Source organism: Physella acuta, unplaced genomic scaffold (genome assembly GCF_028476545.2).
Source record: "Physella acuta isolate Inbredline_101_S28 unplaced genomic scaffold, ASM2847654v3 ptg000268l, whole genome shotgun sequence".
Classification (NCBI taxonomy): Eukaryota; Metazoa; Mollusca; class Gastropoda; family Physidae; genus Physella; species Physella acuta.
The window spans coordinates 86,689-230,867 of NW_026731787.1; the positions used below are offsets into that span (position 1 = coordinate 86,689).

At 36.8% G+C, this 144,179-nt stretch overlaps 6 protein-coding genes across 15 annotated transcripts; 2 read left to right on the forward strand and 4 right to left on the reverse strand.

Annotated features, from left to right (window-relative positions):
- The first annotated feature begins 16,153 nt into the window (after positions 1-16,153).
- Positions 16,154-81,388, forward strand: LOC131939209 (sodium/potassium/calcium exchanger 5). 2 transcript variants are annotated; one of them, XM_059297402.1, is made up of 11 exons: positions 16,154-16,320; positions 38,370-38,786; positions 63,893-64,078; positions 64,569-64,652; positions 67,677-67,780; positions 69,278-69,378; positions 70,798-70,989; positions 73,019-73,176; positions 74,298-74,519; positions 78,915-79,016; positions 79,842-81,388. In XM_059297402.1, the coding sequence occupies exons 2-11, from the start codon at positions 38,426-38,428 to the stop codon at positions 80,162-80,164; spliced, it is 1,833 nt and encodes a 610-aa protein (XP_059153385.1). In that variant the 5' UTR covers positions 16,154-16,320; positions 38,370-38,425; the 3' UTR covers positions 80,165-81,388. The 2 variants fall into 2 exon arrangements, with proteins under 2 accessions (XP_059153385.1, XP_059153386.1); XM_059297403.1 differs by lacking the exon at positions 16,154-16,320 and adding an exon at positions 19,830-20,003.
- Positions 81,389-85,141: 3,753 nt separating this feature from the next.
- On the forward strand, positions 85,142-93,729 carry LOC131939216 (putative hydrolase PNKD). Its single transcript, XM_059297417.1, has 10 exons — positions 85,142-85,211; positions 88,385-88,503; positions 89,008-89,120; positions 89,230-89,288; positions 90,476-90,568; positions 90,935-91,098; positions 91,397-91,483; positions 91,636-91,703; positions 93,173-93,220; positions 93,332-93,729. Exons 1-10 carry the CDS (start codon positions 85,177-85,179, stop codon positions 93,512-93,514), a joined length of 969 nt encoding a protein of 322 aa, XP_059153400.1. The 5' UTR covers positions 85,142-85,176; the 3' UTR covers positions 93,515-93,729.
- Positions 93,730-93,739: 10 nt separating this feature from the next.
- LOC131939215 (isopentenyl-diphosphate Delta-isomerase 1-like) lies at positions 93,740-103,828 on the reverse strand. 9 transcript variants are annotated; one of them, XM_059297410.1, is made up of 7 exons: positions 101,514-101,694; positions 99,317-99,451; positions 97,219-97,364; positions 97,008-97,100; positions 96,419-96,549; positions 94,646-94,838; positions 93,740-94,509 (listed from the first exon to the last, which is right to left on the reverse strand). In XM_059297410.1, exons 3-7 carry the CDS (start codon positions 97,361-97,363, stop codon positions 94,373-94,375), a joined length of 699 nt encoding a protein of 232 aa, XP_059153393.1. In that variant the 5' UTR covers position 97,364; positions 99,317-99,451; positions 101,514-101,694; the 3' UTR covers positions 93,740-94,372. The 9 variants fall into 9 exon arrangements, with proteins under 9 accessions (XP_059153393.1, XP_059153397.1, XP_059153399.1 ...); XM_059297414.1 differs by having other exon boundaries at positions 99,317-99,428; positions 101,621-101,689; XM_059297416.1 differs by lacking the exons at positions 99,317-99,451; positions 101,514-101,694 and adding an exon at positions 103,809-103,828.
- Positions 103,829-105,573: 1,745 nt separating this feature from the next.
- Positions 105,574-107,341, reverse strand: LOC131939221 (uncharacterized). The gene is made up of 4 exons (XM_059297422.1): positions 107,190-107,341; positions 106,716-106,837; positions 105,775-105,939; positions 105,574-105,660 (listed from the first exon to the last, which is right to left on the reverse strand). Exons 1-4 carry the CDS (start codon positions 107,228-107,230, stop codon positions 105,602-105,604), a joined length of 387 nt encoding a protein of 128 aa, XP_059153405.1. The 5' UTR covers positions 107,231-107,341; the 3' UTR covers positions 105,574-105,601.
- Positions 107,342-113,801: 6,460 nt separating this feature from the next.
- On the reverse strand, positions 113,802-117,952 carry LOC131939214 (calmodulin). The gene is made up of 4 exons (XM_059297406.1): positions 117,836-117,952; positions 117,346-117,470; positions 116,078-116,242; positions 113,802-113,944 (listed from the first exon to the last, which is right to left on the reverse strand). Exons 1-4 carry the CDS (start codon positions 117,874-117,876, stop codon positions 113,886-113,888), a joined length of 390 nt encoding a protein of 129 aa, XP_059153389.1. The 5' UTR covers positions 117,877-117,952; the 3' UTR covers positions 113,802-113,885.
- A 15,279-nt stretch (positions 117,953-133,231) lies between these two features.
- LOC131939219 (calmodulin-like) lies at positions 133,232-136,086 on the reverse strand. Its single transcript, XM_059297419.1, has 4 exons — positions 135,966-136,086; positions 135,501-135,625; positions 134,441-134,605; positions 133,232-133,379 (listed from the first exon to the last, which is right to left on the reverse strand). The coding sequence occupies exons 1-4, from the start codon at positions 136,004-136,006 to the stop codon at positions 133,321-133,323; spliced, it is 390 nt and encodes a 129-aa protein (XP_059153402.1). The 5' UTR covers positions 136,007-136,086; the 3' UTR covers positions 133,232-133,320.
- Positions 136,087-144,179: the final 8,093 nt, after the last annotated feature.

Here is a 144,179-nt window from a genome sequence, read left to right on the forward strand (position 1 = left end):
TATTTTGTCTGAGATATTTTGTCTGAGATCATTTGTCTTGAGATCATTTGTCGTGTCACCATTAAAATAGATATTTACAAAGCAAACAAAATGAATACTGAAGACATTTTTTTATCTTGGTATCGATAATTAATTTACAACGACTACTCTGATTGGATTTTTTAAGCCAATGAAAACATCTTATTTTACTGCTGCACGACTAGGGAAAAAAATTGATTCGTTATTCTTAAATGAAATCCTAAGTACATGCACTTTTATAAAAAGATCATAGAAATTATGGATGTTTGCAGCATTTAGTAGATATCTAGAGTCCAAGCAACTATTTTTTTAAGACGCGGGTCCTCATTTAAAGGTTAACTGTTGTTTTGTTTTTTTTTTTAAATTATTTAACAACATGCACACCTGAAGCAGGTTTAAATGCATTGTCTAGTTAAAAAAAAATAAAAGTTTCACGGAAATATAATGTGTACATAATACATAATAAAATTAAATAAAAACTTTTCTGACATATGTTTTTACTATTGATTCAGGATTTAAAAAAATTAAAATCTCCCAGCTACACCCCACCTCCAAGGCATGACGTGTTTCATCTTGGCCTAGTCCAGGAGCACTTCTCGTGTAATATCACCGTCTATTTTCCTGGAGATGTCCCCAGCCCGAGTAAATATGCTCAAAACGTACAGCCTTCAATACGTCAGCTCCGAGACTGGCTGTAGGCAAGGAATGGTATTTGGAACCGGAAGTGCAGCGGGAGATCATGGGATTAAAAGTGGGCAACTGATCCATCGTTTAAATCTGTACATACTTTGGTGAACTGACATAAGGGTTTCAGATTCTCTTCAACTGATCAAAGTTAAATGATCTTATTGATTCAACTAAGAAATGTTCATTGGCTATAGACGTTGTAAGGACACACACACACACACGTATTTAAAGCATCAGAAAGTTTGTGTTTTTGGGTAGCAAGTAGGTTGTTTAATAACCGTAAAATATCAACAGAAACAATTTTAAAGTATGGGACGGCGTGGTCGAACGTCAGCGCGCACCACCTCTAACCCAAAAGTCTCTAATTCGGATCCCAGTCTCTATGACTGAAGCCATCCCAGAATCCACCACAATCTGTAACTAACTCACATAAGGGAAAATAAATGTAGCTGGGCATTATACTGACCACTCTATCCCTTCATAAACTATTGAAACTGTTCTATTGTTACAGTAAAGTTATATGTATAGATGGGATTCTTTTCAATGTGTAATGTTCCCACTGGTATCCCAACGAAAGATTTCCTGAGCGATGTTTTTAAAGGTAACTGAAATTACAGTCAAATGTAATTTGCTGCGACTCAATACATAGGGGTCGGCGTGGTCGAGTCTGTGAAGCTCATGGTTGCTAAACCGAAAAGTCTAAAGTTCGAACCCAGCTCGGTAAAAATTAAAAACGAAGAAGAAGAAGAAGAATACATGGGAAATGGACATAGAGATGATAACAGTACTTAACAAAACTTCATTAGTGTTAACGGTATTTTGTTTTACCTGTTCAACCTGTTGCATGTAGAAAGATCATACGAAAATTATAATATTGACATCTTTTTGAGCATCATTGTCTATAAAATATTTAGATTTAGATTTTATGTTGTCATATAAAAGATAACACTTTTTAAACAAGTAGAGACAAATAGTTCCTAAGTTCTAATGCCTTCGATATATGCTTGCTACTAGATCTAGTTGGCCTTGAAAAAGACCGTGTAAAAATTGCAATTACATCTGCAACAGCAGATGTAATCACACCTACACAAATACAAGCAACCGCCTGCTTGTGAGGAAATCTGAAATTTTCCCCAGATATCTGACATGCGTGTTTTTTGTGGGAAGGAGTTTCAAACAATGTGAGCGGACGTTAGAGAAAGCAACACCGGAGATTAAACTCCCCTCACTATAGTGCAGTAATATAAAACACGAGAAAAATGGCCCGTTGAGGAAGGATACACCGGGCGCTAGGTTGATAGTGCTGTCTCTTTTCTCTAAACTAAAACCAACCCACCCCCCCCCCCCCCACACACACACACACCACCCCCCACCCCCCACCCCCCACCCCACACCCACCCCACACACCAGCCCCCCCCCCCCACCCCACCCACCGCCACCCACCCCCACCCCACCCCCACCCCCCAAAAAACATGTCTACCGTCCCATTCAACGAAATATAATTATATACTTTTTCCAGTGTCCGCCCCCTCCCCGAAAATTTTACCCCCGCCCCCGAAAATTTCAAGTACCCCCACCGCTCTCCGGGGAGGAAAAAGTCTGAAAGAAACACTGGTGTCGCGCTTAGCCACTACGCGAAGAATTGCATTAAAGAAATTGCGAGAAAACCACTTTTTAGATTAGACACATTAATTAGGCGGTAATTTTATTATAGAGTATCGATGAGGAAACCACCGCCCCACCCACCCCCCCCCCCCCACTCACACCTCCCCCCCACTCCCCCCCCCCCCCCCCCCCCACTCCCAAAAAAAACATGTCTACCGTCCCATTCAACGAAATATAATTATATACTTTTTCCAGTGTCGGCCCCCCCCTCCCCGAAAATTCTAACCCCGCCCTCGAAAATTTCAATTACCCCCCACCCCTCTCCGGGGAGGAAAAAGTCTGAAAGAAACACTGGTGTCGCGCTTAGCCACTACCCGAAGAATTGCATTAAAGAAATTGCAAGAAAACCACTTTTTAGATTAGACACATTAATTAGGCGGTAATTTTATTATAGAGTATCGATGAAGAAATTTCTTTTGAGTTGGGGAGGGGGGGGGGGGGCTCAGACGTTCTTACGCGGGGGGTGGGGCTTCGCCCCTACCCGAAGAATTGTATGCAAGAAACTCTTCACGCAAACCATTAAGATTAGACAACATTTCTTTTTATTCAATGTTAACGCGAAAATCAATGACGTCATATAACTGTGAGCACTCTCTGGGTTTGAGATTATTTTCTACTCTGTGCGCTAAATGTGTCGACGTCATACTTCGTTTTTCGAATTACTGTGCATGTTTTTATTTTCCTTGTGTTTTCTCTAGAGCGTTCTTGTCAGACAGATAGATAGATAGATAGATAGAGAGACAGCGAAACTATTATTATAGATTACATGTCACATATGGAAGACAGAGAGGTTTGGGTATTTTTAAAAGTACAAACGGGAACAGCCAGTAACGGGACTAGGCCTCCATGCCGTCTTACCCCGTAACACAATGAGGTGGGGGGGGGGGGGGGGGTGATATTTGGGTCACAATAATGAAACCAAATTTTTTAATTTCTAAAGCTAGTTTGAATAAATATTCGCACTGTTAGCGGTGTCATGTGTGTGTGTGTTTGTACGTGTATGTGCATGCTTTTGAATGTGTGCGAGCGTGTGTGCGTGCTTGCTAGTGCGCGCGTGTTTGTGTCTGTGTGTTTGTGTGTGTGTGTATGTGTGCACGTCCAAAAACTTTTATGACAGTGTCTTCTAGTTCCGCTCCTGAAAATAGCAAACCCTAACATTAACCGATCAATCTATAAACGTGCCTTATCTTGACTTCAAGCATCAAGCCTCAGTTTGAGAGGTTATAACCTGAAATTATACTTCGGTCAACTTTAAGGCTAATTGATCTTTACTTAGATGAATTACTTTGGTTTCTATAGTTGGAAGCATGAATTAAATGTTGATTGATTTACCTCAGACGCCTTTCACTTGAGGATTCATCTATAAAACATTCAATAAAACTTTTCGCTTTGACTTGACGGCCTAGATAGAGATTTGCAATGAAGTTGGACGTCTTTATGCACGGGATCTTAGTTTGTTTACGGCAGTTACAGAAGGTTGTATTGATGTTTATAAGATGTATGGTTATAAACATTTGTAAACTTATTTCCATTGATGTAAAATTAAGTTAATTTTTAAGTTTAGTTTTATTTATTGTGTTGTTATTATAATCTCGTTTTACTTCATAAATATTCAACTAAATTCTTGAATAGTAAATTTTATTTGTTTTACTGTTAGTTTTTTCAAGAGTGTTGAGAATAAGGTGTATTCAACGTTTCTGATGTAAAACTTTTTAAAAATTTAGTAAGGTTTGTCTAAAAAATAACTCAAACTTGTTGATGAAAATAGTGTACGTAATAAACACATAACAAACGAACAGTAAATATGTAATAAACACTAATAAACAAGGCTATTGCGCAATAAACAATAAAAAACAGACCACTATATAAGTTAATCATGCAACACATTCCATAAATAGACTTTGATATAATAATATCACAGAGTTGCAAACAAAATGGCGGCTTGTGATAAGCGTATAATCGAATCACAAGCAACAGTCACTTCAGCAAGACAAACAGCTAAATAAAACTGTATTCAGTTTAATGAGCAGAATAATCTCATTTCTCATCTTGTCTGTCCCAAGGTTGGGCGTGTTCACTCAGCTGAGCATGCGCACTCGGGTGAGTTGGTTACGTCACATCAGGCGGAAACCCACCCATCCGAATGCTCGTGTAATAAGACAGGAAACAAATAAAGGGCGGCGTCTACATGCCAGATTTTTCTGTCTGTGAAGCTCAAGTTGGGTTTTTTAAATTACTCAGAAAAATAAGTTTAAAGTTTAATATTAGAAACTGAAAATTTCCTCCTATGCGAGCTTTACGTTAAATTAAATAACCTTTTCACACCTGTCAAAAAATAGTTCCGATGAAGTATAGTTCACCTGTTTCTGCGTGATATGCTATATGTCCACCTTAACAGAGTTAAGTCAGTAGCTACACAAGACAGGGCGGGTGGTGCGGTCGATACTAAGAACCACAAATTAGGGGGGGGTGACACCTTTTCGAAAAAATCGTAACATTTACTTTCAATATAATGTTTTATCCTGTCAATATAAAACGAAAAATGCAAAATTGTAGGGTAGGGGGTGGGTTGACATCTTAGTTACCGTACCGGGTGACACCCAACCTAGTGACGCCCCATACAAGAAACGTATCGGGTGACACCCAACCTAGTGACGCCCCATACAAGAAATCAGGGGACCGAACTCAAGACTTTTGAGTTAACGAACGTGAACTCTACCTCTCTCTAATGCAGTGACGGTCTGCACTGTACCACACTACACACATATAATCAACTTACAAAAATTAAAATAAGTTATCAGCCTCTTAAACGTATTTTAGAGTTAATAAACAATAACGTTCATCTTTATACAGGAGGGACAGAGGCGTAGCGACCCTTCTCCGGGGCCCGAGGACAAACTTTCGATTTGCACCCCTCCCCCCACTCAGACTTTCGATTTGCACCCCTCCCCCCACTCAGACTTTCGATTTGCACCCCTCCCCCCACTCAGACTTTCGATTTGCACCCCTCCCCCCACTCAGACTTTCGATTTGCACCCATTCCCCCCTCAGACTTTTGATTTGCACACACCCCCTCAGAATTTCGATTTGCACCCCCCCCCCCCCTTAAACTTTCGGTTTGCACCCCCTTCAAACTTTCAATTTGTTTTTAAAACCCATTTTGGCGCTTCCTAAGGTCCCCCCCCCTCCCCCGACCCCCCCCCCCCCCCCTCGCTACGCCTCTCAGGAGGGAATAAATTCGTAAATATTCAGTTTTGTTTCATCGTTTATTTCACTATTATCTTTTATGTTTTTAATCAAAGGATTTCGGTTCACCGGAACTCCCCAAAGCGAAAGTAGCGCCATCATTACAGATAGGGAATCTAAGAAGTGTGTGATTTTTCTTGGACTCAGTCTTGGGAAGATCTGACAGTCTTAGACAGCTGCCTGGAGGTACAGACGGAATGATCAATGGCGTCATCCTGATATACGTTCTATAACAGATCACACGACAGGTATGGGGTGGGGTGGAAAGGGCGGAGGCATGCGCTAAAAATAGACACCTCGACGTCGCTAGAGTGTAATTGCACGTTAATGAATTATTCAATTTTAAAATGCTAGGGATAAGCTTCGTCTCTAAAAATAGATTCGCGTCTGCATGTGACGCATGACTCGTCAAATCAAATGATAGCAAGCACGTCACTCTTTAGCACGCGCACTCGTAGACGTCATAGGCTAAAAATAGACGCAGCAGTTAAGTGATACTGTTGCTGAGCTTCGCATTGATTAGCTGTATATAAACGGCGCTATTATATTTAGTGTAAGGAATTATATTAGAAAAAATCGATACATAGAATCTTTGCGCTTTCTCAATCCCAACACTTACTAACACTCCTTCAAAACTGCAGTACATTTTAATGACAGTTCAAATGGCAATTTAAACTCGGTGACGAAAATTAGGTTCTACTGAGTAAATATGTTTATGCAGAGGCGTAGCGAGGGGAGGGGAGGGGCGGGGGTTCATATGTACCCGGGCTTCGACCTTAGGGGGCGCCAAAATGGGTTGAAAAAAAAAATTAAAAGCTCATTTTAGCTGCAGTTTTGCATTATAAATATTAAAAAATATATGGCGTGGGTGGCGCCAAATTGAAAGTTTGAAGTTTGGCCGGGGGGGGGGGGGGGGGCGCCAAATTGAAAGTTGGGCCCACGGGCGCCTGGGAATGGTCGCTACGCCTCTGTGTTTATGTGAAATTGTTGTTTTTTTCCGTGACATTTTACCCTGTTTTTTTCCTCTGCTTGGCATTTGGGGATCCACGGAGACTTGACAGACTTGGGTCTTCGACATTTTCCTTATCTGCGGCCATTTTTTGTGGAGTTCATAACCACCGGCGCAAATTATCGCTTGATTGCGCTACCACCCTTCCTCCTTCATCACGAAATTTAAATTTACATGAAGATTATTTGGGGGAAAGATCAAATACGCATATATTATTTAACAACCCTAAAAAAATTAAATAGAATTTATTTTTAAAACTAAAAATATCTAAAAGCTAAAGTTTAAACTTCAATTTAAAAACATAAAATTTACACACAAAAAAAAAATCTTTAAAAATGTAATTATTTTTTTCAATTTAAATGTAAAAATAAAATTGTGTGTTTTTTTTAATAAATTAAATCATAATTTGGACATACAGCTTACGGCATAGGTACAAGTTGTAAACATTCAGTTTGCTTAGTTCTATGTGCATATGTTCTCTCAGATCTGCATATTTATTATGTTTCTGCTCCCCACATATTTCCAGCTCCACATCTATACACGTATAAGCTGAAGAAGATATTGATTCAAATTCTCCAGTATTTCTCCAATTGATTGATACATGCATACCATTATAACTCCTTCCCTTCAGTTTGGAACTACAATGCTGCAAAAATCTATGAATACAACTAGTCTCTTTTAAAAGCCATGTATTATATAATCAATACTTTCCCTACATCCTCGGGGGTCGGAATCGAATCTTAAGGTGTATCGACTACTTTCTTCTATTTACTGAGTTTAGATATTCAATTTAATACTTTTTTTAAACCACTACTATAAGTACTTTTTATTGTCAAACAACTCCTTTATGGACGAGGCTATAGCACAGTTTTATAAAGAAGGACAAAGTCGCTTTAGGGTAGTAAAATACCGAGTGAAATGACATTTTCAACATCTTTTTTTTCTAATTAAAGAGTGAATGTCATAAGATTTAGTCGTCAGATTTAAGTTGACAGAAGTTTGACAGACCAGCACTGGTTGAAACAAGACACTGGAATTCTCTTGCGTAATCGATTTTTTTTTAAATCTGATTTTTTTTTAGCTTCGGAATTTCCAACAAAAAATATTGTTAGAGCATTTTTTTTTAATATCAGGCACAAAACGCATAGTCCTAAATATATTAATAGGCCTACGTAAATACGACAGTTTTTACGAGCTAGGTAAAAACTGCATAACTATAGTTCTAGTCTATAATTATATAAGCCGCTAAGTAGTGTGTCATTCCCTAATAAGTATAGACGCTTGCACTTCGTCAATGCTATACTAAATATTTAACGCATTAGTTCAAGGGGATAGTTTTAGCTGATATGGGGGGGGGGGGGGGATTTAATTATCCGCCTACTTTAAGCAGCTCATGCTGTGTGTATTATATTTGATATTTTAATACAGTTTTAAGACTTTTAGTAAACCATTATATTTTGGTACGTATAGCGTTATTTTGTTATATTTTCATATACAATCCCCCATTTATGTTATGTTTAGAAACATTGTTCCGCCCCATCCTTCTCTTTCCAAAAACTCCTTGACGCTTTCTGATGTTTTTGTTTTTTTTAAATCACATAACTTTAAAAAAAATAGCTTTGTTATAAATCTAATATTACAAAGCTTTATGTAAAAGAAAGAATGTGTATTTGCTTTTTGATTACATTTTTTGAATTAGTTCTTTATGAAATTAATTGGCTTATTAATTTTCAATTACAGATCTAATTGGCACGCGAACTGTCAAACAAGTATTAAAAAACACCGCATTCTTTTCATCCTTTGGAAGTTACAAAACTCCAAGCGAACATCCTCCACGCTGATTAAACTGACATTTTTATTTAAAAACTATTTTTTTTAATAAACTGAAAATTACAGATAATGTTTTTTTTAATTAAGCTACCTAATTCATTTTTTTTTTAATTTCTACTTTTAACTTATGTATTTATATTATTTACCAAACGAAGGACAACGTTGTTGAATGCTAGAGCGCTCGAACGCTAGCCTGAAGGTCTTGATACAGACAAGAGACCGCAGAATATCCATGAGTTCACTCAGCTTTGATGGGTACCTGACTTGCGTTAGGGAAAGTAAAGGAGGGTGGCATAGTGCTAACGACATGACCTCTTCACATGCCTTGCCAAGAAACATATTGACTCTACTTTATTTGCCCTAGGAATCGTATGGTCTGGAAAGAGATTTTTGTTTTACTTATTTACCAACCATCGGTTGTTGTGTGTTTGGGTCCACTTTTTTTAAATTTAATTTATTTTTTCATAAATATAAATCCGAATACTTTGTATCTAAGGATTGTTCCCAGATACTAAAGTTGGACACACAAGATAGATCCACATCTGATACAAACAGGAGAGTATCTGTTTGAAAATTTGTCTTCGACTCTTTTGTAAGCTGTAGAAAGTAACATTTTGGCAATCAATACAGTTCCAGAAATAGAACAAGTTTTTCCTTTACTCTCAATCTCTAGCCTACATAAATAAACAATATGAGAAATAAAAGTAGTTGAAGCAAATGTATTGGTACAAAGTTATATAACACTTTCGACTCGTGAATATTCATTTAACGTCTGGCAGTAGATTTATGTGTAAGACTTGAATCTGGAAGAGGAAGTGGTTTGATTGCATGCTCCAGATTCTGGATAACGTCGCCGGTTGCTCAGAGTCAATTATTGGTTTAGCCGTATCGTGTTTGGTTTGGTGGAACCGTACTAGGCAAGTGTTTCTCCTCGTGATGAACCGGTCTATCAAATTACTGTGTTTACTGTTGAGTAGAATTGGATGGGGGTTTATATTCCATGGCGGGTTTGAGATTGCTTTCTACTAAAGGTGGACAGCTTAGTTATTGCTTTTTATTATAGCTGGGGACTTTTACTACACATTTTTAATGGGTGAATACTTCCAATTTAAATTTCTTAAAAACTTGGCGAATATTCTATAGAATAGATAAATGTAGCACAAAATATGAAGAATATCGTTTGGAGATTGCTTGGCAGACGTCATATTAGCTAAAAAAAATTATGTCGTTTTAAGAACACAACAATTTCGGATATTTTTTAATAAACGTTTCTCGCTGGTTATTGAATTGCATTTTGGAGTGGAAATCTCGTTCTAAAGATGCTGTTGGAGCGATGACAACTGAATTATTTTGTGCGAGATTTACCCCACAATAAATGATGAACAGATATGTGTGACAATGTTCAACATAGGCTGACTAGAAATGTTAGTTTCTGTAAGAACATTAACTGCCTTACAGAAATGTATGTCGTGTTTTCCAATGGAAAGTTTGAATTATTCAAACCTAATGCAAGAAATCTTTTCTTTTGACTTAAATAGGTTATTTCTGTGAAAATTTGAAAGTTAAGAATCAAATTAGCTCTCATTTTATTGAAAGGGGTTTATTTTAAAATCTCCTGTAATTAATAATTGAAAATGAACTAAAAAAGCAAGACATGTTTGAATATCTTGCGTTGGGACTAGCTCATGGTTTTATAAAGTTTCTTGTCAACCATTACGACCACTTACCCTAAAAAATCTAGATCGAGACAAAATATTTATTGAATTGTTTCTTTCATAGACGCAGTATGAATGGCAAGTAGGCCTACTCATGACAAAAGTAGAACATTCGGCTTTGTAACTAGACTGGGATTATAATGTTTTTAATGCGAGCCATTTATCTAATAGAAAAATATAACAATAGTCAATTTTTATAAAGTAGTATGTGAAGTATTTATTTCTTTACCTAATGACCCCTTTTATTTATCAAAATATATTAGATATTTACTAGCTTCCCAAATTTCTCTAACCAGACATACATTGCTGGTTGGAAAACATCCGTTTGGAACCAGCTTTTCAAGCCTATTGCGATCTACTTTAATCGTGTGGATATAACCAAATTATTTTTTAATCCCAAATTTATTTCATCTCTACTTTTAAACCCACCCCACCAAAATACCCTTGAATCACCATTTAATTACACATTTGAATTTTCATCTTTACAAAAATCAAACTGTACTTATATTATTTGACGTTTTGTATTATCTACTAGTAAACCATCTTAAATGATATATTTAACAAAAGTGATGACGCTGCTAGATCTATGATCTTGCGTCGTGGTATGTATGCTATCGGTGCTGGCTCTATAATCTAGTGTCGTGGTATGTTTGCTGTTGGTGCTGGCTCTATGATCTTGTGTCGTGGTATGTCTCGGTGCTAGCTCTATGATCTTGTGTCGTGGTATGTATGCTGTTGGTGCTAGCTCTATGATCTTGAGTCGTGGTATGTCTCGGTGCTAGCTCTATGATCTTGAGTCGTGGTATGTATGCTGTTGGTGCTAGCTCTATGATCTTGTGTCGTGGTATGTATGCTGTTGGTGCTGGCTCTATGATCTTGTGTCGTGCTATGTATGCTGTCGGTGTTAGCTCTATGATCTTGTGTCGTGGTATGTATGCTGTTGGTGCTGGCTCTATGATCTTGTGTCGTGGTATGTATGCTGTCGGTGTTAGCTCTATGATCTTGTGTCGTGGTATGTATGCTGTTGGTGCTGGCTCTATGATCTTGTGTCGTGGTATGTATGCTGTCGGTGCTAGCTCTATGATCTTGTGTCGTGGTATGTTTGCTGTTGGTGCTAGCTCTATGATCTTGTGTCGTGGTATGTATGCTGTTGGTGCTAGCTCTATGATCTTGTGTCGTGGTATGTCTCGGTGCTAGCTCTATGATCTTGTGTCGTGGTATGTATGCTGTCGGTGCTAGCTCTATGATCTTGTGTCGTGGTATGTCTCGGTGCTAGCTCTATGATCTTGTGTCGTGGTATGTATGCTATCGGTGCTAGCTCTATGATCTTGTGTCGTGGTATGTTTGCTGTTGGTGCTAGCTCTATGATCTTGTGTCGTGGTATGTATGCTGTTGGTGCTAGCTCTATGATCTTGTGTCGTGGTATGTCTCGGTGCTAGCTCTATGATCTTGTGTCGTGGTATGTATGCTGTCGGTGCTAGCTCTATGATCTTGTGTCGTGGTATGTCTCGGTGCTAGCTCTATGATCTTGTGTCGTGGTATGTATGCGGTCGGTGCTAGCTCTATGATCTTGTGTCGTGGTATGTCTCGGTGCTGGCTCTATGATCTTGTGTCGTGGTATGTATGCTGTTGGTGCTAGCTCTATGATCTTGTGTCGTGGTATGTCGGTGCTAGCTCTATGATCTTGTGTTGTGGTATGTCGGTGCTAGCTCTATGATCTTGTGTCGTGGTATGTCGGTGCTAGCACTATGATCTTGTGTCGTGGTATGTCGGTGCTAGCTCTATGATCATGTGTTGTGGTATGTATGCTGTTGGTGCTAGCTCAATGATCTTGAGTCGTGGTATGTATGCTGTTGGTGCTAGCTCTATGATCTTGAGTCGTGGTATGTATGCTGTTGGTGCTAGCTCTATGATCTTGAGTCGTCGTATGTCGGTGCTAGCTCTATGATCTTGTGTTGTGGTATGTATGCTGTTGGTGCTAGCTCAATGATCTTGTGTCGTGGTATGTATGCTATTGGTGCTGGCTCTATGATCTTGTGTCGTGGTATGTCTCGGTGCTAGCTCTATGATCTTGTGTCGTGGTATGTCGGTGCTAGCTCTATGATCTTGTGTTGTGGTGTGTCTCGGTGCTAGCTCTATGATCTTGTGTTGTGGTATGTCGGTGCTAGCTCTATGATCTTGTGTCGTGGTATGTCGGTGCTAGCTCTATGATCTTGTGTTGTGGTATGTCGGTGCTAGCTCTATGATCTTGTGTCGTGGTATGTCGGTGCTAGCTCTATGATCTTGTGTCGTGGTATGTCGGTGCTAGCACTATGATCTTGTGTCGTGGTATGTCGGTGCTAGCTCTATGATCTTGTGTTGTGGTGTGTCTCGGTGCTAGCTCTATGATCTTGTGTTGTGGTATGTATGCTATTGGTGCTTGCTTTATTATGTTATGATCACTTGGGTGTATGACAAACTTAGGTCAGTCTTCCACCACCGAGCAGTTCCCTTTAGAAAAAAAAAACGACTTTGTCGGTAAATGTTAACATACTGGCATATGACGTTTAATGTATGACGTGTAAGTTAAATACCAAGTTGATGTCGACATGTTACCAAAATCAGCCTTGCTATAAACATTATGTTGTCTTTTAACTTATGTGTTGATATCAGAAAGTGGTATTTAAAAATTGATCAAATAATCGCAGTATGACGTATCAGGATAAGTATACATAGATATGCTCAAGTGAGATAAAGTATTGTACTTTTCAAATTATGTACCTAATTAGGTCGCCTAACGAAGTACAAGAAACACGGTGACTTTCTTCGTTTACGTGTGTTATGTATGTTCTACAATTCAATTCACTCAGCCCATCTCAATCAAGGCCTATATTTTGTAAGTTCCATTCATATGACTCAGCCCATCACTAGACTTCTGTTAAATAAGCCCCTCCATTCACTTCACCCAACCCAACCCCAGGCCTTTGATAACCATCTATGTGTTGTGTAGATTCTTCCATTCAGATCACCCAACCCTAGGCCTATGATAACCGTCTATGTGTTGTGTAGATTCTTCCATTCAGATCACCCAACCCTAGGCCTCTGATAACCGTCTATGTGTTGTGTAGATTCTTCCATTCAGATCACCCAACCCTAGGCCTTTGATAACCGTCTATGTGTTGTGTAGATTCTTCCATTCAGATCACCTAACCCTAGGCTTCTGATAACCGTCTATGTGTTGTGTAGATTCTTCCATTCAGATCACCCAACCCCAGGCCTCTGATAACCGTCTATGTGTTGTGTAGATTCTTCCATTCAGATCACCTAACCCTAGGCTTCTGATAACCGTCTATGTGTTGTGTAGATTCTTCCATTCAGATCACCCAACCCAACCCCAGGCCTCTGATAACCGTCTATGTGTTGTGTAGATTCTTCCATTCAGATCACCCAACCCCAGGCCTCTGATAACCGTCTATGTGTTGTGTAGATTCTTCCATTCAGATCACCCAACCCCAGGCCTCTGATAACCGTCTATGTGTTGTGTAGATTCTTCCATTCAGATCACCCAACCCTAGGCCTCTGATAACCGTCTATGTGTTGTGTAGATTCTTCCATTCACATCACCCAACCCTAGGCCTCTGATAACCGTCTATGTGTTGTGTAGATTCTTCCATTCAGATCACCCAACCCCAGGCCTCTGATAGCCGTCTATGTGTTGTGTAGATTCTTCCATTCACATCACCCACCCCTAGGCCTCTGATAACCGTCTATGTGTTGTGTAGATTCTTCCATTCAGATCACCCAACCCTAGGCCTCTGATAACCGTCTATGTGTTGTGTAGATTCTTCCATTCAGATCACCCAACCCTAGGCCTCTGATAACCGTCTATGTGTTGTGTAGATTCTTCCATTCAGATCACCCAACCCAACCACAGGCCTCTGATAACCGTCTATGTGTTGTGTAGATTCTTCCATTCAGATCACCCAACCCAACCCTAGGCCTCTGATAACCGTCTATGTGTTGTGTAGATTCTTCCATTCAGATCACCCAACCCAACCCCAGGCCTCTGATAACCGTCTATGTGTTGTGTAGATTCTTCCATTCAGATCACCCAACCCAAACCCAGGCATCTGATAACCGTCTATGTGTTGTGTAGATTCTTCCATTCAGATCACCCAACCCAACCCTAGGCCTCTGATAACCGTCTATGTGTTGTGTAGATTCTTCCATTCAGATCACCCAACCCTAGGTCTCTGATAACCGTCTATATGTTGTGTAGATTCTTCCATTCAGATCACCCAACCCAACCCCAGGCCTCTGATAACCGTCTATGTGTTGTGTAGATTCTTCCATTCAGATCACCCAACCCAACCCCAGGCCTCTGATAACCGTCTATGTGTTGTGTAGATTCTTCCATTCACATCACCCAACCCAACCCCAGGCCTCTGATAACCGTCTATGTGTTGTGTAGATTCTTCCATTCAGATCACCCAACCCTAGGCCTCTGATAACCGTCTATGTGTTGTGTAGATTCTTCCATTCACATCACCCAACCCCAGGCCTCTGATAACCGTCTATGTGTTGTGTAGATTCTTCCATTCAGATCACCCAACCCAAGGCCTCTGATAACCGTCTATGTGTTGTGTAGATTCTTCCATTCAGATCACCTAACCCTAGGCTTCTGATAACCGTCTATGTGTTGTGTAGATTCTTCCATTCAGATCACCCAACCCAAGGCCTCTGATAACCGTCTATGTGTTGTGTAGATTCTTCCATTCAGATCACCTAACCCTAGGCCTCTGATAACCGTCTATGTGTTGTGTAGATTCTTCCATTCAGATCACCCAACCCAACCCCAGGCCTCTGATAACCGTCTATGTGTTGTGTAGATTCTTCCATTCAGATCACCCAACACCAGGCCTCTGATAACCCCAGATAACCAATAAACCGTTGATTGATAGCTTGATTCGATCGATCAGATTTGATTAAGAGCGCGCTACGATTCGCGTCGTGGTATAATTACTTACACTGCAGCAAAGACAAACGAAGATTGGTAATTATCATTAAAGTCACGCTCTGGGTAGCACGCTGTACCGTGTAATTAAGTAATCATGTGATTTGACCTGATTTCATTGATTGATGCTTTCCTTCTTAAAATAAAACTTACTTTTCCTATTCAATTAATGATTTTTAATTTAACCATTTTTCAAATAAAAGTAAAATACCACAAACCGTTTTTGTTCTAGCAAGCTCGTAACAGAAATAAACATTCACCAAAATGGTTTTTACAATAGAGATTACAAACTAAGATATTCAAAAACTGTTAGTAGTAAATTAGTAGTTGATAAAATAAATCGGATTTAAAAACTCTTTATCGTAACAGATGTATCTTGGTTATCTGACACGGTAGAAATATTTGATAACACTGGTCTAATCAAGTTTGTACGGCTGGTGTAAAGTTTTTACACGGCTGGTTTAAAGTCTTTATATGGCTGGTTTAAAGTCTTTATATGGCTGGTTTAAAGTCTTTACATGGCTGGTGTAAAGCCTTTATATGGCTGGTGTAAAGTCTTTACATGGCTGGTGTAAAGTCTTTATAATGGCTGGTGTCAAGTCTTTATAGGGCTGGTGTAAAGTCTTTATATGGCTGGTCTTAAAGTTTAATTGTCTCTGGTCTAAAAGTCGTGTGTGTCGCTTTTCTTAAAATCTTGTTTAATGGCTTTAATGGCTTTAACTAGCGACACAAACAAGACTTTTAGACCTGAGGTATAAAGATTTTAAGACGAGCAATCCTTAAAACCTTCGTCGTAAAATTGTGTGATTTAAACCAACAATACTCAAGAAATACAACTACTCAAACTCAGCCGTATTACTTATTGATTTGATTATTTATTAATACCATACTTTTATTCTTAAACATAACTGTTTTTTAACTTTATAAAAGTATATTTTTTTAGCTTTATTTTTAAACACTAAGTTTAAGGTTGGACATACGATAACTGTGACGTTATCTAATCAAGCCCATCACATGTGTAGGTGTCAGACACTAATCAGAGAAGGTATTTGGTCAATAGCGTAGGGAAAGGTCGGCTTAATTACGTGCATGCTGATTTGATTTCGTCCGGATTTTATTTTGTAACTGTTCATTTGACAAAAAGATACATTTCAATGGTGAGTTGTCGCTCCGTTTTATTTTTAATATTGTATTTTTAATGTTTATTTAATTTTTTAATTGTATTTTTTCTTTTTTTTTTTCTTTTTTTAATTGATATTAAAATTGCTTAATTGTTATCTGTGGGGGAAAAATAGACTGTGTTGTTGTAAGAATTAGGTATCTAAACTAGGACTAAATGACTGATCAAATGGTTTGGTCTAATGATTGATCTAATGGTTTGGTGTAATGATTGCTCAAATGATTTGGTCTAATGATTGATCTAAATGATGGGTCTTATGATTGATCTAATAGTTTTCCTAGGCAGGTTCGATAAACTTATTGTATTAAAACGTTATTAACTAACTGGTTGGACTAAAATATAATTAACCCGTTGGTTGGACTAAAAATTAATCAACCAACTGGTTGGACTAAAAATAATTAACCAACTGGTTGGACTAAAACGTAATTAACTGTTTGCACTCAAACGTATTTAACTACTTGATTTGACAAAAACCTAAATAACCAGCTGATTAGACTCAAACCTAATTAACCAGCTGATTAGACTAAAACCTAATTAACCAGCTGATTAGACTCAAACCTAATTAACCAGCTGATTAGACTAAAACAAAAACAACAGACCTAGCACTAGAACAGTAAGCGAAGATTAGCACAGGGAAGCCATTAACTGACAGTTACAAATCAAGCCAAGCCCACCCGGAAACTGGACATTGGCTCTCCGATCTTGGAACCTTTAGACAAATGTCATCGTCTTGTTAATTAGTTGACCTCTGACCTCTAGGGTGTACTGGCATTAGATGACAGGAAACAAGCAGGGTAGCACCAGACTTTCATTGCTGATTTAATGACAGGATCGGGCTTTATGTTGTAAACATTCTTTGATGTATTTGTGTACGATGGTAAAATCTTACCAGACATTGATTGCTGATTTAATGTTGGGCTTTGTGTTGTAAACATTATTTGATGTATGTGTGTACGATGGTAAAATCTTACCAGACATTGATTGCTGATTTAATGTTGGGCTTTGTGTTGTAAACATTCTTTGATGTATTTTTGTATGATGGTAAAATCTTACCAGACTTCCATTGCTGATTTAATGTTGGGCTTTATGTTGTAAACATTCTTTGATGTATTTGTGTACGATGGTAAAATCTTACCAGACATTGATTGCTGATTTAATGTTGGGCTTTATGTTGTAAACATTCTTTGATGTATTTGTGTACGATGGTAAAATCTTACCAGACTTCCATTGCTGATTTAATGTTGGGCTTTATGTTGTAAACATTCTATGATGTATTTGTGTACGATGGTAAAATCTTACCAGACATTGCTGATTTAATCACAGACTCGGGCTTTGTGTTGTAAACATTCTTTGATATGTTTGTGTACGATTTTAAACTGCCATACGCCTCTAAGTCTTCAGTTTGTATACAATTTACAAGAGGTGTCTCATATCAAGCACTTTATCTATCTCTCCAATCTAATTCTACCCTATCTAAATTACTTCTGTCCTAAGTCCAATACTTCTACTCTAAGTCCAAAAATAATACCCTTATCCAATATTTCTAATTTTAGTCCAATACTCCTACCCATTATCAAACTATTGTTTATTCCATATTTCAACTCTTAGTCCTTTTTTTACCCTTACTCTAATACATATACCCATAGCCCAATACGTTACCGTAATTCAACCATGTTTACCCTTTCCAAAATATTTTACCCTTATACTAATTGTTCTAAACTTTTCATACCGTTCAGTAAATTTGCTGAGAAATTATCCTATATAGCTTAATCTATACTGTCTATTCATAATGCCATTACACTGAGAGAAAAAAAATGACATCAGTTTCTTCCTAGATGTCCTCAAACTTCGGTGGTGGTGTCCCTTAAAGTAGTGCCTCCCACCCCACGCCATCTTTTGGTATAACAGTTGCTTGTATTTCTCTGCTCAGCCTGTTTTTCTTGTTGTATGTTCGCTACACATTCCAATACGTTTTACATGAAGAAAAGTCAACACGTTTTATCAAAAGCAACGAATGCCATTCGACTTCTGTGAGTGTGTGTGTCCAAAAACGTCGACTTCTGTATGAGTGTGTGTATGTGTGTGTATGTGTGCGTCCGAAAACGTCTTAATGAGTGTGTGTATGTGTGTGTGTGTATGTGTTCGTTCGTTCGAAAACGTCGTCTGTATGTGTGTATATATGTCCGAAAAGTCTACTTCTGTATGTGTGTATGTATATATCCGAAAATGTCGACTTCTGTATGTGTGTATGTATACATCCGAAAATGTCGACTTCTGTATGTGTGTATGTATATGTCCGAAAAGTCTACTTCTGTATGTGTGTGTGTGTGTTGATGAAGAGACTTAGAGGAGGAGGCTGGTTAAGGGCCATTTGTAGGTGCACAAGTTGAGTTTAAAATCGGTAGCTCACACCGTACACAAAAACACAACCTGGGTACAAAAATGTGTACATTTAACCTGCGTACAAAAATGTGTACATTTAACCTGCGTAAAAAATGTGTACATTTAACCTGCGTACAAAAATGTGTATATTTAACCTGCGTACAGAAATGTTTACATTTAATCGCGTAAAAAATGTGTACATTTAACCTGCATACAAAAACGGGTACATTTAACCTGCTAAGAAAAATGTGTACATTTAACTTGCGTAAAAAATGTGTACATTTAACCGGCGTACAAAAACGTGTACATTACACACATTTTAAAACAAAACATCGCATCATACGTGGGTGTCGGCGTGGTCGTGCAGGTAAAGCTCATGGCTGCTAACCTGACGAGTCCGACGTTCGAACCTCAAATTATAAGCGCCTTGTTGCTTGCTCTTAGATGAACAAAATCTAGAAAGCGGCTTTCAACTAATTGCTAATATCATTGTGGTTACAATTTTTAAAAATCGATACTTTTGAAAATCTGCATATTTTTTAATACGAAAAATAGTAAACACAAACAATGCTTCTATTACTTTGATTTATTTTTCTACATGTTTTCTAAATATTACTAATAAATAATTCTAAAAAAAAATTAAAGCAGATATTTCCGAACAGAATAAAACGATGTGTAAATTTAACGTTTATAAAAATTGTAAGGTATGCATACACAAGTCATATTATTGTTTAAGTAAATGGGAATTAAGTGCTACAAGACGTTATAAATCTGTGGTGACCTTCATATGGGAGGGGTTGGGGTGGAGGGTTTAAAAATGTGTGTCGACGTCATAAACGGATCACCTCAATTCAAAGCAACAATTAAATCTGTTGCTAACAGAACCTTGCACAGGAAACCCTGAAAACTCCCCGGGCACTCAGCTTCACGAGCTGTACCCAGTCATCCCGTCTGCTCAAACTAATCATGACGTAACAGCCCGTGCTCCGTGCCGTTCTGTCTCTGACACACCCTCCCGCCGCAATCATCCTTCTGCGCATGCCCACGTTAGGGAATCGATTCCAAGTAACTACCTGTCTGTCGTTTAAAGCGACATAACTCTCCTCGCTATCGGCGTTGTCGAGTCTTTGGGTAACTTGTTCCATGAGATCTATGACCAGCACCTCTGTAGTGCCGACTTCCTGTGTCGGATAGGACAGTGGCAATGGGGAAATAAATTGGACGAGTAGTCCCGGGTCAACACGGTGAAATGTGCTCTTTCTGTGATTTTAACAACAGGTATGTTGAATGCGTTTCGAAAGATTTTGTCGTCTGTGTGTTGAGGATAAGAGTAGACAATTATTTTAACCATAGTTAACAATATATTATAAAAATATTTTCAGTATATGTGTTAGGTAATGTACTTTTTATTATTATTAATATGCTTAATTTTATCTTAAATATGTATCTACATTATATATTATATAATGTATCTTTATCTATACATATACGTACAAGTATATTATATGATTATATATGTATAAGCATATATATATATATAAATATATTTAAACGTGTATATATATATATATATATATATATATATATATATATATATATATATATATATATATATATAATAAACAATGTTTAGGTAATTTTTTTTTCCCACATTTGAATCTGTATTACGTAATTCTTAATGTGTGCATGTTTCTTACATTGCTTAATTATAAAGAAACGTAAATTTGAGAGTGTTGAATAAAAATCTCGCGAGGGTACAAACTGACTGTTTCAAGGAAATTCTACCAAAAAATAAATCATCTGTTTCAAGCCATAGTTCTCGTGAGTAGGGTACTGTTCTATTTATAGCCACGAGTGCACGTGTCGAGGGACCTGAGCACTAATTGACGTATGTTCTATTTGATGAAAACACGTGTAGGGGGTGAGTAAAGGTGGGGGGGGGGAAGAACCCAGTTTGTTGAAATTAAAACTACCATTCAATTTTCTCGTACGCTTGGGCTAATAAGCGCGCGCGGGGCTTTAATGTAAACCTCCCCCTACACCACCCGCCCCTTGTGTTTAGACCTGCTGGTGTTGTAGTGTTGTAGAACTGGGCCTTGGATGTGTTCTGGTCTTTTCTTCATCCTGCCAACCGTTACTCTTGTTTTCACGTTATAACTCTAGACAGTTATTTGTGTTTTTTTTTTTTTTTTTTTTTTTTTTTTTTTTGTAATCAACAAAACAAGTGTGTAGGGGTTGTCGGAAAACATGAATTTTTAACAAGTATGGATAGAGAATGTAAAACAGTAATGGGATGTAACTCCGTAATGGTCATAGATTAGTGGACAAATTTAAAGGGAAAATACCGTAACAAGAATCGTCTAGTAAACAAAAATTAGAATATCTTGATGACGTGTCTTTAGGGTCGGTTTTAGTTGAATATCGCTGTTGCGTTAATTAATTTTAATTAGAAACAGGAAATTGATAGCCCAGATCTGTTAAAATAAATTAGTAATTATAAAAACAGGAAGTGAATATTTTCGGCGCTGTTAAAACCTGAACCAGTTTATTATTTCACATTTTTAATGTCAGTCGTCTAAACTTTGACGCAAAAACTTGTGGTTTTTTTTCGTATCTTCTACGTTTTTACTTTTAATATTGAACGTTACATCATCCACATATTTAGCATAATGTGTCTAAATCATGTTGTACCCCGTGTAGACCAATGATTCCTATTTCAACCTGCTTTTATTTCTAAATTTGCTTCCACAGCCTTTGTAAACCTAAGAACAACCTCCAAGACAGCTTTGTTAGATTTTGGAATTTTCCAACTTAGATGAGATGCTGTCACCAGCTAACGAGCCTCATCTACCCACCAATACAAATTATACTATTGGTTACACCAGGTGGCTACTATTGTATGCACGTTTGAAATACTATCGCTTGCCCTTGTTGTGCATTAAAATAATGGCTCTTTGCTTCCAAGGGAGACGACTGAGATTTCCTCAGCGGAGATTTACATTTTTAATTAGGAATTACCAAAGGAATTTTTATGAGTCATCAGCCAAGATTTTGCCATATTTTGATTATTCCCAACGTTAATGAAGATTGTATGTCTATACTCATGTAGACTGTGTCTATACCGATGGACTGTGTGTCTATACAGATTAGACTGTATGTCTATATCGATGAAGATTGTGTATACTGAAGTACACTGAGTGTCTATACCGATTAGACTGTGTCTATACCGATTAGACTGTAGGTCTATACCGATGTAGACAGTGTTTCTATACCGACGTAGACAGTGTGTCTATACCGATGTAGACAATGTCTCTATACCGATGTAGACAATGTCTCTATACCGATGTAGACAATGTCTCTATACCGATGTAGACAGTGTGTGTATACCGATGTGTGACAGACACACTACCAAGATGGTTATAGATTTCTTCTGACGTAATTGATCTCCCCATTAAAACACATCATCTGTCTAGACTACTCTACTGGACAGTGCATACGCAGCTAAACCTGAGACCTTTGTGTGGTCTGCAATTTATTTTGGTTGGCTCAAGAATGGTCGAATCACCATTTGACATTTTCCTTTCCTTAAAAAAAACTGTGTATGTCTGAGCTGAGCCAACATATAAAAAAACCATAGAAATTTGAAGTCAAATTTTTACCTCTTGTGGCTTATCATAGCCGTCTAGAATCGCTCATTATCTACATAAACTCACGTATTTAAAGTCGATTGCTTAAAAATTATTTTAATTTTTTTTTAATTATCCTTGTCATTAAACATAAGCCACATATAACAATCTTGACCACAAACACACACATATATACACTCACACACATACACTCACACACACTTCTTGACCAAACAAGTAAACAAGCACTCTAAACAACAAAGAACCCCACACAAAACAAGTTTTTGCACACACACAGAGATTCTTTCAGGCATCTCTCCTGGGACATTACCCCCTCCGTACCTAACCTAGCACGCCCACTGACTTTCTTCTTCCAAGTGCCAACCCCCTCCCTCAAGACAAATATTAGAAAGATAATCTGCACAGAACATAAACACATAAAGCAAGTATTTGTACACAAAACAAACATTCACTCGCGAGTTTAGTTGGGTTAAATGTTACTGTAACGTAACATGATTGTTGAAACCGTTCAATGAGGTAAACCAAACCACTAATTAAAACCTAGTAAATAAATGCAGATCCGTGTTTTTATGTGCCTATAATGTGCTCAGTCCTTTATGGCGAACACGTGTAAAACATACCATGTTGCTCATAGATCTAGTAACTGACCAATGAACAGGCTTTGGTGTTTTACAAAAGGTAAAATGTAACTAAGCGATATTGTGTTAGTCGTTGTTTTTTTTTTTTTACAGAGCACTGATGTGTTTTGTTTACATCGGTGATTGAAGGTTTAACTGTACACAGCTTCTTGAGAGGCTGTTTAACATCAGGACTCAAATACAGCATCTTACCAAAAGCCCTGTCAGTTTACCACAGACCTAGACCTAGACCCTGTCAGTTTACCACAGAACTAGACCCTGTCAGTTTACCACAGACCTAGACCCTGTCCGTTTACCACAGACCTAAACCCTGTCAGTTTACCACAGACCTAGACCTAGACCCTGTCAGTTTACCAAAGACCTAGACCTAGACCCTGTCAGTTTACCACAGACCTAGACCCTGTCAGTTTACCACAAACCTAGACCTAAACCCTGTCAGTTTACCAAAGACCTAGACCTAGACCCTGTCAGTTTACCACAGACCTAGACCTAGACCCTGTCAGTTTACCACAGACCTAGACCTAGACCCTGTCAGTTTACCACAAACCTAGACCTAGACCCTTTCAGTTTACCACTCACCTAGACCTAGACCCTGTCAGTTTACTACAGACCTAGACCATGTCAGTTTACCACACACCTAGACCCTGTCAGTTAACCACAGACCTAGACCCTGTCAGTTTACCACAGACCTAGACCCTGTCAGTTTACCACAAACCTAGACCTAGACCCTTTCAGTTTACCACTCACCTAGACCTAGACCCTGTCAGTTTACCACAGACCTAGACCTAGACCCTGTCAGTTTACTACAGACCTAGACCCTGTCAGTTTACCACACACCTAGACCCTGTCAGTTAACCACAGACCTAGACCCTGTCAGTTTACCACAGACCTAGACCCTGTCAGTTTACCACAGACCTAGACCCTGTCAGTTTACCACAGACCTAGACACTGTCAGTTTACCACAAACCTAGACCTAGACCCTGTCAGTTTACCACAGACCTAGACCCTGTCAGTTTACCACAGACCTAGACCTAGACCCTGTCAGTTTACCACAGACCTAGACCCTGTCAGTTTACCACAAACCTAGACCTAGACCCTGTCAGTTTACCACAGACCTAGACCCTGTCAGTTTACCACAAACCTAGACCTAGACCCTGTCAGTTTACCACAGACCCAGACCCTGTCAGTTTACCACAGACCTAGACCCTGTCAGTTTACCACAGACCTAGACCTAGACCCTGTCAGTTTACCACAAACCTAGACCTAGACCCTGTCAGTTTACCACAAACCTAGACCTAGACCCTGTCAGTTTACCACAGACCTAGACCTAGACCCTGTCAGTTTACCACAGACCCAGACCCTGTCAGTTTACCACAGACCTAGACCTAGACCCTGTCAGTTTACCACAAACCTAGACCTAGACCCTGTCAGTTTACCACAGACCTAGACCCTGTCAGTTTACCACACACCTAGACCTAGACCCTGTCAGTTTACCACAGACCTAGACCTAGACCCTGTCAGTTTATCACAAACCTAGACCTAGACCCTGTCAGTTTACCACAGACCTAGACCCTGTCAGTTTACCACACACCTAGACCCTGTCAGTTTACCACAGACCCAGACCCTGTCAGTTTACCACAGACCTAGACCTAGACTCTGTCAGTTTACCACAGACCTAGACCCTGTCAGTTTACCAAAGACCTAGACCTAGACCCTGTCAGTTTATCACAGACCTAGACACTGTCAGTTTACCACAGACCTAGGCATAGACCCTGTCAGTTTACCAAAGACCTAGACCTAGACCCTGTCAGTTTTCCACAGACCTAGACCCTGTCAGTTTACCACAGACTTAGACTCTGTCAGTTTACCACAGACCTAGCCTAGACCCTTTCAGTTTACCACTCACCTAGACCTAGACCCTGTCAGTTTACCACAAACCTAGACCTAGACCCTTTCAGTTTACCACACACCTAGACCCTGTCAGTTAACCACAGACCTAGACCCTGTCAGTTTACCACAAACCTAGACCTAGACCCTGTCAGTTTACCACAGACCTAGACCTAGACCCTGTCAGTTTACCACAGACCCAGACCCTGTCAGTTTACCACAGACCTAGACCTAGACCCTGTCAGTTTACCACAAACCTAGACCTAGACCCTGTCAGTTTACCACAGACCTAGACCCTGTCAGTTTACCACACACCTAGACCTAGACCCTGTCAGTTTACCACAGACCTAGACCTAGACCCTGTCAGTTTATCACAAACCTAGACCTAGACCCTGTCAGTTTACCACAGACCTAGACCCTGTCAGTTTACCACACACCTAGACCCTGTCAGTTTACCACAGACCCAGACCCTGTCAGTTTACCACAGACCTAGACCTAGACTCTGTCAGTTTACCACAGACCTAGACCCTGTCAGTTTACCAAAGACCTAGACCTAGACCCTGTCAGTTTATCACAGACCTAGACACTGTCAGTTTACCACAGACCTAGGCATAGACCCTGTCAGTTTACCAAAGACCTAGACCTAGACCCTGTCAGTTTTCCACAGACCTAGACCCTGTCAGTTTACCACAGACCTAGACTCTGTCAGTTTACCACAGACCTAGCCTAGACCCTTTCAGTTTACCACTCACCTAGACCTAGACCCTGTCAGTTTACCACAAACCTAGACCTAGACCCTTTCAGTTTACCACACACCTAGACCCTGTCAGTTAACCACAGACCTAGACCCTGTCAGTTTACCACAGACCTAGACCCTGTCAGTTTACCACAAACCTAGACCTAGACTCTTTCAGTTTACCACTCACCTAGACCTAGACCCTGTCAGTTTACCACAGACCTAGACCTAGACCCTGTCAGTTTACTACAGACCTAGACCCTGTCAGTTTACCACACACCTAGACCCTGTCAGTTAACCACAGACCTAGACCCTGTCAGTTTACCACAGACCTAGACCCTGTCAGTTTACCACAGACCTAGACCCTGTCAGTTTACCACAGACCTAGACACTGTCAGTTTACCACAAACCTAGACCTAGACCCTGTCAGTTTACCACAGACCTAGACCCTGTCAGTTTACCACAGACCTAGACCTAGACCCTGTCAGTTTACCACAGACCTAGACCCTGTCAGTTTACCACAAACCTAGACCTAGACCCTGTCAGTTTACCACAGACCTAGACCTAGACCCTGTCAGTTTACCACAGACCCAGACCCTGTCAGTTTACCACAGACCTAGACCCTGTCAGTTTACCACAGACCTAGACCTAGACCCTGTCAGTTTACCACAAACCTAGACCTAGACCCTGTCAGTTTACCACAAACCTAGACCTAGACCCTGTCAGTTTACCACAGACCTAGACCTAGACCCTGTCAGTTTACCACAGACCCAGACCCTGTCAGTTTACCACAGACCTAGACCTAGACCCTGTCAGTTTACCACAAACCTAGACCTAGACCCTGTCAGTTTACCACAAACCTAGACCTAGACCCTGTCAGTTTACCACACACCTAGACCTAGACCCTGTCAGTTTACCACAGACCTAGACCTAGACCCTGTCAGTTTATCACAAACCTAGACCTAGACCCTGTCAGTTTACCACAGACCTAGACCCTGTCAGTTTACCACAGACCTAGACCCTGTCAGTTTACCACACACCTAGACCTAGACCCTGTCAGTTTACCACAGACCTAGACCTAGACCCTGTCAGTTTACCACAGACCTAGACCCTGTCAGTTTACCAAAGACCTAGACCTAGACCCTGTCAGTTTATCACAGACCTAGACACTGTCAGTTTACCACAGACCTAGGCATAGACCCTGTCAGTTTACCACAGACCTAGACCTAGACCCTGTCAGTTTACCACAGAACTAGACCCTGTCAGTTTACCACAGACCTAGACCCTGTCAGTTTACCACAGACCTAAACCCTGTCAGTTTACCACAGACCTAGACCTAGACCCTGTCAGTTTACCAAAGACCTAGACCTAGACCCTGTCAGTTTACCACAGACCTAGACCCTGTCAGTTTACCACAAACCTAGACCTAAACCCTGTCAGTTTACCAAAGACCTAGACCTAGACCCTGTCAGTTTACCACAGACCTAGACCTAGACCCTGTCAGTTTACCACAGACCTAGACCTAGACCCTGTCAGTTTACCACAAACCTAGACCTAGACCCTTTCAGTTTACCACTCACCTAGACCTAGACCCTGTCAGTTTACTACAGACCTAGACCATGTCAGTTTACCACACACCTAGACCCTGTCAGTTAACCACAGACCTAGACCCTGTCAGTTTACCACAGACCTAGACCCTGTCAGTTTACCACAAACCTAGACCTAGACCCTTTCAGTTTACCACTCACCTAGACCTAGACCCTGTCAGTTTACCACAGACCTAGACCTAGACCCTGTCAGTTTACTACAGACCTAGACCCTGTCAGTTTACCACACACCTAGACCCTGTCAGTTAACCACAGACCTAGACCCTGTCAGTTTACCACAGACCTAGACCCTGTCAGTTTACCACAGACCTAGACCCTGTCAGTTTACCACAGACCTAGACACTGTCAGTTTACCACAAACCTAGACCTAGACCCTGTCAGTTTACCACAGACCTAGACCCTGTCAGTTTACCACAGACCTAGACCTAGACCCTGTCAGTTTACCACAGACCTAGACCCTGTCAGTTTACCACAAACCTAGACCTAGACCCTGTCAGTTTACCACAGACCTAGACCCTGTCAGTTTACCACAAACCTAGACCTAGACCCTGTCAGTTTACCACAGACCCAGACCCTGTCAGTTTACCACAGACCTAGACCCTGTCAGTTTACCACAGACCTAGACCTAGACCCTGTCAGTTTACCACAAACCTAGACCTAGACCCTGTCAGTTTACCACAAACCTAGACCTAGACCCTGTCAGTTTACCACAGACCTAGACCTAGACCCTGTCAGTTTACCACAGACCCAGACCCTGTCAGTTTACCACAGACCTAGACCTAGACCCTGTCAGTTTACCACAAACCTAGACCTAGACCCTGTCAGTTTACCACAGACCTAGACCCTGTCAGTTTACCACACACCTAGACCTAGACCCTGTCAGTTTACCACAAACCTAGACCTAGACCCTGTCAGTTTACCACAGACCTAGACCCTGTCAGTTTACCACACACCTAGACCCTGTCAGTTTACCACAGACCTAGACCCTGTCAGTTTACCACAGACCTAGACCTAGACCCTGTCAGTTTATCACAGACCTAGACACTGTCAGTTTACCACAGACCTAGGCATAGACCCTGTCAGTTTACCAAAGACCTAGACCTAGACCCTGTCAGTTTTCCACAGACCTAGACCCTGTCAGTTTACCACAGACCTAGACTCTGTCAGTTTACCACAGACCTAGCCTAGACCCTTTCAGTTTACCACTCACCTAGACCTAGACCCTGTCAGTTTACCACAAACCTAGACCTAGACCCTTTCAGTTTACCACACACCTAGACCCTGTCAGTTAACCACAGACCTAGACCCTGTCAGTTTACCACAGACCTAGACCCTGTCAGTTTACCACAAACCTAGACCTAGACCCTTTCAGTTTACCACTCACCTAGACCTAGACCCTGTCAGTTTACCACAGACCTAGACCTAGACCCTGTCAGTTTACTACAGACCTAGACCCTGTCAGTTTACCACACACCTAGACCCTGTCAGTTAACCACAGACCTAGACCCTGTCAGTTTACCACAGACCTAGACCCTGTCAGTTTACCACAGACCTAGACCCTGTCAGTTTACCACAGACCTAGACACTGTCAGTTTACCACAAACCTAGACCTAGACCCTGTCAGTTTACCACAGACCTAGACCCTGTCAGTTTACCACAGACCTAGACCTAGACCCTGTCAGTTTACCACAGACCTAGACCCTGTCAGTTTACCACAAACCTAGACCTAGACCCTGTCAGTTTACCACAGACCTAGACCTAGACCCTGTCAGTTTACCACAGACCCAGACCCTGTCAGTTTACCACAGACCTAGACCCTGTCAGTTTACCACAGACCTAGACCTAGACCCTGTCAGTTTAACACAAACCTAGACCTAGACCCTGTCAGTTTACCACAAACCTAGACCTAGACCCTGTCAGTTTACCACAGACCTAGACCTAGACCCTGTCAGTTTACCACAGACCTAGACCTAGACCCTGTCAGTTTACCACAGACCTAGACCTAGACCCTGTCAGTTTACCACAGACCTAGACCCTGTCAGTTTACCACATACCTAGACCCTGTCAGTTCACCACAGACCTAGACCCTGTCAGTTTACCACAAACCTAGACCTAGACCCTGTCAGTTTACCACAAACCTAGACCTAGACCCTGTCAGTTTACCACAGACCTAGACCCTGTCAGTTTACCACAGACCTAGACCTAGACCCTGTCAGTTTACCACAGACCTAGACCTAGACTCTGTCAGTTTACCACAGACCTAGACCCTGTCAGTTTACCACAGACCTAGACCTAGACCCTGTCAGTTTACCACAGACCTAGACCCTGTCAGTTTACCACAGACCTAGACCCTGTCAGTTTACCACAGACCTAGACCTAGACTCTGTCAGTTTACCACAGACCTAAACCCTGTCCGTTTACCACAAACCTAGACCATATAAAATTATAACCTAGAATGAAAGAATTAAACAACCATTCTAGCTGTATCACATATTACATATTTATTATTTATTAACCATTAACCTGAACAACGCTAAGAACCACAAGGAGCTATTACAATTCTAATCAAAACCAAAGAATCAGATTTCTCTATTCTCACAAAGAGTAAAATCGTGCTCATAAAATGTGCCCAGACTCCCCCAAACTCCCAAACGAGGAACACCCCACGGCCAGTGAGTTCAATCTCATAAACTTTGACCTTGGCCTGCTTGCCATCAATTTAATTAATTTACGTTCAGGTTTTAAAATTGCTCCTCGCAATAAATCAACTGACAGGAAGTCCCACAAAGTAGCCATCAAACATGTTGACAGGTGTTCTGTTCCTAGGAGCAACCCAATATAATTTTCTTACAAGAAAATTAGCTGTGAGTTAAAAAGGAAAGTTTAGTAAACACGCAAGCAGGGTTTAAAAGGTTAATGCCTTAAAGTGATAAGTTTAGTTGCTGCATTTAGCGTCAGCTTATATATAGCAGCCCCCCCCCCCCCCCTGAGGTATGATGGCTGAATTAACTTTTAATTTAACAATGTAGTTTTGACATAGATCTAACACACAAAGAGTTTTAAAGTGTTACATGCTCATAGATATAACATATCATGACTTAGATTTAAATTCTTGACTTAGGTCTTACAAATTATGAAATAGATTTAAAATCTTGACATAGATCTAACACATCATCAATTAGATTTAAAATCATTCTATTGTGCGAGTTCTACTGAAGGACAAATACTACACACATTCCACACCAATAACATTGATATCATACAATTACCACACAAATTCCACTCAAATAACATTGAAATCACACAATTACCACTCATTCTAAACTACCTTTGCACACACAAAAAACTCACAAATACCACATATCTTATTGATTTATTTTGAGAGCCTTTAAGTACTGTAATAAATTCTTATAAAATTATTTTCTTAGCAATTACATGTAATTACCCGGCCTATAAGTTAAACAAATAAAAAATTCGAAGGAAATGTTAGCAATAGAGAAACGAGTATGTAGAATCGCCCGTAAATATCCATTGTTTACATATGTAATACAGCCGAGGGCCATTGTTTTACGAATGTTATACAACCTAGATCCATTGATTTATTTATATTACTCAGCCAAAGGCAATCTTTTTACATATATTATATAGCCTAAGTCATGCTTGACATGTTAAAACCCAAGGTTATTTTTTTTTAAATTTACATATGCTCTACAGCCGATATCCATTTTTTTTTTACTTATTTTGTCGTTATACAGGCGAAAAACGTCTAAATGCCCGATAATGTTATTTCTAGGTTTATTAGATAATGACATTTAAATCTTTACTGGAGTTAAAACTTGTGTGCGTGTATGTGTGTGCTTGTGCATGTGCGTGTGTTTCATATTAAAACTTAAAGCTACCATATTTTAGCTTTTACGCAAAAAAATGTAAGTTAATGCTAATTTATATTCATTCTTTTAAAGTGTTTCTTGAAAATTCTTTACTAAATTATTAATAAAAAGACGCTTTTCCTTTTAGATTCTCTCTTACACGCACACACACGCACACACACACACGCACGCACGCACACACGCACACACACACAGACAAACAAACCCGCACATTTACCCGAACGTGCATATACACAAGCACACACTTCCTCTCACTCTCGAAGAAAAAGAGTTATCATAAAGAAGGTACTTTGAAAAACCCCATCGCTATCTAATGTAGTTCAAATAGTAGACCGTTCAATTATGCAGATAAGCGAAATCTGACAAGGGTTGCGGCATCAATAAAGGCATCACACGCTTCTTTTTACTCTGATGTCTGTAGGTCAGCGAGTTTCTAGGTCAGTAGGTCTGTAAGTCCGTAAGTCAGTAGGTCTGACGGAATTTAGATGGCAGAATATAGGTCTGTAGGTCTGTAGGTCTTATAGCCTTCAAGTCTGAGGGTCTCTGTGTATATGTCTCTAGGTCTGTATAAGGGTCTGTAGGTCTGTAGGTCGGATAAAGGTCTCTAGTTATATGTCTCTATGTCTGTATTAGTATCTGTAGGTCAGTAGGTCTGTACGTCGTATAAAGGTCTGTAGGTATGTGTCAGTATGTAGGTCTGTATGAGGGTCTGTAGGTCTGTAGGTCGGATAAAGGTCTCTAGTTATATGTCTCTAGGTCTGTATTAGTATCTGTAGGTCAGTAGGTCTGTACGTCGTATAAAGGTCTGTAGGTATGTGTCACTATGTAGGTCTGTATGAGGGTCAGTAGGTCTGTAGGTCTGATAAAAGTCTCTATGTATATGTCTTTAGGTCTATGTAAAGGTCTATGGGTCTGTTGATGTCTTTCTCTGTAGGTCAGTGTTGTTCAACATAACTTCAGCTCCACTACAAGATTTTTTTTCTCAACAGAAATTCGAACTAGTCTTCTAAGACGTGACAAAAAAACGGAAGAGATTTTACTTCTTCGTATTTTTACTTTTCGATATTTTTTTTATTAGGACTATATATTAATGTTCAGTGTTAATTAATAAAGACTTATTAGAATGTACTCATAAACTAACAAAAAAATTAATCGCTGTGTTTTACAGGATGTTTTTGATCGTGATTTTTAAAATCTAATAATGAAATAGTAGACTCCTAATTGTGTTTGTATGTGTTCAAAAGTAAAAACGTTATTCCTGAGATGTGTTCTGCTAAGCCGTTAAGCCAGCCAAAAAATTGCATCTGTATTCTATCAAGACAGACAAAAGTCTATCAGCATAAATTATTTTTCTGCCGTCTCACACAAGTTTCGGATTTAGTTCGGGGACTCACACTAGGCACTGTATTCCTAGGTTAGTGTTGTAGGGGGGGGGGTGTAAGAACTAGCATAAGAGTGATAGACAGGATAGACGATGTGGACTGAAAACTGGACATATCGTACTTGGTGGTTTTTTGTTTTGTTTTGTTTCATAACCTCGTGATGTGAGATGTCACTACTGTTCTCCTGATTCACAACGTCATGTCATCTATCCCTGTTCTCCTGATTCACAACGTCATGTCATCTATCCCTGTTCTCCTGATTCACAACGTCATGTCATCTATCCCTGTTCTCCTGATTCACAACGTCATGCCAGCTATCCCTGTTCTCCTGATTCACAAGGCTGAGTCATCTATCCCTGTTCTCCTGATTCACAACGTCATGCCAGCTATCCCTGTTCTCCTGATTCACAAGGCTGAGTCATCTATCCCTGTTCTCCTGATTCACAACGTCATGCCAGCTATCCCTGTTCTCCTGATTCACAAGGCTGAGTCATCTATCCCTGTTCTCCTGATTCACAAGGCCACGTCATCTATCCCTGTTCTCCTGATTCACAAGGCTGGGTCATCTATCCCTGTTCTCCTGATTCACAAGGCTGGGTCATCTATCCCTGTTCTCCTGATTCACAAGGCTGGGTCATCTATCCCTGTTCTTCTGATTCACAAGGCCACGTCATCTATCCCTGTTCTCCTGATTCACAAGGCCACGTCATCTATCCCTGTTCTCCTGATTCACAAGGCCACGTCATCTATCCCTGTTCTCCTGATTCACAAGGCCACGTCATCTATCCCTGTTCTCTCCTTCTGATACATAAGGTGACGCCATCTATCCCTAAATAGAACAACAAAGTAAAAACAAAACTTCTATCTAAACCTAGATGTCGAGGTTTTAGTTGACCGAAAATATTGACAGACAAACGATCTGTTATTGAGAGGCGATAGTAACAATAGAATAGGCAATGACCTGTCAGATTATCATTCGTTCTTTTATTGAGGTATTAGACAGATTTCAGGACTGCCCTAGCGGATGTTTAACATCACTCAACATCTTACCAACAACAGTGCAAATATCACACGCCATCTCACCAACAGCAGTGCCAACAAACTTTGTTTTGTAGTTCTTTACTAAATGCTTTTCGACACGTGTAGTTCTATTGGCTTTACAAAAACATTTCGACGCTGTTCAACTGTTTCTGTATCATCGATTTTAACGTCATGTGACTTATGCCCATCCTGACCACTGGAACAGGTCATCTTAAATCTTGCATCTAGAACTTCATCACTTCTTGATATTTGTATTCGCTTCGATTTCTTTAGAAAGTCAACGCTGTCATATCTATGACGCATTGTTTGTGTTTAAAGCTTGCACAACTTAATAGTTTGTGTATAATGTTTGTACAACTTAACATGAATGTTCAGTCTGATTTACTTGAAATAACAGACGCCATCTTTCTCAGCTTAAGTCACGTTTCAACAGTGGATTACCGCATGAAATCTGATTGAAATTTGAGCAACGGTTAAATCTGTTTAAAGAAAATCTTCTTTTATGTGGTATCGAATATTTGCTTTCATCTTTAATTGGAAGAAAGTGTAATCTCGTGAAAAATTGTTTTTTGTTTTTCTGGCGGCAATACAAAAAGGTGTCTTTCACCTAAAAACGTTTTTGAAAAGTTCATACAAAAGTATAAGATATTTCGTTGGCAATATTCTACACTAAAAACTATAAGAACATTATTAACAACAAATACCCTTCCGAACTTGACGGTCCTTGGGCCAGGTAAAGTAGAGCTCACCTATTTCTGTGGCCTCGGCATTTGAACGGATACAGCCGCCCTTACCGTACGTGAGTCAGGTACGATTCAGGGACGCTGTACTGACACGAACCAGGGATTTGAACTCGAGACTTTCGGGTTAGCAGTTGTATGATCTACCATCCAGCCACGAAGCAAGTTTACTATACCGTAAAAAAAATTAAAAATAATTTGAATACTTAAAAGTTTTTCGTTCTTGTTGATCTCTGTCGTAAGGTGAATTCTAATCATTCTAAAAAATCTGTTCAGCATATTTTTTTATTTAAGCTGTACACACTTAAATACACACACACACACACGCATACACGCACATGCATACACAAACCAACACTAACCACAAGATTTTCAACAACAAAGAAATAGATAAGTCTGGAAGAGATTTTCTTGTATACAGTCAGACCTTGATTGGGCTAGTTTGTTTTTTCTGCCAATAGGTGAGTTATTTTTACACGGGATAAAACCGGGTCCACCTTACAATGCCATCAAGAAAGATAACTCCTGGCTACCAACGCTGTCGATGATCTCCCCTAGTTAGTGGTATTACATGATGGATTCTGTCTTCATTCTGTGAAATTGGATTTAGCTTATCCTGCCTACTGTAGTGTGGATTATCTTCCTTGTTCTAGTGACTCTCCACGTCATCCAGCTATATCAGGACCAGTGTTTCTCAACCTTTTGACATTTACTCCATAAAATACTATCTAATGCTTGTCAACGGGTTTCTCTAAATGGAAAATACCCATTATGTATTAATGTATTGCACATATATATAACATATAAAAGATGGAGTATAATTTAAAAACTTTGTTTTTCAAGTATTAAAATGAAAGTTTAAAATGTGCAATGTAATACTTTTAAAATGTATGTAATAAACTTGCAGAAAACTAAAAATATTTATTTTTAGCTGCAATTCTTACTGTTATTTGTGAACACCCGATCATACGAGTAACATTTTTGGTAGTATCACATATGAAATACTAACCTTGATTGGCTATTGAAAACAACTTATTCTAGATCTATATCCAACGCGTTTAATTTTTGCGAGCTTTACTTTACGCAATTATCTGCCCCTGTCTGACGTAAAACCATCCACGAACATCAACTCACTGCAGTCGTCTGGCAGATCGTCTGGCTAACCCAGCAACCGTTAGGTCCTATTCCATTATCTCACCTTTAGTTATTGAATAATGGTTGATTTTAAACCGTGGGGCGGCGTGGTCGAATGTTAGAGCTTTTGGCTTATAGCCCAAAGGCTTCGAGCTTGGACTTGTGACTGTAACTGAGTCCACCCAGTTCTGATGGATACCTGACTTATGTTGGAGAGAGTAAACGTCGCTAGGCATAGAGCTGACCACACCATCCAGGTATATGCCGAGGGCAGGAAAAATTAACTTCGGCTGCCCAATGGCCAAAAGATTAATCTTTACTGTACTTTTTAAAAATCTTTAAACCAAATGTAATGCTTAATTTAATATATATTTTGACTAAAAGTTAAATACTCTTGTATTGTCATCAGAAATCATTTATCTGGGAAAAATTACTCTTGAAGTAGGTTAAAATTCAGATATATGATTTGACCAAAACTCCGAGCAGACATTGTGACATAAGTAAAAGCTTATAAATCAAGTTAACCAATGTTCTAATCTCTTTGAGCGTTAAAAAAAAACATCGTATCCCTTCTTTCTACCCACCCCCACTCCTTTCCCCCCGACCCTCAGTAACGTTCTAGAGTATCAAACACAGGAAGCCCACCCACCCTTCCTTGTAGAAACCAAACAAACGCTGGTTTTGTTTCGTTGATTAGCGAACCTTTACCGGCTTTTTCAACATCTCTTCTTGGGTAAACTTGAAACACAAAGACGAGGAGGGAATCGGATCAAATCACCGCGTCTATTTTTAGCCGCCACATACACGACGCTCTTACTTTTCTTTACAGCTAATTAGTGTAGAATTTAAAAGAAAATTAGAACACATATACTTAACCTTTTGTTTTGTTTTCCTTGTCGTAAAACAGGACAAAACGTGTCCATAAGAGAAGGATAAATACCACTCATCAACACGCCCACCAGGCTTTGGAGAAACATTTCCTGTCATGCGCACTCAAGTACTATTAAAATTTAATGAGATTCTTCGTATTTTTCAAGTGTGTAAACAATATCACGTGACAACATTATGTCGCGGCTACGTGATAATAGCAGGGATAACGATCATGGCGTACATAATTTAGCGAAGCAGACAAAATTAAAATTGTTTTACGGTGCTACTTTAGTCGCTGCACTTAGTCCCGTCCCAGACCGCCTAAAGTCGATATAACACTGATGTGTCCCGGTACGTCTAAACTTGAAAACTGCAATGTGATAAATCTAATTTACCAAAACAAAGCTGAACAGAATATCGATATGTACTAGGTAACAAACGAAACTTGTTAGAAAAAGATATCCTTAATTGTCTGCTAGTTTCACAGACACATTTGTTCTTAGTTGTACAAGAATTTTTGGATACCCAGTCGTCCTCCTTCCCCTCCCCACCCAGCTCCCAATGATTCATCAGCCAGTTGAAACAGCGGATTGACTAAAGTTACAGACTTAGAGACAATAAAACAACCGACCCACTTCCGGCTTTTAGACAGACTGGATGAATCTAATCCAAGACATTACTTCCTTTTATTGTATTTGTTGCAAACCTTAGCTACAAACCTCAGTTACAAACCTCAGTTACAAACCTCAGTTACAAAACTCAGTTACAAACCTCAGCTACAAACCTTAGCTACAAACCTTAGCTACAAACCTCAGTTACAAACCTCAGCTACAAACCTCAGCTACAAACCACACAAACCTCAGCTACAAACCTCAGTTACAAACCTTAGCTACAAACCTTAGCTACAAACCTTAGCTACAAACCTTAGCTACAAACCTTAGCTACAAACCTTAGCTACAAACCTCAGTTACAAACCTTAGCTACAAACCTTAGCTACAAACCTTAGCTACAAACCTTAGCTACAAACCTTAGCTACAAACCTCAGTTACAAACCTCAGCTACAAACCTCAGCTACAAACCACACAAACCTCAGCTACAAACCTCAGTTACAAACCTTAGCTACAAAGCTTAGCTACAAACCTTAGCTACAAACCTTATATACAAACCTCAGTTACAAACCTCAGTTACAAACCTCAGTTACAAAACTCAGTTACAAACCTCAGCTACAAACCTTAGCTACAAACCTTAGCTACAAACCTCAGTTACAAACCTCAGCTACAAACCTCAGCTACAAACCACACAAACCTCAGCTACAAACCTCAGTTACAAACCTTAGCTACAAACCTTAGCTACAAACCTTAGCTACAAACCTTAGCTACAAACCTTAGCTACAAACCTCAGTTACAAACCTTAGCTACAAACCTTAGCTACAAACCTTAGCTACAAACCTTAGCTACAAACCTTAGCTACAAACCTCAGTTACAAACCTCAGCTACAAACCTCAGCTACAAACCACACAAACCTCAGCTACAAACCTCAGTTACAAACCTTAGCTACAAAGCTTAGCTACAAACCTTAGCTACAAACCTTATATACAAACCTCAGTTACAAAACTCAGTTACAAACCTTAGATACAAACCTTAGTTACAAGCCTCCGTAGATCCTGCCTTGCGTGCTAGGAACTGCGGTACTAAAATGTCTAGACACTGTAGTTCTCTAGACACTGTAGTTCTCTACAGCCTGTAATGGGTCGGTAAAAAGTGAAGTATTTTTTTAGACCAGAGAGTCCATCGGGCAGGTAAGTTCATCACGTGTTGTCTCACTTCGGGTTTTAAAGAGAAGTAATTAGTTCAATGTCCGCTAACTTGGATTTCCCCAACTTATGCCAGGTACCTATTATAGCTGAGTGAACTCTCCTTCGTCAGAGATCCACCTCAAGACTTGTGATGTAGATGTCCTATGCTCTACCACTAGATCACACCGTTACCTATTGGTCAAGTTTGTATTTTGTTCGGAGGGTTTCATCGTTTACATTTTCATTGTTATTAATCTCTAATGTCTTTTAATTTCAGATGCTAAAGTGATAGAAGCATCTCGGCAGACATAACTAAATGCTACACCCAGCAACATGAGCGGACGTTCGGTAAACCGTTTCACACACTGCCACACCTGGCAAGGAACTTCTTCCAACAGACAATGCACTGACAAACCTCCTCGCCCTCCATCTTCCAGCACCATGCAAGGGCAGCAGGAGTCGTGTCGAGTCGAAGACGGCACCAAGTCGGAGATCCACATCTCCAGGACTAGCTGCCCGTGGAGAACCAAGGGACGCAGGAAACTCTACAGACTTGGGTGGGTGTTTCTGGCCTACATGGCGGCCATTGTGGTGATCACTGGCTACAGGGTGGCGGACGGTCGAGATCGTGTTGAGAGTCTTGAGCTGAATGGGAGGAGCAAACGTGAGGCAGATGTTTGGATAGAAGGTGAAGGTCAGTCTAATACATGTCTATTTAAAATGTCGTGGTAAACATGGTTATGTCTTTTACAAAAACATACATGTAATTCTTAAATTATACATTTATTCCCAAAACATTCTTGTTTTCACATAACATACGTTTGTTCCCAAAAAAGAACACATTTATTCCTAAAACATACATCTATTTCCACAAAAACAATTATTCCCAAAACATACATTTATTCCCGAAACATACATGTATTCCCAAAACATACATTTATTCCAAAACAAAATTTATTCCCAAAAGATATTTATTCCAAAAACATACATGTATTCCCAAAACACATAATTATTCACAGAACATATATTTATTCTCCAAACATACATGTATTCCCAAAACAGGAAAACCAAACAAATATAACAAAGCCTCCTGTCTAACACACGTCACCAGAGGTATCGACATTGGGTAATTCCACTCAGTTCAGTCCATGACATTTGAGCTGTCTTTGCATCTCTCTGTCAACTGAGCTTTTCTGTTTTCGACCTACCCGGCTTTATCTTTCCTTGACGATTCCAATCTAATATTTGTCGGTCGATGTTGTTTCTGTTTTGCGTAATGTGTGGCCAATTTACACTCATTTGTTTTTTTATGTACAGAGGCGACTTTGCTTATTTTTCGATGTACAACTTATGCAATCATTAACGAAAATCTGGAGTTAATATAAATCCTACAGTATCACTTACTAATCCAGAACTAATTGGCAAAGCGGTTTAGCCAATTATAAATTAATTAATTAAATGTATAACAGATGTTTGCTTCTCTCTCTCTCTTCTCTTTCTCTCTATCTCTCTTTCTCTCCCCCCCCCCTCTCCCCCTCTCTCTCTCTTCTCTTTCTCTCTCTCTTTCCCCCCCCCCTCTCCCCTCTCTCTCGCTTTCTTTTTCTCTGTAGTGACAACATACGCATGAAATAGTTCGACTGGTTGACTAGTGATGACTAGTTGACTGATGACTAGTTGACTGATGACTAGTTGACTGATGACTAGTTGACTGATGGCTAGTTGACTTATGACTAGTTGACTTATGACTAGTTGACTTATGACTAGTTGACTTATGACTAGTTGACTTATGACTTTGTTGACTGATGACTAGTTGACTGATGACTAGTTGACTGATGACTAGTTGACTTATGACTAGTTGACTTATGACTAGTTGACTTATGACTATGTTGACTGATGACTAGTTGACTGATGACTAGTTGACTGATGACTAGTTGACTTATGACTAGTTGACTTATGACTATGTTGACTGATGACTAGTTGACTGATGACTAGTTGACTGATGACTAGTTGACTTATGACTAGTTGACTTATGACTATGTTGACTGATGACTAGTTGACTGATGACTATTTGACTGATGACTAGTTGACTGATGACTAGTTGACTGATGACTAGTTGACTGATGACTAGTTGACTAGTAATTGGCCAGAAACTCTATAAAAACTTATGTAAGATAACGAATATATTCTGATTCTCTGGCAAGACCGTCTGTCTTAACGTGCTTATATCGGCTCCTAACGTCGTTTATCTTCTTCAATTCCGTACTTGTCCCAGTATAACAATCTTGACCTCGCTCTTCACTTGCCTCAGAAATATTTGACCTCTAACCTCGTCTCTCTTTTTTTTTGGCTCAGATATTTTCGGTACCATCACCCCACCCCTCCCCCCGACACACACACACACACACCCACACCACTTCGCTGACGTGTTAAATCTTAACTAGTCATCACGTGATTTAGATCACCATTGTGGCGAGGGTTGCATCCAGTCACGTGATGAGGTCAAGCTGACACAGACGTCATTTCTTGATGATCTGGACATCGATCTTTGCTGTTTTAGAAATAAAAGAATGGGTTGGGGGAGGGTGGTGGGGGAGGGTGGGGGAGGGTGGGGGTTACTGGCAACTATCGGAGACAGGAGTGGAAGATGGTATTAAACTAGGGGGGGGGGGAGAGAGTGTGGCGAAATTTGGCATTCAGTGAGAGATTATGGAAACACTAACGCTGGCTATTTTTAAAAAATACAAATATGGTATTATTATATAGAATAAGAGGGGTTGATAGATGGTTAGAAGGGTATGAATCTGACACGCATTCACACATATTCCCATATATATATACATACATATATATATATAAATATATATATATATATATATATATATATATATATATATATATATATATATATATATATATATATATATATATATATATATATATCCTTTTCTAAATTACTTGTGTTGTTGTAATGTTAAATCATCGATGTCTCCGATGTCTCAGCTTTTATTTAACTAGCTACATCATTGTCTAACTGTATAATGAATTGGTTCAATTAAAGAAAAACTGCAATTATTAAACATTACTTCACCTTTGGAGAATGTAAAGGATTTGAAGACACAAAATAGTTAAATTACCTCACATTTTTGTCAAGATCTAAACTATCCCATTCATTCCTCAATGCCTCAGCACACATCTACTTTCTTTAATCAACAATCTTTGTGCAATCACTCGGTACAATCCGCCCCACCCACACCGCGCCTTGTTAATTATTCCTCGAAGGCACGCCATGATTTTATTGAATATTCCACGCAGTTGAGGCCACCGTTGAGATCAATCACAATGTACTCAGCGCTGTCTGTACTTTGGCTGGTGCCGACACAAGACCAAGTCGATCGAAGACAAGAAAAATCAGGGGTCCCATGCCAAAACTCACCCACCCCTACACGTGTCGATATTAGCACGTCAATACTCATCCTATAGTGAACTGCACCAGTACTTAAGTTCGTAGATTTGTGTCGAAGACCAGAAAAATCAGGGGTCCCGTGCCAAAACTCCACCCCCCCCCACCCACCCACTACACGTGTCGATATAAGCACGTCAATACTCATCCTATAGTGAACTGCACCAGTACTTAAGTTCGTAGCTTTGTGTCGAAGACAAGATAAATCAGGGGCCCCGTGCCAAAACTCACCCACCCACTACACGTGTCGATATAAGCACGTCAATACTCATCCTATAGTGAACTGCACCAGTACTTAAGTTCGTAGATTTGAGTCTATAAATAGCAACACGCGCCTGCGCCGTGAGAGAAAGTAATTCAATGCACGTCGTTACGCTATGAGGAGAAATTAAATTTAGAATCGTAGAAAGGAAATGACGTGTTTCTACAACAAAGATTTGATACCACGAGTTGTGACAGTTTGGTTATGAGGCTATGGACAAAACATCAATAGATATTTTGATAATTGATATTTAGGAGGAACATCAACCCATGGTTGCTAAACCAAAAAGTCCTGAGTTCGAACCCCCTGGGTAGAAGAACTCGATAACTAGGAGCAACCCTTCTGGGAGAGCAAAACTCCAAAAGTAAATAACTACTGCCTTGTAGTTTGTTTTTGGATGGACTAAGGTATTGTGTTGGGGGAAATCCTTTCCAACATTATAATCGAAAACAAAAAAGAATCAACCGCATATACATGTCCGTTTAAAGAGCCTTATAACATTACATTATTGGTCTTAATAACATAACATAATTATTTAAAGTCATATAACACCGCCTGACATTATTTATATTTATTCCAAAACTCTAAATGGTGTTGGACGAAATAAATGTAACTGATTATAAAGATCAGAAGAAGGAACTGTGGGAGAACAGCTTGGAACTTTTTTTATTCAGGGAAAAAGCATCAAATTAAAAAGACACTTGTCATCGCCAGCGACCTAAGGCTGTGCGCTAAGCCGGATCTGTGCCAGTAATGTGATAATAGAAGACCTTCACTCGGGTAAATGAGGGGTTTAGGGAGGTTTAGTGTTCACGTCAGTGATTAACTTCACTTTGGTTTGATGGCTGAAGGAGAGAGGTTGCGTGATGTTAGCTCACATAGACATAAAAGGGGGAGTGGGGGCAGGCAGGGGTCTTTTCTCGGAGAAGGGACGGTGGAACTAGAGACGATGGCAAAGAAAAAGAAAAAAAATTATATATTTATACACACACACACACACACATCTATATATTTGATCTTTACAATTTTAAACATAATAGTAAGGTGTATTTTTATGCCTACCGTGCAAGGAAGTAAAACTAAAGTTACAGCGAACTAAAAACTAGAAATATTCATGAATCTAGGAACAAATACCAAAAACTACATAATGCAAGTATATTTAAAAATAATATTTATATAATTATATATATATATATATATACATATATATATATATATATATATATATATAAATATATATATATATATATATATATATATATATATATATATATATATATATATATATATATATATATATATATATATATATATATATATATATATTTATATATATATATATATATATATATATATATTTGTGTGTGTGTGTGTTGATGAAAAATCTATGATGTTTATATTTAATTAAAAAGCTTCCGGTGATATATAAATAATTTTGATGTAGTTAAATGTGTATATTCAATTATTTTTTTACTCTAGAAAAAGGAAATAAATTACATTAATGGCGTCCCGTAAATCACATTTCTCTTTGAAGTTTTCGAGGTTATTTCAGGAAGTTACGTCATATGGGCAAATATTTTAAAAACGTCTGTCTGTTTAAGGGGGCGGGGAGGGGGTGGGTTATGGTGTAAAATTTTTGACACAAAAGTTTTTGTCATTTACAAACAAGACTCAATAAGACTGGAAGAAATTTTTTATGTGTGTGTATGTGAAACATGTTCTCTGGTAGTAGTGCGATCTGTATCCTTATAATCTAACTATCTCATCAGTGTTTGTTGGTTTTTGGATTAACGAAACTGCCAAAACACTGTTAATTTTTTAATTGATTTATGAAAATCTCTGGCCGACGTTTACAGAGTCGTAATTAATGAAACTGTCTTGTCACCTTTAATTATGTGTCTCAATGAAATTCTCTGTTTAGAGTAACGACATGCCATAATCAACGAGTCAACGTGTCCAAGGTTTCCTACTATGTCAATCTACTTCTCGTTGAATTTGGTTCTGGTGCACCCAATGTACTTCTCGTTGGATTTGGTTCTGGTGCACCCAATGTACTTCTCGTTGAATTTGGTTCTGGTGCACCCAATGTACTTCTCGTTGGATTTGATTATAGTGCACCCAATGTACTTCTCGTTGGATTTGGTTATAGTGCACCCAATGTACTTCTCGTTGGATTTGGTTATAGTGCACCCAATGTACTTCTCGTTGGATTTGGTTCTGGTGTACCCAATGTACTTCTCGTTGAATTTGGTTCTGGTGCACCCAATGTACTTCTCGTTGGATTTGGTTCTGGTGTACCCAATGTACTTCTCGTTGAATTTGGTTCTGGTGCACCCAATGTACTTCTCGTTGGATTTGATTATAGTGCACCCAATGTACTTCTCGTTGGATTTGGTTATAGTGCACCCAATATACTTCTCGTTGGATTTGGTTATAGTGCACCCAATGTACTTCTCGTTGAATTTGGTTCTGGTGCATCCAATGTACTTCTCGTTGGATTTGGTTCTGTTGCATCCAATGTACTTCTCGTTGGATTTGGTTCTGGTGCACCCAATGTACTTCTCGTTGGATTTGGTTCTGGTGCACCCAATGTACTTCTCGTTGGATTTGGTTCTGTTGCACCCAATGTACTTCTCGTTGGATTTGGTTCTGGTGCACCCAATGTATTTCTCGTTGGATTTGGTTCTGGTGCACCCAATGTACTTCTCGTTGGATTTGGTTCTGGTGCATCCAATGTACTCGTTGGACTAGGCTCTGGTGCACCCAATGTACTCGTTGGACTAGGTTCTGGTGCATCCAATGTACTCGTTGGACTAGGTTCTGGTGCACCCAATGTACTTCTCGTTGGATTTGGTTCTGGTGCATCCAATGTACTCGTTGGACTAGGTTCTGGTGCACCCAATGTACTTCACGTTGGATTTGGTTCTGGTGCATCCAATGTACTCGTTGGACTAGGTTCTGGTGCATCCAAAGTACTCGTTGCACTAGGTTCTGGTGCATCCAATGTACTCGTTGGACTAGTTTCTGGTGCATCCAATGTACTCATTGGACTAGGTTCTGGTGTATCAATTGTACTCGTTGGACTAGTTTCTGGTGCATCCAATGTACTCATTGGACTAGGTTCTGGTGCATCCAATGTACTCATTGGACTAGGTTCTGGTGCATCCAATGTACTCGTTGGACTAGGTTCTGGTGCATCCAATGTACTCGTTGGACTAGGTTCTGGAGCATCCAATGTACTCGTTGGACTAGGTTCTGGTGCATCCAATGTACTTCTCGTTGGACTAGGTTCTGGTGCATCCAATGTACCCGTTGGACTAGGTTCTGGTGCATCCAATGTACTCATTGGACTAGGTTCTGGTGCATCCAATGTACTCGTTGGACTAGGTTCTGGAGCATCCAATGTACTCGTTGGACTAGGTTCTGGTGCACCCAATCTACTTCTCGTTGGACTAGGTTCTGGTGCATCCAACGTACTTCTCGTTGGACTAGGTTCTGGTGCATCCAATGTACTCGTTGGACTAGGTTCTGGTGCATCCAATATACTCGTTGGACTAGGTTCAATGCATTCAATGTACACGTTGGAATAGGTTCTTGTGCATCCAATGCACTTCTCGTTGGACTAGGTTCTGGTGCATCCAATGTACTCGTTGGACTAGGTTCTGGTGCATCCAATGTACTCGTTGGACTAGATTCTGGTGCATCCAATGTACTTCTTGTTGGACTAGGTTCTGGTGCATCCACTGTACTCGTTGGACTAGTTTCTGGTGCATCAAATGTACTTCTCGTGGGACTAGGTTCTGGTGCATCCAATGTACTCGTTGGACTAGGTTCTGGTGCATCCAATGTAATTCTCGTTGGACTAGGTTCTGGTGCATCCAATGTACTCGCTGGACTAGGTTCTAGTGCATCCAATGTACTCGTTGGATTAGGTTCTGGTGCATCCAATGTACTCGTTGAATTAAGTTCTGGTGCATCCAATGTACTTCTCGTTGGACTAGGCTCTGGTGCACCCAATGTACTCGTTGAACTAGGTTCTGGTGCATCCAATGTACTCGTTGGACTAGGTTCTGGTGCATCCAATGTACTCGTTGGACTAGGTTTTGGTGCATCCAATGTACTCTTTGGACTAGGTTCTGGTGCATCCAATGTACTCGTTGAATTAAGTTCTGGTGCACCCAATCTACTTCTCGTTGGACTAGGTTCTGGTGCATCCAATGTACTTCTCGTTGGACTAGGTTCTGGTGCATCCAATGTACTCGTTGGACTAGGTTTTGGTGCATCCAATGTACTCGTTGGACTAGGTTCTGGTGCATTCAATGTACTTGTTGGACTAGGTTCTGGTGCACCCAATCTACTTCTCGTTGGACTAGGTTCTGGTGCATCCAATGTACTTCTCGTTGGACTAGGTTCTGGTGCATCCAATGTACTCGTTGGACTAGGTTCTGGTGCATCCAATGTACTCGTTGGACTAGGTTCTTGTGCATCCAATGTACTCGTTGGACTAGGTTCTTGTGCATCCAATGTACTCGTTGGACTAGGTTTTGGTGCATCCAATGTACTCGTTGGACTAGGTTCTGGTGCATCCAATGTACTCGTTTGACTAGGTTCTGGTGCATCCAATGTACTCGTTGGACTAGGTTCTGGTGCATCCAATGTACTCGTTGGACTAGGTTCTGGTGCATCCAATGTACTCGTTGGACTAGGTTCTGGTGCATCCAATGTACTTCTCGTTGGACTAGGTTCTGGTGTAATCAATGTACTTGTTGGACTAGGTTCTGGTGCACCCAATCTACTTCTATGGGCCAGTTTCTAGGGCACCAATTGTGCTTTCCGTTGCACTAATATATGATGCACCCACTGTGCTACCCGTTGGGCGAGTTTATGGTGCTCCCACTCAGACATTCATAAACTTTGACAGCCTCATTTGTAGCCCTGCTATTTTCAGCTTAGTGCCTTGGGGCCTCAAATGTCAGCCAGTTCGCCTAATGTCAGACTCTAACAACTCATGACATATGACATCAGGCATCTTCTTGAACACCTTCTACGTCGCATTAAAATGTTTTTTGTTTGTTTGTTTTATTCTTTTGTAAAATAAAACTGCTTTACATTTCTACATCGAAACATTAAATAAAAAATTCTTAACTTTTTACTTTCTCGTATATACGAAGTATAGAGAAAGTATTGTAATAGTGCAAAAAAAATCGAGATTTTTACAAATCTCGACGTTTTACACCTCACTGATACGGAAAAACATAATTTTGCAATCTTGTCCGTATGTCTGTGTGTGTGTGTGTGTGTCTGTGTGTGTGTCTGTGTGTAAACACGATTACTTGAGTACCGTTACAGCTAGGTTGATGGAATTTCATATATAAGTATTTTATCAAAAGCGTAGATCCGTATCAACTTTTGTGCGATTTCCGATAACCGGAAGTGGTACTTTTTCTACTTTGAATTTTTTAAAAGCCTATAACTTGAGTACTATTTCATATAGATAAATGAAATTTCACATGTAAGTAAAAGATCTAATTCTCTACCTTCTATCAAATTTTGAGTATTTTCTGTTGACCTGAAGTAGTAATTTACGCTATTTCCGATTTCTCAAAAAACGCATGTAAATTTAAAAAGTACTAATAATATTGCGCACTATTATGCACATTTTATTTTGCGTTCGCTTGGTGCGCAATTCTTTTTCTATGAGATTCTATTCTATTTTTAAAAGCTTAAGTAATTAAAAATCATGTCTATATTCCGAGTTATATAAGAATATTCGAGAAAGTTTAGGGGAGATCACTCCCGGTTTATTTATTAAATAAAATAAAGCAAATTAAATTGAGTTGAAACCCGTGTTTCAAAGCTGCCAGTCAGTACATACGATTTTCACAAAGCCCAAAACAACTTTGGAACTGAACCTACAACTGGAAGTAGTAATGTAGGAATTGCGTGAGGTCTGGGTAAAATCCTTTCATTTCATCAGAGTTCCTCCTGTTGTCGCTTAGTGCTAATTCTGTTGATTTTGTATTTCACTGGCAGTTAAAAACCGAAATTATCGACAACCGAATATCGGTCGTTCGGAATAAATCTGACGTCTGCTTTTTCATTAATCGGCGTCTGCTATTTGAATTGGGGATCTAAAATTATATATCTATTTAATGTGATTTAGATGGACTGATAAATAAACACATGGTCAGAACTGGTTGGAGTAAACTGGATTTATTTTTGTGTTGCATACATCAGAAGCTTTTACGTAACAAAAGATAAGAAAAACATTTTTTTACTTACTCGTATATACGAAGTATAGAGAGAGTATTGTAATCGTGCAAAAAAATCGAGATTGTTACAAATCTCGACGTTTTACACCTCACTGATACGGAAAAACATAATTTTGCAATCTTGTCCGTATGTCTGTGTGTGTGTCTGTGTGTCTGTGTGTGTGTAAACACGATTACTTGAGTACCGTTACAGCTAGGTTGATGAAATTTCATATATAAGTATTTTTACAAAATCGTAGATCCGTATCAACTTTTGATCGATTTCCGATAACCGGAAGTGGTACTTTTTCTACTTTGAATTTTTCAAAAGCCTATAACTTACGTACTATTTCAGATAGATTAATGAAATTTCACATGTAAGTAAAAAATCTAATTCTCTTCGTTCTGTCAAATTTTGAGTAATTTCCGTTGACGGGAAGTACTAATTTACGCTATTTCCGATTTCTCAAAATCGCATCTAAATTTATAAAGTACTAATAATATTGCGCACCATTATGAACATCTTTATTCGGCGTTCGCTTGGTGTGCAATACTTTTTTCTATGAGATTCTATTTTATTTTAAAAAGTTTAAGTATTTAAAATGGATTAAAAATCATAACTATATCCCGAGTTCCCATCCCCCGTTGTTTTAAATAAGAATATTCGAGAAAGTTTAGGGGAGATCACTCCCGGTTTATTTTAATTTATAATATTCTACCACAATTAAATAAAACTAACTCCTCTTTTAAATTCCTATGTTCAAAACGAAAATAATTTTAAATTAATTTTTGTTGAGACATTTTTACTTTCTCGTATATAGTATAGAGAAAATCTTGTAATCATGAAAAAAAAAATCGAGATTTTTACAAATCTCGACGTTTTACACCTCACTGATACGGAAAAACATAATTTTGCAATCTTGTCCCTATGTCTGTGTTTCTGTGTGTCTGTGTGTGTGTGTGTCTGTGTGTGTGTGTGTGTGTCTGTCTGTCTGTCCGTGTGTAAACACGATAACTTGAGTACCGTTACAGCTAGTTTGATGACATTTTATATATAAGTATTTTATCAAAATCGTAGATCCGTATCAACTTTTGAGCAATTTCTGATAACCAGAAGTGGTACTTTTTCTACTTTGAATTTTTCAAAAGCCTATAACTTGAGTACTATTTAGGATAGATAAATGAAATTTCACATGTAAGTAAAAGATCTAATTCTCTACCTTCTGTATATATTACAAAATTATGCAGCATAGCGCTCACATGACAGTCCAGGGTGCCAAATCGAACCGTGCAGGGCGCCGGCGGACGTGCCTGTTTCAATTTAGTGAACAAAATTATAATACTCCAAGCTTATCTGTAAATGGAAAGAAATGAACATATAAGATTTGTTGGACCTGGCGTAAGTAAAAGATCTAATTCTCTACCTTCTGTCAAATTTTGACTAATTTCCGTTGACCGGAAGTACTAATTTAAGCTATTTCCGATTTCTCAAAAAACGCATGTAAATTTATAAAGTACTAATAATATTGCGCACTATTATGCACATTTAATTTTGGCGTTCGCTTGGTGCGCAATTCTTTTTTCTATAAGATTCTATTCTATTTTTAAAAGTTTAAGTAATTAAAAATCATGTCTAAATTCCAAGTTATATAAGAATATTCGAGAAAGTTTAGGGGAGATCACTCCCGGTCTATTAATTACACTACAATTTTATTTTTTAAATGGTATTTGTAAAGAGGCCTTCTATCAGGTTTGAAGCAAAGAGCGTAAAACTTCAATAGTCTTAAATTTCCTCTAGTTACTAGGGTGTCTAGCTACTGTTTGGTTTATAAATTAGGGGACTACAAAGTTTCTTTCATTTGTGTTCATGTGATAAGCTGTCATTGCTGGTGTATAGTCGGCAGTGATCGCTAACTCAGACATCAACAAACTGCAGCTAAAAAGCCTGTAGACATCAACAACCTACGGCTATAAAAAGTCTGTACCTGTCAACAACCTGCAGTTATAAACAGTCTGTATACAACAACAACCCGCAGTTATAAACAGCCTGTAGACATCAACAACTTGCCCTGATGTGAAGCCTTAAGTTATTTACGCCCTAAAGTTGTAAAGATGTTCCTACCTGGGTCGATTAGTTCAATTGTAATGGAAAACATTTAATGAGTGTGTCAGATGGCATCGTCATACAATCACATCGATTAGCCCCGGGGAATCCTGGCACATGCCACCCAGCCCGCCCCACGAATAACCTGTGAACCAGCGGCTATTTGCACGGCTACAACCGGCGGTGTTTAAAACCAGTTCAAGGATCGGGAGTTTAGGGGTTTCGATGACGATAAAAGTTTAATTGAATTAGATATGAGTCTTTTGTGGGATTTCTAAATCAAATAACAATTCTGAGCAGGGAGAGATCAGCTTAAGCAGAAATTGTGGATCATTTATTTTGTATAATAAAATATCATGCAGAAATTAAATATTTAATGATGTATTCAAACAAACTACAGGAAACTAGAATAATTGAAGACACCGTTGATAGAAAACTGAATGCAGTTGTTTTATTGTGACATTTGAATGGATGGTACAACTGGCTCAATGATTGGCCTTTATTAATCTACCCGGTATATCAGAGGTAGAGAGATGGATGGTACAACCGACTTAATGATCGGCCTTTATTAATCTACCCGGTATATCAGAGGTAGAGTGATGGATGGTACAACCGACTTAATGATCGGCCTTTATTAATCTACCCGGTATATCAGAGGTAGAGAGGTGGATGGTCAACAGACTGAATGGTCGGCCTTTATTAATCTCCAAGGTCTATCAGAAGTACCTAAAAGAGGCGAAAAGACTTAATAAATCTGTGTACCTAATCCAAGGAGCCAAGTATCCCTGAGATAAGACACGTCCGTTTATTTTTGCTTATGTGTATTGAGTGTGTGTATGCGCTTGACTGCCACATATACACCATAATGACATCCATGTCTCATGCATATTTAACAACGTCATCGAGCAGCTATGCTGTTCTTCCACCCAAGACACTAAACCACTGAACCATATCTGATTTCTAATCAACCGTAACGGCATCATCCTGCTTGACAATGTCAAGGCAAGCCTAGCTTAAGGCTAATAATTTTCCAGTGCTGACTAGCCAACCACGCCCGTTTCTAGCTAATTAATTTAACCTCACCATCTCACCTGCTGAGCATACTGGCCTGTAGATGTTCAATATTTTATCTCATTAACTCCATTTTTCAAGAATATTTTAAATGCCATCATTTCGTTACAACCTAGATATCACAAGGCTATCTCTACAATCTAACGATGGGTCAAATTAAATGTCATCAATGACATCCAACATATCCGCGTGATCTTGGCATTGAACTTGACACTACATGATGCTGTTGAAAGAAAAGATTTATAATATTCCACTTAATTATATAGCATAAGTCCTGTTAAAACAGGTCATGAAATTTGGTAAAAAGATGATACCACCAAAGAGTGAGATTAATCGTGTTTAAAAAATGTAATCTCATTGTTTTTGACAACGTGGTGTTACACTTTATGAAAAGTGGGATGTGACAATTGTAAAAAAGTGGGATGTGACAATTGTAAAAAAGTGGGATGTGACAATTGTAAAAAACTGGGATGTGACATGTGTTGCATAAACATCTCCTTGTGACACATCGCCCTCGGCCTCTCAGCTAAATTTTCTACTCAGCTAAACTTGCCACTATCATTACCACAGATATCTGGCGTTAAGGATTGGGTCGATGTGGGCAAACGACCTTACCAGTGCATGGCCTCGCACCAAGGATGTGCACAATTTTGATTGAATGAAAATCATTAATGCGTTCAAGAAGATTTTTGCTAACCTTAAATACTAATGAGAGAAAGGTGCATAATAACTGTACCTGTTCACCCCTATCATTGATTTGTTTGCCTGTTTTAGGTGACAGCTTGTTACGAAATCTTATGGAAGTAAATATATATATATATATATATATATATATATATATATATATATATATATATATATATATATATATATATATATATATTCACTATAGCCTTTTCTTAAGAGAAAATATCTCCAAAAATCATTGTGTTACCGCCAAACTTACTTTCTCCTTGACAGTGTTTCTTCCAGACTTTTTTCTCCGGGGGGGGGGGGCACTTGAAATTTTCGGGGGGCGGTAAACTTTCTTCGGGGGGGGGCGGACACTGTTAAAAGTATATATTTTCTATATAAATTATATAAATTTCATTTCGTTCGGGGGGGCGGTAAAAAAAATTCGGGGGGGCTTCGCCCCCCCCCCCCCCCCCCCCGAAGAGATGCCTGGAAGAAACTCTGCTCCTTGATTAATACCCACACTATTATATTTATCACAGTTGTCAATATTCAACATTGACAAACCCATCTCACTTCCGTTTATGACACGTTTTTAATCGATCTCACATAAGCCTGGTCGATTATTTCGTATGTCTAGACTGACCAGTATCAAATGTACTAATACTCATGTACTAATCCGTCAAGTCCATTGTCAAAACCATTTGTCAAAAACCTCAAGAATGTTCATAGTTTTTTTATCTATTTCCGAAATGATATCTTCATAAAGTACAAGAAAAAGTACTTAATTAAATAAATTAAATAATTGTGTATATACTTGCATATGCTTTGCATATAATTGCCAGGCAGGCAAATAACTTGTATACAACGATGGCAACAGCCAGACTGTATAAAACTGTATAAAACATTATTTTATATAAAGCAGCTGTCCAATAAAACAGCTAAACTTAACAGGGCTGACCAATAAAGCATCTACACTTAGCAGGGCTGTCCAATAAAGCAGCTAAACAGGGCTGTCCTCTACACGTCACACCCCCCTCCCAGCCCCCCCCCCCCCCCCCCACCCCCACCATGTTTACCAGACGATGTCTTTTTGACGAGCTCAAACAAGCTCCACATACTACGTCATCGCGACCCAACCCGGAAGTAAACAGATGTTTCCGTTAATGGTTCCATCTCTAACCAGATGTCAGTGTCACATGTTGAAGATGACAACTGACATTATGTATCGAGGGTTGTTCTATCTTCTCTCTGCGAAGTCGAGATCGTGTAATATTACCTCTAGCATATCGATTGGTTTTTCTAGCACAATGATAGCGTATTGTTGGAATATAAGTTAACCTATGCGTCCAGCATCTAGCTTTTTATTGTATAAAATCTCTCCCAAAACACAACAGACAATATAATGTGTGTCGCATATATGAGAAGCATATGTGTTAGAGTTTGGTGTTTTAGTGTGTGTGTCAGAGAGAGGGGTTGTTTGATGTATTTATAGGATGCATTTTATGTTTAAATAGATGGTTATATATATATATATATATATATATATATATATATATATATATATATATATATATATATATATATATATATATATATATATATATATATATTGATTTATATATTTTATGCAGGGGCGGAACTACAGTGCCATCAGACCCCACAATGCGGGGGGCCCAGGCCGTTTAGGGGCCCACAGCCGACCGTAATAAATTTGTTTATAGTTAAAAAAATAATTTTCTTGTAAAAAAAACTAACAGATCTACTACAGTAGTGATGTTCTACAGTAGCTAACACACGCTGTTTCGTAAAAGAAAATATATATATATATATACATGAATTGTAGTGTGAAAGATAGGCAAACGTTCAAACCACTTCCATGACTTATTTCCCTTGTTTAAATAGCCAAATATGTGTGCTCTTAAGAACCTTTTAATAGATTTGCACTAAACAAATTAAAAAGCAATTACTTCTCTTAATTATTATTATGTTTACAAAATACATAATAAAGAATGACATAGTATAAAAAGTAAAAGTATTTAAAACTAATATAAATTAAAAATAACATAACAATAAACATAAGGTGAGAAACCATTACACATACAAAGCTTTCATGCTTCATATTCTTTTGACCGACTTGAAATTAGGAAGCACTATGTCAGACATTAAAACAGAGAAATCCAAAGCAGATATTTATATATCGACTATATGGCAAATTAGGAATAAAGTCAGATATTTTTTTCACAAAATACACGGACATCGAGTTAAAAGAAATATTTCAAGCAAAGCTAAGACATAGACTGGGAACTCTCACTTAACTGAGAAAAAAAGAAATATACAGGAAAGAAATAAATAAAGTATTAATTTTAATTTAGACAGTCTCAAGCCAAACATCACTCGATCAGCCCCCAAGTAAATTAACATTAGAACAGTCTTCTGTTTCCCGGGTTTTAAAATGCACAACCTGAATGGTAGAAAGAGATACCCACCTCCACCCCCCCCCCCAACACACACACACACTTCCCCCCTCCCCCCCCCCCCCCCCCCACTCAACCGGACTGGCGGATATTTCAAGGTAACGTGCCCTCATTGCCAAGGGTCAATTTTATGTCATGGAAAGTTTTGGAATGATAGATCAGTATGTGTACTACAGAGACACTTCTCCCACGGTCGTTTCTATTTCTGTCCATGGGTGGCTACAGTGTGAACTTTTGACCCCGCAGCACACTAAACTAAGCAGTCAAGAGAAACCTAGTTTGCACACCTTATTTTAATCTAGTTCTTATGCCATTTTATTTTTTCCCTTTGATTATTATATATGCAATTGATGTTCATTGTTCATGTCTTTGATGCTGTGTAAAATCTATCAAATATATTATTACTGATTTAAATGTTTAAAACAATTGAATTAATAAAAAAAAATTTTAAAAAAATCTACCCCCTCCTCTCTCCCCCTCTATCCACTTTACCCTCAGACATGATAACCCCACAATCCCTTTAACTGTTCCAACGACCCCACCACCCACCGCAACATCAATATCCAGAACTTATTTAAAGTTCTAAATCTTACCTCTTCCCCTCATCTTTCACACAGCAACCTTTTGAAAACTCAATGCGACCACTACAACACCCTTTCAACTAGTCAACTTAAGTTGTTTCCCTACATAGAAAATGCTTCACTGTCCCATTGACCCTCTCTGAAAAATTTCCTTTCCTCTCCCCACCCAGACTTCTGACACTTTCATTTGACCTTCACCCCTTTTACTGTCATCCTTTGCAATTTTTTATAATCAAATACATGAAATCATGTAAATATTCATTATGTACATTTGCAAAACCTTTCGTTTTCATTTGGTGTTGAAAATTATGTTAAAAAAATTGATGTTGATGTACTTGTTTTAATTGCAAATAAAAGTATTAAATTAAAAAAAAAAAATAAATAAATGCAGCTATCCAACAAGCTTTTTAAAATTCGATGTATCTTTTGTATTCATTTACATATTTCGCTATTTATTTACTATACTCTTGTAAGTATCCACCCAAACGGCGTGGAATGTTACTGTATTTGTTTTAAATTGGAAAATAAAGGTATTAAAAAAAAAAAAAATAGCACTCACACAACGAAAAAAAATCCCTTGAATCATCATTTAATTACACATTTGCATTTTCAGTTTCAGGTTGGTTTTTAATTTTTATTTTTTCTTTATATTTAGACGTTTTGTATTAGATCTATGTATAAGTAAACCATCTTAAATGAATGAAAGCAGGCTACCAGTAAGAAAGAAATATTACTATCGTACATCTGTATCAGTCCTCACAAGCCGATGATGAAAACTGTAATACTAAAGCGAACACACAACTGACGCTATAAATTACGTGTCTGAGGCAAAAAAAAAAAAAAAAAAAAAAAATAGCACTCACACAAATAATGTGTTGATGTAACATGTTTTAATTAAAAATAAAAACTAAGACTAAGAATTTATAATTTTTTTCAAAACTCGACCAAGCCCGTTTTGAGTATTCTATGTTCGTATTTTGTTTATATATATATATATATATATATATATATATATATATATATATATATATATATATATATATATATATATATATATATATATATATATATATATATATATATATATATATATATATATATATATATATATATATATATATATATATATATATATATATATGGGACCCACATTTTTTTTGCGGGGTGGCCCTTTTTTTCTAGTTCCGCCACTGATTTTATGTATATTTTATTTAATATATGTGCGAGTTCAGGGTGCAATTGATTTTGTAAACAAGTAATATTATATGTGCGTATATTAAATTTGTTAATGTAATATAGGTGTGTGTAATTGATGTATCGACAGTTGTTTTAGGTTAAATGTGAGTGGTTGATGTAATATGTGTGTAAGTAAGGAGAGCATATAATGAGTACATGAGTACTTAATGTAATACATGTGTAAATAGCTAGTGCAATTTGTACGTGAATGAATAATGTAATACATGTGTAAGAAGCTGATGTAATGTATGTAAGCTCAGAGACTGTCAGTTCCATTAGTCCTGACTGAGAGAGAAATCAAGAGCCGCCTCCTCTGGTGATGCCCAGGTGATCCTTAGCACGTGTCATCGCCACGTTAGCATATCAATACACCCCCACCCCCATTGGGTAACTTATCAATACTTACCCCCACCTCCATTGGATCAGCCTATCAATACTCACCCCCACCCCACCCCCATTGGGTCAGCCTATCAATACTCACCTAACCCCACCCCAATAGTGTCAGCCTATCAATACTCACCCCCACCCCACCCCCATTGGGTCAGCCTATCAATACTCACCTAACCCCACCCCAATAGTGTCAGCCTATCAATACTCACCCCCACCCCACCCCCATTTGGGTAAACCTATCAATACTCACCCCCACCCCATTGTGTCATCCTATCAATACTCACCCCCACCCCATTGTGTCATCCTATCAATACTCACCCCCACCCCTATTGGTTCATCCTATCAATACTCCACCTCATTGTGTCATCATATCAATACACACCACCACCCCGCCCCCATTGTGTCAGCCTATCAATACTCACCCCCACCCCATTGTGTCATCCTATCAATACTCACCCCCACCCCTATTAGTTCATCCTATCAATACTCCACCTCATTGTGTCATCCTATCAATACTCACCCCCACCCCTATTGGTTCATCCTATCAATACTCCACCTCATTGTGTCATCCTATCAATACTCACCCCCACCCCTATTGGTTCATCCTATCAATACTCCACCTCATTGTGTCATCCTATCAATACTCACCCCCACCCCACCCCCATTGTGTCATCCTATCAATACTCACCCCCACCCCACCCCCATTGTGTCATCATATCAATACACACCACCACCCCATTGTGTCATCATATCAATACACACCCCCACCCCATTGTGTCATCATATCAATACACACCCCCACCCCATTGTGTCATCATATCAATACACACCACCACCCCATTGTGTCATCATATCAATACACACCCCCACCCCATTGTGTCATCATATCAATACACACCACCACCCCATTGTGTCATCATATCAATACACACCCCCACCCCATTGTGTCATCATATCAATACACACCCCCACCCCATTGTGTCATCATATCAATACACACCACCACCCCATTGTGTCATCATATCAATACACACCCCCACCCCATTGTGTCATCATATCAATACACACCCCCACCCCATTGTGTCATCATATCAATACACACCACCACCCCATTGTGTCATCATATCAATACACACCCCCACCCCACCCCCATTGTGTCATCATATCAATACACACCACCACCCCATTGTGTCATCATATCAATACACACCCCCACCCCATTGTGTCATCATATCAATACACACCCCCACCCCATTGTGTCATCATATCAATACACACCACCACCCCATTGTGTCATCATATCAATACACACCACCACCCCATTGTGTCATCATATCAATACACACCACCACCCCATTGTGTCATCATATCAATACACACCACCACCCCATTGTGTCATCATATCAATACACACCACCACCCCGCCCCCATTGTGTCATCCTATCAATACACACCACCACCCCGCCCCCATTGTGTCATCCTATCAATACACACCACCACCCCGCCCCCATTGTGTCATCCTATCAATACACACCACCACCCCGCCCCCATTGTGTCATCCTATCAATACACACCACCACCCCGCCCCCATTGTGTCATCCTATCAATACACACCACCACCCCGCCCCCATTGTGTCATCCTATCAATACACACCACCACCCCGCCCCCATTGTGTCATCCTATCAATACACACCACCACCCCGCCCCCATTGTGTCATCCTATCAATACACACCACCACCCCGCCCCCATTGTGTCATCCTATCAATACACACCACCACCCCGCCCCCATTGTGTCATCATATCAATACACACCACCACCCCGCCCCCATTGTGTCATCCTATCAATACTCACCCCCATTAAGTCATCATATCAATACACACCACCACCCCATTGTGTCATCATATCAATCCACACCACCACCCCATTGTGTCATCCTATTAATACTCACCCCCACCCCGCCCCCATTGTGTCATCCTATCAATACACACCACCACCCCGCCCCTATTGTGTCATCATATCAATACACACCACCACCCCGCCCCCATTGTGTCATCCTATCAATACACACCACCACCCCACCCCCATTGTGTCAGCCTATCAATACACACCACCACCCCGCCCCCATTGTGTCATCATATCAATACACACCACCACCCCACCCCCATTGTGTCATCATATCAATACACACCACCACCCCGCCCCCATTGTGTCATCATATCAATACTCCAGCCCCACCCCACCCCCATTGTGTCATCATATCAATACACACCCCCACCCCCATTGGGTCAGCCTATCAATACTTACCCCCACCCCGCCCCTATTGTGCGTGTACTCACCTTCTGTCCCTGACCATGACCTCACCCTCCCACACGTAGCTATGACTCACTGGCCATCACTCTCGTGCACACACAAACTGACCAGTCCTGATAGCACAAGAGCCTAGTTGAGGGATGGGTATCGTGGAGTCTGTACACATCAGGAGCCGATATAAAAACCTGATGGCTCAGCGGCTCAGATTTCCCGGGCCGCGGGTTGAAGGGCCGTGTATGACAAGATTAAACAAAAACCATCTCGTGAGGAGGAAGCGGGGTGGGGGTGGGGGGAGTGTACTTGAGTTCAATGACGTAGCGTCTTATAAAATACCGGACATTCGATGTGAATGGGAAATTATGTGAACATCCGTTTGTAGTGCTCTTGGTTTATGACCCTCAGTCATCTAGTTATAGTCTCCCATGTCAGAAGTGATTCAACTTCAGTCAAGTTAATTCCCTTAGTTTATTTTGTCCTGTTCTCTTGCGAAAATTCGTTTTATGTATTTTTGATTCTAAGTCAATAAAACCCAATTTTCGTCCAAAAAAATATTTAGTTTTTCATAGTGCCTAACATTAAAAAGCTTGTTTTATTCATAAGGCTTACATATAAGCATGTTTTCTTTAAGCTTCTTTTGTTCGTAAGGTCTGTATTATAAGCAGTTTGTTTTTGCCGTCAACAATTTTGTCCCCTCCCCCACACACCCATATTCTGATCCTAAAAAAATCACTGGCTGTTTATCCTGAAAGCCAGATAGATTTTTCAGAAAACAGAACTCTCACGAAATTGACTTGGAGAGTTCGACTTCCCATAGATTTTTCAGACCGAACTCTCACGAAATTGTTTTGTAGAGTTCGACTTCCCATAGATTTTTCAGAAAACAGAACTCTCACGAAATTGACTTGGAGAGTTCGACTTCCCATAGATTTTTCAGACCGAACTCTCACGAAATTGTTTTGTAGAGTTCGACTTCCCATTGATTTTTCAGAAAACAGAACTCTCACGAAATTGATTTGGAGAGTAACTTCCCATAAAGCTCCTCGTTCGTCTCCCATTACCCAGCCCGGACCTACCACCACGGTCAGCAGTGGCGACCCATCAATTTTCCCACTGACCGTCTGCTGAGGTTCACATCACCATTTCGATCACCTCCTCCCTGTCAGGTGGTGAGACGATGGAGTAGCAATTCAACATATGGAATTATGAAGAGAGGCAGAGATAAAACACAACTCAGCGCAAATAACACACATTGCTAGAAACAGCTTGTTCAAATATATGTGAATTGAAATAAGCAAGAATGCTACTATATATTTTAAATTAGCAAGAGAGGCTATCACACGTGTACTTTTAAATTGATACATCAATTGCAGTCCAAACGAGAACATCGTATATAAATCATATAGTAAACTCATATAGTAGACTCATATAGTAAACTCATTTAGTAAACTCAATTATTTAAGTTAGATTTTTTTATCCGTCCCTATTTTACATAAACTATTGTCTTCGAAAGAGGAGAAAGAAAAATGACACTGTGGAATCTCGTGAAACTCGATCAGGGAATTCAAAAGATGTCATGAAAAAAAAATCAAATGATAGATAATCTCTAGGAAAGTTTATAAATTCAGAAACCTTTTTTTTTCTTGTCAGTTTTTAAAATGCTGTGTACAATACTCTGAATGTGATAGTACTGTAAATCAAATGGGAACAGATTCATCCCTTACAAAATATCCATACGTCCAAACAGACTTATACAAGCACAGTAAAAACGGAGGTTTTTTTTAAAAAATATACCAGAGACCTCAACGTCAGTTCTTGTTGACATTTTTCTCCGGGCAGGGGGCAAGTGAAACTACCGGGAAAGAGAAGCCTAAAATTCCCTGCGAGGGGACGTATTCTGGTTTAAGTTTAAATTTTCTATGGCCATCACTCTTATATATTTTTACAAGCTTTTAATTAGTTTGTAGCTACTGTTTGTTTGTTTGTGGGTTTGTGGCAAATCTTGTAACTCAATTTGGACCCACTTCTAATGCAGCGATTTCGTTCAAATTTTCCAGATACATTCCACTTCGATTATAAGTTTATTTATTTTTAATTCAATTGTTTATTAGTCATGACTCCTTAGATAGCAGTAGAGAGCTATTACCTCTCACTTAGATAACACATGCTAAGACTTCTTAGCTAGCAGTAGAGAGAAAGTACCTAAGTAATATATGCTTGGAAATACTAGCTAGCAATAGAGAGCTATTACTTCTCACTTAGATGAAACATGCTAAGACTTCCTAGCTAGATCTAGCAGTAGAGAGCTATTACCTTTCACTTAGATGACACGATGCTGTAAGGCACCTTGCGTGGTGCCAGTGAAAAAATCAATGCTGTCTGGAACACTAATTGGTTGGTCAGCTGGAACAAGTCTGGCTTCAATTGCTAACACAAGAGTTTAACTTGACCGCTGTCCAGTTTATTCCAGGTGCCGGGGACACACTTCGACTTCATCAACAACAGGTTTTAATATTTATTTATTTTTGTAGCACGTGAGTTGAGATTTGGGGAGATGAGGGCCCCAACAACACAAACTATCTTTTTGAGCTCTCTTACGGAATTTTGTTAAAGGATGACTAATTACAGACCAAATTAGACCTATTCGTTTCCCGATCATTAAATATGTATCAATGGTAATAACAACATAACAACACAATAACTGTTCTTAGTCCAATATTAGAGCTTTACGTCAAAAGAAATAGTTCAAAGTCAATTCTTGAAAAGTCAAGTAAAAAAACAGTTTATTATTTAAATTAAAAAGTCATGTTCAGAAAATCTTCATGCAAAGTCTTTATTGAAAGTCACGTCATGGGCCAAAACTAAAAAATCTTGTCAAAAACTGCCTACTGTCCAACCTTTAAAGCCACACCAAGACGTCAACCCTCTCTAATTAAGAGATGATATCACGTGATTACCGTTCGCGTTTCAGGTGCACATCTCGCCCAGTAGACTCTGGCACAGAGAGAATCTGCCACGGGCGGTCTTTTTTCTATTTAATTCTATAACGCAGCATCTTAAGGTGTTGGGGGCACGCTAACTCTCCCAAACCTTTTTCAACAGACGCTCTCTAAATAAGTTAAGACCTGTAAAAATGTCTCTTCAGTGTTAAAAGGTTGCCGACCTTTGATGAAACTCTAATGTTGTGCAGAGAGCAAAAAAAAACTGATCATTGAACGTTTGGGTCGTAGATCTTACAGACTGTGTGTGTGGTAGATCTTACAGACTGTGTGTGGAGGGGAGATCACTGGATGAAAGCCATCGCAAGTTGAACAGAGTTCTAAAGTATTGACGGGTGGAAGGTGAAAGTTTAAAATTACTTAATTCTTTTATGGTCATAGAAATGATAGGTGTAGCATCGAAGGAGGGGGACATGATATGGATGAATGATTTGAGAGACATGAGAGAGATGAATGATTTGAGAGAGATGAATTATTTGAGAGACATGATAGAGATGAATGATTTGAGAGAGATGAATGATTTGAGAGACATGATAGAGATGAATGATTTGAGAGAGATGAATGATTTGAGAGAGATGAATGATTTGAGAGACATGATAGAGATGAATGATTTGAGAGAGATGAATGATTTGAGAGAGATGATAGAGATGAATGATTTGAGAGAGATGAATGATTTGAGAGAGATGATAGAGATGAATGATTTGAGAGAGATGATAGAGATGAATGATTTGAGAGAGATGATACAGATGAATGATTGAGAGAGTGAAAAGACACCGATGAATGGTTGAGGAAGAGATGGGGTACAAATTAATTATTAAGGAAGACAGGAGACAGTGGAATAATTAAGAGAGATAGGACAAACATGAATAAGTAAGGCTTATAAGAGAGAGAGAGAGAGAGAGAGGATACATACGATTAATTAAGGTAGAGAGGATACACATGAATGATCAAGGGAGAGTGTGATGATAACGATGAATGATTAAGGGAGAGATGAATCATACAGATGATTGATTGAAGGAGACAGAGAATACAGGTGAATGAATGAAGGAGATACAGAGCATACAGGTGAATGAATGAAGAAGGGAGCCTATACTGGTGAACGATTGAAGAAAGGAGAGCATACAGGTGAATGATTGAGGCAGATACAACGTTAGAGCAGTTCATACAAGTCAGATCATGTGACCAGTGGCCGCGGATGTGACGTAATATCTGAGTCAACATTTTGTCTTCCAGTACCATTAAAAAAATTCTCCTTTCATTTTTGTCGTAGACTTTTCTTATTCCTCTGAAATACAAGAGTTAACCATACATGATTTATATGTAGAAACTTTGAACAAGCTGTAATATTACAACTTCAATGATGCAACACAACCCGGTGTTTTAAAATAATATCCCAGTTAGTACACAATCTACTTCTTGTACAAACAATTCTCTTGCAATAACAAAACCACCTGAACGATATCACGATCTTTCTCGTTGCTCAAATCTCGTTTTGTTTATTGTTTGGATCAGAAGCTCTTAGATATAAAAACAACGATTATAAGAACGTTTATAAAAATACCAATATGGTGTATTCATCTAGAGATTTGTTGAATAATTGCAAGATTTTTATTTCAAGTGTTTAAAAACGGAATCAAATGAGGTCAATTTATTTTTTTTTAAATAGATTTAATCTTTTTTTTTTCTGAGAAAAAGAATGCTTTTATTGTTTTGAATAACTTTAATAAATGATACATTGTTTGTAAATTTGTATCTGTCTTAAGTTTTATATAATTTATAAAGGTGTTAGGTGTCTTTAAACGACAGCATTTTTTAAAAATAGATTTAATCTTTTTTTTTTCTGAGAAAAAGATTGCTTTTAATGTTTTGAATAACTTAAAAAATGATATATTTTTGTAAATCTGTATCTGTCCGAAGTTTTATATAATTAACAAAAGATGTTAGGTGTCTTTAAAATATTTTTAATACTTTGATTTCTCCTCTCCAGATGGCAACAACACAAGGAACTGCACACCTCGCTCCGTGGACAATTTCCCGCCCAATTTCTTCAGCCTGGAAGACACGAGAAAGGGCGGGGTGGTTGTCCACATCGTCATCGCCCTCTACATGTTCGCCGCCCTGGCTGTCGTCTGCGACGACTACTTCGTGCCCTCCTTGGAACATATATGTGAAGGTCAGGCCATATCGAGGCTCTCGTGTTTTTATAATCATTGCCCCGTGGTTAAACACGCGAGTTAATGATTAGCATTTAATGCCACCACCCATTAAATCCTGGATAATTGAACTCAAACATGCCTTAATGTGATGGGGAATTAAGAATAATTCCCTTAAACGTCATTCAATTTCAATAAAGTATCTTAAAATAGCTCATCAAACAGAGTTTTAAACAAAATCACAAAGCGGAAGTGGCTCTGACTGAGCTATTAATAGCTCGAATTAACATTTCATAACGTAGTGGTAATGCTAGCACTATTTGAGTTTTATCCGGCGCTGGGCTAGTAAACATGGCGACGCTTGCCAGTGCACAAATATTTACCCGGCTCTGTATTCACAGAGCGGAGAGAAAACCATGGCAGACAAACAAATATTTACATTCTTGAAGTTCCCCCTTTTGACTCGCGATTTCAGGTGTCTCTAACGATGCTTCATTCTTCATCTTCCAGATCTCGGCTTGCAGGCGGATGTCGCTGGCGCCACATTTATGGCGGCAGGAAGTTCCGCTCCTGAATTTATGACGTCAGTCGTTGGTAAGCGTGTTGGTGTATTTATTTTCTGAAATATTTGGCTAATGCGTTTTGATTTGGAAATCCCTTATGCAAACCCAAAATATAAATTGGAGTTCACATTTCTTTTAAAATTGTTTATATAAATTTGGAAGAAAGCTGACAACAGTAGGCCCTACATCTCAATATTCTTGTGGGTTGATAAGCGTAAAACAAAGCAATATTATTATTCTTAATTACAAAAACTATCACCATAAGGTAAAGGTGATATTGTAGGAAGTCGAGATAGAAAGTGGTATAAAATGTTTTATAGACAAACCGTGTGAGTCAGATGTGAAGATTTTAGACATATACCTTCTAATTCTAAACCCATATGTTTGTTTACAAGACCACTCAAAATCTCGTCCCCAATCGAACTGACTGTTCACTCCCTCCCCACTCCCGTCCTCCGTCCCATTAAAGTTTTAAAATCACGAACAAATTACACGGGTTAGATCCACAAAATGTATGTTCAAACAGATTTCATTGAGTTGAATTGTGAAGACAGACACAAACTTTCTCCCTAGCAAGCACAAACAGAGAGAAAAAAAACAATATCCTTAGCGAGATAAGCTGACAAAAGCCATAGCACAATAAAGATAACGCGATTGGTAAACCTGATCTTTGTTAACATGTGATTAAAGTTTCAGTGGTGATAACGTGATTAAATGTCCCATGATCGCATACCGTAAACAGGAACTTACAGACAAAAGAGTCGGAGATATTTCTTTTAAAAATATAAAAGTTAACAGTTGATACATTTCTCGTACATTATTATATTAGAAAAAATTAGAGAGTTGCTCGAAAATAAATTAATTGTTACTTTCATTGATTTTGTTAAATAAAAACAACTCACAATACGTAATTTGGAAAACTATGCTTTATTAAGATTTAATTTAAAAACGGAAATAACGACTTAATGTCAATATAAATAAATAAGGCTTTTTAATCTTACTCTTAAAACGTAGCCCCCACCCCCTCCACCTCATACACAAACCGCCACCCCCCCCCCCCCCCCACACACACATACATCAAACTTTAGGACCGATGTGTCTTGTTATCAGGGTCAGTATATAACAACAGGACCAAAGTCCGAATTGGTCAATTGTATGAAATCTGTGTCAACAGCCTTTTTTTTATTCCAGAATGTGGGTCAAGCCCTTCCTAATTTTATTAAAAAAACATCAACTCTGCTGTCACATCAATGTTAGAATTATGGGATGTTTTTTTTTTACCAACAGTCCATCAATGTTAGAATTATGGGATGTTTTTTTTAACCCAACAGTCCATCAATGTTAGAATTATGGGATGTTTTTTTTTTTTTACCAACAGTCCATCAATGTTAGAATTATGGGATGTTTATTTTTACCAACAGTCCATCAATGTTAGAATTATGGGATGTTTTAAGGACATTCTAATATCCATGACATTATTGTCAGTCAATAGCTTAGAGTTTAGACCTGACAAGTTAGATTGTGGAAAATTGTAATTCTTACATCAATCTTGCATAGAAGGCTGTCGAATGTTGCAACAGAGGTTTAAATATTGATTGATGATCCTAGAATGGTGTTTCGTTTTACACTAAACTAGTCTGGCATTGCTAGGTCTGGTGTGTTTGCTGATATAGTCTTTCTGATCAATATGTTGAACTCATAAATGAATACATTATTTTAGAATGCAGGGTGGAAAATAGTAATACATATATACTATATATATATATATATATATATATATATATATATATATATATATATATATATATATATATATATATATATGAATATTTAAATAAATAAACCAATTAACACCAGTCATTACACACAAACCAACAATAAAGCCCCAAGCCACACAGACTGCCCACACAGCCGTGTACATATCTCTTGGAGCTAACAAGGCTTAAATGCTGTGTTTACCCAGGAAACGGACACATGTCACGTGTCAAAACGACCTTGTAATGACCTTGCTATCGATCGGCGTTTCATTTGTCTCATCTTTAAGGCTTGTTTTATAGCCATACAACTACGTGATTTGCATAGATCTACAAAACTAGGGATGTCTCCTCTAGATAAGAAATGCTTGCACTTTTGTGTCTTGTGTAAAAATTTGTCCTACGTGCATTGGGATTTGAAGACTTGTCCTACGCATATCAAGAAGTAAAAATTGTCCTAAGCATATCAAGAGGAGAAAATGTGAAGATTTGTCCTACGTATATGAAGATGTGAAGATTCGTCCTACAAGCATTCATATGTAGCAATTGCGATACACATATATGTGAATATCTTTTAAGATAAGTTAAGATGTGAGATTCATCTTATAAACACGCTCTGCCTGAACCTAAGACATGGCCTACGTTGGGTCTATGTGGCCTATGTTGAACCTAGGACATGGCCTACGTTGGGTCTATGTGGCCTATGTTGAACCTAGGACATGGCCTACGTTGGGTCTATATGGCCTATGTTGAACCTAGGACATGGCCTACGTTGGGTCTATATGGCCTATGTTGAACCTAGGACATGGCCTACGTTGGGTCTATATGGCCTATGTTGAACCTAGGACATGGCCTACGTTGGGTCTATGTGGCCTATGTTGAACCTAGGACATGGCCTACATTGGGTCTATATGGCCTATGTTGAACCTAGGACATGGCCTACATTGGGTCTATATGGCCTATGTTGAACCTAGGACATGGCCTACATTGGGTCTATATGGCCTATGTTGAACCTAGGACATGGCCTACATTGGGTCTATATGGCCTATGTTGAACCTAGGACATGGCCTACATTGGGTCTATATGGCCTATGTTGAACCTAGGACATGGCCTACATTGGGTCTATGCGGCCTATGTTGAACCTAGGACGCTGCCTACGTTGAGTTCATGTGGCCTATGTTGAATCTAGGATATATTGTCTTTATGAAAATCAGTCCCCATGTTTGCTATCACATTTTGTATATCATAACTTAAACTAATTAACACTATGTGTTAGTGAACTCTCACTTTCTGTGTCCTAGGTGTATTTTTTGCTCAAAGTGACGTGGGAGTTGGGACAATTGTTGGATCAGCCGTCTTTAACATTCTCTTCATCATCGGCGTCTGTGGTGTTTTTGCCGGCATGGTAAGTCTGACGCCTCCCTCTGTTGCGATGGTAACCACAACAATGCCTGCCATCGTGTTATACATACAGGCACTGACAGGCCTGAGATCAGGTTTCACTGACAATGTTTTTTTAAATACTTTTTATAATTATCTGCCTGTCTTGTGTGTTGTACATGCACACCATTACAAATCCTGTATCTCTCTGCACGACAAATTAGACTGTTTCACATCTAGTTCCGTTGTCTGTTTCTCGCAGTCTCTAACCTTAGGGCGAGACTACAATCATACATTGTGTGGCTAACAGAGTTTCTTCCAGGCATCCCCCCCCCCCCCCCGAAAAAATTTTACCGCCCCCCCCCCCCCGAACGAAATGAAATTTATATAATTTATATAGAAAATATATACTTTTAACAGTGTCCGCCCCTTCCCCCCCCCCCCCCCCCCGAAGAAAGTCTACCGCCCCCCCCCCCCCCCGAAAATTTAAAGTGCTCCCCCGGAGAAAAAAGTCTGGAAGAAACACTGGTGCCTAATATTACTTAAGTTTCTTTTTAAAGTCCTTATAATTTTATTGACAATCGTTATGTACGTTCTAAAATGCCCCAAGCAAAGACACAAGTAACAGGAGTTTTAAGTTTATTTTTAGGATTGGGGTTACAACTAAGGAAAATATTTGATTGAGAAAAGACATCGTCATACCCAATTCAATATGATTTATATTTGTAGTCCATATTTTGAAATAGATTTGACTACAAGATAGAATCTTACTATTGCTAAACTAGCGAGCTTGTGATAAATGGAATATTTCTCTGTTCTGTAAAAGCGGTTTCTAGGCAACATGACTAAATTATCCTTTCAAACCGGAAGGGGCAAACGAATTTGAGCCCTTTTATAGCTATAACCTCGGCAAAAGAAGAGTGACCAGCTGTATAACTTATCATTTAATCATGTTTGTAGATTGCTTGAAAATTTACTAGGATTAGCATAATCTTTTTTAACTATTCCATAATCTTCACATTTAGCTAGATTATTTGAAAAACAGATTTTTTTTCAAATTCTCCCTGAAAAGTTATAGTGACGCCCCACAAAGGAATCAATGTAGTCAGTTGTTTACATTATAACTGCATTATTAAAAAGTGTATGGCACGTAGCTCTAACGCAGGGGTCGGCAACCTGCGGCTCGCGAGCCGCATGCGGCTCTTTTGATATCAAGATGCGGCTCTCCAGCTCCTTGAACAAATACTAATAATCTTAATAAAAAAATAAAATATTTGAAATAAAAAATTGTTTGTGGCTCTTTAAAACCAGGGAAATTTTGAAAATTGTAACTTTTGGCTCTTCAGCTTCAAAAGGTTGCCGACCCCTGCTCTAACGGATTGTTTTATCTGTCCACAGGTCGTTGAACTGACGTGGTACCCTCTGACGTAGCTCTAACGGATTATTTTATCTGTCTGCAGGTCGTTGAACTGACGTGGTACCCTCTGACGTAGCTCTAACGGATTGTTTTATCTGTCTGCAGGTCGTTGAACTGACGTGGTACCCTCTGGTGCGTGACACCGTGTTTTATCTACTCTCAGTACTCACGCTCTTCCTCGTCATTCGTGATCAGGTCGTTGATTGGTCAGTTATTTTTGTTTGCGGCTGTGTTTGTCGTTGATTGGTCAGTTATTTTTGTTTACAGTTATCTAGGTCATTGATTGGTCACTTATTTTTGTTTACAGTTATCTAGGTCGTTGATTGGTCAGTTATCTGTGTTTACAGTTATCTAGGTCATAAAATGATCAGTTATCATTTGTACAGTTGTGTATGTAGCTGAATGGTTAGACAATGTCAATAATTCAATTGGATGGACGAAACTTTTTGTCTTTAAAAAATATTAACAAATTTAAAGCCCCTATGTACATAACTAAATATAAACTTAACTTCAAGTGCAGTAAAATTCAATAAACTTCATCAGATGTTAAAATAAAAATAAAAAACAAATTAATTACAAAGTTCAGCTTCTTCGACCTCACATCTATTGGTGAGATACAGAAGTACAGTACTGTTATCAACAAATCTATGCATCACTGACCTGACGTATAGATAGAGCTGGAGGCAAATCTTTTCTCCGTCAAATTCTCCATAAAACATTAAATAATATTGCCAGTAGGTTTTAAACCATTTATTATAACATTTCAGCACAGTCCGTTAGATCCAGTTCAGAGTTTACAGTTTGTTTTGTTTTTATATTATTTTATAATTTTATTTAACTTGTGTATTTTAAAGACGTGAATTTGGGGAGAAGAAAAAACAAGATATCAAAGTTATTAATAAAAATGGGAAAATCGCGATCCAATAGAATTCAGGTTAAAAGACACCATTTTGTGTGGGCCGTAAGTTAAACCCAACAACCCAACCATTAGCAAATAAAATACATGTTATTGTGAATAACTCTTTGTTTCTATAATGTTGTGTTTTTTTTAACAAATTACGTTCTTATGACATAACACTGTTCACAAATGACGCAGTTCAATACTTGCAAGTACGAAAATTATTTACATACGGTACTAATAAATGTACACTAACCCAATATTATGACACTAGCTGGTACACACATTGTTCACAAATGACACTAACCCAATAGTATGACACTAGCCGGTACACACATTGTTCACAAATGACACTAACCCAATATTATGACACTAACCCAATATTATGACACTAACCCAATAGTATGACACTAACCCAACAGTATGACACTAGCTGGTACACACATTATTTACAAATGGCCTAAAAGGATGACACTTGCAGGTACACTCATGGTTCACAAATGACACTAATAAATGTACACTAATCCAATAGTATGCCACTAACCCAATAGTATGACACTAACCCAAGAGTATGCCACTAACCCAATAGTATGACACTAACCCAAGAGTATGCCACTAACCCAACAGTATGACACTATCTGGAACACACATGATGACACTAACCCAACAGTATGCCACTAGCTGGTACACACATGATGACACTAACCTAAAAGGATGACACTTGCAGGTACGAGGCGCTAATGATGATCGTGCTCTACATGTTGTACATTGTCATCATGTACTTTAACCGGACCCTGGAGAAGAGGGCCAGGGCCTGGGCCACCAAGATGCTACTCAGGTTTGAGCGTCAGCCGTTGATGAACAAATCCGCGGAGGAGCACATGATTCCAGAGAACATGCAGCGTGCCAGAGCTCACAGGTAAAAATAGAACAATAGGAAAACTATTTGAATAATCATAAGTAAAAATAGAGCTAAGGGAAAACTTTTTAAATAATCATAGGTAAAAATAGATCAATGGGAAAACTGTTTTAATAATCACAAGTAAAAATAGAACTACGGGAAAACTTTTTTAATAATCACAAGTAAAAATAGAACTACGGGAAAACTATTTAAATAATCTCAATTAAAAATAGAACTACGGGAAAACTTTTTTAAATAATCATAGGTAAAAATAGAACAATGGGAAAACTTTTTAAATAATCACAAGTAAAAATAGGACTACGGGAAAATGTTTCAAATAATCTTAAGTAAAAATAGGATTAAAGGAAATTTTAAATAACCTCACGTAAAAATAGAACTGCAAGAAAACTATTTAAATAATCACAGGTAAAAAGAACGGAAAAATTATTTTAATCATAATTTTCTTCTTTATTCATCTAATTTGCAAATTGTCTCTTTATTTTTAATTCCCAAATTTTCTCGTGGCAAAATCATTAAACTCTCATAAAGATAAAATCAATACAAAAAAAAATTGGGTCTTATAAAATATACTTAAAATGTAAGATATGTAGCCATATAAGTGTGGTTCTTTATATAAAATTAAGTAAATAACAACTATCTATAAACAAATCTCTATTTTTTTAAAACAATAACTGATTGCTTTTGTCCGCTTATCGGTGTTTTATGAAAATGTAATTATTTTTTATAGATTGGTGTCCCCCTTACATATAAAAACTAAATTGTGTGGGTATTTTAGTACACATGGACTTGTAGTATGATAGTCACAGCAGAGGCGTAGCGAGGGGGGGGGGGGCGGGGGGAGTACATATGTCCCCGGGCGCCGACGTTAGGGGGCGCCAAAATGGGTTGGAAAAAAAATTAAAATCTCATTTTAGCTGCAGTTTTGCATTATAAATATAAAAATATATGGGTGGGTGTGCAAATTGAAAGTTTGAAGAGGGGTGCAAATTGAAAGTTTGAGGGGGATGCAAATCGGAAATTGAAAGGTTGCTCCCGAGGGGGGCGCCAAATTGAAAGTTTGTCCCCTGGCGCCGGGAAGGTTCGTTACGCCTCTGAGTCAAAGTACCAACGAAATCATCGGACCGTGTCTGTTGAAGGCTGAGGATGAAGTTTATTTTTCAGGGAAATCGAAGACAAAGTTATTGCCATGTCCGTGTTATCCAATGGCTATGGGAGTGTTGAAACTGACCATAGGTAGATGGTAATATGGTTTCTTGGATCGCTTGATTTCCCCGTGTCTGGGTACCTGGTCACTCTATGTAAACTCTAGAACTTTCCTTTGTTCACCGGAGTATGGTCATTGTACAGGGTTGCATAATGTAATTTTTTTTTTATTTATTTTAAACGCTATTTACCACCATGTTATTTTTTAAACTGTGCACTCTTCACTTAGTATCCTGTTAAAATTTAGCCCCGTGCAAATTTTTGTTGTCTAACACAGCTATGTAAGTCAATGGTAAAAGGCGTAGACGGCATGTGATTAAAGCGTTTTTCTTAAATATACCAGCACTGTGTATTTAGTTTTCGATATTTTCCTAGATTCACGAATATTTCTAGTTTTTAGTTTGCTATTCTTTTTTCTTCCCTGCACTGCAATCATTAAAACACACATTACTATTATGACCCAAAATTGTAGCGATCATATATATATATATATATATATATATATATATATATATATATATATATATATATATATATATATATATATATATATATCATTGTTATGAAAAATCTCTGAAAATCACAGAACCTGAAATATGTAGGTGTATAATTTAAGTATCTCTGTGTGTAAAGTCGGTAAATAGAAATTTCAACGTTAAACTATTAAGATTAAATTAAATTAAACTTCATCTCTAAGCTACATGGTATTATTAATCTTGATGAATTGTATTAGACAAATTAGACATCAAATGAATTGACGACACAATGTTGAGTCACTAATGAGATTCCGCTACAAACCAATCATTTAACATGTGTCTTTCAGTCGCATCAGTAACGCCTCAATGACGCTGGTCCATGATTATGAGAAGTCCATGTCCACAGTGGAACAATCATCCACAGCGGAACAGGAAACTTCCATTCTAGGGAACAGCGTGGAACCGACAACACCATCAGCCTCTTCTTCGAAGAATGGGGAACTCAGTAAGTCCAGGCTAAATTAATTGTTTAACGAATTTATAACTATGACCAGGCTAACTTGATTGTTTGACTACTGTATAACTATTTGGAGAATTATGTCCCAGCTAACTTGATTGTTTAACTACAGTAACTGTAGAACTATTTGTGGAACTATGTCCAACTTAATTTGATGTTTAACTACTGTATAACTATTTTTTTTATACTTTTTTTTTTTTTTTTAAATACTTTTATTTGCAATTAAAACAAGTACATCAACATCAAATTTTTTAACATAATTTTGAACACCAAATGAAAACGACAGGTTTTGCAAATGTACATAATGAATATTTACATGATGTCATGTATTTGATTATAAAAAATTGCAAAGGATGACAGTAAAAGGGGTGAAGGTCAAATGATATAACTATTTTTGAAGCAAGATGAATCTGAGTCTATCAATTTTTATAAACAGTAAACACTATTTTTCTTCAACATTTTAAATATTTTAAATCTAACCTTTCTATAAGGTGATTTTAAAAAAAGTTCCGACAGAGTTAACTAATGAGTATGTGACGTAGGTGTTCAAAAACTATTGGGAATAGAAACAATGTTTTTCTAATAATTTCTCTCCGCATTTCTATGCGTAATGGATGTTGTTCAACATTTTTGTGACAATTTTTTTATGAAATAAACTTCCGGTTTAATTATCTCCCCTGCAGCGAGAGAGCAAATAATTTAAGGCTAGAATCTTACATTCGTATCAAAGTGATTTTGGAAAATCTAGAAAATATGCTATATAAAACAAACTATATATATATATATATATATATATCGTGACGGTCCATGGGGCTGGTGTAGTGACTTCGATATATGAGGGGATAGTCTGGTCAGCACTAAGCCCAGCCGCCTTTGCGCTATCCCTAATGTGAGTCAGGTACCCATCGAGAGCTGGGTGGACTCAGGGGCGTTGTAAGAGCTGGAACCAGAGACTTCAACTCGAGCCTCTCTGATTCGTAGTTGTATGCTCTACCATCCAACCACGTCGTCTCCTATGTGTGTGTATAGAATAGTATAAAATGTATAATTTATATAATCTAAATTTTTCACTATGTTTCATACATTTCCTACACGCTGCCATGTTACAGTGACTGTATCTGAGTTTGAATCGGTTTGGACCATCCCTGATGGAGTGTTGATGAAAATCTTGTGGGTCATCTTGTGCCCCATTAAAGCTGTCTTCTTTGTGAGCATACCGGACAGTCGGCGGTCCGGGCTTTGGTCTCGACTCTACCTCTTATCTTTCTTCATGTCTGTTGCCTGGATCAGTGGTCTGACCTACCTTATGGTCTGGATGGTCACTATAGCAGGTCAGTAGTGTGAAGGTCACTAGGTCATTATTGTGAGGGTCACTAGGTCAGTAGTGTGATTGTCACTATAGCAGGGCAGTAGTATGATGGTCACTAGGTCATTAGTGGGATGGTCACTATAGCAGGTCAGTAGTGGAATGATCACTAGTTCAGTAGTGTGATGGTCACTATAGCAGGTCACTAGTGGGATGGTCACTATAGCAGGTCATTAGTGAGAAGGTCACTAGGTCAGTAGTGTGATGGTCACTATAGCAGGTCATTAGTGTGATGGTCACTATAGCAGGTTAGTAGTGTGATGGTCACTATAACAGGTCAGTAGTGTGATGGTCACTATAGCAGGTCAGTAGTGCTATGGTCACTATAGCAGGTCAGTAGTGTGATTGTCATTATAGCAGGTCAGTAGTGTGATAAACACTATAGCAGGTCAGTAGTGTGATGATCACTAGGTCAGTAGTGTGATGGTCACTATAGCAGGTCAGTAGTGTGATGGTCACTATAGTAGGTCAGTAGTGTGATGGTCACTAGGTCAGTAGTGTGATGGTCACTATAGCAGGTCTTTAGTGTGATGGTCACTATAGCAGGTCAGTAGTGTGATTGTCACTATAGCAGGTCAGTAGTTGGATGGTCACTATAGCAGGTCAGTAGTGTGATGGTCACTAGGTCAGTAGTGTGATGGTCACTAGTATGATGGTCACTCGGTCAGTAGTGTGATGGTCACTATAGCAGGTCAGTAGTTGGATGGTCACTATAGCAGGTCAGTAGTGTGATGGTCACTAGGTCAGTAGTGTGATGGTCACTATAGCAGGTCAGTAGTGTGATGGTCACTATAGTAGGTCAGTAGTGTGATGGTCACTATAGCAGGTCACTAGTGGGATGGTCACTATAGCAGGTTAGTAGTTGGATGGCCACTAGGTCAGTAGTGTGATGGTCACTATAGTAAGTCATTAGTGTGATGGTCACTAGGTCAGTAGTGTGATGGTCACTATAGCAGGTCAGTAGTGGGATGGTCACTAGGTCATTAGTGTGATGGTCACTATAGCAGGTCAGTAGTGTGATGGTCACTATAGCAGGTAAGTAGTGTGATGGTCACTAGGTCAGTATTGTGATTGTCTCTATAGCAGGTCAGTAGTGTGATGGTCACTCTGTCAGTAGTGTGATGGTCACTATAGCAGGTCAGTAGTGTGAAGGTCACTAGGTCAGTAGTGTGATGGTCACTATAGCAGGTCATTAGTGTGATGGTCACTAGGTCAGTAGTGTGAGGGTCACTATAGCAGTTCAGTAGTGTGATGGTCACTATGTCTGTAGTGTGATTGTCACTATAGCAGGTCAGTAGTGGGATGGTCACTATAGCAGGTCATTAGTGTGATGGTCACTATAGCAGGTCAGTAGTGTGATGGTCACTAGGTCAGTAGTGTGATGGTCACTAGGTCAGTAGTGTGATGGTCACTATAGCGGGTCATTAGTGTGATGGTCACTAGGTCAGTAGTGTGAGGGTCACTATAGCGGTTCAGTAGTGGGATGGTCACTACAGCAGGTCATTAGTGTGATGGTCACTATAGCAGGTCATTAGTGTGATGGTCACTATAGCAGGTCATTAGTGTGATGGTCACTATAGCAGGTCATTAGTGTGATGGTCACTATAGCAGGTCACTATTGTGATGGTCACTATAGCAGGTCATTAGTGTGATGGTCACTATAGCAGGTCATTAGTGTGATAGTCACTAAAGCAGGTCATTAGTGTGATAGTCACTAAAGCAGGTCAGTAGTGTTATGGTCACTAGGTTAGTAGTGTGATGGTCACTATAACAGGTCAGTAGTGTGAGGGTCACTATGTCAGTAGTGTGATGATCACTAGGTCAGTAGTGTAATGGTCACTATAGCAGGTCAGTAGTGTGATGATCACAATAGCAGGTCAGTAGTGTGATGGTCACTAGGTCAGTGGTGTAATGGTCACTATAGCAGGTCAGTAGTGGGATGGTCACTCGGTCAGTAGTGTGATGGTCACTATAGCAGGTCAGTAGTCTGAAGTTCACTAGGTCAGTAGTGTGATGGTCACTAGGTCAGTAGTGTGAGGGTCATTATAGCAGGTCAGTTGTGTGATGGTCACTAGGTCAGTAGTGTGATGGTCACTAGGTCAATAGTGTGATGGTCATTAGGTCAGTAGTGTGATGATCACTAGGTCAGTAGTGTGATGGTCACTATAGCAGGTCAGTAGTGTTATGGTCACTCGGTCAGTAGTGAGATGGTCACTAGGTCAGAAGTGTGATGGACACTATAGCAGGTCAGTAGTGTGATGGTCACTATAGCAGGTCATTAGTGTGATGGTCATTATAGCAGGTCAGTAGTGTGATGGTCACTATAGCAGGTCAGTAGTGTGATGGTCACTAGGTCAGTAGTGTGATGGTCACTAGGTCAGTATTGTGATTGTCTCTATAGCAGGTCAGTAGTGTGATGGTCACTCTGTCAGTAGTGTGATGGTCTCTATAGCAGGTCAGTAGTGTGAAGGTCACTAGGTCAGTAGTGTTATGGTCACTATAGCAGGTCATTAGTGTGATGGTCACTAGGTCAGTAGTGTGAGGGTCACTATAGCAGTTCAGTAGTGTGATGGTCATTAGGTCAGTAGTGTGATGATCACTAGGTCAGTAGTGTGATGGTCACTATAGCAGGTCAGTAGTGTGGTGGTCACTATAGCAGGTCAGTAGTGTGATGGTCACTATAGCAGGTCATTAGTGTGATGGTCATTATAGCAGGTCAGTAGTGTGATGGTCACTAGGTCAGTAGTGTGATGGTCACTAGGTCAGTAGTGTGATGGTCACTATAGCAGGTCAGTAGTGTGATGGTCACTATAGCAGGTCAGTAGTGTGATGGTCACTATAGCAGGTCAGTAGTGTGATGGTCACTAGGTCAGTAGTGTGATGGTTACTATAGCAGGTCATTAGTGGGAAGGTCACTAGGTCAGTAGTGTGATGGTTACTATAGTAGGTCAGTAGTGTGATGGTCACTAGGTCAGTAGTGTGATGGTCACTATAGCAAGTCATTAGTGCTATGGTCACTAGGTCAGCAGTGTGATGGTCACTATAGCAGGTCAGTAGTGTGATGGTCACTAGGTCAGTAGTGTGATGGTCACTCAGTAGTTGGATGGTCACCATAGCAGGTCAGTAGTGCGATTGTCACTATATTAGGTCAATAGTATGATGATCACTATAGCAGGTAAGTAGTCTGATGGTCACAACAGCTGGTTACTAGTGTGTTTTTACTTTAGTTTTAGTTGACCAGTGTTTAGTCAGTATTTACAACATAAGTTATCAATGTACTTTTATGTCTTGTTTTTATTATTAACACGTTTTTCCTAACTCAGTTTCGCGTTTGTTTGTTTGTTTGGATGTTTGTTGTTAAAATTGACATCGAAAATTAGCCCACTTCTGATTGCTCTAGAGATCTGAAATTTGGCATGCAGGCTACTTTCGCCTAACAATTTCAGATGCAATCATAAAAACTAGCAATTAGAGACCGTAATTAGCTTAATTAAATTACGCCCCAAGGACCATAAAATTGAGGACATGATTTCTAAAGATACCGACAAGACTGGAGGCCTATTGACACAGTTACTTCGGCCCCAATCGATGTGAGCGCGCTGGCCGTGATCGTATAGTGGTTAGTACTTCGCGTTGTGGCCGCGACAACCCAGGTTCGAATCCTGGTCGCTCAAGATTTTTAGTCCGTGTATTTATAAACACTTAGTCAAGTCATACTTAGTCAAGTCATTAGATAAAGTAGAAAATAAACTATATAAAAAGCTTTTTTAAAAACCACGTTTTTCATGTGTAGCAACGGACTAAAAAGGAGAAAAAAAAATACTTTAAAAAAACTTTTTAAAAAACCACGTTTTTCTTGTGAACTAAAAAGTAGAAAATAATTTTTTCTTTTGTGCTTCCTCGAGCTGTGCAGGTTCTTGTGATGACTGACAAAAAACGTGGGTCGGGCAGATGGGTCGGGAAATTTGATGGTGAACGTACCCACGTTTTTTGTCAGTCATCACAAGAACCTGCACAGCTCGAGGAAGCACAAAAGAAAAATTTATTTTCTACTTTTTAGTCCACAAGAAAAACGTGGTTTTTTAAAAAGTTTTTTTAAGTATTTTATTTTTTAACAAGTACTTTCAAAATCGCTTTCTGTTAATGTAATATTAACACATTTTCTGAAATGACTGATAACTTTACAGACAAAAATAAACATACACACTTACGGTAACTTTACACAACTGTATACACCATAGACAATTCTACGCACTGACCATAAATGTACATACTAATGTTAATTAAACACAGACTATACACGCTAGTGTAAAAATTAAGTCTCAGCAGATTGATAAAATTTTCCTTTTATCTGACACAGGCGATGCACTAGACATCCCCGATACGGTGATGGGCCTGACATTACTGGCTGCTGGTACTAGCGTCCCCGACTGTCTGGCCAGTGTTTTTGTCGCGAGAGATGGTAAGATACTGCATTAAAATAATGGTTGTGGCCAGATTTCGTAAGTGTTTTAATCAAATAGTTTGGAGGCCAAAGATGGGAAAAACATAATCGTATTGTAAATTATTTCTTTTTTTTTTTGTGGGGTGGGTTTCCAACGTATATTTTTGGCCAACATAAATAATTTTTTAAACTACAAAATAAAAAAAAATAAAACTGCTAAAAAGGCCTACATCAAGATTTTTTTTTAAATGACCCCAAATGACCCCAAACAGCTCAAGAAATCTTTTTTTTTTAAAATACCACCTACGTATACTTTAGAAAATCAATAATGATTACCTTACATAAAAACTGGGTTTTTGTGCTAAAACCTGTTGGCAAAATCCAATATAGGTCGATGTATGTAGATTGTAAGTGAAACCAATGCAGGGTACGAGCTAAATCACATTTATCCCTGCCTCTACAGCAAAAAAAATTGTACACGAATCGTCCCATTATTAAAATCTCTGTCCACTGTTAAGTATTTAACTATTTAAAAAAACTGATTCCGCGATATTTCAATATCACTAAACTTTGTCCTTGTAACTGGTGTCTGTAATGTATTTTAATGTTTAAAAAATAAACTAGATTGAATGATCTTTCACAATCAGCAAAATCTATCTTTGTATCTTCCGCATGTAATGTATTTACTTTAACTGTAAAAAAATAAACCTTGATTAAATGTTTTACAAACATCAAAATCTATCTTTGTATCTTCTGTATGTAATGTATTTACCTTAACTATAAAAAAAAAACCTTGATTGAATTATGTTTGACCATTAGTGAAGTCTCTCTGTGTACCCGCAGGTTACGGCGACATGGCAGTGTCCAACTCTCTGGGCAGCAACGTCTTTGACATCCTGCTGTGCCTGGGCATGCCCTGGCTCATAGAGAGCATCATCAAATCTGGGGACAGCGTGCCCATCACCAGCGGGGGGTTGACCTACTCCTCTCTCACGCTCCTCGCTACAGTAGCGTTCCTGCTCATATCCATGGGCGTCAACAAATGGAAGCTGACCAAAGGCTACGGTGTTTTCTGTCTCCTTATATACCTCCTAGTGGTGGCGCTGTCTTGTTTATATGAACTGAACATTTTTGGCGACTTTAACCCGCCATCTTGTCCCAGATGAAAACAACTAGTTCAAGAGTTTTTCATTTTTATTTATCAACATATGTCATGTTGGGTATATATTTCAAACAACAATTGTTCAGAGACAAGATGATTATACAAACTGTTCATATTATGTTGGGACTTAATCACCTACACAAATCATGAAACAGAAAACGGATGTACGCACTTTGTTTACAAAAAAATTGTTATGCATTTTGTTATGAATGTTGTAGATCTACGTATATTATTTGAATGTTGTCAATGTGCAATATAAAATTGTGCAACTGGATAATTCCCATTTGATTACTTTAATGAATATTAATGCTTTACCTGTTAAATCTTCAAAATTATCACAAATATCTGTGCTGAATGTTTGTATGGAAGTAATAGCATACACTGAATTGTTAAATTTAATTCATGAATTAGGAAGTAGGAAGTGTGCTTCAAAGTATTTAAAAAATAAAACTTCATTGCTCTAGAGTTTCACTCTCAGCAATCTATGGATTATTTCGTCTAATCGTCTAAGGGCAGGCACTGTACGTTTATAATCAAAGGGAGGTAATATACTTAACATTTTAATAGTTTGTTATTGTGAACTTAAATTAATTTTTAATTCGATTAAATATACATTTTTTATGTGAGTTTATAAGTTTAATCTATAATAACAAAATCCTCAAATAAAGTCATTACAGTTTAAATTACTAGAAGCTATACAATTTTTTTGTATCATGAATGTGTTTGAATTAGACAAATAGGTTAATAACATACAATTTGTAACATTTCCCAGCGTGTTAGTTAAATTGTTGTTGAACATCGACCCAAACATTAGTTAAAACACCGGTGTAGAAAAACTAGGAAAGCAAATTAGTTTAATGTTTTTTAGTTTAACTGTTTTAATATTAACTCTTCACTATAGTATTGAGAATATATCTAAATAAGACAGGTTTGTTTAAATAGTGTTATTTTATAATTCTAATTCATATTCCTGCATTGCTACATAGTTTTAATAAGTTAGTTAGTACTTTGATGTTAAAATTCTGAATTTATGTTTATTTTTCTAAGAGTTAAAAAAACTTTTTTTTAAAAAGCAAAAGCTGATTAGTGCACCTTACTAAAGGTACAATGTAAGTAGACATGATTTTTTCGAATTTAATTTTGAAAAGAGAAGTTTTATTTATGTTTAAAACTAATTTGAAACAAAAACACTTTATATTGTGATTTCTTAAGTACATTGATTTGTAATTACATGAATATAAATACACAGGATGAAAAACAAAATAATGTTCTTGTCCACGTTTAAAATTGTATAAAACTCCTGAATGGCCTCTGCTGTTTTAAACTTAAAGCAGGCAGCAGATGCTGGGCAGGAAAATGTCCTTGGCCTTGACCCCCTCGTATAGAGGGGAGTAACTCTCGCCATAGACTGGATAATTCATGCACACACAAAGAATTAGTGTACGCACTTCGATAGCTGTACACAACAATATAACAACTGTACACAACAAAGATAACTATACACACCATTATAACAACTGTACACAACAAAGATAACTGCACACACCATTATAACAACTGTACACAACAAAGATAACTGTAAACACCAATATAACAACGGTACACAACAAAGATAACTGTACACACCATTATAACAACTGTACACAACAAAGATAACTGTACACACCAATATAACAACGGTACACAACAAAGATAACTGTACACACCAATATAACAACTGTACACAACAAAGATAACTGTACACACTAATATAACAACGGTACACAACAAAGATAACTGTACACACCAATATAACAACGGTACACAACAAAGATAACTGTACACACCAATATAACAACTGTACACAACAAAGATAACTGTACACACTAATATAACAACGGTACACAACAAAGATAACTATACACACCATTATAACAACTGTACACAACAAAGATAACTGCACACACCATTATAACAACTGTACACAACAAAGATAACTGTACACACCAATATAACAACAGTACATAACAAAGATAACTGTACACACCATTATAATAACTGTACACAACAAAGATAACTGTACACACCAATATAACAACGGTACACAACAAAGATAACTGTACACACCAATATAACAACTGTACACAACAAAGATAACTGTACACACTAATATAACAACGGTACACAACAAAGATAACTGTACACACCAATATAACAACGGTACACAACAAAGATAACTGTACACACCAATATAACAACTGTACACAACAAAGATAACTGTACACACTAATATAACAACGGCACACAACAAAGATAACTATACACACCATTATAACAACTGTACACAACAAAGATAACTGCACACACCATTATAACAACTGTGCACAACAAAGATAACTGTACACACCAATATAACAACAGTACATAACAAAGATAACTGTACACACCATTATAATAACTGTACACAACAAAGAAAAATGTACACACCAATGATAACTGTTCGTCTACATACCAACAATATGAGTACACATCTCGATAACTATACACCCCAACGACAACAGTACATGCCAATGATAACTGTAGACACCAACATTAATTTACATGCCAATATATCTGTTTGTATAAAAAGCAATACATGTTTGTCTGTCTGTCTGTTTGTCTTTTATACATTACTGCACCTTTCCTCCGATCGACATGAAACGTTGGGAAGTTGTCGGGAATACTCCTGGGAAGGGTGCCCTGTCAAAACGGCCCGGGACAAATCGGCCCCGTCAAAACGGCCCCGTTAATTTGACCCCGTCAAATCGACCCCCGACAAAATGACCCAGTCAAAATAGCCCCGTCAAATGGGCTCCCGTCATATTGACTTGCGACATATAGGCTCCCGACAAATGGGCTCCCGATATTTAGGCTTCCGACAAATGGACTCCCCACATATTAAACCCTGACAAATAGGCTCAGGACATATTGGCTCCCGACAAAGCGGCTCCCGACATATTGGCTCCCGACATAATGGCTCAAGACAAATGGGCTCCCGACAAATGGGCTCACGACATATTGGCTACCGACAAATGGGCTCCCGACATATTGGCTCCCGGCAATTGGGCTCCCGACATATTGGCTTTTGACAAAATGACTCCCGACATATTGGCTCCAGACCAATGAATGGCATGACCACTATTGGCATAAAAGTAACCATTTTGTCCAACCTCCAATACCACTATAAACTCTTTTAAATGCCCGAATTTAATTGTTTTTCGTGAACCAACATTAATTCACAAACAAATCGAGCCTTTAACAGCTAAATTTCACCAATTTTAAAGTTTTGATAATGTTTAATTTACAACAGAAAAGATCTGTTGCTTAAAAGCGAGCACAGAAGTGTAAATGTATGCTATACATTATGTTTACATGATAACAGCATTTTGTTTTGATAACCTACAAGCATACTGCAGGTAGGAATGTACAGCGTGGACCCTTCTCCCCACACACTGAGTTGGAACAGCCTATAACCGACTCAATTATGAATTAAAACATACTATATTTTATAATAGATAAACTAATATAAAAATAAGGCCTGCCGAACAAGAGATGCATACGTTGTATTACATAAGAGTGTTGGATAAGCTAACTCTAAAGAATATTGATGAAGGGGCCCCACTGGCAGGTGTCATATTCAATGAGACCGCTTTGCCGGGAGACTTAGTCTCTACAGAAACGGCAATGTCAGTGGTCCTTTTGTCTGGAGCCAAATTGACAGGAGCCTTTTTGTCGTGAGCCAAAATGACGCTAGCCTATTTGTCGGGAGTCGTAATGACGGGAGCCTATATGTCGAGAGCCAAAATGACGGGAGCCTATTTGTCAGGAGACTTATTGACAGCAGGGCGCGATTCGATTTTTTTTTCTCTATATATGGTATATAAAAATTTAGTCGATTGCAGTTTGACATCCTTCATCCACTCGCCATGACGCTTTGAGGAGTTGATTAGAACACTCCAGGGGAGGTTTCTGCAAAAAAATCTTTTTTTTAATTTCGCAAGGGCGGTGCCCCGGGAGGTTGCGATTTTTCTATATACGCATAGATCTATATATTTTTGTCTAGAGTTAGGTTTTATTTTCTTGTATACGAAGTATAGAGGAAGTATTGTAATCGTGAAAAATCTTTATAGTCACTTTAAATAGTGTATTATTGTATATTTAAAGAAAATCAATATTTTCTCATTTTAGTGCATTATAATTTATTACATAAGAGCGTTATTAAAACGGTTTTTATGCATTTCTTATGAATTTTTTAGTACATTAAAATTTTTAATTCAGTAGAGTTGCATGACTAAAAACAACTGCACACCCAATTGATAAGAAAACTGTGCATACAATAGTACGGTAAACAGTAGGGCCCTACTTTATATGAGAAACTGTAATTATTTCATAAAAGATTAATTAGCCATCCAATTAAGTCAAATTTGATGTTAGATTCGGCGTGGTCGAGTCGGTAAAGCTCGAGTTTGAATTCTCGGGCAGATGAGGCTCTCTAGCTGGGGACAACCACTCTTCTAGGAGAGACAACCCCAAAATCAACCCTTGTAGTTTGTTCTTGGTTGGGCATCGCGCATAACCAGTTGACACGTATTCTTAACACTAAAATTAAGAACGAAGAAGTAAGAAGATGTTAGATAGATTGTATAGTCATTGAATCTTGACATACGTGCCAAGTTTAAAACGAATCGGTCAGTTAAAACTTGCCGAAATTTCGCTCGCTTATTTCGATCCATTACGGACGACAGACCGAGGAAGAAAGTTAAATAAAAGCTAGTAAAAAAAATAAATGAAAAAAACCCATTTCTAAGGCCCGATCGGACTGGAGGAAGTGCCGTTCCCAGTGCACTAAACTTTTTTGCAACATGCAAGACAGTTTAGGCGAGATCACTCCCGCTTTATTTTTCTTAACACAGGACTATTCTTGTTTACGTAGAATCGATACCTCATTTCCGGTTAAAGTATGTGCGTAGTCGAATAATGGCAACATAAACAAACCAAATGGCTAAGGCTGGTAGTTGTTTATTTCGAATAGGGTATGCTTCATTAAATATAGCCTAAAATTTAAAGATTAACTGCAGAATAACTTCTTAACTACATCTATATGTATAATAGATATTTAGTATTATTAAGGCTACTATTATTTAGACCCCAACATTTATCACAGCGAGTGACACAACACCGACAGTGCCGACACACACCGTCACCGTGTCACTGCAGTCTCCAGTCGTGTAAAAGATGGCTAGTCTTAGTCTAGATTCTAGGTCTAGATTAACGTCTAGATTAGTAGATTATGTAGTAGCATAAGATTAGTATAAAAAAGTTGTATACCTTAGGCCTATAAACTAAACTATACTATAGTATAGTAATAGTAATAGCCTAATTATAACTGTGAACAACTTACAAGAGATTTACTTTAGTATTAACTTTGCATTTGAGTAGTCCTATGGGGTATTTTAACTATTTTTAGGTGCGTAAAATCAGCCGAGGCTAGTAATGTGCAAAAAAGTTGCCTTATTGTTAAGGCTTATATAAGTATATTGGGTAATCTATCGTTTTGGGTACGTAAAATCGCCCGCGGCTAGTAATGTACGAAAAATTTACCTCATTGTCAAGGCTTTAATAGAAGTATATTTTGATATATGTGTGTCAAATATTATAGATAAATGAATAAATAACCTAAAGCAATAGCTAAATATATCAATATAGGCAAGAAATTAACTTTTAACAGCAGTGTTTGTGAGCAGGATTTCCTATATAAACAGCAGCTATTTGTAAAATAGAGTTGCCTTCCCCTGATCTAGCGCTTTATAAGTTAACAAAGAAAGAACTTAAACAAGATGGCTGCTATAGTAAATGAGCATGGTTGCATCTGTTGGAAACATCGCTAGTGCTCATTTATTACTGAAAAGTTTTAATTCAATTGTTTGAAAACAGGTACATAAATGAAACAAGGAAACATTTTTGTATTTTTCAAAACACAAATCCTCCTCAAAATGTGAAATAATTATTAAAATTTAAGGAGTCACCTGTTTTTCACATTACTAGTCGCGGGCGATTTTACGTACCCAAAACGATAGATTACCGTATATTGTGATATATGTGTCAAATATTATAATTAATTATAGTTAGGCCTATAGTATAGTAATACTAACTGCATGATAAACCAAAATCAATGGCTTAATATCAATATGTGTGAATATAGGCCAGAAATTAACAGCTGTGTTTGCGAGCAAGATTAGCTATATATATAAACAGAGGCCATCTGTAAGTTAGAGTGGTTTCCCCTGAATATCTAACTATAATTTTATCCAAAAAACTTAAACAATATAGCTGCTAAAGTAAATGAGCTTGGTTGCATCTGATGAAAACATAGCTAATCTTTATTTATTACTGAAAAGTTTTAATACGATTGTTTAAAAACAGGTACATTAATGAAACTTTGAAACATTTTTGTAACTTTCAAAACATAAATCCTCCTAAAAGTGTGAAATAATTACTAAAATTTAATGAGTCAACTTTTTTTCACCTTACTAGTTTTTGCAGATTGTACGCACCTAAAACAATAGATTACCCCCTATGCCCTATACTATACTACTCTATACGCAACTATACTAGTAGTATACTGGCCTTACTTCATTTATATTTATTAGGCCTACTGGTACTAGGCAGTCCTAGCCATTAGCTTAATTAAATTTATTAGGCCCTAATTACTAATTGATAGCCTAATTAATAAACTTAAGGGGATATGCGCAGAAAAAAATCACAAAATTTCTTGTTTTTCGTCATGATGGGTTTCTTGTGCTTTTGGATACTTTGTCCATTTTTGAATAAAGAAAATAATAACTTTAAAGAGAAAAAAATATTTTATGTGTTTGAATTACGATTTTTATGACCCTATTAATTAAAAAATAATCAATTTTTCCCAATCTTACAAGATCTCTAAGAAAAGTTTTATATCCTTCATTATATTGTATTTGACATCATTGGAAAGCTGGATTTCTCATGTATCTAATAAACTTAATTTCCTACATCTCGGAAACACCCAAAGCTTACAATCGGCTTTGCAGTTTACACAGATATGGTACTTTCCTGACCTAGTTTTCGTTACTTTTGGCTGTTTTTCTCAGTTCGCATGTTTTTAACACTAAAAACCCTACTACTTTTTTATTTATTAAACAATGCCAACCATATTTTCAGTACTTGTTCTTGATGCAAAAATACAACTTTTGTCACAAGGGAATTGTGATTCCTTTCATAGAAAAAAAGTATTTGGTAATTAATATGCAAATTTTGAAACTTTTGAATACAAAAAGGGTACGATTTTTTAGACCTTGTAAAATTCTTACTAGTAATTATTTCAAAAAGTTGTCGTGACAAAAGTTTTAATATATACTGAAATATAAGCAGTTTAAATTTGGTTGCTATAGGTGCATAAATAAAAAAGCCTTAGTATTTTTAAAAGTACCGAAAAATTCAAAATGGCTGAGGTTTTTTGGGTTTCCATGACAACCAAAATTGTTTACGATCCTTTTTTTGCTGTTTAATAATTACTTTTATATGCCAAATATGATAAAAGTATTCAAAAGGCTTTAGATCTTAAATTGTAAAAAATAGAAAAAAACATAGCATATCCCCTTAAGCTAGCAATATATTAATTATAAATGAAGTATCTATGTAATAGTTTAAACTAAGCTTGATAGTTCTTTTAAGTTGAGAACACAATGATTTTATCCAGATTGATCTATAAACTAGATTTATGGCAAGCTACAGCCAGATAACAGTAAGAAAAATTAATTAGTTGAGAATAACTGCCTATTCCAATTAGACATTGGATTGGTTCTAACCATAGCCATGCAAAGCTCCACTTGACCACACAGCTTTATACCTTTCACTGAATTTTTAACATTAAATGTATTGAAAACAGTTCCGACTGGGAATAGCCCTGTATGGCTATTCCCAGTTGACTGGGAATAGACACTATGTTCTATTGTTAAGCCATTATCTGACACTGGTATAACACATACCAGAATCTTCTTCCTTAATAAGGGATGTTAGATTACTGGTAGTTATGACTATATAATTTCAATGGGTCTAATAAATGGCAAGTAGGCCTACTTGAGAAAATACAATTAACTTTTACTAAACTTTAGTTGTAACAACACAAGATGTTAGCAAAATCTAAACATGTTATTCATTTTCTACATAGGTACTTCATATATGCAAAAACAAGGATTGGCTATTATTATCACCAAAATGACATTAAGAAAGCAAAAGAAAAACTTGGAAATAGTGGACATTCTGAGTTAACAGAATTTAATTTTGGTGGTAAGTTTGTTCCTTGCTTGTTTGTTGCAAATCTTGCAACTCAATTTTAACCCACTTCTAATGCAGCGGTTGTAACTTTCCAGATATGTTAGTCTCCAACAACAATACAAGGATATCTTATTTTTTATTCTGATTAGACATGAGATTAGTCATTAAAATGTAATTATTCTAATTCAGTAACAAAAGGGAATTTAGTACTAGCTATTCACTTGATCAGCCACCCAACGTCGGTGAACTGTGGGTCACAGTTTTTTTGTTTCTTTAATAAAAGTAATATCTCTTATGAAAACATCTGTTTTGATGACTAATACTTTTATTAAAAAAAGCAAGTTTGTTTTCTTGTTTTAAAAATTTGCACTACATTTAAAAGGATATTATTATAAATTTTTTTTATATTTCTTTTATTGGTAGTGATAAAGCTTAGTGTATAATGTCTGAACCAGTAACACTGAATTTCTAAATATTTTTGTCTGTGAATAATTTTTAAATTTTATTTTTTTACAGCTTTAAGTATACTGCCGATTCCTATGTTATTAGACAACTACGCCTATTTGGTTACAGATGCAAAAAATAATAAATCAGTTCTTATAGATCCAGGGCATTCAGAAGCAACTCAAGTATGACGTACATTTATAATATTATTTACAAACTTTCCGTAGTTATTAAAAATATTTAATCTTTTAACAAAATATTTTCTAACAACTTTTGAATCATTTTATTGTTTAGAAAGTTCTGTCACAAAGAAACATCCGTCCTGATGCAATACTTGTAACCCACAAACACTGGTATGTGTTTTTTTTTCATTTGTCATGTCTAAAAATAAACAACATTGCTTTGAACATTAGAGTTTACTTTTAGTCATATTTCTTCTATAATTCTTTAATGCTGGTTGGGCTAGTTTTGCTACCCAACCCTTATTCAAACTTTGGTGTGCACAGAAATAATGATACATTGTACTGTCATGTCAGTTTAACTTGAAGAATACTAGAATAAAATGCAATGGGGCACTATATTGGCTACTCAAAGCAATGTTTTTGTATGCCAAGCTCACAAAATCTTCTTTGTTGACTGTTGTGTCTGGAAGGGTTTCATGTTTTCAGAAGCCACTTGAGCAAATGCTAATCAATACATCTGTAGGACAATGTGGTCAAATAGAGCTTTTGGCTACCAGCCCAAAAGTCTTGAGTTCTTCATCTGCCCAATGTATATATATCTAGTTCTAAAGAGGAACTTTGCTTTTTTACTCAATATATATATAACAAGTCGCTTTTTTACTTTCTCGTATATACGAAGTATAGAGAAAGTCTTGTAAATGTGCACACAAAAAAATCGAGATTTTTGCAAATCTCGATGTTTTACACCTCCCTGAGTCGGAAAAACATAGTTTTGCAATCTTGTTCATATGTCTGTGTGTATCTGTAAACACGACAACTTGAGAACCGTTACAGCTAGGTTGATGAAATTTCATATATAATATATATTGAAATCGTAGATACGTATCAACTTTTGAGCAATTTCCGATAACCGGAACTTTTTCTACATTAAATTTTTCAAAAGCCTATAACTTGAGTACTGTTTCAGATAGATAAATGAAATTTTAGATGTAAGTAAAAGATCTAATTCTCTACCTTCTGGCAAATTTTGAGTAATTTCCGTTCACCGGAAGTAGTAATTTACACTATTTCCGATTTCTCAAAAAAACGCATGTCAATTTATAAAGTACTAATAATAGTCCGCACTATTATGCACATTTTATTTGGCGTTCACTTGGTGTGCAATCGTTTTTTCTACGAGATTCTATTCTATTTTAAAAAGTTTAAGTATTTAAAATGGATTAAAAATCATGTCAATATCCCGAGTTGCCATCCCCTGTTGTTTTATATAAGAATATTCTATTAAGTTTAGGGGAGATCACTCCCGGTTTATTACTCAATATATCTAACAATTCATTGTCTACTGTTCTGTATTTCAGGGATCACAGTGGTGGTAACAGAGAATTGAGGCAGCATTTCCCAAATATTCCTGTGTATGGAGGATCTTTAGACAATGTGCCAGATAGCACGCAGTAATTTTTTTTTTAACTCAATGTTTTTATTATTATTTCTGTCTGCCATTGTTCTTTTTATCAGATGTTCTACTTGTGTTGACCTAGATGTCATTTAGGCATTAAAAACTAAAAATGTATTGAAACTTTAAAAGTCTGATATTAGCTGACATGAAAGGGCATTACCAGTTGGAACATCTGCAAGGAGAAGGGATGTTGAATTTTTTTTATGATAGGGGCAGGGGGTCAATGTGTACATCCACACAGTAAATTAACATCTATATACATAAAGTTAAACTACTTATACCGCACAAAAGATGCATGAATTTAAATTGCAGCCATGCTAAGAAAACTTTTTGTAAAAAAAAATAATTTTTTATTTTTAAGTGTCATTTCAGACCAACAAATTTTGGAGTTTGGAGATCTAAAATTCCGTGTGATTTTTACTCCAGGCCATACTGTTGGTCATGTGGTCTATGTTTTAGATGGGAGCGTCTTTGCTGCAGCTGATAGTTTGTTTTCCGGCGACTGTCTATTTTTAGGAGGTTGTGGTAAGTTCACTAGATGTTACTTTAGTAGCTTGTTTTTTTTTTAATTGCTTTCTACGGTAATGGTAAACTTAACAAAATAGTTATATAGGTTATGTGTGAAACATTCTTAACAATAGGCCTACTGCTTAAAAACCAGATTTGCCAAAGGTTAGATGTGTGGACTTTGTTTCTGTATCAGTATGGTCAGAAGTATAGTGATATTTGAAATTTCAGCAACATAAGATGCCATGACACAAATACACCAAGAGGCATGAGAGTTCAATAGTTATATTAAATGAGTTTAATGTTTCACCTGTAGGGCGCATCTTTGAAACAGCTCCTTCAATTATGCTGCATTCTTTAGACAAGCTGATGTCGCTAAATGAGGATACACTGCTGTGGCCAGGTAGAGGGGGTAAACCTTAGTCGAGGAACAATTTGACTAGTTTTAGCAAGATTTAATTCCTACGAACCCTAGTTTATCTGTTTTAATCTGTCCTTTTTTTTATTCAACTGGTACAAAATTGAATTCAAATTTTAACGTAATTAAATTATCAGGACATGAATATGCAAAAGACAACTTAAACTTTGCAAGTGTTTTGGAGCCAGACAATAGCACACTGCAGGTTAGTGTATTGCAGGGGTTCCCAACCCTGTGCCCGCGGGCGCCATGGTGCCCTCTGAACGATTCATATGTACCCGCCTCTCACTATTTGACAGAGACAGAATTTTTTTCATTAACATTATTTTAAAATAATATTTATTTTTATTCATTTGTTATAGTTTTAATTTTTTTTTTGACTGCCTAGGTTTATTAAATATGTTCGATACTTGTCCCAACTTGTCTAGCAGCGAGCTTGACCGCACTATTTACGTTTTGTAAATACATTTCTCTGTGTGTATGCAATTTGAAAAAAAATACCAAATAATTTTATTATTTTTAAACAGTTTTGTTTATTATTTATTAATACATTATGACTATAATATAATAAGAAAATAAGAAAATAAATTATGGGAAAATGTTAAATGACAAGTTATGGAAGGAGTTTGTCGATTTAAAATAGGTGGAGCCCGCCACCCTACCGATATTTTAGAATGTGCTCTAGAGTAAAAAAAAAGGTTGGGAACCCCTGGTGTATAGTATAGAGATAATGGTATCAACAGACTGATTTTATACATTGATAAACTTTCTTCAGTACTTGATTAAATTGTCAGTCAGTCTTTTATTTTTAATTGTTTCCTCTGGTTGTCTTAGTATGCTATTGGTGAAAACTTGTGCACAAAATTTTACCATTTCAACAAAACAATTTGTAGCAAACTTGAAACAGGTGAAGCTCCAAATACAATGATTTGAGGGGCATGTAGTTGTTTAAGATATACTACCTACAGGGAGGTGAAGATTTCACTGCTTTTCCCTACTAACTATAATCTAAAACCATTTGATGAGTCAATTATAAAATATTGGGCAAAGAAATGATGATAGCCACCAATAAAGGAAAGATTTATAAGAGAAGTGATAGATAGATTTGTACTATCTGTGCAAGAAAACAGAATCAGTCTGGAATTTTTATATGGAATTGCATACAACTTGAGCTTATATTTATATACCCAAAAAAGACTTGTAATTTTACTTTCTTTAAATGTATCAATCAATTTTTACTTTTTCATTTAATCAGAAATTAAACTGAAGTTTTAATGAGAAAATTATTTTGAAAAATAAAAATAGATCCAATTCCAATCTAGTTAGTGGTCCCTATTGAGCTTAGTAATATCAGTAGATTAGTTTTTTTTATTAACTATTGCCCATGTTTTGTACATTGACTTTATAACCTGCATATCTTTTGTCTAGTCAGCCTATTGTCCATATGACAACACAAAAATAAATGCTTATTAAAATCTATGAAATTTGTCTTCACAAGACATTAGAAGAGTATATTTTATTCAACTGTGTTTTTTTTTTTTTTACTTTTTCTATGAAATGTTTTAATACACACTTATCAAATGTGCTTTTAGTAACTAACAACTTAGTATAAAAAATATTTAAATTTTATTTACTTTTACAGACCGGATTTTCAAGTGCCATTGTTATTTTCAGAAAAAATTCGAATGGGTACTAAGCCAGAGAGAGAACAATTTGTGCACTGTAAGTAGTTAATTCACCCAACCTTTTTCCACCACAAATGTTTTTTTCCCCATACTTTTTATTTTAAAGCCTCATTACCAATACTATTTTCTATTATGCTATAATTTATAGTGTCCATCAACCATGAGAGAAGAAAAAGCTTACAATCCATTTCTGCGTACATCAGAAAAGGCTGTGCTACAATCCATTGGAATGGTTGATAGTGGAGACTTTACAAAACCTACAGATGATATCAGATCAAGAGCTCTTTCTCTTATAAGAGAGCAAAAAGATAAATTTAAATATAAACTTTAATCTGTGTGTGAAATAAAACTTTATTAGAGAGCAAAATCATAAATTTAAATAGAAGACTTATCCATGTGAAACAAATCCCTAATTGATAGTGCAGAGTAAAACAATTAATCTTAAATTTAAATCTGTGATATGAAATATACATTTTGAAAAAAAAATCATTTCCATTTTTAGTATCTTTTTTTACAAATAAAAGCACAATTGTGTTCATTTCAGCATAAGGTATAAGGTTACTTAGATTATTTCACAATACAATAAAATATGGTGTTGTTTGTTTGTTGTTGAAATTTGTATGTGTGTTGTTTCATTCTATCATAATATTATGGTTTATTGACAATGGTTTCTTTGAACAATAACCTAAAGGTGTATTTTTCAAATGTCAAAATATCTAAACAAATATGTATAATGTACTTATGCAATTAAATTAAGAAAAACTAATGGTCATTGTTTTTTCTTTCAACACAGTTTAAATACAAAATTTATTTTTAATACTATAAATATATTTTTTTCAAATAAAGCAGTTTAAAAGGCATTGGTCCATAACGCCTTTTAAAAAGTTATAAAATATTGTAGTTGTAGGAAATGTTTAAAAACAACTTAGATTTATAAAAATTAATACAAAATCTGATTGACTTAAAAGAAAAAGAATCATTATCATTTTTTTTTAAAGTTTGAAATATAAGCATTCTTTAATCATTCACTATTTCTTCCTTTAAATCAAAAAACATTTTTATTAAACTTCCAAGACACTTTCATTAAGGTATTACAAAAAAATGTTTCTACCTCCAATACATAAAGTAAAAAAATCAAAACAATACCCAGTAAAAATTGCACTGACTATATATTAGTTCCAAGTTATTATTACACCATGCGATGAATTGTTTCTCTGTCAGCTTGTGACTCAATGTCAGACAGATTGTTCCACCACTTTTGTAAAAAACTTTGAACAATAAGTTTAAACCAGGGTGTCAACAATAGTCCTTTACTATCTGCTGAATCTGTATTAAAAGAGATGAACCCACATTCAGAACAAATTTAATGACAAATGTATTGGCACACAATAAACACTAATTTAACGAAAAAAAACTGGTTACACTATTTACATATAAAATGCTAGCATACATAAAAACTCACCAACTATATCTTTCAATTCCTGTTGACTAACATATCTGTAACTTTTAACCTCATTAGGGTTAACTTCTACATCAACATCTCTTTGTATAAAGAGAATATAATCAATTTCATGCTCTCCCCATTTGTAATCTTTGGGTACATTCTCAGCTTTGTACAATATCCGTGTCAGGTAGTGGAAGTCCTCCAAAGGCACCTAGAAAATTGGGCTTTAGAATAATGCATCTTAAATGCAAAATCTGTTGAAGAATGATAGATGTAACTATTTCTGTGATTTGGGCTTAGGTAGATAGTATGGTCAGCACTATGCCAAGCTGATTTACTTTCCCTAACAGAGGTTTCTTGTACTCATTAGAGCTGGGTTAACTCAGGGATAATTAATGATTGAAGCCTAGAATTCTAACTCAAGACTTTCAGGTTAACAGTTGTATGCCCTACCGTTCTACCATTGTGTTATACTGTACAATGTATGTAGTACTCTTTTTATTACAATTATACAAGTAACTCATCCAGCCTAATGTACACAAAAGACACATGCAATCGATATAGATATATATAAATGGATGTGTGGGTAAAGGGGTCTTTAATTCATTACGATACCATTCATCACATCACTGTAAAACTTTACGTGTTGTCAAGAATACTATTGTAAAGGTTTCTTCTTTAAAACAATTACAATTTTAAGTGCAGTTTGGTGCCCAGAGTTCCCTAACAGCTATCTTAACATCTGGAATCCATTATTTGGGCATCCTGATTTAACCGTCAACCTGTAACAGGCGCATTTACCCGTTAGGGCTCTCCTATGAGCACTACGGCACCTATATTAATTTTAAAAAGCATGCTACTCTAGGGGCACGTGGGCTACTATTTTCAATGACTAAACCCGCACACCTCAGTAATGTAAGTGAGCTATCTCACTGCTAAGGATAGTGATGGACCTGAAATCAAGACTTTTATACAGCCTGGATCATCTGGAAGGTAGTGTAGACAAAGCAGCGCTCCACCAATCAAGTTCCAAGAAATATATCACAAGCTTTCTTTATATTAGTAATAGTTAGTAAGACTAAATTGCAGCAATGCTTGATGAGTACACTAGTACTTTATGGAAAATTTACACTGTAGAAAAAAATTGCACAATAACTTCCTCTACCACAACCTACAAGCCCTAAAGCTATCAAGCAGCCATGCATTTAGAAAATCCAGGCATTTGACCAAATCATTTAACACGTTTCCCTTTATCAAACAGCCCTTGTTAATGACATTCAACCCATCTCTTGTCTGTGACCCCAAAACAGCATAAGGGACTTAACTTATTGAGCACTTACATTAACTCTTAGCTTAAACTACTAGTGTGGGACAGCATGGCGAGATGGTAGAGATATAACTGCTAACCCAAAAGTCCTTGAGTACAAATCCAAGGTTCCGGTCCGTGGAATGTCCTTGAATCATCTGGGCACCTTACTAATGTTATGGAAAGTATAGGTGGCTGGGCATGACCACGCTATCCCTTTATATGCTGAGGTAAATGACACAGGTGAACTTTACTTCACCTGCCCCATTCAGATGGGCACTTGTAACTACTACTGCAATGTTTATAAACATAGCATCCAATTTATAAATAACACTGACTTTATTGTAAATTAGGTAGCTAAGACTATTAACGATTTACTCAGTTCTAAAGGATTTCTAAAAATGAAAAAATTACACAGTACACCATAGGTCACTGTCCAAGCAATGCATAAAAAAATAGTTATAATTTTTTTTTAAGTGACACACCTGTTCAGCTTTAATACCCAGTTCATGAAGTAATTTGCGTTGTGCAGCCCGTTTAACACCTATTGCATCAGTTTCATCAAGTTCAGCTGGTAAATTCAGCGGATGACTGCAACATGTATTCGTGAAATGATCTGGGGACATAGGGTTTGCAATCAATATGTAACATCTTTTCCTAATCAGCACATGAAATGTAATATAACTGATCATGTTTTTATGAACCAAAATTCCCATGACTTTTTTTTACTAATGCCTTACTAAAGTCATGAAATAATACAATACAATTATTCTAGAGTCCAGCTTATACTGATAAAAACAATTGTCTAGTAAGAAGCACACAATTGAACTCATTAGGTAAAAATTACAGACATTACAAAATGTTAAAATGGAAGGCTGGTAATGAACAGTTAGTATGAAAAAAATATATACAACTTTTTTTACAGGGCTTTTTTTTTTTTAATAGCAAAAGCTTTTGAAAAAATGGTTTAGATGCCCAAAACTACAACTTCAAAATTAGTCAAGAACCATACATAAGTGCAGTTGTTGGAGGGTAAAATAAACAGGATTAATAAAGTAAACAGAAAAAACTAACCTGGAAAAGTAATTTTTGCTTCTGCCCTTTGCTGAAGCAACAGTTCCCCTTTTGTGTTAAAAAGAAACACACTAAATGCTCTGTGCAACATTCCTGACAAAGAAATTGCCATTAAAAAATCATATCAGTGTAAAAAATCATAAGTGTTCAATAATTCTAAGGAATTAGTCAAATGGCAGTTATTATTATAAATTAAAATTTAATTGCTTACCTTTTTCTATATTATCTAGAAGATGGCACACTTTTTTGGATGCAGATCCAATATTTTTATCATCCTGGTCCACCAAAATACATTCTTCCTCCATTAGTTTGACCTGAATTTCATCAAGTCCCGTTAATACATCATCGTTTGACATTCTGGAAATTCAGTGTAGAAATGTATATATAGTATAAAGGTAGCTAACATCATTTTTAAGCTCATGAAAAAACATCTATCTTGTATCCAATTTTTAAATATGTCTTAGTTTGGTAATTTTTTCATACATCTCAAATTCTGGTTCAACTATGCTTTGAAGTGTGAATATTTTTAGCACATAGTTATTATAAAATTAATAATTAAAGTCCATATCTGAACTAGCTAAGAATAGACTTAAGCAGGAGAGGTATACAATTGCAATGAACATTGTTGACTAAATGAAAAATAAGGTCCTCAATAACATATTTAATCATACAAATATATTATTTGTTCCTTTGTTAATGAAAAGCAAGCATATGACTTTTAAAAACAAAAATCCAAGGGTTAAATTTTGTCTGGCATCAAGGCTTATTATAGAAACAAAAGAAATACCTGTCATGTTAACACAGGTCTACAGACTAGATTTTAAGAAAGATTGGAAGAAAATTTTGATTTTTACAACCAGTTTGTCACCTTTGGGGATGTCCTAGCGGTAGAGCAATAAACTGCTTCCCCAAAAGTCTTGAGCTTAATTACAGATTCAAATCAGTTAAACGGCCCTGAGTCCACCCAGCTGGGTATAGTGCTGACTACACTAACCCTTCATATGCCAAGTTTACAGAAACAGGTGAACTACTTCAATTAGCAATATATAACAGGTTCCCAATCTAGTCTATGGGATCCCTCTTGGAAACGCTAACCTGTAGGCTAAACCAAAGTTTGTAGACATTAACAAAGAGATTTTGAATGTAATCCAACTTTCAGAATTTATTTAATTTTTTAAGTTAATGAGACAATAGAATTACATGGAATTACAACAAAAAGTTAAAGTGCTATGGAGAAGATGAGTAAGTTTTTTGAACTAAAGTATTAAATGGGGTTTGTATAGAACCTGCTTGGGTAAAATCAGTCTTTCAAAAAATGTAATATATCTTGCGCCCCAATTAAGGGGTAAGCCTTTGCCAGTAATACATGTCTGACAACTTTTCAATAAGTACATAATACAGTTAGAAAAATTTACATTAATCTGGAGTCCTCAACACATCTGTTTAAACAACTGTCAAAAGCTATGGATTCTTATCACAAGGTTCAGCCTTTACAGTATGTTGGTTGTCAAAAGGAAAGGTGAATTGTGTCTTTAAAGTGAAAGGGGAAATTATGTTTTCCGAGAAGTGCAAGGAAACATGACTTTTTTTTTATACATCAACAACAAAACGTGGTTGGGGAGAGTAGCAGATATATTCAATAGAAAAGTAGGCTTAGTCTGGAGCTTCAGGCAAAGAAAGCTAATATTATGGCAAATTTATAATAATCTCAAGGTTTTTATCAAAACAGCAAAATTGGAAGGAAAAAAAAAACCTTGAAACATGTTAGAGAACCTATGTGGTACATGAATCTGAATGTAAAATAAATGAAATTTTGAAAAAGGAAATTCTGAGCCTCTTAAATCCTTTAAAAACTAACTATGGCATTATTTTTAGTGTTACTGAATGAATTGTTCCAGTTGGTAAAATGTCCATGCAAAATTTACTGATTTAAATATTAATTGTAAGTTTTGCATGTTGGTGTTAAATTCGCGACAGTACAAAGTTTAGTATTGCTTGGAGTTATGACAGGGGTTGTGTGATGGGTAAGATTTTTCTTTAGGTAGACATAATTATTTCAAAAATCTAAATGAAGCTAAGCAAATTGCCTAGCATATAGTTTATGGGGCAAAGCAGGGCACTAAACACCACCATACCCACACAAAACCCCCTATAAAACTACTAATCTACTTCTGAGGTAAAAATCACTGCTGTTCCTTGATCACAGACAAGCAGAGGATTTATCTTATGTAATTTATGACCCTTTTGGACCAGCAGAAGGTAGATGAAACAGGAGTTACTCTCATTGCTCTTCCCTCAAAATTTCTCACCTTTATAAAACCATTATGTGAACTTTTTTTCCAAATAGACATCACTTTGTAATAAACCACATGAATTTTTCAAAGTTATTCTTTGTTCAAGTCTTCAAGCATTAGTTACTGTCTGTTTTGACAAAAATGTTATAACTATAAATAGAATAGTTTTATTTTGGTGAATTTTTTTTTGCACAGTGGTTGATGCCAAGCTACAATGGGAGTCATTTGTCTGGTTTTACCATGCTGTAACTATTTTATTATTCACAGAGGAAACCTTTATTGATCAATATCAAAATGGTTTTGTTTGTTCAATAATAACTACAATATTTTTGTCCACTAGCTTTCAAAACTAAACGAAAAATGGAGGCCTACAGATTTAAAGCCGGAGATGTACACATAATATAATGACATCATTGATTCTAGAGTAAACAGAATTAAAATTCCGATGCCGAAAAAAATACACAATAATAATGACGTCATAGATACTTGATAATAAAGACACTAACATTCCTGCCTAAATTTATTTTGTCAAATCTTATAATGTGTAAGATATGTAAGTATAATGTTGCACTATTTTCAATATTAGAAAATTTCTTGGAATAGAAGAAATCTTTAAACATGTACAAGGCCTATTGCTCTACTGTCTTTTTTACCCTACTGGCCTATATATATTATAATACTAAGTGACTACCCAGAGCAACTGCATTCCACCAAGCAGAAACATGGCAATAAGCTAACGAGCCTCATCTGCCCGAGGGTTCAAACTCTAGACTTTTTGGTTTAGCAACCATGAACTTTACCATCGCAACCATGCCAACCCCTAGCTGCGCATCAAAAAGGTTGTTTTCATGGCTTGAGTTCCAATCCTATTGGCTCATAGTATTTATTAAATTTATTTAGCTTTTTTTCTTCTATTGTACTTAGTAAATAAAAGCTGTCTGTTAAATTTTTATAGGGTAACTAGGTTTAGACCCTAGAGTAAGAATTGGTTAGGAATTAGGGTTAGGGAGGATTTATATATGCATTCGCAGTACATTGAAAAGATTGCCATCAAGGGAGGCAAGTTTTTTCCCTTGCTATTGTTCTATATGATGATTATGTGAGCTATGTAAAAAGGCGCACCATCAAAACGGTCCAGGACTAACGCGCCAGTCAAAATAGCCTCAGCATATTGGCTTCTGTCAAATGGGCTCACGACAGCATGACTTCCGACATATTGGCTCCAGACAAATGAATCGTATGACCACTACTGGCATAAAAGTAACCATTTTGTCCTACCTAAATGCACAGCGTGGACTTATCTCACCACAAATTGTATTAGAGTAGCCCATTTCTGGAAGTCATAACTAGATGATCCTTAAATTTAAAACATACTATTTCTTATACTAGATAAAATAATTTAAAAATAAGGCATGCCGAACAAGAGATGCATACATTGTATTACTTGTGTTGGCTAAGCAAACTAAAGAGTATTGATGAAGGGGTCGCACTTGCAGATGTCATATTCAATGAGGACGTTTGGCCAGGAGACTAAGTCTCTACAGAAACCGTATTGACAGGGGCCCTTTTGTCAGGAGCCTAGTTGTCGGGAGTAGTAATCACTGGTGCTATTTTGTCAAGAGCAAAATTGACTATAATCAAATCCCTTATGTTGGCAGCCTAAATGATGGGAGCCTATTTGTCTGGAGCCTTTATGACGGGATCCATTTGTCGCTGGCCCTTTTGACAGGGCCGTTTTGATGCCCCATGATGTAAAAAAATATTAATTATAAAATAAATAAAAGTCATTTTTGCCTGTTGTCAAAGCTTTGTAGATTTAGACTGAAACAAAAATGTCTCTGCTGACTGCTGAAAAAACAGCCTTGTACTGGTAGTAATGCTGAATCTTCATGTATAATGGAAAAGAAACAGTTCTCTCTAGTTTTTCTAAAAATATTATTTATAGGAATAGGCCTACACACAAAATTTGGCATGTTTATAGTTGTAGTTACAAATCTTATTCTTAAAGTATATTGTTTTGCAATATTTTGAGTAGGCATATGCATGATTCGCCATATACAGTCATGGCGATGATAATGAAGATCTCTCCAACTTAAAATCCAATTGCCGAATTTGATCTGTGGTGGCCTCACCAGTTTTGTGTTATTCTGGGATAATTTCAATTTGTATAAATTTTTAGAGAGAGCCATTGTTAATTGTTATTAGAATCTACCTTTGGATCTAGAATTATTATTTAGATTTTAAATACTTTTAATAGCAAAATGTGCTTTATTTAGATCTAGAATCTAGATAGATCTAGATCTAGATTTTACTTCTAACCCAGATCCTAAGGTCCTAAAGCAATGAGTTTCTTTGATGGGAAAAATAACCAACTTCTATTCGAACGTAAATATAAGGTGATACAACTTTGAACCGGAAGTAGATCTAGTCCATGAACTTGGGTCAAACCCTAGGCCTAAGGCCTAAAACATTCGATTCCTAAGCAGCTCATAACGAGACTCATAATTTAATATGCTATTTGTAATGTAAATCTATAAAACTGCCTCGCAGAAACGGCGGACCGGTTATAAATTATGATAAAGAAGAGGGTTTAATAACTTTCCTGTTGTATTCATTGTTTTGTCATTGTTTTCGAGGGGAGGGGGTGGAGGAAGGGCTCTTAGCTATAATAATAAACATAGCATCATACCGATCTTTATAGAAGTCACAATGTATTAGTATAGCGTCTACAAAAACTTGAGACACCCCAACCGCTTACTATCACTCTATCCGCGTCCTCACCGTTCATTTTAGACACCCCCCCCCCCCTTCAAATTAGACATGTACACAAAATATTCTGTAATTCTTTTAAAACTCATTCCATTTATTTACACAGCATTAACAAAGTCACTATTCGAAGGCTGCTCTTACGCAGAGGCGTAGCGAGGGGGGAGCGGGGGGGTGGGACATATGTCCCCGGGCGCCGACCTTCAGGGGGGGGCGCCAAATCGAAAGTTTGAGAGGGGGGTGCAAATGAAAAGTTCGAGGGGGGGGGGGCTGCGAATCGATAGTTTGAAGGGGGGTGCAAATAAAAAGTTCGATGGAGAGTTGCAAAATCGAAAGTTTGTCCCCGGGCGCCGGGAAGGGTCGCTACGCCTCTGCTCTTACGTGTCCGTGTTTTTGTATTATTTCTGTCACGCTTTGCTCATCAACAATGCTCCCAAGTTAGGTGAATATATTCATTTTCTTTAGCGATTCCTCTGCCTCTCTAGCGACCTCTGCCTCTCTAGCGACTCCTGCCTCTCTAGCGACTCCTCTGCCTCTCTAGCGATTCCTCTGCCTCTCTAGCGACTCCTCTGCCTCTCTAACGACTCCTCTGCCTCCCTAGCGACTCTTCTGCCTCTCTAGCGACTCCTCTGCCTCTCTAGCGATTCCTCTGCCTCTCTAGCGACTCCTCTGCCAGTGATAGCCATGTTTTTACCCACAGTGTTTCTTCCAGACTTTTTCTCCGGGAAGGGCACTTGATATTTTCGGGGGGGGGGGGGGGGGGGGGGCGGTCAACATTTTCCGGGGGTGGGGGCGGACACTGGTTAAAGTATATATTTTCTCTGTAAATTCCATTTCGTTCGGGGGGGGGGGGGGGCGGTACACTTTCTTTGGCCGGCCCACTTTCCTTTTTCCCTGGGGATTCCAGTCGATAGCATGTCTTGCAATATTTTCTTTTTCTCTTCTTAACGTGTGTTGATCCATCCCCATTTACGAGCCTTTTTAGATTTTAAAATCTAGAATATTAATCTGTCAATGCACTTCTAAAATCATTTTACATTACCTCTTTTTAACGAAACACCACTGCTCAAAAATAGGCCCAGTACACGTGTTGAAAACATGTGTGAATGTGTAGGGCCTACTTAATAATTAAACGTGTTTAGTAAAGTTTCGTTTATTTTGGACTGGGGTAAGAAGCTAAGTTGGGTTCTACCCTGCTGGATTTAACTAACGCGGGAAGAGAACTCACATTGAGGTGAAAAGTTGTTACAATATGCAAAACAAGAATTAGATTTTTGATATGTCATATTCTGAAAATTGTTGAGAAATCGGATTATATATCGGAGCAGAGGCGTAGCGAGGGGGGGGGGGGGATGTGCGGATCGCACCGGGTGACATTATTTAGGGGTGACACCAAGGCACAAAACAGCAAAATATATAGAGAAAAACTGGATGCAAATCGAAAGTTTGATGGGGGGGGTGCAAATCAAAAATTTGAAAGTTTGTCGCTACGCCTCTGGGGGGTGACACCATTTAGTGCCGCACCGGGTGACACCCGACCTCGCTATGCCACAGTATCGGAGTAAAAGTGTCTTTACCAGTTACCGGAAATCGCTTAACGGTGTAAAGGAATCTGCACACAGAAGCTAATTATTATACATATTTAGATATTTTTTTCCACTTAACTTTGACGGTACTCACGTTTTCAGTACTTAAGAAACAAGGGATACAGTAGCTTTTGTAAAACAAGTTTTTGAATTACCTTTAAATATTTGGGGTAACTCAAAAATTAAAAAGTAATCTAAATTTAAGATCTCAATATTTGCATATGAAATTGTATCTACCTAACTGAAAAAGCACTCAAGTTAACTTGTTCTTGCAGAAATTGAGCAACGCATCACTTCTGCTAATCGGAAATAGCTCTAGAATCGACAGAACCATGTGCATACAATCTACAATTTAAGTGCGAAACTTTGCCCACCGAATTGAAAAAGTAGCCTACTCAAGTTTTAGGATTTAAAAAAAAACAGAATGAGAATAAGGACACAACTCGATCAAACGTTGACAGAAAACTACATAAATTGGATACAGTACTTGTATATTAAATTTGGTCAACCTAACTGAAACGGTCTTCAAGTTATTGTGGTCACACCAACACAGAGAGAGATAAAAAGGCAGGACAACATAAAGACAATATTTCAGAGCAAAGTATTTCCGATTTAGTAACGTTGAGATTGTTTAAAATCTAGATTTTGCGTGTTTACAACAAATTGTTTATATTCCGTATACGAGAAAGTAAAACTGAGAAATAGGCAGGCAGACATACAGACAATATTTGAAATGTAAGAACAAAGTATTTCCGAATTTGTAATGTTGAAATTTTTTTTAAATCTAGATTTTGAGTGTTTGAAACAAATTGTCTATATTCCATATACGAGAAAGTAAACTGAGTAAATATACTTTCTCAAAACCAATTCTTCAATTCTAATTGTTCTGTATTTCTCAAAGATTCAATCAACTCATTTTTATAGGCGTGGCATAGCAGTAGAGTATTAGACTGCTCACTCGAAATTCTTAAGTTTGAATCCGAGTTCAAATTGAAGCATGTAACTGAGTCAATCCAGCTCTGATGGGTATCTAAGTCGTTTTAGGGATTGTAAAAGCGACAGGGCTTAATGCTGACCACACAAACCCTTCATTTTCCGAGGTCATGCAAACAGGTGAACACTACTTCACTTGCCCCTTTCAGGTTTTGAAGAGGGAACTTTACTTTTTATTGCTATAATAAATGCAGCGAAACCTACCTTAATAAACCGGGAGTAATCTCCCCTAAACTTTCTCAAATATTCTTATATAACACTACGTGGGATGGCAACTCGGAATATAGACATGATTTTTAATTATTTAAACTTTAAAAAAAAGAATAGAATCTCGTAGAAAAAAGAATTGCGCACCAAGCGAACGCCAAAACAAAATGTGCATAATAGTGCGGAATATTATTAGTACTTTATAAATTTACATGTGTTTTTTGAGAAATCGGAAATAGCGTAAATTACTACTTCCGATCAACGGAAATTACTCATAATTTGATGGAAGGTAGAAGATTAGATTTTTTACTTACGTGTGAAATTTCATTTATTTATCCGAAATAGTACTCACGTTATAGACTTTTGAAAAATTCAAAGTAGAAAAAGTACCACTTCCGGTTATCGGAAATCGCTCAAAAGATTATACGGATCTACGATTTTGATAAAATACGTGTATATGAAATTTCATCAGCCTAGCTGTAACCGTACTCAAGTTATCGTGTTTACAGACACACAGACACACACACAGACATACACACAGACATACGGACAAGATTGCAAATTATGTTTTTCCGTATCAGTGAGGTGTAAAACGTCGAGATTTCCAAAAATCTCGATTTTTTTTTTTTTGCATGATTACAAGACTTTCTCCATACTTCGTAAATACGAGAAAGTAAAAAAGTAAAAATGGTAATCATAAAAATCAACATAAAACTTCGGTTTAGAACTTGAAAAACAGATTTAGCATTTAATCGAAATAAGCGTTCCAATTATATCTGGCTTCTCTCTCTGAGATGACGCCGTTGCCTGAAATATATTGAATAAAATTAGTCTTTAAAAATATGATTTATCTTTTAAATTTTAATAACCTCTTAAATAGTATATTATTGACGCTTATTGTGTGAAGATACAATGTCTTACCGTCTTCATCAAAAAGGTGAAACAGATGTGGGAAGTCTTGAGCGTTGAGAACTTCATCGGCGACTCTGTCCAGCTCGAGGAAGTAGAGAGGGGCGTTCTGTGGGTTGGGGAAACCTTCTTGTCTCCAGCCCTGGTCAAATTCTTGTTTGCTCACTTCACCGTTACCTGTGAGAGAAAGTTTACAGTGGCTGTTTAACTAATTGTTACAGCTAAATTGATGAAATTTCATATATAAGTATAATTTCAAAATCGTAGATCCGTATCAACTTTTGAGCGATTTCCGATAACCGGAAGAGGTACTTTTTCTACTTTGAATTTTTCAAAAGCCTATAACTTTAGTACTATTTCAAATAGATTAATGAAATTTCACCCGTAAGTAAAAGATCTAATTCTGCACCTTCTGTCAACTTTTGAGTAATTTCCGTTGACCGGAAGTAGTAATTTACGCTATTTCCGATTTCTCAAAAAATGATTGTGAATTTACAAAGTACTAATAATATCCCGCACTATTATGCAAATTTTATTTAGCGTTCACTGGTGTGCAATTCTTTTTTCTACGAGATTCTATTCTATTATAAAAAGTTTAAGTATTTAAAAATGGATTTAAAATATTGTCTATGTCCCGAGTTGCCATACCCCCGTAGTGTTATATTAGAATATTCGAGAAAGTTTAGGGGAGATCACTCCCGGTTTATTTTAGTATACCACAATCCTTAATTCTGCTCTACCAGCTCTAACCAATGGCTAACTATTCCCTCGCCCCCTGACCCTATGACCATTTATTCCCTCGCCCTCTGACCCTAAGACTATTTATTCCCTTTTCTATTGACCAAATTATCAAACGACAAACTATTCCGCAGCCTAGTGACCAAATGATCAACTGTTTTCGAATGCCAAACAAGACGATACAAAGATAGTTCATCCGACTTTAAGTATCTTACCATTGTCATCAAAGTGAAGCCAGAACCTGTCAAACTCAGACCTTTGCAAAAGGTTATCACTTCCGGCGTATCTCTGAAAAAGGTTGTCGTAGTTGGTTCCGCCGCCAGGCTGGGCAACGACGCTGTAATTGCATCAATTGTATGGCTAATGTAGGAGTATTCTAAAAATTTCTTCTTTTTTTCATAAACATGTACATTAACTAATATAATTAACGTAAACCAAAATGAATAAGTTAAGAAAATAAAATGTAAGAACATAACCATTAAGAACACATCCAATTTACACACACATTTTGCACATAAAACACATACAATTTAGCACAGATTGGTCACAGGAAACGACGTAAAAGTAAAGACCTCCTACACACACAGACGTATACACAGCATACATGTACACAAATCAATAACAAATAAAATGTTACATAATAGCAATAACAAAATCAAATCTCTTAAAAATTGCTTAATTAAACTTACCAGCCAAAGATGGCTATAGTCAGTAGAGCGAGGGTCCTCATGATGTTCTGGAACCGCGTGGTAACGATAGATCTCTGGTCCTGCTTTTATAGCCCGTGGGTCAGGACATGCACTCGTGACACAAACTTGCAATCTCAGATTTTTTAAAAAGTATTTTCCCAAGGTATCGTCAGTACACTTGTTTTAACAATCAAAGATCCACTTTAAAAAATATCATGATATGTGTTTGGTTAGACGCAGTGGCGTCGCTAGGTCGGGTGTCACAAGGTGCGGCACTTCGTGGTGTCACCCCCACCCCCAAGAAATACTATATATATGTTTGTGTGTGTGTGTCTATGTGTTGGCCTATAATTTACATATATGCCACATACGCGTACTTGTATGTGTAAAAGCTTTATTCGCTGCGGACTTAATAGTAACGATGTTTATCTAAAGTCTGTTAATAATACAGTTTGATGTAGCATTGTTTTCTTTATAGTTAGCACGTTTACGTCATGGTGCCACCTCCACCCTCTTGTAATAATTGTCAATCTGTACTTGAAAGACTTTTTAACTTTAAGTAATCATTAATGGAACTGGAAAAAAATAATTTTTTCTCCTTTACATTTTACTATTTTATTTGCATTGGTGTCGCCTCCCCAAATGGTATCACCCGGTGCGGTCCGCACCCCCGCCCAGCCCTCGCTACGCCTCTGGTTTGACGTTTAGCCTACTCACGTTAGGTGTTTTTAATCGGTATTCTACTAAACTTCACTACTGTTCACGTGCTTGTATATTTACTGGTGTTTTGTTTTAATGGTGTTTATTGGTTCTGTTTGTTCAGAGCATCTGCACTATGTGTAGAACTGCAAAATATGCAATTGTTTAGAAAACAATGTTCTTAGTTTCCAAAATGTTTTATACAAATTTATTTTAATGCGTTAATCACTGCAATGTATTGTGTAGTGCAAGTGTGAAGATGCTGTGGTGTATTGGAAATGGTGTGTGTGATCTGGAAGAGGTGATTGGGTGTGGGTCGTGTTATAAGTGGATAAAGTGTGGGTTGAGCTATGTAGGCTAGTGTGATGTGGGTCAAGGAGTACGCGTATAATGTGTGTTTTATGTTCTGTGGATGTTAAGCTGATTGCGAGAAGGGTGTATGGTGTTATGTTCAGGTTGTTGGATAATGTTTGAGGCGTGTGGATCGAGGTTGTGTTGTGTTTGGTGTATGCTTTATGACGTTGCGTGGTATAAACTGGAATGCTTTTTGATGTGGAGCAAGGCGATGTTAGTTTTGACCTTCTTTGTATGTTGTGTGTGGTGTGGTGTGTTGTAAGGTGAATTCTGTGTCGAATGTTGGATGAGTGATTGGGATTACAAGGGTATGTTTTTATTTATAGTATTTGTTGTAGTGGGATGTGTTGTATCGTGTCGTGCCGGATGAGATGCGGTGTATTATTTCCCATTCAATCCCTTTTTTTTTTAGAATCTCAATAGTTAAAAATTACTTTCATGAGTATTACAAAAAAAAAACAGTTGTTTTTGTGCTTTTCTTATTTCTGTCCTCGAAATATACATTGTAGAGTTTCACACTGTGTTTGTATAAAGAAATATTTTCTCTGGTATATATTAATGCCTTTAGGAATATTCGCGAAAAACAAGACTTGTTTAAATTACTTCTGGGGATCGATATACTATCTCACGCAGCGGTATAGCGGGTAGTCGATAACTGTTTTTATATAACCTATATATCGACCGTTTTTAGAACAGTTTTAACTTTATATTGTTCAGCCAAGTGACCTTAAAATAATTTTATTTATTGTGGCTTTGCTAACTTTTATCTATCTGCAGATGTTAATCGCACTTGATTTTACACGAGTTTAAGTGTGAATTTTACATTCAATCTAATCTTTTAACCTGTTGTTACACTTAATTTTTTTTCTAGAACATTCCCATAACACAACAGTTGATTCAGTTAAGTTGAAAAATCCGACAATGTGGGAAAGAAAGTATTTTTAACCGCTTTAATGAAGCAAAGTTTAAAAATAAAATGCAAAATGTCGGTTTACTTTAAATGCCCAGTACTTTTTAAAAAAGGATTGTGTTTAAATGCAAATATATATATATATATATATATATATATATATATATATATATATATATATATATATATATATATATATATATATATATATATATATATATATATATATATATATATATATATATATATATATATATATATATATATATATATATATATATAAGCATATATGTCTGTATGTGTGTTTGTCTGTCTGTTTGTCTTCTATGCATTACTACATCTTTCATCCAATCTCCATGAAACTTTGGTAAGTTATTGAGAATACTCCTGGAGAGGTATATGCAAAAAAAATAATTAAATATACCGTATATAAAAACTAAAAGTCGATTGCGGTGTGACACCTTTAATCCGGTCGTCGTGAAACTCTGAGGAGTTGATTAGAACACTAAAAGAGTTTTTTCTGCAAAAAAAAAAAAACTTCTTTTAATTTTGCAAGGAAAATCTTTGGTAACGAGGCAATATAAGTAGTATAGTAATTTTGTTCAGAAAGGTATACATTAAAGAAAAGAAGTCACCCAGTATCACGTTAAGTTAGGTTAGTTGAGCCTGTCGTCCCTCCAGGGACATAGGCCGCTGACAAGAGCTTTCAAGGCGTCTCTGTCCTGGGCTAGTCTCTCCAACTGTCCCTAGGTGTATCCAATCTTCTTAATTTCTTCTTCCAGGTCACGTCTCCAGGTCTTTCTTGGTCCGCCTCTCCTCCTCCTACCCCGTGGATTCCAGACAGTATCATGTACATGTTCCGAAATAAGTTAAAATTGTATCCACACCACTATAGTCAAACTAACACCTTTTTATAGATTAAGATGGTCCACTGATTTTTCGGTTCCCCCATCTCTTTTACAGGTACTCATACTCGACTCACTCCTCTTCTGACTTATTAATCTTAATGTTCAAAAATGGAACTCATACTCTGCAAAAATCATGTATAATATGTACCCATCTTTAGAGTGAAAGAAATAGCTATCAATTTAAATCTACAACAGTCCTCGTATGTCTAATGATGAGCATAGTAATGCACCAGTGGAAAAATTTGGGACTAAGATACGCTACCATAATTACATGTCTGAGGCACATCTAATCTATGAAGTTAAAATAGAGTCGGTTTATTTGTATGTGGCGGACGGATATGTTTGTGGATGACATGCGTATAGTAAAAAATTCTACTTGATCGCAATTGTGTAATATTTTTTAAGTTTTAATTTTTGTACTAAAATCAAAATTGATGTTTAGAAAATTCACTATAGATAGTTTTTAAATATTTTATTTTACAACTAAGTATTTTATTGAGCTAATAAGCAAAGAACAAAATCATACTAAATGTATTACCCTTCACATATTTTTTTATTTTGTCTGAGGAAAGTTTCAAATCACACCCCTTTGTAACAATTACTTGCCTGAATAGATGACGTACAAATTGTTATAAGTAAATCAATGTTATATTTTAATTATACCTTTAATTTATTTTATAAGCTGAATGTACTGTTTATTAATGATGATTTTTAACCTCTAGGTTTAAGTACATCTTTCGGTTAGCGTTATTATTTGCGTTTATGTTCCCGTTTATGTTTGCATTGTTTTCTGCTCTATTGTTTGTGCTTGCGTTTAGGTTTGCGTTTATGTTTTTCTTTGCGTTTAATTATAGGCTACGTTTGTATTTATGTTTTCGTTTATAGTTGTATTTGTGTTGTTTGTTTTTATCTTTGCGTTTAAGTTTCCGTTTGCGTTTAAGTTTGTGCTTATGTTTGAGTCTTCATTATTATTATTTTTTGCGTTATTGTTCTCTTTTTTTGTTATATTTTTTTATTTGTTATTTTTTTACTTTTTTGTATACGAAGTATAGAGAAAGTATTGTAATCGTGCAAAAATTCGAAATTGATGTTGTCACAAATCTCGACGCTTACACCTACCTCAGTCGGAAATACATAGTTTACGTCCGTATGTCTGTGTTTGTGTGTATGTTTGTGAATACGATAACTTCGGTACAGCTAGGTTGCTGAAATTTCATATGTATTATATCAATTTTGTAGTTCTGTATCAACCTTTCAGTGATTTTCAGTAACTGGAAGTGGAACTTATTCTACTTTTGGTTTTTCAAAAGCCTATAATATGAGTACTGTCTCACATAGATATACGAACATATAAGTAAAATATCTAATTCTCTGCTTTCTGTCAAATTTTGAGTAATTTTTGTTGACGGTAAGTAGTAATTTATGCTATTTCTAATTTCTCAAAAAAAAGCATATGAATTTATAAAGTACTAGTATTTTGCACTATTGTACACAATTATATTATTCACTTGGTGCCAATTGTTTTTTCTACGAGATTCTATTCCATTTTGAAAAACGTTAAAGTTTGTAAAAGCTGATTAAAAGTAATGTTATATAGCAATATAAAGTAATGTTATATAGCAATATAAATAAACAATATAAGTTTATGGGAGATCCCTCCCGCTTTATTTTTATTGTTTTTAATTTTTTATCTATTTATTTATTTATTTATTTATTGGTCAATTTATTTATGTTTTTACTTAGTTATGCATTTATCTATTTTTCTCTTTTTAATTCTCTTTTTATTTATTTATTTTATTTTTATTTTTGTTTTTTAAATATTTAATGAATTAATTAATCAATTTTTATTTCTTTATTTTCATTTATAAAGCTATAGAGAGATGCATTTTTGCACTCACCGCTCCCCTTGATCAGAAAACCTGGATGCGCCACTGGTTTTCGGTATAGCCTCTAACGACAAATAAAAAACATGCAACAATTCTGTACAGTCTAGTGGCGTAGCTGCCTTAAATCTAGCGAAAGCAAGGCATAGGGGCCAAAGGCACATTTGGGCCCTTTTCTCTCTTTAAAATAATTAAACTTTTACATTTGAATTTAAATATTTGTTTTAAATAAATAATTTTAAAAAGATAATTGAAATCATTTTTCTTTTCTACTTTAGAAATAATTAAAATGTCTAAAAGGGCCCCAAGCCCTTTCTTATTGTACAGTACATTCAGTGGGTGGGAGAAGGGATCAAACAGGGCCCATCCGTAATTATAACCCTACATAGATAATTAGCCTATATTGGCACCAAGCACCGTACATTTACATGCATCGCTACAAACCTCAACAGACTGGGAAATTCCAGAACCCACTCCACAGACCTGTACCTCCTAACTGTCTTCTTTCCCCGAAATTCTATCCTACTAAACATCCATGATAACAATTGCGCCATTTAAAAAAAAAATCAATTTCACATTTTAGTAAAAGATCTAAATCTCTGCACAGTGTTTTCACAACAAGCTAAGTTTAACATTTGTTAATGTTACTCTACTACCCTTAATGACACATTTCATTTGTTTATCTAATTAAATTTAATCAATATGGCGCTACTAACACTGTACTTTTTTGGTTTTCCTACAATCGCCAAGAAACTTTGGAGAGTCATTGAGAATACTCCAGGCAGTGTTTTTTTTTCAGACATTTTTCCGAAAAGGTTCCTGGCAGAAACTTTGACTTTTGGAAGGTTTCTGACATTAAATTTTTATTTCATTTTGGAGGGCGGCGCCCCGGCAGCAGGTGATGCGGTTTGTCACCCAGAGTTTTTCAGCTGGATGTCCGTTGCAGCGGATCAGCGTTACTACTTGATTCAGCGGTCAAATTGCACAGGCGCATGAGGGTGTTCTCCTGTGCATCAGCAGTAGTAAAGGCTGATTTGCACTAATACTCAGCGGCTATCTTAGTGCAAATGATCCGTTTATTGCACGTCCTACAAAGTCAGGGAAACTAATTGATTCAACAGTCAAACTGCAACAGGGGCGGCTTTCAACGCCCCAAGCGTAAAGATGGCACCAATCATGCAATAATAAAAATTCTGTTTGGTAAGTTGCGTCACAAGGTCGGGTGTTACCTTACTTGTTTACTAAAGGTGTCATCTCATTGTCCCCAACAATTTTGCATTTTCGGTGGGGTGTCACCCCTCTCTCGCAAATCTTTTATTATTTATCTGGATACAACATTGTTTTAGTAGTAAATTGTACAATGTTTGTCGTGGTGTCACGCCTAAGTGTTGTCATCTGATGCGGGCCGCACCTTTCCCCCCGCCTTGTGGACCTACTGTGTTTGGTTATTTTAAAAAATAATTAACTGTAAGTCTGTAATATTTAAACAAAGCTACGGGGTAGTAGACTTACATAATAATGTAGAATAAATATATAATCAGGACGTATAAAATACAAAATGTACAGAATATTTATATTATTTTAAATACTCCGTCGTAAGTAGCAGTCTATATCTTCGCTGCCCATGTTTAACTCCGTTGTAGCCTCACAGCTGACAAAGGGACTTACTGGTAATTTTTGCATAGAGGCAAAAAAATTCGAGCTACGCCTCTGGTCCAGTCTGAAAACTTGTATGCAGTTGGTTTGGGTAATTATAACGAACCAAAAGACAACAACGCCCTTGCAGCCAGGCATTTTGTCTTCGATACGAATCTTATTTTATTTTACTAATATTAATAATGGATACATAATACGCTATTAGAAATACACGTTTATTTTCAAAAAATCAAGCATGGCGAAGAAACTAGTAGCTATATTATTTGAAATCTACAAAAATTCCACTTTAGTCGAAATAAGCATTCCAGTTATATCTCATTTCTCGTTCATTGATAGCACCATTGCCTGGGGAAAAAAAGTTCCAAATAGTTTATTCGTTAAATATCGTCTCAATAATATTTTACATACTTACAATAGAAACTGAGTGATGGAAGCTCTTGTGACAACTAAACTATATATTTAACTATACATAATCGGGGAAACATCCATAGCCACCAGCTAGGGATAATAATAAAGTACTATACGAAGAGGAGGAGGAGGTTGACAGTTAATGATCGTTTCCAAAGACAGCTTGGACATTAAAAGTGAAGTCTTTATGCTGATCAGTGGCTTGGGTTGTTAAAGCTAAAAAAAAAGGGGGGGGGGGGGGTAATTTATTCATTCACAACACTGGGCAAAGAGTGAAAAAATGTAAATAAACACAAGCGAGATTTATTGTATTGATCTCCTTCGATTTCTCCATCTCCCTAGATATCTATATATCTCCTAAAATCGCTCTATGTACAATCGTTACGCTCAACTCCTCACACGGAAAAAGAAATCATCATTAAATATACCTCTACAGCCAGGCACAAATGTCCCCTCTGTTACATTACAAACTTGACTGCTATATTACAAGCTTAAATCAAGATTTTACTGTAACTGGTTCATATGTCATTAATTAATTCCACTACACTACTGGCCAAACGGAAAAAGTGCGCAAATTCACATGTATCATACTAATACACATTAATTTATAATTGAAATATGTTTTATTTTGCTAGAATGTACATGTCCTCATTCTTAGCTTATGTCAATAAATGCTTGATTAAAGAAAAAATGCCCTTTAATAGGCGCACTTTAATATGTGCAGCTTTACATTGAACATTTTCAGGTCATCGCTTGAACCAGCGATCGCGAGACACTTAGTTGGCGACATAGCAGTTCGGTTTGTTACTCTTCATTCAAGCTTGTAATAAAGCAGTCAAGTTTATAATGAAGCAGTCTAGTTTGTAATATGTCCGTGCCGCCCGATGTCCTCGGATCCCCGCAGCCTGGCCTTTGGGATTGTGTGGGTGAACAGGAACTGGGAACGAAAGGGGCCGACGTCCCAATGGCAGACATGTTGACCTAATGCTGCGGCCTCCTCGTGACCACGGACGGGTGCCTTACCCGGGTAGCGAACGGCAGCTAGGGGTTTTAGTCTGTGCATCCGTGTCGGCCAGCGTCCCCTGGCTGATGCTTGGATGCCGGTCCGAAGAGCCTGGTAAGTCGGACTCCCAAAACCCCCATATTGGGACCAGGAGATCTGCTCGCATTGGACGGGTGAATCTCCGTTATCGTCCCAAATAGCGAGGTGGTGGAGAGATGCATGACTGCTAGGAATTAAAAAGGGTCTGTTCGCGATCCTAACCAAACGGTTTAACTTTAAGCTGCGGCCCTCATACGGCTTCGGACGAACTCTGCCAGTCGGACCAAATCCTCGGGGGGGGGTGGCTGGGGGATCGTCCCACGGTGGAAGCGGGATGGCTGGTGGAGTGAACAGCAGCTAGAGGATTTTCGTTCTGGTCGGTGGAACTGTTGTGTGCGTCCAGGTTCCAGCTTTCTCCGAAGAGCCTGACACGTCGGTCTCCCAAGTCCCCCACAGAACAGCGTGGGGGAGGAGAGGTGCAAGACAGTCGGGAACAAAAAGAGTCAGATATCGCTTTTGACTTGAAGCGGCGGCCTGAACGGGGCTTCGGAATAATGCCGCTGGTCCGACCAAATCTACGTTAAGTGGATGCGGGACGGCCGGGGGCAGATAACAGCTGCTAGAGGTTTTTCGATCTGACGGGATGCCCCCCACGATCAAGCCGGGTACCAGGCGGTGGGACGACGTCCTGCGTCTGGTGGGAGGGGAAGAAAAGCCTGGTGAGAAACCCGCGGTTTTAGCGACCAATGTGTGGGGAACCATGGCCCCTTAACGGGGGCCGGGGTTTACTACATTGAGGCCTGCCTGGCTAATGGAAGTCATCCTTCTGAGCCGGTTTCCGCATAAGAAGAAGAAGAAGAAGAAGTTTGTAATATAGAAAGTGTAGTTTGTAATATAGCATTCTAGTTTGTAAAATAGAAGTCTAGTTTGTAATGCAGCAGTCTAGTTTGTAATACAGCAGTTTGAGTTTCAACAGTAGTTGAAATAAAAATGATCACAAACACCAAAAAGAACGTGTTGTCACTTACCATCCTCATCGAACAGGCGGAAGATGTGTGGGAAGTCGAGGACGTTGAGGACCTCATCGTTGACTCTGTCCAGCTCGAGGAAGTAGAGTGGGGCGTTCTGGGGGTGGGGGAAGCCTTCTTGTCTCCAGCCCTGGTCAAATTCTTGTTTGGTCACATCACCGTCAGCTGTTGTGTAGATTTGTTTGTTTGTTTGTTAAGACACAAGTTATACTTTTTGCAGTTTACAGTTGAACAATGCATGTTATAATGTTCATTTACCATTAATTAACAATTATGATACAAGTTTTCTGACTAAATGATTAACTTGCTATTATTATAAATCGTTCTGAATTTATTTTTTAAAATTGTTATGCCCTGTAAAAAGCCTTTGACTCTCAATTCAGCCTACATTTCACTTTGGATATGCTTCTACGGCTTTTGTAATAATAATAATAATGTATTTTTACAAGCTTTTACTATTTTCGCAACCTCTGTTTGCTTTATGTGGCATAATGGCAATCTTGTAACTCAATATTGACCCATATTGAAACCAGCGATTATATTCACATTTTCTAGATACTTATTTTTATGGCAATGCATGAATATCGATTTTTAAATCTAATTAGATAGACATATAGTAATTTATTTAATTTTAAACATTTCTAAATTTAGTGACACATTTCAAGCGATTCCTCAATCAGCTGTTTACACTCGGACGCTGCGACCAAAAACCAATTAGGGGCAGATAACTGGGCAGGTTTTCAGGCAAATATTTATTTGCTGCTGTCTATTTAGTAAGCAAATACTTAAAAAGTGGAAATTTAACAAATATAAAAATCTTTATAATAAACTTTTAAATGCACCGAAAATAAGAAAATAAAACAACCATGCTTTACCTAAAAACAGCATTGGTCGTTGATATGATCTCTTACACATTTCTTAAAATAGAAAGCAAGTTTGTTTTAAGTGCATTTAAAATCTCGTTTGTATAGAGATTTTTTATTTGTGTTATTTTAACATTCTGAATAATGTGGCTTGTCAAAAAAAAAACAGGATAGCAAACTATGTTCCTAATTACTGAACTGTGCATAATGGCTTTAATTGATGATCATTAAAATTCAACGATCAATTTTTATCTCGATCCTAAGCACCTACCAAGGTTGGATTGAATAAAAACATAAATGATTTATTTTTACAAATTTTTGTCTTAATAATCATCCATATCCTCTCAACTCTCATCTAAACCAAATTTATAAATATTACCAGAGACCAACGGTCTTGTGACTTACAATCGTCGTCAAAATGAAGCCAGAATCTGTCAAACTCAGCTCTCTGTAGCAGATTGTCATTTCCGGCATATCTTCTGAAGAGGTCGTCAAAGTTGACGCTTCCGCCACCAGGCTGGGCAACCACACTGGAAATATAAAGTTTGAAGTCTATATTTGTTTTGTGGTTTTATTAATTAAATTGCTATTTAAACAAAATCGAAACAAAACAAAAAATACACTAGCATAAAACAAAAACTTAAATATGTTCCTTGACACAGAGAGAGGCAAGAATAAGTCAATCTAAACTGGTGAGTCTCGAACAAAAAAACAGCATGTAAATACATTATCATTACCAAAAAAAATTAATAGGAATTTAAAAACAAGACAGGCGACCTAAATACCACGACAAAAATAAAAGAGACATCCTAAATACCACGCAAAAAAAAAACAGATTACAAAAAAAAAATTAAAAAATCCAACAACTGCGCTAAATCGCAAGCGGACAACTGACCAGCCAAAGATGGCAACAGCGAGAAGAGCGAAGGTCCTCATGGTGTTCTGGAACTGTAAAGTAAAGATCAACTGTCTGGTCCTGTTTTTATAGCCCGTGGGTCATGTCATGGACCTGTGGCCTTAAAACATATTGTAATCAGAGAATATTTTTTTATAATACGAATCGATACTTACACTATTATTTGATTCCAACCAGTGGCATTGGCAAGGGGACTCTCCACCCACCCCTCAAAGAAAATATAATAACAAATCTTTTACGTCTAGCTATACTACAGCTATTGTAGGTATATATATATATATATATATATATATATATATATATATATATATATATATATATATGTATATATACACACACACAAACACAAAATACAAACATAAAATACTCATTTCGAGCCTGATCGGGTTTTGAAAAAAATTCTTTGCTTTGTTTTTTTTCATTTTAAACAAGTTACAACAACAAATAATGTATGTGTGTGCATTTGTCTGTTTTGAAAATCTCCGTTTTATTCTATATCTACCGTACTACATCTTTCGCGCGAACCCTTCAAAAGTATATGCACATGACAGCTTTGTATTAGTAATGGTTTCTCGTGTTATGTTTATTTTTTTATTTTTTTAATTTATATTATTAATTTTAAATACATTTCCTTTTTATATTATGTCATTCTTTAGTACGTATTTTAAGAAAACGAATAATTAAGAGATATAATTGCTTATTAATTTGTTTAGTACAAAGCTATTAAAAGGAGCTTACGGGCATTCTTTTTTGACTATTTAAAAAAAGGAAATAAGTCATGGAAGTGTTTGAAAGTTTACCTATCTTTCACACTACAGCTCATGTATATATGTATATTTTTTATTTAACGCAATAGCGTGTGTTAGCCACAATGGAGCATCACTAGTGTAGTAGATTGTTTGTTTTTACAAAACTACTAGCAACGTGCCAGTTGCGGAACTAAAAATGATGGCTACTGTAAAATACTCATGGGCGATAATTCAAATTACACACGAATTCAAATTACACACGTTTACTATCACATTTTTTTTGTAAAACAAAAAGAAGTAAACGTACATAAAAACAAAATTATTGTTACTGTATTATTTTTAACTATTATAGTATAGAATAGTAGTTCTACCAATATAACAAACGTACATTTTACTTTTTAAAACCTCAATGGATTGTGGCCCCTAACCAATTAATTATGGTCGGCTGTGGGTTCCCAAATGGCCTACCCCCCCCCCCCCCCGCATTGTGGGGTCTGGCGGCACTGTAGTTCCGCCCCTGTTAAAATGTATCCACTTTTTCTAGGAATCTAAACGAAAATAATATTTGACATTGATCCGCTTAATATGTTTTTGCGATGTGCGTGTATTTAATATTTTCTTTACTTTATGCAAAACAGTAAAAACAGTGGCAACTATAAAATAAATTAAAGTTGTTATTTAAACAAACCCTACACTATCACTTATAATAAGACAATGCGATGCACTGAAAAGCACTACATTGTGCGATGTTTACTTTTATAGTTCAAAAATCTATAGCGATGACACTACCAGCCCGCTTATATTATAGATATACATACCACTCGTAGGAACATCAGACTTACGCCAATGATTCTAACTTCAAGTCGTGTTGGCTTGGAATCGTACTTGAAGAATAAGCGTAATTAAGATGGAATGTATCAAAGATTAAATAACATAAAAAATAACAATTTTTTATCCATATCACCAACTCTCCCCTCCTCTCTCCCAACACCCTATACACTCTTTTCTTTAGTTACTTACAAATTGGCCATGGAGGAAATGTTATAATTGCAAGCTTTTTGTAATATTATGAAGATTGAATAAATGTGAGTGTAAGCTAATACATTATTTGTTATCCGTTAATAATAGTGTAAATTATGTGTAAAAAAAACTAAAATATTTACTTTTGTGTAATTTGTGTGTTATTATATTAACCGTAACTATAGAAACTTATATATTCGCCTTATATATATTATCATTAATCGCTTTAAAAGACAAAGAATCAAGATAATAGGGCATTATGTATCCTCTATACTAGGACCTTATGTATCCTCTAAACTAAGGACAATACCTTGTGTCTACTCTACACTAGGACATTATGATATGTCTTCCCTACACTTAATGTATGTATGTCTCCTCTACATTTACATATTTAATCGTATGTCTCGTCTGATATTTAAATAGTTTACCGCATTCGCCTCTAACACTTAGATACTTTACCGTTTATTTCTTACAACTCTAGATAGTTTACCCTATTCCTCCTGTACACTTGGATATTTTACCCGCCTCGCTGCGACCTCTCTTATCTTAGAAACACATGTAGCAATACACGATCTATAATGTTCTATTTCTTTTTCCAAATTTTTAGAACAGGCAAGTCATTTGTTCCTTATCTTGTGGTTAGAGATAATATTTTAGGACAGGATGTTAATAGTTTTTGTTTAAGTTCATACCGGTATTGAAATTTTGTTATTTCTTTTAAGGAATAAAGTTCATTTAGTTGTTTAGCTTGAAAAGTTGGAATTCAGCAGATTTTGTTTTGTTGCTGTATAATAACAATGCCTAGATACATCGTTTTGGTGACCCGTCAAAAGAGCGCACGACAAAAAAGCGCCGACATAAGAGCGCAGACAAAAGAGCGCCGACATAAGAGCGCTGACAAAGGAGCGCAGACAAAAGAGCGCCGACATAAGAGCGCAGTCAATTAAAAAAACACATGTTGTACGCTAAACGAATATGACATGGTTTACACTTGTTTTAATTAAACAATCGGCGAGATAACAACGTCTTTATTTATATATTATGGTTAATATGTTATGAATGCAGTTTGACAATATCTCTAACCCAAGTAACATGGAGAAGATAAAATCACAGAAAGGGAAGGTAATTATTTTGGTCGAAGGCTACAGATATAGACAGGACAGAGCAAATGCTGATGTGAGTACGACATGGAGATGCTGCAAGAAAGATGGCTGACGAGGACGGAAGAAAATGCTGAACGATGTTGTTCTGTCATCATCAGAACACAATCACGATCTTGATCCGGGTAAAATTGAAGCAGCGAAAGTTGTTTTGGCTATACGAACACGGGCAGTGGAAGGGGTGGAAAAACCAAGGCAGATTATACAACAAGCCAGAGAAGGAATTTCGATGGAAGTAGCACCTCATTTGCCGGCATACGTCGCTTCACAACGTGCAATAGAAAGACAGAGAAAACGCAGCTGCCATACCCAAATCCACAGAACGTTGCAAAGATAACAATTCCTGAACCTCTTCAAACGACAACCAGAAGCTTCAAAGAACAATTATGTTCAGCTGAACCGAAGATTGCAGGCGATTGCTTCAACCTATGCTAATGATTCAATGATGGACTACCTACGGGGTATAGCCCACAACTTAGCAATATAAATGCAACTATAAAGAAACGTTTTATTAATTTGAAATTATTTTCATTTTGTTACATTTCATTTCAGTTTATATTCTCACTTTATGCCTATCAATTAAAATCTTTGATTGTGTTATTATGCGTTTTGAATAATTGTACCAGATTTTAAGTTAAAGAAACTAAACAATTAGTTTTTTAATGAAACAATAAAGAGTTAACACCAAACGATGCCTTCTGAACTGAGTTAATTTTCTTGTTTTTATTTATTAAATATGGTTTTTCGATTTTTAGTTTGCGCTCTTATGTCGGCGCTCTTTTGTCGGGAAATTAATGCGCTCTTATGTCGGCGCTCTTTTGTCTGCGCTCTTATGTCGGCACTCTTTTGACGGGGTGGCCATCGTTTTAACCCTCGAGCAGACGTGGCTCGACATAAGGAGTCAGTAGCCAAGCTAGGGAAGAAAATCCAATGTTAACAGGATTGCAAGTTTATTTCCCTGGGGTTATTCAGCTGCACGGATAGAGCGGTCTGACAGATAAGCAACATCTGGCTGTTCTCATCTAATTGCCCTGGTATTGTGTTTAGATTTCCGATGCGCAATCATCTACTGGTTTATTATAACATAAGGCCATATGGATGTATGTGTATATTAAGTGCCGCACCGGGTGACACCCGACCTCGCTACGCCACTGTATATATATATATATATATATATATATATATATATATATATATATATATATATATATATATATATATATATATATATATATATATATATATATATATATATATATATATATATATACATATACATATACATATTACATATACATATACATATACATATACATATACATATACATATACATATACATATACATATACATATACATATACATATACATATACATATACATATACATATACATATACATATACATATACATATACATATACATATACATATACATATACATATACATATACATATACATATACATATACATATACATATACATATACATATACATATACATATACATATACATATACATATACATATACATATACATATACATATACATATACATATACATATACATATACATATACATATACATATACATATACATATACATATACATATACATATACATATACATATACATATACATATACATATACATATACATATACATATACATATACATATACATATACATATACATATACATATACATATACATATACATATACATATACATATACATATACATATACATATACATATACATATACATATACATATACATATACATATACATATACATATACATATACATATACATATACATATACATATACATATACATATACATATACATATACATATACATATACATATACATATACATATACATATACATATACATATACATATACATATACATATACATATACATATACATATACATATACATATACATATACATATACATATACATATACATATACATATACATATACATATACATATACATATACATATACATATACATATACATATACATATACATATACATATACATATACATATACATATACATATACATATACATATACATATACATATACATATACATATACATATACATATACATATACATATACATATACATATACATATACATATACATATACATATACATATACATATACATATACATATACATATACATATACATATACATATACATATACATATACATATACATATACATATACATATACATATACATATACATATACATATACATATACATATACATATACATATACATATACATATACATATACATATACATATACATATACATATACATATACATATACATATACATATACATATACATATACATATACATATACATATACATATACATATACATATACATATACATATACATATACATATACATATACATATACATATACATATACATATACATATACATATACATATACATATACATATACATATACATATACATATACATATACATATACATATACATATACATATACATATACATATACATATACATATACATATACATATACATATACATATACATATACATATACATATACATATACATATACATATACATATACATATACATATACATATACATATACATATACATATACATATACATATACATATACATATACATATACATATACATATACATATACATATACATATACATATACATATACATATGCATATACATATACATATGCATATGCATATGCATATGCATATGCATATGCATATGCATATACATATACATATACATATACATATACATATACATATACTTATACATATACATATACATATACATATACATATACATATACATATACATATACATATACATATACATATACATATACATATACATATACATATACATATACATATACATATACATATACATATACATATACATATACATATACATATACATATACATATACATATACATATACATATACATATACATATACATATACATATACATATACATATACATATACATATACATATACATATACATATACATATACATATACATATACATATACATATACATATACATATACATATACATATACATATACATATACATATACATATACATATACATATACATATACATATACATATACATATACATATACATATACATATACATATACATATACATATACATATACATATACATATACATATACATATACATATACATATACATATACATATACATATACATATACATATACATATACATATACATATACATATACATATACATATACATATACATATACATATACATATACATATACATATACATATACATATACATATACATATACATATATCTGTGTGTCTGTGTGTGTTTGTCCTTTATGCATTACTACACCTCTCATTACATCGCGGTGAAACTTTGGGAAGTTGTTGAGAATAGGTTTCTGCGAAAAAAAATTTCAAATTCGCAGGGGTGGCGCCACGGCAGGGCGCGATATGTTTTTCTCTATATACCGTATATAAAAATAATAAAAGTGAATTGCCGTGACACTGTTCACACGATCGCCATAAAACTTTAGGAAGTTGTTGAGAATATTCCTGGGGAGGTTTCTGCGAAAATATTTATTTCAAATTAGCAGGGGTGGCGCCACGACAGGGCGCGATTTTTTTTTTCTATATACGGTTTATAAAAATAAAAGTCGCTTTTGGTTTGGCATCGTTCATCCGATAGCCATGAGACTTTGGGGAGTTCATTATACCACTTAGGAAAGGATTCTGTAAAAAATCATTTTTAATTTTGCAAGGGCGGCGCCACGAGAGGGTCCGATTATTCTCTATTTACTGTATATAAAAAAAATAAAAGTGAATTGCAGTGACCCCGTTCATCCGATAGGCATGAAACTTTGGGGAGTTCATTATAAAACTCTAGAAAAGGGTTCTGTAAAAAAAGCATTTTTAATTTCGCAAGGGCGGCGCCACGGGAGGTTGCGATTTTTCTCTATATATGGTTTATAAAATGTCGGTTTCACACCGTTCATCCGTGTACCATGAAACTTTGGGGAGATGATTAGATCACTCAATGGTAGGGTTCTGCAAAAAAAAATATTGTTTAATATTGCAAGGGCGGCACCCCCCGGGGGGGGGGGGGGCAATTTTTTTTCTCTATACACTGTATATAAAAAATAAAACTCGGATGCGGTTAATCCGAGTGCCATGAAACTTTAGTAGGTAGATGAGAATACTCCCGAGAATATTTCTGCGAAAAAGAAAACTAAAGTCTTATGGGCGACGCCATATAGGGTACAAATTTCGTCAATACACGGTTTTGCGCCCAGAGTTTTAGAGCGACTATGTTGGCACTTGGCATCCGTTAATTGAGCGTCCTGCATAGCGAGTAAGGGGTACTACTATATTCAGCGGTAAAACTACGACAGGCTTCTAAAAATAACTTTGTAACGGGAGGAAATCCTTCTGTACAGTTTTGTCACCTTGCCAAAGATGAAAAAATAACTTGTTGAATATGAGGAGCCTACTGTAGAGTTTCGTCACTTTGCGAATGATGCAATAAGCATCTATTATTAGACAATCCAGTCAGAAATTGAGATCGAGCATCTAATAATAGACCATTAGTAACGCTAGCATATTGCATTAGTCACACTGATAATTAAAACACGTCAAATACTTTTTAGCGCAATTTCCATTCTGGAGAATTGCGTTCATTAACCCGTCATTTCTGGATGTATGAATGAATGGATGGATGGATGTGTGTCCGCAGCTTTAAGTCGTATCTCCTCCTCAACGAAGCAATATCGATGACTAGTTCCAAAAGAAATTATGTTAAGCAAGTTACGAGGATGAGCATAGGCCATAAAAATTCCGGGTTTCTTTCATGTATTTCCCGGAAAAGCCAAAAAAACGAGAAAAAATGCAGTTTTTTACCCATATCTCGGCAACCAGACCACTTAGCGACTTGAAACATGTATCAATCGATTCCTGCCATAATTTAGAACAATATTGCCGAAGAAAGTTTTCAAAAATATCCTCTCGTTCGGGCACAAATTTTAAAATTACATAAACACCTACAAACCGATCGTTCTTCTAGCTTGAACGCACCCCAGCATTATACGTCAGAGCTATTTTTAGATAACATAAGGAAATTGCGCATAAATGTCACTAGACTTTTTTAATTAACTTGTTTTACATGTTAAAGAAAAAAATCCTGTTCATTTGTGTCACTTTAGCGAATGACGAAATCTGCATCATTATTAACAGGATGCTATTTGGCTCGATGGCGCATGTTAGTTTTAAGGAGCCAGGGGTCGTACGCCGCGCCTATGCGGTAGTGTAATCGGGGGGTGGGGGCCCTGAGAGCGCCCCTCTACGTCTCTGACACATGGGCGGTCACCGAAGTTTGTTCTACCATATTATTTCGGTGAGTGATTAATGTACACTCAATGTTTTCATGCGGTAGTGTAGGTAAACCCGTGTCCCGATATTTATGATCCAAGCGCAGGCATTGTTTACATTTAAATAACTCATTTTTAGAAAAGACGGTCACGCGTCTAAGAACATTTGATTGGTAACGCGTTGGTGAAATCCTTCTAATACATTTCGTCAAACTCTCTTCTATTCCCGCGACAACGCGCGGGGGACGGGTACGCTAGTATATATATATATATATATATATATATATATATATATATATATATATATATATATATATATATATATATATATATATATATATATATATATATATATATATATATATATATATATATATATATATATATATATATATATATATATATATATATATATATATATATATACTAGCGTACCCGTCCCTGCACGATGTGGCGGTAATAGAAGAAAGTCTAAGGAAATACATGAGAAGGGTTTCATCCAAGCGTTACCAATCCTATATTTCTTAGACGCGTGACCTTGTTTTCTAAAAGTGCGCTTGGATCATAAATATCGGGACACGAGTTTACCCACACTACCGCCTGAAAACCATGAGTGTACGTTAATCACTAACGAAATAATGAGGTTGAACACACTTCGGTAAACGCACATGCGTCAGGGACGTAAAGGGGCGCTCCCAGGAGCCCCCCCCCCTCCCCGCCCCCGATTTCACTTTCGCATAGGCGCCGCTTACGGCTCCTGGCTCCTTAAAACTAACATAAGCGTCATAGTGCTCACAGGATAACACACAGCGCCTCATATCAATGATGCAGATTGCGTTTTTCGCTAAAGTTACACTAATCAACAGGGTTTTTTCTTTAAGACATAAAAAAACAATTTTCACCAGTTGTAAACAGCTGTGTGACTGATGCAATTTGTTAGCATTACTATTGGTGTATTATTAGAAGCTCGATCTTAATTTCTGATTTGATCGTCTAAAAATAGATGCTAATTGCATCATTCGCAAAGTGACGAAACTGTTTGGATTTTTTACGTACAAAAGGAAACAACCTAGTTAATAATTTAACCTTGGTTAATTTATGTGATTATTAAAAATAAACTGGGAATGATCTCCCCTAAACTTACTCGAATATTCTTATATAACACTAAGCTGGATGTCAACTCGAGATATAGACAGTATTTGTAATCCATTTTTAATTAGTTAAATTTTTTAAATTAGAATCTCGTAGAAATAAACCGAGAGTGATATCCCCTTTCTCGAATATTCTTAAATAACACTACGGGGATGGCAACTCGGAATATAGATATGATTTTCAATTACTTATACTTTTTAAAATAGAATAGAATCTCGTAGAAAAAAAAAGAATTGCGCTCAAAAGTCAACGCTAAATATTATGTGTATAATAAAATTATTAGTACTTTATAAATTTACATGCGTGTTTTTAAATTCGGAAATAGCGTGAATTACTACTTCCGTTAAACGGAAATTACTCAAAATTTAATTGAAGGCAGAAAAGTAAATCTTGTACTTATATGGAAAATTGCGTTCATCTATATGAAACAGTACTCAAGTTATAGGCTTTTGATTAATTGAAAGTAGAAAAGTTCCACTTCTGATTATCGGAAATCGCTGAATAGTTATACAGAACTACAAATTTGATATAATACTTATATTTGAAATTTCATCAACCTAGCTGTAACGTTACTCAAGTTATCGTGTTTACAGACACACATACACACATACACACATACACGCATATACACATACATACACACACAGACATACAGTAAAATTGCAAATTTATGTTTTTTTCCGACTCAGGGAAGTGTAAAACGTCGAGATTTGTAAAAATCTCGAGAGATTTGTAAAAATCTCGATTTTTTTTTTGCACGATTACAAAACTTTCTATAGACTGTATACGAGAAAGTAAAAATGTATTACAGGGCCTTCAGCGGCCCATGTGAGCCTTTGGGGGCCGAAACTGAATTTTTTGTTCGCAACCAAATCGCACCCTACCATGGCGCCGGCGGACACGCCTAATTCAATATAGTGAGTGCCCCATCTTATCCATTGTCTTTCACAATGTTTAGAACGAACTTAGTCGCCATAGCGCTCATGGGAAAGACCAGGGCGCCAAATCACATCATGCCTGGGGCCTCCCGTGCGAAATTAAATCTCCCCCCCCCCCTCCCCTAGAAACTTTCTCGGGAGTATTCATCAATTACCTAAAGTTTTATGGCACTCTGATAAACGGTGTCGAACCGCATCCGACTTTCATTTCTATTTATTTATCGTATATAGACAAGAATCGCATCCTCCAGGGGCGCCAGCCTTGCGAAATTAAAAACATTTTTTTTTATCGAAACCTCACCTAGAGTATTCTAATCAACTCCCCAAAGTTTGATGGCGATCGGAAGAACGATGTGAAACCGCAATCGACTTTTATTTTATAAACCGTATATAGAGAAAAAACAAATCACGCCCTGCCGGGGCGCTACCGTATTTATTTTAAAAAAAATACTAGACTTACCCGGTCATCCCTTAAATAACTGTGGGTTTCGGGGGTCATCCATAAATGACATCACGTCTGTCACTTATCATCACAAAATAACAAGACCCCACATTCAAAAAGACGTTTTTTATCTTTTAAAAACACCGATTTCTGCTGAGCATAGGTCTGACCACACTATCCTTTCATATACTGACGTCACAGGTGACCTACTCAACTCTACTTCACCTGCCCAGTGTCCCGCCAAGCAGAGGCGTAGCGAGGGGGGGGGGCGGGGGGACATATTGGTTGGAAAAACAAATTGAAAGTTTGAGGGGGGTGCAAATGAAAAATTCGAGGGTGGGTGCAAATCGAAAGTTTGAGGGGGGGGGCGCAAATGAAAGGTTCGAGGATGGGGGGGGGGGGTTCAAATCGAAAGTTTGAGGGGATGGGGTTGCAAATCAAATGTTCGAGAGGGGGTGCAAATCGAAAGTTTGTCCCCGGGCGCCGGGAAGGGTCGCTACGCCTCTGCCACCAAGTCTCAGACAACATGTTTTTATCGTTTAAAAAAAACGACTCCGGCCTAGCATGTCTCTGACCACACTATCCTTTCATATGCTAGGACAAAAAAACAGATGAACTCTACTTCACGGGCACTGTATCCTGCCAAGTTCAGATAGACGACTTTATCATTCACATCTAAATAAACAAATTGAATTTTTTTTTTACATTACCGTGATGTGTCTAGAAACCGTGCCACCCGCATGAAAGCCGATTACACTAACAACTTAGCTATCTAGACCCGTGACGTCTTTGATGCTAGATTAGACATATTCTAGATCTAGATAGATAAATCACAAAGATTTGCATCAAGTATATTAGGACTAAAGTAGGTTAATAAAGAAACTCAAAAATGTATTATGATTTTAAAATGGATTGTATTTTTAACTAATTAATCTTTGGTTTGACCTAGATTCTAGATCTAGATCTATAAATAACTTTCTTGGCCACCTAATATTTAGATCTATAAATTATTTAGATCTATAAATAGCTTTCTTGGACAGATTGTAGAGCTAGAGAATGTTATTGTAAAACTAAATGAAAAAGAAAGTTGAAAATTGATCTAAGTGTTGGAACGTAATAAAAACAGCAAACGGACGTATCATTAAAGCTATAGCCGACAGAAAATTAGCTTTAGAACGCGTTAAACATTGGAATGGGAAAACAACCTTCTTCGATAGAAGCCGCCATTATTGATGTAAAAAGTAAACAAATCATGTGACGTCACTATTCACTCAAAGTAAAGTCGTTTTTCTAAACTTTTAAAATTAATGTGGTTAATCTACCAATGAATAAATCAATAGATTAATGAACGTCTTTAAATAAATTTGTGATTGACAGTCTGTCTGAAAACAAAAATTGTTCTCTACCTACATACTATTTTACAGCTCTCCCCATAGCGCAGATTCTCTCCAGTAGTCAATCAGACAAACAATAAAACAAACCAAAAAACAAACAAAAAAAGAAATACTCAAACATGTAAACAAACTTGAGTTTTAGTAGTATATAGATGAGTTATCTTTTACTGTATGGCTCGGGGCTAGGTTATAGACAGTGTAGAATGAAAAGGTGGTGGTTAGGGCACAATATGAGAAAGACAAAAAATAACATCACTATGCAGGTGCTTGGGTGAAGTCCACGTGAAAACAGGAAGAGAAAAAGACCGAATAAGGCCGAATAAGGCCTGAAGGAAATCGTTTGAAATAGAGAAGGGGGAGGCTGGATTATTAGGGTTCAACTTCATAAAATTCAAGTGAGCTGATGAAGTATTGCCTACGCCTATGCCCATTAGGAAGCCGAAACAAATACAAAGAAGAAATTCAAAAGAGTTTAGAACATTGAATTCCATTAAACCCAAGAGTTTCGGTAATTCAGTCTCTGGGCTTCCGCGGAGGGTCAAGACTCCGACTCATATGATTCACGATCAGATTTTGTCAGTGTTTACGATACAACTGGAAGTGTTTGGTGAACGCGCATATGAAACTGGTAAGGTTTGGTACCTCGAAAAAGTTAAGAACCGCTGCTTTAGAGTGTACTTTGTAGAAGGTAAATGCTTATTTGGTCTACTTTTGGTCGTGTCTTTAGAACAATTTCGATAATAGTATATTACAATTTAAAATTATCAGTTAGGTTGAACAAAATGTTATGAAAAAAGCAATAAAAATTATCTATTCAGTACATTATACTAATTTTCTTCTCTCTTTAAACTTTTGGCAAAGAGTGTCGCTTTCCACCGCCCGCCCAGACAGTCTGCTGTTTTACTGATCAGATAGCGATACAAGAATCTTTGAAATTTATTTCTTTTTAATGAAGTGATCCAGGTAAGATGTAATGAAATCAAGTAAAAGTATCTGATCTCTCACATTAAAATTGAGAGAATCGTAAGAATCGTACAAAGAACTAGCTGCGTCTTTTCTTGGCAAAACTGGGTAGTGAAATCATACATTAAGCGTTAATACAATTGGTTTCTTTTCTAAATGTTAAAAGAGTTATCTATCCACCGATCCAGTACAAATCCTTCGGGTTTTTTTTGGTGAAAAAGCGCCCCTCACCCCCTCCCCACCATATTGGGCAAAGTTGGTAGAGCGGATTTTAAAGGTCACTAACTCTTTTTACTTTCTCGTATACAGAGTATAGAGAAAGTATTGTAATCGTGCACAAAAATCACATAACATTTTGACAGTTTTCACCGCTTTACACCTCAGTCCTTCATCACATCTGGAGTATAGAGGACTTATTTTATTCGGGCAATATTCATAAATCGAGATATATCAGATATATTTTGGCGTTTTGTGTGTAATCTAGTCGGAAAAACTGGACTTCGCATTTCTGTCCGTATGTCTGTGTGTGTGATTATGTGTGTGTGTGTAAACAAGATAACTTGAGTACCGTTACAGCTAGGTTGATGAAACTTCAAACATAAGTATTATATCAAATTTGTAATTCTGTGTCAATTTTTCAGCGATTACCGATAACCATAAGTGGAACTAATTCTACTTACAATTTTTCAAAAGCTTGTAAATTTAGTACTGTTTCGGATAGATAAATGAAATTTCACATGTATTTAAAAAATCTAATTCTCTGCCTTCTGACAACAATTTTGGGTAATATCCGTTCACCGAAACTAGTAATTTACGCTATTTCCGATTTCTCAAAACAAAAAAATGCATAAGAATGTATAAAGTACTAAAAAATAATCCGCATTAGTATACACATATTGTTTGGTGTTCACATGGTGTGCAATCCTTTTTTACTTTCTCGTATATACAAAGTATAGAGAAAGTCTGTGTGTCTTTCTGTGTGTCTGTGTGTCTGTGAGTTGTGTAAACACGATAACTTGAGTACTGTTACAGCTAGGTTGATGAAATTTCATATATAAGTATTTTATCAAAATCGTAGATCCGTATCAACTTTTGAGCGATTTCCGATAACCGAAAGTGGTACTTTTTCTACTTTGAATTTTTCAAAGGCCTATAACTTGAGTACTATTTCAGATAGATAAATGAAATTTCACAGGTAAGTATAAGATCTAATTCTCTACCTTTTTTCAAATTTTGAGTAATTTCCTTTCACCGGAAGTACTAATTTACGCTATTTCTAATTTCTCAAAAAAACGCATGTGAATTTATAAAGTACTAATAATATTGCGCATTATTATGCACATTTCATTTGGCGTTCACCTGGTCTGCAATTCTTTTTTCTACGAGATTTTATTCTATTTTAAAATCTTTAAGTATTTAAAATGGAGTTCCCATCCCCTGTTGCTTTATATAAGAATATTCGAGAAAGTTTAGGGGAGATCACTCCCGGTTTATTTACGAGGTTCTATTCTATTTTAAAAAGTTTAAGTAATTAAAAATCATGTCTATATCCTGAGTTGCCATCCCCCGTAGTGTTATATAAAAATATTCGAGAAAGTTTAGGGGAGATCACACCTGATTTATTTTGAATGTTACACAATCGTAAAATACGCTTTAGTACAATTTATTTCTTTTCTAAGTGATGACGGTTATCTACTCACTAATCCAGTGTAAATTTTACCGATTTTAGTCTTCGAAAAAGTGCCCCCCCCCCCCCCCATCGCCCCTAATACCTAGGAAAGCTGGAAATCTTAAGGGTATATGTTTTACAGTTACAAAATCGATGTAGAAAACAGTTAAAACAGAATGCAGAGCCATTAAATTTCTTAACTTTGACTGTTTATATTTCAAAGCTTCAAATGAGCTTTTAGACTATTTTTTCTAAGCTTTTGGCGCCCCCCCCCCCATTGGTCAGCGCCTAGGGCGGAAGCCCTCACCCAATTACCCCCCCCCCCCCTCCTCCAGCCACCGTTATGGTAGCCAGCCATTTTGTCTTCGTTACGAAACTTAATTTATTATACTAATATTAATAATGGATACATAATACGCCTTTAAAGATACACATTTATTTTCAAAAATCTAGCATGGCAAAGAAATTAGTAGCTTGATCATATGAAATTAACAAACATTACAGTTTAGTCGAAATAAGCATTCCAGTTATATCTCATTTCTCGTTCACTGATGGCACCATTGCCTGGGGAAAAAAAGTTCCAAATAGTTTATTCGTTAAATATCGTCTCAATAATATTTTATATACTTACAATAGAAACTGAGTGATGAAGCTCTAGTGACAACTAAACTATATAGTTAGATATAAATAGTTTCTTATTGCTCAAATGTTAGCAATATAATTGAACGGACTACAATTTTATAGGTATAATCGGGGGAACATCCTTAGCCACCAGCTAGGGATAATAATAAAGTACTATACGAAAAGGAGGAGGAGGTTGACAGTTAATGATCGTTTCCAAAGACAGCTTGGACATTAAAAGTGAAGTCTGTATGCTGACCAGTGGCTTGGGTTGTTAACGCTAAAGGGGGAGGGGGGGTAATTTATTCGTTCACAACACTGGGCAAAGAGTGAAAAAATGTGAATAACCACACGCGAGATTTATTGTATTGATCTCCTTCGATCTCTCCATCTCCTTGGATATCTATATATCTCCCACAATCGCGCTTTCTACAATCACTACGCTTAAATCCCCACACTGAAAAAGAAAGTCCCGTCTGTAACTGGTTCATATGTCATTCATTAAAACCACTAGACTACTGGGCAAACGGAAAAAAAGTGCGCAAATTCACATTTATCATACTAATACACATTAATTTTGTCATTTATCATGGAAAAATGTTTTAATGTGCTAGAATGTACATGTGCTCATACTTAGCTAATATCAATAAATGCTTGATTTAAGAAAAAAAATGCTCTTTAATAGGCGCACTTTAATATGTGCAGCTTTACATTGAACATTTTCCGGTCATCGCTTGAACCAGCGATCGCGAGACACTTAGTCGGCGACATAGCGGTTCGGTTTGTTACTCTTCGTTCAAGCTTGTAATAAAGCGGCCAAGTTAATAATGAAGCAGTCTAGTTTGTAATATAGAAAGTGTAGTTTGTAATATAGCATTCTAGTTTGTAAAATAGAAGTCTAGTTTGTAATGCAGCAGTCTAGTTTGTAATACAGCAGTTTGAGTTTCAACAGTAGTTGAAATAAAAATGATCACAAACACCAAAAAGAACGTGTTGTCACTTACCATCCTCATCGAACAGGCGGAAGATGTGTGGGAAGTCGAGGACGTTGAGGACCTCATCGTTGACTCTGTCCAGCTCGAGGAAGTAGAGTGGGGCGTTCTGGGGGTTGGGGAAACCTTCTTGTCTCCAGCCCTGGTCAAATTCTTGTTTGGTCACATCACCGTCAGCTGTTGTGTAGATTTGTTAGTTTGTTTGTTAAGATACAAGTTATACTTTTTGCAGTTTACAGTTGAACAATGCATGTTACAATGTTCATTTACCATTAATGTATAATAAAGAAACAAGTTTTCTGACTAAATGATTAACTTTTCTTATGGCAATGCATGAATATCGATTTTAAAATCTAATTAGATAGACAATTATTAATTTTTTTAAATTTTAAACAAGTCTAAATTTAGTGACACGTTTCAAGCGATTCCTCAATCAGCCTGTTTACAACCGTGATCTGTATTATCGCTTAGCTGACCTCACTCTTACGCTGCGACCAAAAACCAATTAGGGGCAGATAACTGTCTTTTAGAGCTCGACAACTAATGGACAGGTTTTCAGGCAAATATTTATTTGCCGCTGTCTATTTAGTAAACAAATACTTAAAAAATGGAAATTTATCAAATAAATAAACCTTTATAATAAACTTTTAAATGCACCGAAATTAAGAAGATAAAACAACCCTGCTTTACCTAATAAAAGCTGTGGTCATTCATGTGATCTCTAACACATTTTTTAATATTGAAAGCAAGTTTGTTTTAAGTGCATTTAATTTCTCGTTTGTAAAGAGATTTTTTATTTGTGATATTTTAACATTCTGAATAATGCGGCTTGTCAACAAAAAAAAGGATAGCAAACTATGTTCCTAATATTGAACTGTTCATAATGAATTCAAATTGATGATCATTTAACATTCAAAGATCAATTATAATCTTTCTCCTAAGCATCTACCAGGGTGGATCAAATAAAAACATAAAAGCTATTTTTTCCTCTTAATAATTATCCATATCCTCTCAACTCTCATCTAAACCAAATTTACAAATATTACCAGAGACCAACGGTCTTGTGACTTACAATCGTCGTCAAAATGAAGCCAGAATCTGTCAAACTCAGCTCTCTGTAGCAGATTGTCATTTCCGGCATATCTTCTGAAGAGGTCGTCAAAGTTGACGCTTCCGCCACCAGGCTGGGCAACCACACTGGAAATATAAAGTTTGAAGTCTATATTTGTTTTGTGGTTTTATTAATTAAATTGCTATTTAAGCAAAATCGAAAAAAAAAACACTAGCATAAAACAAAACGTAAATATGTACCTTAACACAGAGAAAGGCAAGAATAAGTCAATCTAAACTGGTGAGTCTCGAACAAAAAAACAGCATGTAAATACATTATCATTACCAAAAAAAATTAATAGGAATTTAAAAACAAGACAGGCGACTTAAATACCACGACAAAAATAAAACTGACATCCTAAATACCACGCAAAAAAAAAACAGATTACAAAAAAATGAACTGAAATCTAACAAGCGGACAACTGACCAGCCAAAGATGGCAACAGCGAGAAGAGCGAAGGTCCTCATGGTGTTCTGGAACTGTAAAGTAAAGATCAACTGTCTGGTCCTGTTTTTATAGCCCGTGGGTCATGTCATGGACCTGTGGTCTAAAAACGTGTTGATATTGGAGAATATTAATTTTTTATTACGAATCGATACTTACACAATTTTTTGATTCCAACCAGTGGCGTTGGCAATGAGACCCCCCCCCCCCCCCCCAAAAAAAAATAATATTAACTAGTCTTTTACGTCTATCTATGCTACAGCTATTGGCGACGGTGGACTTGTGTCGCAAATATTTGATGTTTACTCACCAAATACTCATGGTTACAGCCTCTAGAACAGTGGTTCCCAACATTTTTCGAGTGCCGACCCCCTTTTATAAAAAGTAAGTGACTCGCGACCCCCATAGAATTAAAAAGCCGAAATTAGTATGGAAAGTAATAAGCACTAAAATAAGATTTTCTAGTAGACTTTTAATATGAACTACTCTTGATAACTGTTTTAATAGCATGAGTAAAATTGCATACTATTCACTAAACCTTCGTGGTTAAGTTTTTAATTTTTTTTAAATTTTTGTTAACGCCAACCTATGTCATTATAATTATCTTAATTTTCTTTTTAATCGAAGAATAGTGTTGAAAATATATTCTCGAAAAGTCAATCAATTTTACGTTTGGGTATGAATGGTGAATAAATACTACACCAAAATTGTGTCTGCAGTTTTTCATCTTACTCGGAATCATTCTGCAAATCAAAGAATTTATCTTGTAATTCATCGGGAATGCTGGCAACATCAAGGGAAGAAGAGAATGGGTAATGCGTAAAGGCATATTCTTCTTTTTTTCAGCTCAGAGAAATGGCGATGCAGTTCGTTTTCAAGAGATTCAAGATGCCCAGAAATCGCTTCTTTTAAATGTTTAATTATCTCACAATCCGGTTCATCTACCACACCGCAGAGTTTCTCAAATTTACAATATTTCCAAGATTTATTTTCTTTACCGATTTTGCAGCTCTTGGAAAGTTATAATATTCGTTCATTTTCCATGAATCTTCAGGTTAAGCTTATCTTGATGTTCGAACACATCTGCTAGGTATGATACTCTCTCCAACCACTCTATGTCGTTTTAAGTATACCAAAAAGTCTTGTTTCCTTTGCACTTCCAAGAACAATTTGATTTCAGATTTCAATTAAAAAACACAATTTACAACATTTCGTTTGACAGCCAGCGTACTGTAGTGTTGAAGAGCAGAACCTCGTGATCTGTATTAATGTTTTTGCTCAGTGGTTAGGGAGCTAAATCTTTTCTGTTTTCTGAAAGCCCGATTTTGAGCTAAACATAGATGGCGCACCATCCGTACAAACCCCCAAAGCCGTTCTAACCCATTTAATCATCCCGTTTTTAAAAAAAACGTATTTATTTTCTCGATGCTATCTCCACAAAATAGCAACTCTTCTTTGAATATAGACACAGACCAGCAACTGCCAACACGAACTCACGTCTGTTGATTTATCAACTTGAAAAGCAAACAATGGTGAAAGCTTATTTTCAATAAAAATATGTTATTTAACATTTACGTACATGCAGCGTTTTATGAGATTTTCTCCTATTGTTTTTTTTTTTTGCTTGGCATTTTCAATCGCGACTTCATTTGATGCTTGCACTAATGCTGGTGAAAACTTCCTGTTCGATCAAGTCTATTGCGTTTGCAACTAGCTTCTTACCGACGAAAAAACTCCATATATTTTTTGTGTGTTCCGAATGACTCGTCTCAAATGACGTTTTAGTTTTGAAGATTTCATAGATGCGTGACTGAGAACAACTTTATACAGTGCGCTTTGTTTCTTCTCTATTACATTTCCAGTGATGTTAATGAAGCCGAATTTAAAAAATTATTCTAAATATTTATGTTTTGTTTCAAATTACTAAGGTTTAGTATACCAGTTGGCGACCCCCCAGTAAGACCTTCGCGACCCCGATTGGGGTCGCGACCCCCAGGTTGGGAACCCGTGCTCTAGAACAACAATATATACTATTAGAAAGAGAACCACACGTAGTTCTTCAATACGGTTATTAATATCGTGGGAAGTTAATTCAAATAATATGGAACGCAGTAGCCAAGAATAAGATAATCAAGGTTAGATCTATTAAGCGATGTTTAGTTGTCTAGTTTGTTGTACCCCCAGACGCGACTGGCAGGCAAAGCGTGTGTGTTTCCCTCAATCTTTCAAACAATTTCAAATTCACGCTTCGGTGACTAAACACTTAAACATCATCTAGAAAATGAAAGAAATGTAAATAAACATTTCAGAATAACGTGTTAAGTGTGTGTAACAAATAACTTGTTCGATAGATGGCTGCAAAAATTACATCTGATTATTTATTTTCTGTCTTAACCGATGAAACGACTAATATATATATATATATATATATATATATATATATATATATATATATATATATATATATATATATATATATATATATATATATATACATATACATATACATACCACTCGTGAGAACAGCAGAGCTACGCCAATGATTCTAACTACAAGTCGTGTTGTTCTGCAATCGTACTTGAAAAATAAGCTTAAGTTGAAATGTATCGAAGATTAAAAATAAAAAAAAACTTTGGTTTTTTTAATTAACTTTCTTTTTTTTCGTACTAACTAACCCTTATTTCCTGAGGTAAAAAAAAATGCCTTCCGGATTTAAAGAAGTGATTGGGTCATTGGCATATGCATAGTTCATAGGCGCATCTAGGTTTATATATATATATATATATATATATATATATATATATATATATATATTTATATATATATCAAGATAGAGAGACAGAGAAAGACTATAAATAAATATAAATACATATTTATAACTCAAATTAAAGTAAAAATATGAACAACTTGAATAGTAATAGTACTATATATATATATATATATATATATATATATATATATATATATATATATATATATATATATATATATATATATAGATTACTATTTAAATAACTATAAAGAAAAGCGTGGGTCACTTTAGTTTCTATTGGATACCTTTACTAATATTTAGGAGGAGACCCACGCTTTTCTTTATAGTTATTTAAATAATAGTCTAAAATTTATTTTCTCCTTTTTAGTGCATTATTACAAAAAAGCTTGTTATTAAAAGCTGTTTTAATGAAAAAAAATTTTAGTAGTGTAGGGCCTACATGTTTTATTTACACTAGAGATACATGACTAAAGACCATTGCGCACCTGTTTTTGTGTTTGGATTGTTTTTGTGGAGGAGCACGGGTATGCAGCTAGTTATTATATGTCTTCCCTACACTTAATGTATGTGTTTCCTCTACATGTACATAATTAATCGTACGTCTCGTCTGATATTTAAATGTTGTACCGCATTCGCCTCTAACACTTAGATACTTTACCGTTTATTTCTTACAACTCTATTAGTTTACCCTATTCCTCCTGTACACTTGGATATTTTACCCGCCCCGCTGCGACCTCTCTTATCTTAGCAACACCTGTAAAAATACACGATCTATGATGTTTCTATTTCTTTTTCCAAACTTTTAGAACAGCCAAGTCATTTGTTCCTTATCTTGGGGTTATTAGATATAATATTCTAGGACTGGATGTTAATAGTTTTTTTTAAAGTTCGTGCTGGTTTGAAAATCGTGCATTTCTTTTAAGAAATAAAGTTCATTTAGTACAGTGGTTCCCAACATTTTTCGAGTGCCGACCCCCTTTTATAAAAAGTAAGTGACTCGCGACCCCCATAGAATTAAAAAGCCGAAATTAGTATGGAAAGTAATAAGCACTAAAATAAGATTTTCTAGTAGACTTTTAATATGAACTACTCTTGATAACTGTTTTAATAGCATGAGTAAAATTGCATACTATTCACTAAACCTTCGTGGTTAAGTTTTTAATTTTTTTTAAATTTTTGTTAACGCCAACCTATGTCATTATAATTATCTTAATTTTCTTTTTAATCGAAGAATAGTGTTGAAAATATATTCTCGAAAAGTCAATCAATTTTACGTTTGGGTATGAATGGTGAATAAATACTACACCAAAATTGTGTCTGCAGTTTTTCATCTTACTCGGAATCATTCTGCAAATCAAAGAATTTATCTTGTAATTCATCGGGAATGCTGGCAACATCAAGGGAAGAAGAGAATGGGTAATGCGTAAAGGCATATTCTTCTTTTTTTCAGCTCAGAGAAATGGCGATGCAGTTCGTTTTCAAGAGATTCAAGATGCCCAGAAATCGCTTCTTTTAAATGTTTAATTATCTCACAATCCGGTTCATCTACCACACCGCAGAGTTTCTCAAATTTACAATATTTCCAAGATTTATTTTCTTTACCGATTTTGCAGCTCTTGGAAAGTTATAATATTCGTTCATTTTCCATGAATCTTCAGGTTAAGCTTATCTTGATGTTCGAACACATCTGCTAGGTATGATACTCTCTCCAACCACTCTATGTCGTTTTAAGTATACCAAAAAGTCTTGTTTCCTTTGCACTTCCAAGAACAATTTGATTTCAGATTTCAATTAAAAAACACAATTTACAACATTTCGTTTGACAGCCAGCGTACTGTAGTGTTGAAGAGCAGAACCTCGTGATCTGTATTAATGTTTTTGCTCAGTGGTTAGGGAGCTAAATCTTTTCTGTTTTCTGAAAGCCCGATTTTGAGCTAAACATAGATGGCGCACCATCCGTACAAACCCCCAAAGCCGTTCTAACCCATTTAATCATCCCGTTTTTAAAAAAAACGTATTTATTTTCTCGATGCTATCTCCACAAAATAGCAACTCTTCTTTGAATATAGACACAGACCAGCAACTGCCAACACGAACTCACGTCTGTTGATTTATCAACTTGAAAAGCAAACAATGGTGAAAGCTTATTTTCAATAAAAATATGTTATTTAACATTTACGTACATGCAGCGTTTTATGAGATTTTCTCCTATTGTTTTTTTTTTGCTTGGCATTTTCAATCGCGACTTCATTTGATGCTTGCACTAATGCTGGTGAAAACTTCCTGTTCGATCAAGTCTATTGCGTTTGCAACTAGCTTCTTACCGACGAAAAAACTCCATATATTTTTTGTGTGTTCCGAATGACTCGTCTCAAATGACGTTTTAGTTTTGAAGATTTCATAGATGCGTGACTGAGAACAACTTTATACAGTGCGCTTTGTTTCTTCTCTATTACATTTCCAGTGATGTTAATGAAGCCGAATTTAAAAAATTATTCTAAATATTTATGTTTTGTTTCAAATTACTAAGGTTTAGTATACCAGTTGGCGACCCCCCAGTAAGACCTTCGCGACCCCGATTGGGGTCGCGACCCCCAGGTTGGGAACCCGTGATTTAGTACATTAGCTTGAAAAGCTGGAATTCAGCAGATTTTTTTTGTTGCTGTATAATAAAAATGCCTAGATACATCGTTTTAACCCTCGAGCAGACGAGACTCGTCATCTGGGGTCAGCAGCCAAGCTAGGGGAGAAAACTCCAATGTTAACAGGATTGCAAGATGTAGACAAGTTTCTTTCCCTGTTGTCATTCAGCTGTATGGAGAGAGCGGTCTGACAGATAAGCATCTGGCTGTTCTCGTCCAATTGCACTGGTATTGTGCTTAGATTTCCGATGCGCAATCATCCACCCAAAAGGGTGCTATTTGACGCCCCGGCCCCCGCTATGGCGCCTACGTTCGTTTAAATGAGCGCATAAGACTAATAATAGTTTGGGGTACTATAGTTGTTTACTAAGTTAAATCAGGCGCCTCAGCATTTTACGATTTGGCGCCCTAAGTTAGACTGTGAGCACTTTGAGTTTGTGTTTGTATTTGTGTTTGTGTTATGTTTGGGTTTTTTTAATATGTTTTCATGCTGATTTCTTCTTCTTCTTTTTCGTTCTTAATTTTTAGTGTTGGAAGGGATCGAGCCTTATCTGCCAGAGGGTTTGAACTCGAGACTTTTTCGAATTTATCAATTATGAGCTTTTTTCCATCACAATTAAGGATACATGTCAACTGGTTATGCGCCATTGAGAACAACAAACTACAAGGCAGCTGTTGTTTGATTTTGGAGTTGTCTCTCCTAGAAGAGTGACTGTCCCCAGCTAACGAGCCTCATCTGCCCGAGGGTTCGAACTCGAGACTTTTTCGGTTTAGCAGCCATAAGCTTAACCCACTCGACCACGCCGACCCCATGCTGATTTCAAAAGACACACATGTGGTCCTTTACAGATAGGTTTTTTACAGAGGCCAGTGCAGGGCTTGCCGTGACGGCTAGTATATATACATTATATATATATATATATATTTATATATATATATATATATATATATATATATATATATATATATATATATATATATATAAATTCTCTGGAGGAGTATATTTGTAACGAGTACCCAGGATTATACATCGCTGATTACACTTATATATATAAATATAAAATGCAATGCAAGTGTATCTATTTGTCTGTCTGTTTGTCTTTTATGCATTACTAAACCTTTAATCCGATCGCCATTAAACTTTGGGAAGTCGTTGAGAATATTCCTGGTGCGATTTCTGCGAAAACAATTTTTTTAATTCGCAGGGATAGCGCTCCTACAGAGCGCAATTTGATTCTTCTCCATATACGGTATATAAAGGGGTAGACACCGTTAAAAAAGTTGTTTTTTTTTATACTAGAGAGCAAACAATTTTTTCCCTACAACTTTTTAAATGTACATCTGTAGGCCTACATGTGTATCCATTAAAAAAATATTGGTGGAAAAATCTTAGTAATCATGACCATGGCGGCCATCTTGAATATTTAACCCCTTTGTAGTAGTTCAACCATTTATAAATTACCATATTTTAAGCCTCGTGAACAACGAATGTATAATCTTCTGTCATATTTTTGGGTATCCGGCTATTAGTTTTAAGTGCATATCTTCAAAGTAATTTATTATGAATTTTCAATATTTGGGTCCGTTGGCGGTCTTTGGGCATTAAAGCCTGTGTTTTTAACAGATCCACAATTTCAAAAATTGGAGCTTCCTATAATATTGACACGGCGGCACACGACATTTGTTGATTAAACAGAGCCAGGGGCCGTACTCGGCGTACCTGCGGTAGTGTAACCAGTGCTCCCGAGAGCGCCACTCTACATCCCTGACTCCTGGGCCTTCGCCGATGTTCTAACTCACTGTTACTGAGATATATTAACGTACACTCAATGATTTCATACACTACGCTTGGGGCGTGCCGAGGAGTAGTGTAGGCAAACTACTGCCACGAAAAATATAATCTAAGAAATATAGCGCAGGCATGGTTTACATTTGAATAACTCAGTTTTGGAAAACAAGGTCACGCCTCTAAGAATATAGGATTGGTAACGCGTTGATGAAATTTTGTCAGACTTTCCGCTAGTCCCGCATCAGCGCGCGGGAACGGGCACGCTAGATTGTTTTATATTCTTTATTGTAATTCTTACATCTTATTTTACCAGGGCGTCGTTGATCTCTAACTTTCTTGATCACGTTTTTTTCAACTGTATTTATCTTGTATGATTTAACCTTTTATTTCAACTATACGCATAAAAAATATTACTATTCTCTTAGGTCGATAAGTAAGGTTTAGTTCAGGCAAGACAATACTAGCACTCGCCTATTGAGCTACTAATAACAATGCAGAGGACTTCTAATGGAAGGGCACCTAAGTAATAGTCATGGACAACCGAGAGATATAAGTCAACGTCACATTTTTCAGTTCGTGCCCAAAACACATGCTGCAGATAAAGTAGAGTTAACGTGTTTCAATGAGCTTTGGCATACAACGTGTAGAGGGTATGGAAGCAGTTGTTACTAAAATAGCAATGTAAACAGAAAGTGATATACCCATTTAAGGAAGCTACTATTTGTTTGTATCATTGTGCGTGAATTTGTGCGTCGCTTGTCTTGTCATTTTCTTCTTCGTTCTTAATTTTTAGTGTTGGAAAAGATCGAGATTTATCTGCCAGTGGGTTTGAACTCGAGACTTTTTCGAATTTGTCAACCATGAGCTTTTTGCCGACTCGACCACGCCTCCAACACAATTAAGGATACGTGTCAACTGGTTATGCGCCATTGAGGCCATTGACTCCGATTTCAGCCTGCTTTTCTTTTTGGATTTGCTTCCATAGCCTTTGT

What these genes read in the sequence shown, in the direction of transcription:
- LOC131939209 (XM_059297402.1), top strand. Translation starts at nt 38,426, where the DNA reads ATGAGCGGACGTTCGGTAAACCGTTTCACACACTGCCACACCTGGCAA. An exon ending in CTTGGAACATATATGTGAAG is followed by an intron (nt 64,079 to 64,568) that starts GTCAGGCCATAT and finishes TTCATCTTCCAG; the next exon opens with ATCTCGGCTTGCAGGCGGAT. An exon ending in TGTTTTTGTCGCGAGAGATG is followed by an intron (nt 79,017 to 79,841) that starts GTAAGATACTGC and finishes GTGTACCCGCAG; the next exon opens with GTTACGGCGACATGGCAGTG.
- LOC131939216 (XM_059297417.1), top strand. Translation starts at nt 85,177, where the DNA reads ATGGCTAAGGCTGGTAGTTGTTTATTTCGAATAGG. An exon ending in CAGACAATAGCACACTGCAG is followed by an intron (nt 91,704 to 93,172) that starts GTTAGTGTATTG and finishes TGTTATTTTCAG; the next exon opens with AAAAAATTCGAATGGGTACT. An exon ending in GAGAGAACAATTTGTGCACT is followed by an intron (nt 93,221 to 93,331) that starts GTAAGTAGTTAA and finishes TATAATTTATAG; the next exon opens with TGTCCATCAACCATGAGAGA.
- LOC131939215 (XM_059297408.1), bottom strand. Translation starts at nt 101,490, where the DNA reads ATGGCTCTCTCTAAAAATTTATACAAATTGAAATTATCCCAGAATAAC. An exon ending in CTACAAAGCTTTGACAACAG is followed by an intron (nt 97,365 to 101,095) that starts GCAAAAATGACT and finishes CTGAATTTCCAG; the next exon opens with AATGTCAAACGATGATGTAT. An exon ending in TCTAGATAATATAGAAAAAG is followed by an intron (nt 97,101 to 97,218) that starts GTAAGCAATTAA and finishes TTTCTTTGTCAG; the next exon opens with GAATGTTGCACAGAGCATTT.
- LOC131939221 (XM_059297422.1), bottom strand. Translation starts at nt 107,230, where the DNA reads ATGAGGACCCTCGCTCTACTGACTATAGCCATCTTTGGCTG. An exon ending in GCTTCACTTTGATGACAATG is followed by an intron (nt 105,940 to 106,715) that starts GTAAGATACTTA and finishes TTTCTCTCACAG; the next exon opens with GTAACGGTGAAGTGAGCAAA. An exon ending in TCACCTTTTTGATGAAGACG is followed by an intron (nt 105,661 to 105,774) that starts GTAAGACATTGT and finishes AATATATTTCAG; the next exon opens with GCAACGGCGTCATCTCAGAG.
- LOC131939214 (XM_059297406.1), bottom strand. Translation starts at nt 117,876, where the DNA reads ATGAGGACCTTCGCTCTTCTCGCTGTTGCCATCTTTGGCTG. An exon ending in GCTTCATTTTGACGACGATT is followed by an intron (nt 116,243 to 117,345) that starts GTAAGTCACAAG and finishes TCTACACAACAG; the next exon opens with CTGACGGTGATGTGACCAAA. An exon ending in CCGCCTGTTCGATGAGGATG is followed by an intron (nt 113,945 to 116,077) that starts GTAAGTGACAAC and finishes TTTTTTCCCCAG; the next exon opens with GCAATGGTGCTATCAATGAA.
- LOC131939219 (XM_059297419.1), bottom strand. Translation starts at nt 136,006, where the DNA reads ATGAGGACCTTCGCTCTTCTCGCTGTTGCCATCTTTGGCTG. An exon ending in GCTGTTGCCATCTTTGGCTG is followed by an intron (nt 135,626 to 135,965) that starts GTCAGTTGTCCG and finishes TTATATTTCCAG; the next exon opens with TGTGGTTGCCCAGCCTGGTG. An exon ending in CCGCCTGTTCGATGAGGATG is followed by an intron (nt 133,380 to 134,440) that starts GTAAGTGACAAC and finishes TTTTTTCCCCAG; the next exon opens with GCAATGGTGCCATCAGTGAA.